This window comes from Larimichthys crocea, chromosome XII (assembly GCF_000972845.2).
Source record: "Larimichthys crocea isolate SSNF chromosome XII, L_crocea_2.0, whole genome shotgun sequence".
Lineage (NCBI taxonomy): Eukaryota > Metazoa > Chordata > Actinopteri > Sciaenidae > Larimichthys > Larimichthys crocea.
This window is the reverse complement of record NC_040022.1, coordinates 22,756,591-22,900,769: the sequence shown is the minus strand read 5'-3', so window position 1 is coordinate 22,900,769 and position 144,179 is coordinate 22,756,591. Positions and strand designations below refer to the sequence as shown.

Genomic DNA, 144,179 nt, shown 5'->3' with positions numbered 1-144,179 from the left:
TGTGGCGCTTTGAATTGCTGGAGGAGATTAGATGTGCAAATTTTGTCTGATATGTTTGTGTGGACCTGGGTGTTTGTGTGGGTGTTCGTGTGTGGGTGTGTGTGGGTGTGCGTACACTTATATGTACTTAGTATTTTTGCCTATTGGACATGTGCTCCATACACTATTGTCATCATGCTTCTAACTTTTAATTGTCACCATACGTGTGCATAATAAAATGGGTATCCACAAAATACACACAGTGACACAGGACTGGGTGTAGCATGCACATTCTGATGATTCCTCAAGCAACTAGTAGACAAGGAAAGTGTGTGTGTGTGTGTGTGTGTGTGTGTGTGTGCGCGCGCGCACGCACGCAGAGCAGATCAAAGGGACAGGGCATTTCATCAAACACTAACCGAGTGTGACAAAACCACCTGGAGGCAATCATCAGCCAATGAGAAAGCAGCTTTTTGGCATGCAGTAGCCAATCCCCATTCCCCATGTCACAGTCCTGGTGTCCCCCTGGCCATGCCTCACGTGACTCCCTTGAAATGAAAGGCACGACGGTGCTCACTCTTTCCCTGACACACAAGTTGAGCATTAGAAAACTAAGGCAAGAAGACCTCTGTCTTAAAATTTGTCTCTTTTTTTTTTTCTCCCGCAGCTTTTTGCTTTGAGGAGGTGAAGTCACACATCCAAAAACTTGAGCAGGTCTTCCTTTAAAAGTTAGGTTGGCTCAGAAAGCTCGGTTTCTTTTGCAAGTCTCCACGCTTTGTGACCATTGACTATATAAGAAAAGTGGACGTGACATCACCCATTGATTTATGGACCACAGTTTTGATGCCTGGAGTTTGGCATTATGGTTGTTTCCATCTTGGTTTTGAAGTGACCATATTTTATATATACCCTGCTTTATTGTCTATTTTACTCAAAATGAACATCATGTTTGGAAGAAGACTAATGATAGAGACAAGAAACTCATTTGTAAATTGTTTTCTGAATTTATAAATCATAGACTTCCATACAATCTGACTTCATTTTGCAACCACTCGCCCCCTAATGGCCACTAGAAAGAATGCAGGACACAGACCCAGAGGCCACGTCCACTTGTCTTCTACAGTCCATGATTATGACATGACACTGCACAGTTTCTCTGACAGCCAGTGACACTGTATTCTGATTGTTGTTCAGTATCATTGCAAACAGCTTCTACCAAACACAGAAATTAACTACAAAGTATAGCGTGATTTTTTTAATGTTTGCCTTTTTCTTAAAGTTAACTAGTTCCTTAGCAATGCGTGTGATCAAATGTGTGTTTCAGTAAGAGCAGACGGTTATTTGGTAGATAATATGTTGCATACAGCTTTGCCTTTGCACCGTGACTCGTGATGGATAGCATACAGCTTTCATGGTGTCACAATATGCCTGAAGTGATCATTTGTGGGCAGACTTTGTCTCACCACTCGCATTTGATTCCATCTGTGAGAAACTCACTTAAAAAGAAGAAGAAGAAGAAAAAAACTTGTTTGTGATGAGTAACACAGCTGGAGAAAAGGATTGCAGTGGCAGTTCGGTACCTCGGCTCAGACGCAGACTGCAAACCCTCATTTAAGTTGTTTGGCAAAAGAAAATCATCTGTATATAACTTTTGTTTGTTGTGCTTTGCAACAAAGCTGACTAGGCGACCTTTTTATGTGGCCGGAGATGCATCTGCTTTCACACTATTTTCCATGTGTGTAGACACAGGCGGCCCTGACCGTCCTTAAACGTGGTTCGACTGATTGGATCTAAATCTGTTCTTGTGTGTGTTCACGTCCATATTTAGACCTGCGCACTTGTGAAGAGACCACCCAAGACGTTTTTTGGTGCAAAACATGCACACAGCTGATTTTCTAAATTCTCACTGAAGTTACAGTTCTGATGCGGTGCTGGAGTTTTGTGCTGCGTTTAAACTTTGACACAAGCAGAAATGAAACAGTCGCAATGAAGCTGTTGAATGATTTTTGTTGAATTCGATTCGTTATGTCTTTAAAACTGAAGATAAGCCTTAACGTTAAACTCTGAGTTAAACCAGAGAGATCTGTCAGTAGTACTATTCTTCTCGTACTTCCATAACATTTTATCAGTTCATTCACCCCCCCCAAGACCACAAACTTTCAGCCTTGTCAAGTGTACTGTTCTCCGTCTCAGCCAGAAGATGGTGGTACGAGGTTGTTGTCATTGTTGTTGCCATAGCCACGTCTTGTTCTTCTCTCTCTTGCCCCCTGTCACCACTGATTTATAAGGTTGGTCCTCTGCCATTTGGAGATACACCAAATCACATTATTCAGTCGGTCATGGATTAAACGAGGAGGAAAGAAACACAGGCTGAGGGATGATCAAAGAGGGCCCACATTCACCTCACACTAACAGACTAACTGGGAGACAAAGAGATGGGGAGGAGGGGGGGCAGAGCAAAGGATCAGATTTTTTGTGGAGGTAAAGTTTACGATGTTTGTTGTAGGGCATTCAGATTCATTCGATCTGTGTGTCTGAATAAGTATTTGTCTGCTGTTGGGATATGTTTACACCATAGCTGCTGCACAAAAACACATTAAAGTGCTAGAGGTTGTGTTCTCGTGTTTGTGTATGAACATATGTTATGTGTTTGCGTGCGTGTACGCATGCCCAGACCTATCTGAGCTCCTCGTTTCCTTAGTGCACCATTGGGCCCGGCGGCAGAGAGAGAGAGAGAGAGTGAGTGAGTGAGTGAGTCACCCAGCAGATGAAAGAGTCAAAGTAAAGGCTCTGCCGTCCCAAAAAAACATCACACGGCTCCCTTGCTCACTTTTTGAAGTCATCCAAGAGGAGGGAGGGAAGCGACACACTTTCTCAATCGCATTAAAACATGGCGTCAGGCAGCTCCCATCTTGTTGCGCGCTATAGATTACACTTTGGTTTGAAGTGAAGTTTTAAGTGGGACACCGTGATATTGGGCTCTGTGTTTTTTGGGTTAAGTTTCTAATTCAACTCGGAATCATCCTACATCTGAACATCAGGCAGACTTATTCATCAAAGCAGGCATGGAGGCATAAATAGATGGGAAGTGATGTCTACCTAGGCAGAAAACTAGAAACACATTAGAGTTCTATCAAAGTTCAATGTCAAAGTGGAAAAACTTTACATCTCTGTTAGTTGTCATGGTTTACCAGTCATCAATAGTTGTCACAGAAAACATGAATGAGACTTTTTCTGTGGTTTTAAAGTTTGTCCACCTGTTCAAGAAATCTGTAATTCTACAAGCAACTCCGTCCATTACGCATTCACAGCCTCAAACCAGCTTTTTTTCTTGACCTCATGATGTGGGTTAGATGTTAAACCTTCTCACACTGATGTTAATGGATGTAATTGGTTTTCTGATACCAAGAACTGGTTGGCTGAGTGTGTAATCACTGAACATTTGGTATGTTGTGCGTGTGTCTGTTTGATGTTTGTTTATCTGCGTATGTGTGCGTGCGTCAGCGATGCATTATTTCTGTACTGCGCGTGTGATGCGGCAGTGACAGTGAGCAGCGGGGATTAAGAGAATCACTACTGACAGGCAGCGATGGCAAACTGTGAAATGGAAATAAAGCCTCTTGTCATTACAGCACCAGCTCTCTCTGTCACACACGCAGATACACAGGCGAGCACAGCAAGACAGCAATGATTACAGACAAACGAGCAAATAACATCTCCCAGCTCCCCCTCGCTGGCAGATTGAACTCAAATTGTTATGAGAGACGTGCGTAGTGAGCTAAAGATTGTTTTGAATGCTTACAAATATCGTTGCCACTAAATCTGAAGGCTTCGTGGAGGTTTTTGTTTTTCAAGAAATTAACCCCAGAAATCACCTCCCCTCGTGTGCAGTATACAACATGTTGTGTGTGGGGTGAAACCACGAACAACCATTAAAAAAAAAAAAAAAGAGCATGTTTTATGACTCATTGTCGACTTATAGATACACCCTGCTCCCTCACATAATCACCTGCCAATCGGTCGTCAAAATCGTGTCCTTTCTGACATCATTCTCGCGCCAGGAGTTTTATATCTTTTGTCAGAGTTCAGCTTTAGGACGATGCTGAAAACCATAATTGCTCTTTAGCAATGTGAGATGATTGGAAACACATCGGAGAAAAATGCCATATGGAGGCAATATCCTGTCCTGGACTGTAGACTGCACCGAACAGATTCTGAAAAATACTGGAAACAGATACACTTGACTTGAGCACACACACACGCACACACACACAGAAGTTATCATGTGTTGGCAGGATTACTCTATTGAGAAATGTTTACTTTGGTTTCTTCCTCCTTTAGCAACGATACAATGGGACTGCACACCTTGAGCAAATTTCACCTCCAAGCAGCTATAGATCAAACTCTGGATGTGTGTTTGGCCTTCTTGCATCCTGTTTGTCCATTGTCTGTGTTTGAATAAGCGTGACTGGTGTGCATATCTTTGCTTAAGTGTGTGTGTGTGTGTGTGTGTGTGTGTGCCCGTGTGTGTGTGTGTGCGTGCGTGTGTGTGAGAGAGAGAGAGAGAGAGAGAGAGAAAGTTGTCACCCTGTTTTCTGCCACTCCCGTCAGTTCTTTTTTAGTGTGTGCCGTATGTGTGTATGTGTGCGAGTCTGGCCTGGTTCCCACTGCAGATTATTAATTAAGTTCTGGTAAGCGGTGCATGCCTTGCCTTCAGATCCACTTCCACTCTCTTCAACACACACACACACACACACACACACACCCGTACACACACACGCACGCACAAACGCGCACACACTTCAAAGCAGCCGCACTCCACACAGCTAGGATTAAGAGGCGATTGAAGAGCCTGATACAGCCTCAAAGTGCCTTCAGCACAAAAATGCCTTTGGCAGGGCACAGGTAGTCTCTTTGAAAGTGCTCTCTCTCTCTCACACACACACACACACACACACACACACACACACATAGCTGGGCTTTTAATTTAGCTCTAATTTTCCCTTTGTATTTGTCACAGTCACTGTTGGGCTGTTTTTGCATGTACTACCCATATATTCATCTACTTCCAGACATTTTTAATGTGTGTATCAACGGTTGAGCTCTATAATGTATGATGTTGTATAATGCTTCCTGCGATACTCCCCTGAGTGGCTGTAGGTAAAAGGAATAGGCTAGTAGCAAGCTCTTTATGTTTTCATGAAACATCTGAGCCTGTTTGCATGTCAATATGGCCATGTGTTTCCCATGAATGCACTCACATGTGAACCCACAGCCATACACAGTAGAGAGAGTCACACACACACACCTCATTATCTCACAGCCAACTGCAAAGGTGGTGCTGATAACTTTGATGTAAACATTTTCACCACATTTCAAGTCTTATCCTTTGCTATAACTTCAAAATATGGACTACAGAGGTAATCTAATCTAATCAAAGAATTATGGAAGTGTGACTCATATTTTGTGATGGTTTTTTTTAAAGAAATATAGCTAGCCTGCAAGACTAACTACCACTTTGTCACTTCATGTATGCCGTAGTAAAGATGGAGCACTCCACCAGCAATAAAGAGAGACAACAAATGTGTCAGCTGTAAAGAAAAACATCGAAAGACTCCGTTTGCGCCCCTCTCCCACACACAGTTCTTCCTCCCTCGCCTTTTCTACATCCTTCTTTGTCTAACCCTCTCTCATCAGTTGCTATAGGGCCCCTAGGGACGAGCGGGGCTGCCACTCAAAAAAAAAGAGTCCTGGCGCAGGAAGACAGACCAGTATCCTTGGTGATGGCTCTGTGTTTCCGTGGTGACAGGTGTGTCCGCTCAGAGCGCAGGACGGCGGTGTTTGTCAGGAAGTGTTTGGATGGGGCGCAGAGTCCAAACGCAGCTCAGGTGTTGATGGCTGCGAGGGGTGCGTTCAATGAACCGGTGTTTGTTAGCGAGTTGTCTGTCTGTCAGCGGCTGTCAGGACAAGAGAGTCATGCTGGTGTGTGTGTGTATATGTGTGTGTGTGTGTGTGTGTGTGTGTGTGTGTGTGTGTGTGTGGGTGGGTGTGTGTGTGTGTGTCTCATGGGTCTTTTATGTATAGATCAGGTTTAAATCAAAAATACATTTCAGACATTTTTGTTTCCCATGTTCAATTTTCGAGAATTAAAAAGAGTTGAGTTAGTGTTTGTTGCTCATCACGTCATTGGCAGTGCGAGATGCGGTGCGGCATAGAGAGCAAAGAGTTTCTAATATTTATGATTGATGATGAAGATTGAGTGTTGATTTCTGCATTATGTGAGGTTTCAGAATAGAAATTGAATGATATACAGTCCTTTATACTTTCAGACATGAGTTTAAAACTTGAAAAGAGTTGCCTGCCTTTCAGATAATGACCTATATCCCCCATTAATTTGAGCCTTTCTACGGTACTCGTCTAGACCTTGTCGCTGTGCATACAGGCAGCCATTGACGTCCCTGTCGAATTCCAGCACTTCACACCTCATTATCTCACTCCACTGTTCGGCCTCTCATTGAAACTCTGGCATCACAGCCCCGGCTAGCTGAACGGAGACAGATCTTGTATTAGACACTCACAGTCTTTGCTTCCAGCTGGCTAGCTTCCCGTAGAGCAACAACCGAAAACAAAGAGATGAGCGCCGCTCAATAAGCTCCTAACAACAATCTCCATTCACTCCTGTTCTGTCTCCTCCGTGTTGTGTCTCCCAGCTTCTCCCAATCATCTCTCGCTCTCTCTTTTTTTTTCTCTCCCTATAGCTAATTGGCAGTAACGTTTTAATTCCCCCTCCCACACCCACACACACACACACACACACACCAACACACACTTGTCCCCCTTCTTGTTAAGTGATGAATTGTTGGCAAGGGATCAAAGGGGGAGTGGTACCCACTGTGCACTATGCCCGTCACTACCTGCTGGCACACATGAACATTGGGACTGGCACTGTGCCAAGAGGCCACAGGCCTTTACCGCAGGGACACACTGCCAAGAGGCAGAGGTCAATGTGTGTGTGTGAGCATGGGTAGGCTGGAAAGGGGAGCATGTGCACTTCCTAACAGAAGATTCAATTTCACAACTCCCTCTCTTTGTGTGTCTATCTGTCAGTCTGCATATCGCTTTCTCACACACCCCTCTCCCTTCTTGTTGCAGACCAACAGCAGGTTGAAGCAGATTGAGAAGGAGTACAGCCAGAAGCTCACCAAGTCTGCCCAGGTAATCAGTTTTTTCTTCTACCCCCCCTTTTTTTCCCCACATCTTTCAGTTTCTATTCCCCTTTTTCCACTGAACCGCTTGAAAGATTGGACAAATGTACTGATGGGAGAGGTGAGCAAGCACACACGAAAACACACTCTCTTGAACACCCCTGCCCTTTACCCTTAAGAAGATATACACACACACAAACACACACATCCCCATATCTGGCTTGAGGTTTGTGCAGAGCTCAGACAAATAAATGAACACATAAAACACAGAGGTTTGTGGTACATGAAGAATATCTAAAGCTCTGCTGTCTGGCTTCCCTCTTCCATCCCTTGTGTCCAGAGGGGGTTAGAGGTGACTGCTTGAAAAGTTTTCCTTCGCAGCTCCAACAGAATCGTGTGAAGGACAGGTTTCATACTCTTCTCTGTATGTTTTCTAGTGGTAGATAATGTTAATGTTTAAATCCCTTAAAGCGGCGCTGATCAAATATGTACGTATAATGCGAAAGGGGTCGTTCGAAGTGAGCTAGGAGGAGAGTAAACGTTCGATATTTGGGGTGTTTGTGGCGAGAAACGCGACTCCAAACGAATGCTAATGTTGCTCCGTGTCTCCCGAATGCATTAACAGGCAACTTTGTGTTTGCTAACATGTAGTTAATATATCAGTGTTGCGCTTACAGCTTGTTCACACGCCCCCAAGTGGCCAAAAAATCAATTCATGCTACTTTCAAATCCACACATTGCTTGATTTTTCTTGGCCACCTCATAGATTAAATGCTGTGTGCTTTATATTAAAGGGGCCACAGCCAGATTTTGTTGTTTCATCAGTTACGTCATCAGCGTAGTAGTAATTCAACATATAATTTAGCCCTCTGATCATCACAGCAATACTAGATGCACGTGTGATATATGTTACCAGCCCGTGTCATGTGTTAATTACATACTTTTCTTCAGTCATTTGGTGATAGAGAGCAAATACGGGAAGGTTGTACTGGAAATTGCTTTGCTAGCTATATCAGTGAGCAAGCGACCTGTTGAATGCATGAATCTGAAGTATGAATCAATCTTAAAAGATCAGTTTATAATATATTTCTCACATTTACAAGGTTAACTTGTATTAGTTTCCACCTCTCCTACACACACTCTCTCTCTCTCTGCCTCTAATACCTCTTTTTTCATCTCCATACCCGTTTCTCTTCCTCCTGTCATGGCATTATCAAGGGCCATATGTTTAGCATTAGACCTTGTCCCCTTAGACTGAGGCCCGTTTAAGACTGAGGTAATTCTTCCCCCCAAACAGGTATATAACTTCCCAGGACGCAGTCATTCAGCAAACTGTCTCCAAAAGTTCAGGCAGCTTTTACCTCGCCAGTTTAAAAAGATCCAAAACACCCTAAGTAGTGTTTACATTACAAAAGAAAAGAGTTTTCTTCTTGATTATGTAGCAGGGTAAAATATCACAATCATTTGGCCGTAATTGCACCTCGTTACCCAAAGAGGAGATTCAAAGAGGGGGTTTTGTTGTTTTTCTTTCTTTCTTCTCCTCTTCAAATCCCCCCATTTTGGGTCGGCTGGCAAAGGCAGCCGAGTTGAAAGCAGGGTTGACAAGCAGATGTTGTGAGAAAACGGTAGCTTATTAGGTTACACAATGCTCGACTTCAAAGGAAGTCGGATGCTGTGCGAAAGTTCAGCCATGTTTGCCCGCTTTGGCGGTGCGGTACGCCGCCGCAGACAAAGCAACAAGTGATTAATCCTCTGTTTTGGGGACACAAAGCTGGCACAGGTTCAACAAACAACACTCTCTCTCTCTCTACGACATTAAAGGAAAGTCTCTCCAATCCAAACACCTTTGTCGAAGTGTGTCGTTATACAGAGGGTTACGCCGAAGAAGGTGCATGTTTTTGTGCAAACATATTAATATGCATGATTAATGCAGGCTATTTGCTGTGGGCTTGGGCGGCTTTGTTTTAAAAGGTAAAGGTGGAACCTTCCCCCTTGGGGCGACTCAGTCAAATGTAAACAAGAGGCCTTTGAACCTCAAAGGCTAACCCCGGTTGTTAACCCCTCAGTGTCTGACAGGGGGCATCGCTCTCGAGCTCAACTGCATAGCTAATAGCCCAATTAAAAACATACCACACCATACATTATCCTGAGGGGACTGGAGACGCACCACGTATTAGGGTATATGTTGACGTGCATGCACACACACATATCTCTTTCTTTTGCGTGTCTTTGCTTTTGTCCGCCTTCCTCATTCACACACACACACACACACACACACACACACACACACACAGACTCTCCTAATTAGTGTCTCTCCAATCCAGTCCTGTGTTCTCAGCATCGAGCTCTGAGTGGTCCTCCTGGGTGACCTGTGAACTGAACAGGGCTTTGCTCTCTTCCCCCTACTTAATGATCAGGCTTTGGTGGGTGGTAGCTGTGGCACTGGTGGGATATCATTACTTTATCCCTGACCGTCCACCGTTAAAGTAGGTAGGAGGCAAAGGGAAATAGCCATGGGAGGCACAATGCATGAGGAGTACCATGTTCTGTAAGAAAAAGGGGTTGAAGTTTACTCTGTATGCAAATATAGCTCATTTATTTCTGCACAATACCGGTTGTTGCACATGCAGTGTTCACGTGACCTTTTAGGCATGTACTAACCAAGTGGCACATCATTTATTCCTTCATAACGATGATGATACATTCTCACCACTCAAGACATACTTCATCTGCCCATCATTATTTATATCTGTTCTGATTATTGTTAATCAATACTTTGGATCATCTGTCCTCGTGTAATGTGAAAGGGTGTCGGACATAGAGAGTCATCACCCAACTCCACAGCTGTCCTCGGCTCAACAGGCAAAGTTACTACTACCTAGTGGAGCAGCTAGAGGGCCAAATATTTCCCTCAGGAGTTGACGGAGACCAAAAAGAGAGCAAAACACAACTGTTCTAATGTTGCTTCTGAGTTACCTTGCAACTTTACAAGGTGATTTAATATGTGAGTGTTGCAATCTGCAAATAAGTTTTTTTCAATAATCAGTTTTTAAAGAGAAAGAGTTGTTTAAAAATGCTGCAGTTTTCTGTAAATGATTCACTGATTTTTTTTATTTTTTTTTCATTTCAGCTCCAGGTTTTTCGGTGGATGACACTCTTTTTCTCTTTGAAAATTAGACCCTAAGCGTCTGTGTGTTTTTCTTGCTGCTACTTAAATCACTAAACAAATCAGAGGTGTGTGGTGTTATTAAGATGTCTGGAACCAGCTCATACTATTTCAACATCAGCAACATCCCATTTTCTGTGGTGGCCATTGTTTTATAGTTATTAGTTATTCACCTTCCTGTTTACAAGGAGGTAAATCAACCCCAGACCTACTAATTTCTCATCTTTTTTTTTTTACCTCAGGTTCATGAAGAGGTAAGCCTGCCTTCAGCCCTAAACAGAGATGCTAGTAGGCCGGGGAAATAGACAAGTCTCACCAGACCAATTACAGACTTAAAAAGGCCTGGCTGGCTATCAGACGGAGAAAAGGGTGCTGTGGTGTGTGTGTATATATACAGGAATAACAAGACAGACAGCTGAGTTCACTAGTTTAGAGCGCCGCCACCGCCTGGGGCTGAAGACCAGCAGATGCAGGGAATCCATATTGCAAAATAATTATTACGCCCAGAAATGATGTTCCCATAATAATGTGCCATTTGTTGCTTTCATGTGGCTTCCCCGCTGACAAAATAAGGCTAATCTCCCTCTCATCTCGCTCTCTCTATCTGTGGTCGACCCGCACCACTCGAACTCCCATACTCCCACACAATGTGCGGATTCCAGCAGGGCCAGTCCTCCAAAGTTTGAACACGTTAAACAATTATCTGTCTAGCCCAAAGCTAGCAGCAACACCACCACCGTCACCACCTATGTCTCTTTCTCTTTATCCATCTCTCCCTTCCTTTCCCTCTCTTTTACTCTCTCTCATCTTTCCTCTGCCTTTCCCTGACAGTGGCTTAAATAGAATGTTAATTTTGACTGGAGGATTTCAAAGCCGAGGCAGTTCCTTTTCATCTTGGTGTGCACCGCAAGTTCACCAACACAAAGTCACTCTGCTCTTCAAAAAGGAAGTTGTTTTTTCCTTCCTGTCTGTTTTTACTGTTTCTACCCCCCCCCTCTCTCTCTTCTGTCTCATCTCAAAAAAGACACAAGACATGAGACTCTGGGAAAAGCAGCGTTTTCAAGGTGATTGTTACTGTCATCCAAGTCCATGACAAATGGGAAATGCGTTTTCCATCTGACGCAAGTCATTTTGTGAGACCAGTGAAATGGAGAAAATCAGCCCTCTGCATAGGGAAAATGTTTTACATTTTGCTTCTGGAAACGGGGTTGATTGTTTTACTGTCACTTCCTTCAAACATGAGCAAAGAAAAAGCACATCTAACATGTTAACAAGATGGCCAGTGGGCATATGTTCTTCGGCCAGACACACAGATTTTCTGTCAATCCTGGTGAATCCATGATGATCAGTCAAAATCAATAATTAATGTCAAATATTATATATTTTTTGTCTTTCTCACCTATAGTTTATTGCAGAGCTGCAGACATCTGTATGTGACTCCAAGGAGGAGGCTGTTCGTCTGCAGCAGGCAATGGAGAAGCAGTTGCAGGAGTCGAATGCTCGATGGGATGAAGAGAGAAGGACATTAACTCACCATGCTGATCAGGCTAACAAGGTCAGTGTTGGGCACCGAGGAGACCACTTAAATAATTATCAACATTAACAACCAGATTTCTGCCCATTTTATAAATAACTTATACAGGGTGTTGAAAAATGGCAGCTCTCTAGCAATCATATGGAACTTTTGACTGAACTTATGAGGGGTGGAGTCTAGAGCTATATTACTGCATTAGTTAGTTTGCTGCAGCACATTATAGCTGAGGCCTTATGCCTGAAATAAAGACCACTACTCCACCTCGTTTCTGTGCTAGAGTTGCCTGATGAACTTCTAGCACTGAAGCGCAAATACATGTATTATCGCAGGTTAGATTAGTTTATTTAGCAAAGTTTGATCCACTCATCCCTCTCCTACACACCTCTCATGAAACATATAATTCAATATAAAATGTGTGTACTTTGAGGAAATATAACATTAACTCTGAGAGCAAAAAAAGTATCATCTAGTAACTTAATTTATCATAAGGTGAGATGCATCAGGATGTGCCTTATTCAGTCCAGCAGTGGACATTCACTGATCAATCACAATCTATGCCGGTTTGCACTAATTAATCAGAGCAGCATGTCACAATTTTGTGACTTATTACAAGTTAGGGAAAATCAGTCACCATCAGGTGGGATGTGTGAGTTAAAGCTTTCTCAGTATTGGGTTAAAGGCAAGAAGAGGTGTTTTACTCAGAGTGGTTAGATTAGCTCGAGTTAAACTCGTATTTTGACATCAGTGGGTTTGTGACGTTTGTGTTAATGGATCTGATCATGATTTTTTACTTTTTTTTTTAAAAAGGAAAGACGAGCAGAAAGCCTGATGCTATCAAATATTTATAAATGAAACACACATAGACTTTTCAATTACATCCCACAATATTGTATACAGGTTGTTTTTCAGTAACTCAACTCCCACAAAAACAAGTTTACATGAGTTGTAATCTCTGTACTTTTTTTTTTTATCTGGACTCATCAACTATAATTGAAAGGATTAAAAGTTGTGCAGCTGCCAACATCTGTACCAGCGATGGTCAAACTTCAAGGTGTCTGCCATTTTATCTCTCTCTCCTATCTCCTTTATCTCCTCACAGTCGTATATACTTCCTGTCCTGTCACTGGTCTAAACCGTTAGGCTTAGAGCGTGGCGGGGGTTTGGGCGGCGGTTTGGGGGGGGGTCAGTAAACTGCATCCTCCTGAAAGCCTCGTCTGGATTTGACTTTTATAGAGTAGACACGGGTCGCTTTTCTTTTGTTAAAGCACAGTCGCTGTTTGTATGCATGTGCTCTGTCATTTTTATGGTTACTTGCAAACTCCATAGTGTCTTTAAGTGGCATGTGTGCTCTGTGTCTGGCTGAAGCTTATAAATCTGTCTGCTGCACCCGACTTCTCAAGCCAGAGCCTCTCTATATCATTGCTGTCACTCTCTTTTACAGTTACACTTTACAGTCAGGCTCCTTTTTTTTTAACCTTTATTTGGTTAAATCGACGTCCTCCTTTGTTAGTTGACAGAATTTAGTCGATAAAACAAAGTTTTTCTTCTTTTTTTTTTTTTTGTCCCCTCTTTCCACTGATCTTCATCCGTCCACCGTGCAGATTTCTCTTTTGGATTCACAGGATCTTTTATTCTGCCTCTAGCAACCAGACTGGGACACAGTGGCAGTTGATTGGGTGTGGCTCACTAAATAAAGAGTTGTTGTGTCTGGGATCAGGACTTGTGTTTCCAAACACAACCTTGTCTGTTTGTGGTTGCAGCTGCCTCATATAGTAAGGAGGCAGGTCTGTCAGGCTCCCTTTAGGTCCCCCCCTCTCCTCGCTCAGAGTTTTTTTGGGGGGGGGTTTTCTCCTAAAGAGGCCAGTTATCTCAGAAATCACTTGCCCCAAATCTAGAATGTCTGAAATATCCAGGCACATGATTGACAGTAAAGACTGATGGCGGTTTTGTGGTCAGTTTCAGGACTCAGGCAGGGCTTAGAGAGTGCCTCTCTTACTCATTCATAAAGTGAAAACATCCAGTGTGTTCAGATTATGATCAGCAAAGCTGCTACAAGTCATTTCCAGGGGGGAGGACTATGTACAGCACCGTAGAGGATGAGCCACTCACTTTTTATGCTTTAGTGACACATTAAAGTGTCACCCGATATTCAGTTATGAGCAGTTTGTGCAATTTGTTATTCCTGTTTCACTGAAGGAAGTAGTTATCTATTCACCATCTTTGCTTGCACAAACGGCAGCACGACGCAGTTACTGAACTCCACTTAAAAACAGTCATTCATCCATTATTTACTGTAATTTCCTTGAAATATTTGTCACTATGTTATGGTGTTCTATGGAGATTTGAACACCACTTTTAGGGAGACTTGTCTCTGGATACACTTACTCATATTTTACTTTCGTTGGTTGTAATCTGTCTGTAGCGTGACAAAACACACACACACACACACACTGTCTCCCTTGCTGTAGACTGTGTTAAAAGACACAGGTCTTGGCATCTGTGTTGGGAGCAGACAAAGGCTTTCTGTTTCCATTATCTGTGTCCTCATTATTATGACACCCCCCCCACCCCCCTGTATTAACCACCCGCTAATGAGACTCCAATTAATGACCGAATTGCTTATTAAAGGCCAGACATGTGGGGAAAGAAGACAATCACTGAGGGAGAGGAAGGTAAGATTGGCCAAAAAAGCAAACAAAGAAAGAGTTGGTGTGAACTTGAAAGAGGAGGGAAAGGAAAAGGGTGAGATGGTAAACAATGGAGGGGGAGAAAGAGAGGGAGAGCGGACAAAAGGATGGAGGAAGTGTGAGGATTGAGACAGCAAACAGAAGGACAGGGGAAGAAAAGGGGGAGAGCGGGGGGAAAAAAAAAAGAAAGAAATTGCGAAGAGCTGTCAGTGGGCCATTGGAGGGAGTGTGTCGCCTGCTGACATTGTTTCCATGCTGCTCACTTCAAAGGCCTCGGATTATGAAGAGAGCGAGGGGCTTCAGACAATGGGAGGGGAAGAAAATAACATCAAAGTTAGCCGCGCATTTCAATCGGGATAATCCCAAAACAGTTGTTCTGAATGCATGCTGTACCGGATCAGATGTCCCTTCTTTTTTTTTTTCTCTCGCCAGCCCCTTTCTGCCGTTTCTAGCCTGAATTTAGCTCCCTCTGTGGCTCTACTGTACTTGTGACTTCTTAAATGTGGGTGTTAACTGCAGAGACCTTTGTATCTCGTAAACCCCCTTTTTTTAGAACAACGGTAGTGCAGTTAAGTATGCTCATTATCTGGGTTTTTTTGTATAAGTGACGTTTAGCTGGAGGAGTATTTTTGTGCAGTGCCTGTGAGAGCATGTGTGTATACATATAGGCATGACCGTTTGAGCATTTGCCTACTTGGTGTGTGTTGTCACAGACAGGGATACTGGCTTTGCATTGCTGGCCTTACTCAGTTTGAATAGCAAATACACTAAATATCAAAGTGAGTGTGTGTTGCAAACTGTTGCAGACAGGCTGGTTAGTGCAACGTCCAGATTACTGAGCAGGCGTACAGGTGAGGCACCGTGTCCCTTTGCTGTGTTTACTCAAATCATTTTTAATGTGAAATGGCTTTATTGTACAGTTAAACCTAAGCGGTATCCTCCGTGGAAGCCAATGCAAAAGTGCTAAAAACTGCAGTGCCTCGAATGGCCACTTGAGGCTCTCTGCAAAACAAGTCAGTCTCCATAAGCCTGCATGTTAAAAAGTCCAACTTCATAGCAGAAATAAACATGTTTACAACTTGGTACAAAAAACAGTTTTGGTCTCTATAGCTAATATCCCTGTTTATGACACCTGTATTGAGTCAGAATTTCTATTTAACTCATCTGTTCAAATTGTATTAAGGTTTAAAGTTATGCTTTGATTGACAGGTGGATGCCTGAACAGATGGCTTGTTGGCACTCAGCCCGTCTCAGGTCTGCCAACAATCCAAGGTCTTTACCATGGAGGCAGCCAGAGCCACCACACTCTGGTTCTGTAGAAACCTGTGGGTGACGTCACCGATACAACGTCCATTATTCATACTGTCAGTGGTTTAATGCAGCTCTGCAGGGTTTACACACTTTTAGCTTACTGTTTTGATTTTCCGGTTCATACATGGACTGTCTGGTTGCGAGATTCAACAATACATTAGTGAATTAAAACCCACTGATGAATAAATAGAAGTTGAGGTTTTGTAAATTTCCTGTTCAACGTTTCACCTCAAGTCCAACCTACCTGTTTCCTGTGAATGATCTTTCACATTGACTTGTAGTCAGTTATTTTTGGGGTGCCAGTTATCTCATACATAACAGTGGGCAAGGAAGGAGTGGGTAGTTCTAATGCACTGGAACCAGGTCGTTGTCAAAGCACTGTGGAAGGTGAAAACAAGATGAAAGTGTTGTATTTGCTTTCATCCGTCCAGTCTATTCATATCTGATAAGGGGAATGGGAGCCAATATGGAGAAAGCCAGTGTAGTGCATTGAGGCATAGCCAGCGTTTGGGTTGGAGGATTATTCACTTCCTCGTGTCATCTGTTTTCATGCATGTGGCGTCTTGGGTAAAGTGTCTCCATTTGATGGGACGCAGAGGTTTTGAGGTGAATGTGACGTTTAATAGTGAGGTTATTTGGATTACTTGAGTACATGATGTGTGTTTGTGTGGCCATGTGCACGGGCCAGTGTTTTTGTCTGTGTGTGTGTGCAAAGAGTGTATGTATGAGTGTGCCTGAAATGTGCAGCTGCCAAATCTGACAGAACTCAAGCCCACATTAGCCTGCCAAGAGAAAGGTACAAAGACACACACACACACGCACACACACATGGGCCTTGTCTCTTCTCTCTCTCGCTCACACACCCTATCTTTCCAACTCTGTATCTTCGAACTCTTTTCTGTCTCAAACTGTCTGTCTCCACACACACACACACACACATACACAAGCACACATGCTCACCTCGCCCTGCCAAAAGGGAGAGGTGGCTGGTGAATAAACAATGGCACTCCGCCCATAGTGTCACCCGCCTGGGCTTTGATCAGCACCGCTGTTCCTGCTCCCCACAGCAGTGCTTCCTGTCTTTCTGCCTGCCGAATGCTGCCATGCACGCACACACACGCGCACACACACACACACACACCTATAAATTAGTGTTTGTGTCTCATTCTCATACAGGTCCCTACACATACTATCCATTTTCTCCTCACTAAGTTTTTATCTGTATCTTTCTGTTCCTCAAACTTGCACACAAACATAGCTTTGAGTTAGTGCCCTTGTCTCTACATCTTTCAATAGTGTTGCATTTTCTAACACCCACATGTGCTCGGCGTTTGCACCCACATACACAGACACAGACAAGGATACACACCTTTGATCCAAGCCCATCCAGCAGTAACTTCTAGTGCTAGTCAAAGAGAAGGTGCTGTTGTAGCGTCCTCTGGGTGAAGTGACAGCAGATGCATTACATAATGCAACAGTGACCATTGTCTCACTCTGTTTGAGGGTGAGAGTGAATATGTGAGGTGCACGGTTCTTTGTACACCACACAGTGTGGTGTGTACCTTTTCTTTGTCAAATTTAGATGGAGTCCATGTGATCTAGGGGCTTTGCCTTTTATGCATGCGGACCAGTAACGAGGGACAAGATTCTTGTGCGTGCACACACACACATGCACATGTTCAAGGGGTCTAGTTGTAGCAGCTGCAGTTTGTCCGCAGTTCTTTAGTTATATATGCATTAGTTTCTGGCGGGGTTGAAAGGATGACTTTGCCTGTGGGAAGGAATGGCAGCATTGGATCAAGAACAGGTGTGCTGGATGGAAAGAGCTGCTTCAATCGTTGTGTGTATGCGTTTGTCCTCTCCGTTCACGCGTCTGTCCCTGTCCTTCAACACATGTCCACGTTCTTCGTGTCAACCTTGAATTGTATATTTGTTTAGTAAAGTTTGTTGAACCATCGGTGTGTCTGTCACTTTCTTCTTTTTATGTTTGTGTGAACACTATTTTTTTATGTTTTTTCATTAAAAAATATCCAATTTTTTGGAAGATTGGAGCACTAATAATCAATTAACTTTTAACATAGGGCGCTTATCGAGATTGACTTATGTTATGTAGCCAGCCTCAAGTGGACGTACAGATAACTGCAGTTTTTGGAACGTTTGCATTGGCTTTACTTCCCAACCACGGAGGTTGCCGCTTGGTATTAAGGGCATGTTGTAATGATGTAGTTGTGGAGTCTTAAGTTGCTTAATGTAGTGTTTGATGGTGCTTGAACAACCAATTATTTTCAATTTCAACCAACATTTTGAAGGCTCTCTTTAGTGTGACTCTAAATGTTTTCAGTCTAGTGTCATTCACAAAGCCAATGTGTTTGTCCAGTTATCGATAGAATGCTAACTGTGCTGTGCTGGGTATATTCCTACCCCTTGTGTGGCTATTATGCTTTTAAATCTTAAAAGTAGTGCGCAGACTGTAGTGCTTTTTTATATTGGCACTAGTGTCAGCTAGAAATATGTATCTGTGAAGGCAAGCCCCCCCCCGTTCACTCTCTGACTCTTTATGTATCTGTGTAAGTACCCATCTGCCTTCATGTTCATGTATATCTTTGTGTACGTGTGTCTAAGTGCGTGCGACTCTACATGTGTGCCTGGTGTTGGCTGATTGATGACTTTTCCGGCTGTGGGCAGATTCCCGGCAGTGTTTGATCCACATATCAGAGGAGGTGGAAGTAGGAGAGAGATAACATTCCAGGATGCAACTAGGGAACGTGGGAAGTAGAACAGCTCATAGAGTCCGTACAACCATTCACGGACAACAAACGGAAATTACTCATTAAACCACAGTCCTAATGCGGAGTACAAAGAAACCATGACTGCCTAATGTCTTATGCTTCCCTGTTTGAAGAATCCCACGTTAACACGAATCCAGGCTGTTGGCAGAAGTAGACAAGCTGCCAGTACTACAGTGGCACCATGCTTAACAACCCATGTATAACACACTTTTTAAGCATGTTTGCCAAGAAAACTGTCCAGCAGATCTTGAACTAGATGAACCAATGATATGTTGAAAATATAGACCTCAAATTTCATTAAAATAATCCATTAAATATAGTCCTATTTCATCTGTGGTTCTGTTCCGACAACAAACTGAAGCTTTGGAAAAACAAAAACAAGTAAAAGCCACAAGACTGCTCCATGAAATCAAATTTGCTTTCCTAAATCATCTATTAATATTATTCCATCTTTTTGAGCAGCTTGCAGACAGTGTTGATGGCGAGTTGCCACCTCCCAACAGTATTGTGTGTTTCAGAGTTTTGTTAATTGATACATTTCTTCTGATTTCAGTTATCTTGCAGTTTAATATTGAGACTTAATGAGTGCAGTGAAACATAACACTAGTGTATGAGAGAGTGCATAGAGTACCAAAGTAAGGAGGTAAAATTTGCATCGAGCTGCAGAGTTCAGCACTTCAAGTGACTCTTTCACATTCCTTCCAACAGGTTGGAAGAGAGATTTCAGCTAATTTGCATGCAACTAGATGTAGATCGAGACGTAATGTTACCTGTTGTTGTAGCAGTTTGTTTGGCATCAGTGACTACTTTTCTGGTAAAAACCTGAACATTGAATCCTCAAATAAAACATGGATCTACGTCTTCTATGTCGAGTTTTTAGACTCCAGTCGTTGCCAGTTTTGCTAAACTCGACATCCATTATATTATATACCATTTGATAAACAGAATATATGTATGTAAGCCCACACACACGCACAAACACACACCAGGGCATATGGTGCATATTTCAGAGTTGTTTCCTATTCTCTTTCTACTGTAGCTCACAGCAGCTGAAAGAGAGACGGGAAGATAGAGAACAGTGTGTTCCCCCTGTGGGCATAGCTCGGTTGCAACATGTCTTCATTACCGCGGCAATTGTCTTACTATTTTCATCAGTAGTAGGAAAGGCGCCTCAATAACTGTGCCAACGTGTGCATATTGCAATGGAGGAGATAACCGTTCTATTTGCCATTCAGGAGGCAGTTCTTCTGCCGCCATCACAGTATCCTCCCACCTCAGTTCGAAAATCAACTCTGGGGAAAGTGCTGAAAAGCATCAAAGTGCTGAAAGCAAGTCAATTCATACCAATATCAGTGATATCTTTCAGAGGGGCTGTCCTGGTCGACTTGCTAAACCACGTCTTTTTATTTCTACACGCAGACAGACAGACAGCAAAGCAAAAGCAAAAGTTTCACTTCTCTAACACCTCAGGAGGGAGACCTCTCCTCCTCCTTCTCCTCCTCCTCCTCCACCTCCTCCTCCTCCTCCTCCTCCTCCTCCTACAGCTTCTCTCTTACACTTACTTCTTTACCTTTCCCACAATCCTTTGATAAAAGCACAGATAAAAGAGTCTGTGCTCATCTCTCTGGCCATCCACCTCTCCTTGAGGTTAGCACCTCCTTTATTATTTACTATTAGATCAGTAGACATATATACACACACCACCTTGTTCTGCTAAAGCTGGTGTGTGTGTGTGTGTGTGTCTGTGTGTGTATATGTGTGTGTGTGGGCGCAGTCCACATACTGTCTTTGCTTATGTACGTCTGTGTGCTTCATGCCCCTCGTGTATGTATCTGTTCTTACCCTTTTGCTCGTCTGTGTGTGTGTGTGTGTGTGTGTGTGTGTGTGTGTGTGTGTGTGTGTGTGTGTCCTTGGCTGGAGGCGGTGCAGTGTGAGGTTTTTGCTGCTGTCTGAAGTCGTCCAGCCTCAGTGTCATTAGAGGATCTCTTTAATCCAGACTTTGGGAGAAACTTCTGACAGCACGCTGCAAATAGAAGGCCCCCGCCGCACATGAAGAGCAGCTCGGCTCCTAACAAAACACCAAGTTTAAAGAGGCCCCTGGCCTTTTTTCCTTCTCCCACTATTCCCTCCCTTCTTTCTTCTTTGCTTTTTTTCCCTGCCCTCTGTTGCTTTTACTTCACCCTAGGGAAACATGCTTGCCTTATCTGCGCAGGAGGACCACCCAGGAAAGATGACTCAGGCGTTGGTGTGTCTGTGTGTGTGTGTTTGTGTGCATACAACACTGGAATTGCACACTCATTTGACTGAGTGTAGCACTCACATTTTTAGAACTTTTGCTGTTAATATTAATGCATGCCTATACCTGCATGGATTGCTCTGAGCGTTGTGTTTGTTGGCGCTTGCGTGCGCGTGTGCCTCGCTAATCCTTTGTGCCAAAGTTTGGAATGAAAGGCTGATGGAGATGTGAGAGAGGCCTTCGAGCTCCTCCAACTGTGGGACTGTGCAGCAGAGGTACACCACTGCCCCACATCCTTGCTCCAGCCACGTTTTCCCTCCCCTCTTCCTCGCTATCCTGCTCTCTCTCACCTTTCTGAAACTCTTTCTCTCTCTCTCTCTCTCTCTATCACATTTCTGTCTTATCTTCCCACGTTTTTAGCTTTGCATTGTGTTTACTTTCTGCTCCTTCACACACCTTTCTCTTTCATTCTCCGACCACCCCCTCCATCTCGCCCTAAGGAAATCTGATTTCCCCCCCCTCTTCCTGGCCTGTTCACAATGATCCCAGTCTGCATGGCTGATAAAGACCATATCGCCGTGAGCATCTGGAGACACTTACACAGGTTCCTCTACACACGGTCATTCACACACCTTCACACACTAAATACTGCAGCAATAACCAACATGTTGTGTGGACGCTGAGTGCTTATGTGTGTGCCTGCAATACATTTGGATATACGCAGGCAACAGTGCCTTATAAATTTGCTAATTCTTCATCGTTTAAGATGTTTGCCCTGGGGCTAGCACTGGATTCAAGTCAGACACTGGTGGTTAGACTGCATCAGGAGGGCTGTGCAGGTGTTCACAGGTGTCTACATATTTCACTCAATGGTTTTGGTTTACCGTTTTAAATAGTCGTATCTGTGGCCATCAGCGTTAGTGTGATATCTGTTGCTCTGTGCCTAAAAACAGACCTCAGTACTGTATAATAAAACCATCTGACAGCATAATGACTAAAATTTCTAAGGCTCTTTCTGACTCACAAAGTGCTTTCATCCATCAGAAGAATCATCCTGTATGATTCTATTAATGAAGGGACAGTTGCTGAACTTCTACCCTCAGACTTGTTTTGAGCATCAGATAAAAAAAAAAAAACCACATGAAAGAGACGAACACGTCACCAGTGAGGCCCACTAAGTCAGCCTTACTTCCCAGAAGACCTGGTCCAGAAATGCTGTGTCACAGTGCGGGGAATCAGAAGTGGGTTGATAAAAGGAGGGGGCGGTCTTCTCAGGGTCTCTCATCTTCTTTGTCATCCATGCTGCTTCGTAAAAGGACAGATGTAGGTGATATCAGAGTCAGATGATGAGATGGGCGCCCTAAAATTCATCGTCGGAAAACATGAGAAATCGCAATCTGTCATGCAGGCTCCAACTTCACTCTCACACGCCTTGGTCAATACAATCAAAAAACTAAATAACGTCGACTCCACTTAAAATGTTTCTCCAGTGTCATTGAGTCTTTGATTTGCCAATAAACAAAATCAAATGATGAAATCGAAAGCAAGGATTTGCACTGGATGGAGATGTGGGCTGTGATGGGATCGTGACTGGCTGAGAAATACCCTGATTAATAGGATCAACACGCTGTAAACAAGCTTCCTTTCATGCCGCAGAATTAAAACTGACCTCCAGAATCATGATAGTCTGGTAATGTAGAGAACTCCCTCTGCCAGAGGTCCAAATTAGCCACTGCAGAGGAAGGAGCTACTTTATAAAGTTGATTTACCTGCATCAACGCAGCTCAGGTATCGATTCACACCTGCGCTGCAGTCTTGATGTTTCAAATTATTAAAAGAAAATGATTACATGTCAAGAGCTATGGTGAGATCTACTGTATCTAACAGTCGAACTGACAACAAAGGTTTCAGCTGTTTTTTTCCCTTCCCTTTTAGGCAGTAGTTCTCAGAAAGTTGCTCCCCAGAAGTTCAACCAGGCCCTGAAGCCTAACAGCCTGTGTGAGATTTATGTCAGCGTGGTGGGTTGTAGATCAGGCCGGTCATGCCTATCACCTGGACCGTGTTTCCCTCAGTTCTGAGAATCGACAAGGCTACACCTGGCCCGCTCACTCAACTCCACTGGGGAGAGACGCTGAGGATATTGAAGCCAGTGCCCCCATACACTTGTTGGAGGCACTGTGTGTGTGTATGCACGCTTTTTATTTTCAGGTGCGTGTGTGTTTGCGTGCACATATCGCTCTCTGCTTTTCATGCAGACTAATCAAAGACGAAGTGTCCACATGTGCACTCAAAACATCTGGTTCTGCATCGCATGCAGGAACTTCGCCTTTCTTTCCATTGCTATCACTTACAGGCAGAGAGAAGGGGAAAAAATGCCCTGCGAGCACACACACACACACAGTGAATTTTCTTTTTCTTTCTTGCCTGAATCTTAGAAAGCAAAATAGATTAAATTCTTTATTGGTGCCCTAAGGGGGAAATGTGATCAACTCAGGTATTGGAGTACATGTGAGTTTGGGTCTCCCTCCACTGAATGATACAGTATATCTCTCTTATTACCTCCAAAGAAATAATTATCCTTAAAGGAATGTGACTTTACAAAACCCTCGAAAGTTTGCTAATTCCCTGAGTGAGCAAGTCTCACTTTCTCTATGCCCTTGTCTAGAAAAGAGTTTGGGCTTAATGAGGCCAGCTTGGCGGTAATTACTATTATGACTTCATTATTAGCCTTTTAACATGCTAAGACTAATCGCAGGCTGCATCTCTCCTCACTGTCCCTCTGTCCTCTCGTCTGTGTCTTAAATATTCTCTTATTAGCTCTGTCCGTCCTCTCAGTTGCACTCCTCTCATTCAGATTCAGCCCGCATCACCTCAAATGTAACCGTGGATTAGCGTATATCACTGTGCGTCTCTGTGTTACACATTACACCAAACAGATCTCGAGTTTTTTCTTTCCCGTCAGTCAGCTGACAACACTGACTGTCTCTCCCTTCCCCCAGGCTCTGCAGGAAAAGGTGGAAAGTCTACAGAGGCAGCTGCACAGCTCAGAGAAGAAGCTGCTCAGCAAAGAGCTCGAGACCGAAGAGAAGGTAACACAGTCACTCTTTTCCACTACATCTCACCATGTCTCTTTTTTTCATGCTCGTCCATCAAGAGGCGAGCTGTCTCTTACTCAAACTCATTTGCTCCTCACCATTACCGTTGCATCACTCTCCCTGCCCATGTTTTTTCGACCTGTTGCCCTCAGCCTTTTCATCACAATCCTGTTTGACTTCCTATTAATCAAGCAATCCTGTGATGACAGGGATGATGTCTCTAGCCCCTCGCCCCCCCCTAGGTTGCCATCCTTACTAGACCCTGCAGGGGGCCACAAAAGACAAAAAAAAAAGTAGCCCTTTCTTCCTCCCCTCATCACTCTACCATCTCTCATTCACTTGTTCAGAGCCAGAGATATGCCCCCTCGCACATTTCCCAAATTCCTTGAGATTTGGCTTCAAGAGCCAGCGCCTAGGGCCAGGAATGCCACCACCGCCTGTGTTCAGAGGGAAGCCTCTGTGTGTGCACACACACTCGTGCACACACACTCCCCATGGCTCTCCAGAATGCCCTGTAATCAGGCACTGTTTTGACCTTGACACACACAGAGAAGAAAGCACTAATGACTACACTCACACAGGAGGCTGTTCTTTGTACGCTGGTATGTACACCAAAGGCATTCATTCTCTTGTGTCCCCTCTGATCCACCCACTGACCCTTGTACACACTTCACACACTCGTCACACACCTCAGTGTCTGGCTGTCATAAATCTGCAGGAAGGGGTCAGTGGTTTTTAGGAGTCGCTGGTCACTGACCCAGTCCCAGAGGCGCTGCACGTTGTTTCCTATAACTTAGGAGGAGCTGACCTCTGAACCTACCGGCTATAATGTCAGACCATTTCATCTGGACAGGGGTTCGGGTCTCCCCTTTTTATCTCTTTATTTGTGTTTTTTTAGTGTTATTCACTGTGCGATCCATCACTGTAGACACAATCAATTGATTTATTTTCCCCAAAGATTGGGAAAAACTCCACGTGGTGACGAGTAACTCTTTTTATGTTTCCAAGAGTCAGACAAGAGGTCGAGCTCCCTAGCAACAACTATGGCGTATTGTTTGGCATATTGGTTTTGTATGGTTGAAATTTTATGATACTGGCACCAATAAGAAACACAGATTTGGATACTGATACCAAAAATGTTGCTTTCTGGTATAAAATCAGCAACATTATAATTTAAATCAGGCAATATGTCGAAGCAAAGTATGAGTAAACAAGACTAAGAATCTGACTAAGCATTTGGTACCAATTTTAAATACTTGAGCTCTTGATTCTCCGCCACAAACACATTTCACTAATTTATCACAGATTGTTTGGCTATGTCAAAGTTGGCAGCAAAGACACAAACAGGAAGTGTGCCATAGCCGAATAAGAATGAAGGAATCTCTGCACATCAGCCAACTCGGAGCTAAAAACGATGCCTCGACAGATAGGACAGCTGAAGCAGGATCTGGAAAGATGAGATCTGAAACACATGGTTATAATTCAACATAAAGCATGTCATCCGCAAAGTAAGAAGCACACAGCTAATAGCTGTCTCTCATAGGACGGACAGGTTCTACCAATGCCATATACATCATATAAATCATCTCCAAAAAGCAACATAGAAACATCGTTTATCTATTTAAACACTATAAAAAAATGATAATAAATCATTTAGTCAGGGTTCAGTAGCTTTCTATGTGCATTAGTTAGTTCTAAGGAAGTCACAGTTTGTCACAGGTGAGTTGTGTCTACTCAATGCTCTTTAGTCTTCAATAATTAATCATCAGAGTTGCTCAGTGTGAACGGGGCGCAAACTACATGTGAGCCAGGAGGAGTTTGACTCCTCTTAAAGGTCCAGTGTGTAAGATTTATTTGCAGGATTGGTTACAATATTCATTAGTATGTTTTCATTAATGTATATTCACCTTTTGAATCATTGTGTTTTTGTTGTCTTAGAGTGGGCCATTTTTCTACAGTAGCCCAGAACAGACAAACCAAACACTGATCTAGATATGACCTTTTGCCTTTTATGTGAATTTGGCAACCAGAGTTTTTCCTACATGCTTGGAAGGAGAGGGTGAGACCTGGGAGAGTCTTCATTTGGTTGTAATTTGCAACTTCACTGCTAGGTGCCACTAAATCCCACACACTGAACCTTTAACAAGACATGAAGTCGCAATTTGTGAAAGTTTAAGGATTCTCTAAAAGTATTGATAATATACCATTTCTATTTGTCTGTATAATTGTTATCATCATGTAAAACTAGACTATTATTGATATATTTATGTGATTAACTGATCATTATATATCAGATGTCCTGACATAAAGTAAGTAGGTCTACGCCTGGCCCATTGCTTTGGTAGTACCTCTGTCTGTCCCAACATCGTCCTTCCCCTGCCATTGCACCTTTTAAGCCTGATTCACACTTCTGCATTGAATCAATGCCAAGGTTGCAGCATAGCCTTGCACCCTACGCTGTAGCCTCCCCAGAAATGTAACTTCACGTCGCAGACCACAACAACTGTGATTGATCCGCTTGGTGTGAGTCCATTGTCTGATGGAGGAGGAGGCGACCGTAGATGCAGAACAGAGAACAGAGGTGAATCATGCAACCCAGATGAGTTAATAATGCTGTTTGAGAATTCCTTTTCAAACGTGTACGCAGACAAACAGGCGCACATGGGACGCTGCCTCGCTGCACGACATGTTCTCGTCTGCCCCCTAGTATTTCCTTGTCCTTTGGTTTCACGGAGGGAGAAAGGAAACAAGCAAAACACACAGAAGAAAAGACAGCTGTCATTTTGGAAGCACCACTTGCAGAGCAATGCAAACCTACCATACCATAAATCAGGCTTTAGTCTCTCCTATTGTCTTTGTTGAGACCAGCAGGTTAACAGTATCTTACTCAGAGCTTCGTGTGTGTGTGTGTAGGTGTGTGTGTGTGTGTGTAGGTGTGTATGGACACCCTTTTCTTTTGGCGACGAGTCACAGTTTTACTCCCAGTCTGAATCACATGTTTACTTCTGCTCTCACCTAAGGTCAGGGGTGTGTGCGAGTGTTTGAGTGTGCATGGCGTCAATAGGAAAACCGCCCTTCTACTGTATGTTTTTCATCAGTGTGTGACTCTTTGCATCACATGCATCTGCATTGTTAAGTGCGCACCGGTTCCTGCGTGCATTGTTGTTTGTGTGTGATAATAAAGCCTCCTCCTCTCTCAGTCTCCTCACACTGATATTGCCCTAGTTTATCTGCCAAGACTTGTCTTTGTAATCTGATCCCTCACATGCAAAAACAGCCTTTCTGCCCAGACTTCACACAGATGTTGCTTGCCTTACACTTGCAGGGCCCTCGCATGCTCCCCCACTCTGAAATGGCGGATCAGCAGCTCGTTGTGTGGTTCAGTTCTCCTTGAAGAGAGGAGCAGAATGTTGAAGAGTACAGCTCTTTGTATAAATACATAATGATACAGTGGGCACGGTGAACTGTACGAGTTTCAGAGACGTGTTCTCCTGCATCATGGGAGCTCGGTAAAATAAAAAATAAATCATTTCTGTAGTTGTTTTCAGACATAAAAATGCAGAGGAGTTGAACTTCAGTTCTTAGGCTCAGTCGTTTTCCTGCGTGCTGTTTTTGTTGAGGCACATTACATCAGCAGCTACCAATCCATCCCATACTTCTAACAACTTCACTAAGATCTGTAGCCACTTCTAATCTCCTCCTGCCTTTTTCCTTTTTTTTTTTTACTTTTGTGAGGCGGTTTCTGTTTTTTTCCTCTCTCGCAGCAGCAAAGCATTTTTGAATTCAAATCGCTCCTTGGTGAACTCTCTGAGTACCAACACAGTGGATGTGGAGGTGCAAAGTTTGTGAGTGCCGTCATTTTTGATGTACCCCCTTGTTCCTGACAAGGTTTTTGTGACTTTGGAACAAGGGGGTATATCAGAAATGTCTCTCCAGCACGTACTCACTCACCCCCACAACCCATCCCAACGTACGCAAGCATGTACACACACACACACACCTCAACTTTATTAGCATACATCAGGCTTCCCTACAATGTGACAAACTTCATTTGAACGTTGAAAGTGTTGAGGGCTTGTTCCTTTCTGCTGGCAGCTGTCAAAAACCATGCCATGTGACGGTACCAAACACAAGGGAAAGTCAAAACCACAATCTAAAGACTATATATAGATGAAATGTTGTCATTTTAAGATGACTGGGAGGGGAAAATGACTGCCGCTCCTCGCAGCCTTCAAAACTAGAGAATCACGCTTCATCAGGAACAAACAAAATCTCATTTTTAAAAGAGATGTGAAGATGAAACCTGATTTTTCTCCTCAAAGTCTTTTCATTGCTTTGGGAAACAGTGGCACACTTTTATTTTTCCTCCAATGTGTTTCCCTTCCTCTCTTTTCTTTCCTGCTCACGCTCATCTGGAGTCCATCAAATGACCAAAATCTCATGGAAGGTTTGATCAACAGTATTGTTCAAAGGCACTTCGACATCTGTCCTAAAGGCGTGGAGGCATTTTTTTTTTTTTCAAGATGCCATCACGTGTCTCCTGCCACCTGTCAGAAAAACAAACACGCCTTTGCTGTGAAAAGATGTTGAAAGGAGAGAAAAATGTTTGCGTGAAGAAAAAAAGAGATGTGAGAAGAGGCGAGAGGATGCAAAGCTGGAGGAACAGTCAGACATCTACAGGGAGTTTGAGATATTTGAATTTGAAGGATATTGAGAAACACAGTTTGAATTGGTACATTTTTCTGTTAGCCTAGCATACATTTCCACAACAGAGATGTTATAAAAAAAAAAGGCTGCTGCTTCCACCCACACACATTGCATAGTAAACTATGGCTAAGCTTTAGTTAGACGTGCTGTGGTTGCAAAGATGTGATTGCAATGCTTTTGTCTGCTACTGTGCAGCAAGAGCCTGAATCTCTATCTGTATACATCATATACATTTAACATGTTAAAGATGTCTAGATAAACATGAATATATGATGTGTCTGTGCTTATCTCATGTTGAGAACAATGCAACCATAAAAAATGACGATAAGTAATATTTTATTACGCTTTTCTGGTTCACACTAACAGCCTTACAGTGCACTCGACCCCAAAGTCATCAGGACAAACGCCAGACACACAACCTCACTGTATCACATGAAGCATTAGTTGTAGTTTGGGCTTCCCTCGGTCGTCGTTACTAAAGCAAACATTCGTGGCTTGTCTAGTTTGATCAGCCTCACGGCTGTATGTACAGTATCCAGCCGTCCCCGTCGCTCTCTGAGTCCCGGTGAGTACGCTGTTGTAGCCTTGCCCATTCTAATGTATGGGAAGGAAAATGCAGACAGCATCGCCACAAAGGAGCTTGTAATTTAGGCAGAGCGGATCTCTCATTGCTGTGGTGACTGCACCATACATGAACCAAGAATGCAAAAACTAAGGAGCGTGGCTTTTGAAGAATCTAGACTTATATTCAGAGTGGTTGGTAAGGGATGTGTTTATTCAACCATTGTTTATTGCTTCGGTCTGAGGTAGTGGAGTGTGTTTTGTCTTGGCTTGCCATCTTGTTATGACTACAGAAGCTGCTATAGATAGATAGACTTTTTTTGAAAATCTGCACTCCCGTAGCTTCAGCTGATTTTTTACCTCCTGGACATTCAAATTAAAGCCTCCGAAAACCCGTCACTCTCAAATTATCCTCGACTTCATTCTCACACAGAGAGAAAAAGACGTATTTCTGTAAACTGATGGACTCACGACCCAATATTATTGTCCCGACACTTGAAAATGAATAGTGCAGAAGGAGCCTGAAAAATTTGGCAAAGTTGTGGCAGACTAATCTACTGCCCACTGTGCCGAGACAAAGTGAGCTGCTTCATGTTGGGATCATTTATACTGGAGGTTGCTTTGATGTGTTTCCCAATCCCTTTCATTGTGCCCAGGAAGATTAATTAGCCAAAGCCAGAACAATCAGTTAAATCCACAACAGGAAAATTATTTTAGGAAAACCAATCTTTTTCCCTCCCCCTCGCCTCACCTCATTCACGCTCCCTTCACTTGAAAGGCCGGACTGATGAGGAGAGAGGTGGGGGGAGCGTGGGGATATTCTTAATGTTAGCTGGACGTTTGGCTCTGTCAAAGACATTATGGTCGCTTGAAATGCTCAGACTCTCCCCTGGTTACACCTTGAAATATGTGGGTGAAAACCGTTGCTTTTCACAGCCCCCGCTGATTCCTTCGAGCTCTGTTTAAACTATTCATCAAGCTCCAGATTAATTGATTCAGCAACTCTTTTCAAAATGCTGTAAATGCTTTTACGGTACTGTAAAAAACTCTGTTTGTTCATGCATGTCTGTATATATGTGTGTGTGTGTGAGTGTGTGTGCGTCCATTCATGTGTGTTTGTGGGTAAAAAAAAAAGGGGGGGGTTGCGCTAACCAAACCCTTTTCAACTTCTATAATCAGACTCTGGTTTAGTGGAGTGTAATTTAGCCCCAGACAGACTTCCTCCAGTCCTCCCCAGTGGTGCTAGCTAGCTAGCAAGCTATTGAGCTGCTGCTGCGTTTGATGTGTTCTGCCCTCCACCGTGGCCCTGTCCTCTTCCAAACCCAGCTGTGTAACAGGCCCATAAAAGCATTGTGTCAGATCTGGCTGTAGTCATCAGCAGCCAGTAGGGGGTGTTGAGCAGAGAGCGAGTTATGCCAGTCTGCAGACCCCCTGTGGAGATGTGAAGGAGCTGTGAAGAGCGAGGGAATACTCACGAGCCATGAATAAAGAGGGGATACCCACTGTCTGTGTGTCAGTGTGTGTTTGTGTGTGTGTGTCTCCTACAAGGGAGCTGCTCGCTTGGGCGCCTCGTTTGGAAATACATGCGAACGTGTATGTGAAGCACTTACTCAGCAATGATTAATATTAATTTGCTTGTTTCCAGAACAATTGTGTCAAACAAACAGACCAACAAATGGTATAAATCCACAGTCTGTGCAGGTGTTTTTGTGTTCAGGTGTTCCCTGACACTGTTGACAGTTGTCATGCCTCTCTCCTCTCAGGTGACTGTGGTGCGTCAAGAGTACGAGGAGAAGATCAAAGGTTTGATGCCAGCGGATCTCAGACAGGAACTGGAGGACACGATCACCTCTCTGAAAGCTCAGGTGAGACCTGACTGTTTGCCAGATACAGATCAAATACAGGCAGGACTAGAGCAAACATGCTGACATATTCAATCTAGTGACTATAGTTTCGAGCATGTTAAAAATTGTCTGCGGGCTCATGTGCTCACTTTCAACCTAAAAAAATATATATATTCATCCTGTCTTTTTCTTTTTCATTAATTCCAACTCTTTTAAATACATCTTCTGTATTTTTGCATACTTGCACATTTCCACACTTCAAAATGTCCTACTTTTAGCTAAACACTTACTTTTACTTTATACCGCATATACATTTTTTCCTTTTTGTTGTGGTTAATAAAATTATCAGACATTAGAAACCCTGAAGTCTTTATTCAGAGTGACCCAGCGTGGAAGCAACACCAATGGAGCCGGTGTGTTGGCCGAGTTCAGGTGCCAACGCAGGGGCAATACATGCAAGAGAACATTATTGGTGGATCACTTTGTGACAGTGTATTTCTGCTAATGTTGCTTGTGATGGAAGCTTAAATGTCTGTGAGTATTTTAAACCACTGTGTATGTTTAGGCGTCTAATGAGCCTTTACACGCACTAATCTGTTACTCGACCTGGACTTCCTGGAACACGTCGTCTTTGTCTCACAGGTACTTTAAACAGAATTGAATTTTGATTGAAGACCAGATTGTTAAAACTTCAATAGGCACCAATGCACCACATTCCCAGTGCGCAGTGGCTGCTGGAGTTGATCATGGTCGTTCTAGTCCCTGTTTCAAACCACACCAGAAGCATCCCAGAAGTGCATGTCCACCGAAAACATGCTTCAATCTGCAGCTCAAGATGGCCAGGAAACATAGATTTTCAAAATAAAACAGCCAAAAGGGAAACATTTTGACTACGTAGCATATTTACTCATGATAGAAGCACATAAACAAGGAAGAAATTACTCAGTCCGAGCAAGCTTACGAAGTCCAGCAAGCGAAATGCTCCTGGAGGGATTTAAAGATGTGACGTGACGGACATGCCTGGTGGGGTTGAGGGATTTAAAGATGTGACGTGACGGACATGCCTGGTGGGGTTGGATCCTTAGACTATAAATGAATGGGCAGTAAGGTGAAATCATAATGTATTGGACAATACACTGTACACTGGACAGATTATGAAACTACTCTGTATCCTCAGTCTCACGTTGATATCATTCCCCTTTGTCTTTCACTTTTCATTACTGCTAATCAGTCTAAACCATCAGAAACATAACCCTGATGAACATGCATGTAAGAGTTTTACACTGGACAGTGTGGTTTAGTGGTGAAGCGCTCAATCATAGACAGATGAGCAGCTTTGGACTCTGCCAATCCTCTTTTAAAAAACCTTAATCTCTTCTTGTCTCCCCATCAAATCACCCCTTGCATAACCACAGTCATATAGCCATGTTATTCCTCTGAGTTGTGTCTCTTAATAATATCCTTGGGTCCATTTTTGACACTGAGTCATTTTCTTAGCTTTTACATTGTAAACAAAATCAGGTTTTCTGTAATGATGATAGGGCCTTGCAGTTTTTATGAGAGGAGCTCATCATAAACCCCCGCCTTGTTCAAATAGGTCTACCAAGATCCCATTTCAGCGCATAGACCGCAGCTCTGTGATCGGATATGTTTATAAGATGTAATTCGTGACCAGAATGGTCTCTCCTCTCATTGACGACGTCTTGGGTTTGCACATTGAAGTGCATTATTTTTACATGGTGAAAAAAAAAAAGGTGGGGAGAGTTTTCATGTCTCTGGAGGCATCCAACCACATTTCGGTGGGGTTTTGCATATACTTCACCACTGTGAAGTGCCAAATGAAATGCTAGAACTTTCCTGAGGTCTCCCCCACAGAAAGGAATGTACCCTCGGCTCCAGTACGGTAGTCCCAGAACAATACAGATTCTTTTGGAGCCGTGATTATTCTGCCAGGCTCTAGATGCCGTGTAAATGTAGATGGGGTTTATTTTCACTTCAGCCAAAGACACTTCATAAATAAACTCGCACTTTGTAGCCAAACAAAAGAATGGCGCTGCCTCCTCTCGCAGCGTCCTAACCTCAACTAACCTGGCTCATAATCTTCCCTCTGTCCCTATACGCCTTAACCCCACTGCCCTAATCTTCTGACCCCCAACCCCTGCTGTCCTGACCCCTGGACTCAACAACCAAGCCTTTCTTCCACTTAGCTAACCCCCTCCACCCAAAAGCACAATTGACCCGAAGCTATCATACTCCACACATACTCCATTCTCCACTTTAACTTTCTGGCAAGTCTGACTGCACAAACTGATCAGAGTTGATTTTTGAAGATTTATTCTGTGCCAAATGTTGCATTGTCTGTGTGTGTTACAGGTTAACTTCCTTCAGAAGAGAGCCTCTGTGCTACAGGAAGATCTGGATGCCTGTCGCAGCAGGAGGTCAGCATGATTGTTTAGGTTGTAAAGAAATGTGTGCGCCTGTACATAGTTCATGTGGAAGTTTATACCTCTGTACAGCACAATGCACGTACGCGTTGTGTACTTCAGGTAGCAGGCATAGTGAAGTATGAACATTCAGTACACTTCACAGCGCACTATTAATGATGCATCTGTCTTGACTGTGACAGCTTCCAGTCCTGAGGGCTTTCATTTGCTTCCCATCCATCACACTCTAAGAACCATTTATGTCTTTATGAAAAAGCATCTATACATGCACGTTGATAAGAGGCCCTGTCGAGCGACGCTGCCGCTCATCTCTGCAAATATCTCTCAGGATTGTCACCGTAAATAACCATTTCATTTCACCGTATCCTGCCTCACAACTTGAAGTCAACGAGACGTTGAGAGTCTCAAAGGAAGAGTCGGTCAGAGAGTTTGTTTCTCATCTGTTTCCATGATCTATCAGTGAACATGTATTATAATGTTGGTTTAATGGTTTAACCCAACTCTCTCCACACAGGTAACCATGGGAGAACCACAACCGCCGGACCCTCCAACAGGATGTGAAGGAAAAGACGTCCAATCAGATGTGAGCGTTACTGACTGTTACAAGTATTTCACACGCCTGTCACACCACTGGACCAGTCATCTTTTAGTCTGATGTGCTGTCGTCTCTCATGGTTTTATTAAAATATCAATTATTTATTCATTGTTCGGAAAAAAATGTTTTTATGTTCATGACTCATTACATTTTTTATTGCTACTAAAGTTATTGATATCAATCATTAACATCGCTTTCAATAAAAGGATTTCATAATTTTCTGTTGTCATGCTTTTTTTTCCTTTCCGAGCATGTTTTTCATCTTCTTCAAGTACTTCATAATTAATCCCTCACTTAGGGGAAGTCATGCTGTTGCCGTTGTTTTCATATGACCACAACATGCATGTTAACCAAGATTAGCTCTGTAACTATACACTGAAGTCAAAGACCTTGAATTCCCCATCTCCCCCATCGCTATTAAGCATCGCCTTTCTGCTGAAGCCCCCATTTGAACTGTAAAGAGTAGTTGGGGGTTTGTGGTTGGTTCAGATAAAGAGTGCAGCGAGTCGATTGTTTGAACCTCAGGCCAAATGCTACAGTCCTTGGACTCACTCTTTCTGCCTCCGCCACCACTTTGTGTTTTACCAACGGCTCCACTCAAACCCAAGCCGAATGACTCAGACACTGGAGTCCATGAAATGGCCTCCATGTCTCCAAGACTCCTCCAATGTCTCCAGCGTGTGGAGGTTTTTATGACGAAAATAACATTTGGTGGACCAAGGATGGGCTTCATAATGAACCCCCATCCATCGGTGCTTTGTATCTCTGGTAGGTGAGGAATGCATGGGCTTGAATACTGATCATTTCAAAAGAATCCAGTTCCAGTTTTTTTTTTCCTGGAAAACAGTTTGAAGGAATTATTAAATTCCAAAATCAGATTTGATTTCAAAGAGGCCCCCGCACTTATTTGCATTGGAATTGCTTTCTTTCTACACCCGCAGTTCACGCATTTCCATGTGTTCCCATTGTCCGTGACCTGTTCTGCTGTCTCCAAACGAAACACTATACCCCTCTCTGTGTTTATTTGATGTGCTGATTCTGCTGCCCAGGCAGAGAAAGAGTGAGAGAGAGAACGAAGAAACAAAAAAGAGACGAAAGGAGAGAGGACTGTCAGACTGACATCTGAGAAACAGGAATTTAGTCTTTCAGCATGAAGCCTTTGTAGAGTCTGTTGTTTCTGGAAGAAGTGTACAGAGGATTCATGACTATTGCAACATAGTATCATACTTGCATGTGCATACTGTAAGGAGGTATGTGTGACATTTTTTGTACAAACTGTATGTGTGATTACAGTCGTGCTTCAGACTGACTGGGACGTAGATGTCGTCCAACGTCCAACTGTGTGTGAAGGCGAAAGTGTTTAAATCTGTTCTGAACAAAGTCTGATCATTCTCCATCAAGTGTCTTTCCCTTGTCTTAGTCTTGACCCAATCAGTTGTGCAAATGGAATATGGGCTGAGGTATTTTTGCTGCTTTGTTTTAAATGTGTGGTTTGGCTACGTCTACAAAAGCAGGTAGACGTGTCAGTGATGAATAACAAGTGCCAGCTGATTTGTCAGTGGTCAATTGGTTTTACCATTGAGGGCGAAATCAAGTTAATAATAACGTACAGACAATATGCAAAATCAGAGTAAAGGAGTAAACCTTCCTTCAGCTTTACAAGTTCTTTATGAGACATTGACATCTGATAATTGACGGAACTATGAATCTTTTATAGAGTAACATTACCGTTTTACTCGGTATCTGTAAATGGTGGAAACTCTTCGACACTTTCCCCTCGAGGACATTTATCGTGTTGAATTCAGATTCAAGTTTATGTAAAGGCAATTCTGAGATTTCTTTCAAAACACATTAAATATGTTGGAAAATAGTTGCTGAAAACGTGTAAAAAGACTTGAGCATACTGAGCATACCCCTGCGCCCCAAGCAGAGAGATAGAGATTAATTCATCTCGCTCAGAGTGTTTGAAGTTGGTTTGAAGCGCACTAATGTCCCACTACACCTTTGCGACATCGGGTTTTGGGGAGGGCAATATCCAACAATCAAACTACTGTTACGAACGAGTGCCACAAAATGATCTCGAGGAGAGGCCACTTGAAATGTGCACTGCTATCCCCATCTGTATGATTCATTGCGTCTTACCTCTATGACAGCAGGCTTTGTCCAACCTTCATGTAGGGCCATTAAAACAGCGATGAACATTTAAAGCATATCATGTTTGTCCACAGAGCTTTGCTCATATATACTGTATAACCCCACTTCAAAAACCTGAACTATCCCTTTAAGATACAGTACATCTAAAGGGTTAGTACTCTGTCCTGTTTCGCAGACCCATGTTTTGCTCATTTACACCCAACCCGGCTCCAAATATAACCTCTCCTTTAATCTGTGTTATTACTCTGACATACTCTGCATAGTTTCACTCTAATTGATTGTCTACCACCAAAATAAACCTCCATAATTGAGCTTGTGTAAATACAAGCCATGAATGTCATTTCCACACAGCCGACATGGCCCCATTAAGGATCAAAGCCGTCGCTTCCTCTCAGTTATCTCCACATCAGACAGTGGACTGTTGTGTGACAACAGTAAAGGGCAGTCCGGTCCACTCGTCCACCGTATTCTCGCTTCATGCCTGTTTGGTATGATGCTTGTTAATGAAGTTACTCTTCACGACCTGAGCGCACAAAGGCCCGTTTAAAAAGCATCGCACACCCTCAAAATGCATGAAAGGTGAAAAAAGAAAAAACTGCCTCATGACACTGAGTCAGAAATTCGCTTCACTTTTATCTCCGTACGGAGGAACCTTCAATCGTTTTTTTGTTCGGATTTCGGAGAGGTTATTTGAGGACACGACGAGTTTCTAATGAACTGTAAAACAGAATGATTCGAGGTCATTCGGTGCCTCTCTTCACCGCCTCTTACTAGATTTACACATGTGACTGTGTGCTTGTGACAGGCCTCTGGGATTGACTGTACATCAATGTGTGATTGACAAAGTCATTGTACGTGTGTGTGTGAGTGTGTTTGCGCGAGCTTTTTATAGCGCTGTATTCTGAGTCAGACCCTAGGAGGCCTGTGTTTGGCTGCTGTACGCTGCTTGCATAAATAAACCTGTTTATCGCCAACACTTCTCACACACACTGATGTCTTCCATCATGTTTCCTGCCTTCTCTTGCCTTTGTCTCTCTTCCTACCTTGTATCATCCTTCTCTTTGTTGATTCGGTATTTATGGCAGTGATTTTTTTCCGGGCCCTGTCACTCAAACGCAACAACAGCTATGAAAAGGATATGCGGCTGAGTGATTTGAGAACTCGCGAGTTAGAAGCTATCAGTGAAGAAGGCACAGCAGGTTGTGTTTGTGTGATTGTGGCATGAATTTACCGTCTGGGCTGATAGTGTGGGCTGTGCACAGGGACAGAAGACCATGCACTCAAGACAGTGTGGGAGGTTTGTCTGTATCGCTTGCCCTATGTCTCTGTCTGGTATCTCTGTCTCGCTCTTTCCATTCATCTCTCTCAGCCTCTTTTCCTATTATACACAATGGTAAGTCGTAGATAGACAGACTATGGCCACAATTACACTAATGCAGAAAAAGTTGCCGCATTCTCCTCAACTCTTCAACTTGCCGACTCTATCTCTGTAAGTGCACAGTCGTGTCTTTGCGTTCACTTTACATACAATCGCAGCAGCACTAAAATTCACTTTGCATTCAGTCTGAATTAAGCACTAATGCTCTGTGGCTGCGAAGTGAAGCTAAAAAACTGCAGTTCGTCAAACGGTGGATATTTTAACATGGCCCCCTATGGAGGTTGACTCACTTCTGTAGCCAGCCTCAAGTGGCCCTTAAAAGGAATTACAGTTTTTAGCACTTACATGTTGGTTTCATGCCCCAGCACCAGAGGCTGCCGCTTGGTCTCTATAGCTAATTAACCCATTCATCACAACTGTAATGTAACTCACCCATTTAAATGATATTAAGGCTTAAAGTTACACATAATTAAACAGTGTGGCCACTTTGATTGACAGGTGGGTGCAATTACAGGCGGCTTGTTGCACCCAGGTGTCATTCAGTTACACCAATGATCCACCTCTTTGCAAATATTTTAATTAGCCAGGACATGGTGGGGGCCATATATAAATTTTTACCACCCAACATTATGGGCTAACACCTATACAACTGTGGTGGAGGATTCCCTTTGTTTAATGCATTTTTGCCTAATAACAAGCAAATCTTAAGATATTTAGTCCATCTTTTTGATCACAGGATGTAGATTCCCCCTGAGGTTAAAAACAGGACGTGATCTCTGTGCACTTAATGTGAGTTACTGCCCTGAAGGTGGTCGGTCTAAATGGTGATGCACAGATATGACTCGTGTAATTTAAAGGATGAAACTCAAGCTGCCAGCACTTGTACTAATGATTTGGTAATCCACTTTTTAATGCCAAGCATCTGGTGTGTGAGTGGCATTTTCTTATTTATCTGTTGCCACGATGCTCACCATGTTGACGCGTCACACCCTACTCTAATGGAGGAACAGGAAGCGGGGAAACAGATAAGAATCTGGCATCTGTTGAACGGACGAGCGAGTTAATCACCTTACCCGAGCCAGGAAAGAAGGAAGATGGGGTTAAAGTGATGGATTAAGGATGGGCGACAGAGCCCGGGGTTCAGGTTAAGACTGATATTCGGGAGACGGATCGCTGTCCTGTCAAGCATGGCAGAACAGTGGCGTCCGGCCTGTGAAGTGTCTGCATGGTGCTTCAGTGCGAGCAGCAGAGGAAATGAAAGTCATTACTGTCAGTGTGGAGTGAGCTTCATGGCCCAAACGGGATTAGACAGTGCATCCGACATTGTTTCTATACATTGGTAGACTTAAAAGTCAAGCGCAAAATGGGATTAAAACGAGGGAAAAAACCAATAAATAACCTTCAACAGCCACCCGCTCTCTCTCGTTTTGCCTCTCTTTTATTTTCCTCGCTGCCTTCCATCGCTACCAATTCCCCACCTATTTCATGTCTCATTCTTTCTTCATGATTTTCCTCTTTCACCTGTCTCGCTCGCCGTTCCACATCTCTCTCTCTCACCTTCCCCGTGATCAAAATTCACAGGTGTGTGCAGATTGCCTATGGAAGTGTGCTGCTGCCACAACATAAAAATAAAAATGTATGTGATAATTTGTGCGCTGAAATAACATTTGTTTGAATGAGTAAAGGTGTGCTGAGTGGATAAACTGAGGAATATGTCTCATTTACATGACTTGATTAAGTTGTATTTCATGCTGCAGTTGAGACATGTATGTGTACATTAGGAAGGATTTTTAAATGCACGTTGCTCTACAGGAGGAAAAGTTAGTCCGACCCGCTGGAGGCAGCATTGTTTCTCACTGATGAGCTGGAGGAACACCGAAGGCTCTACAGGTCGGGTAGACCAACTTATCGCTTTATAACTTGTAACTTGGCATGTTTTTACAATAAATAATTGCGTTTTAACATAAAATATTTCACATTTTACAATGAATGACCACATCTTATAATTAATGATCATGTTTTAACAACTGCTTTTCATGTTATTATCGCGTTTTACAATAAATTAACCTGAAACGTTTCACGTTATAACGTGATACTGATAAATCTTTATTTGTCTCATATGGCAGCAATATGCTTCCATAGTTTCACACTCTGTTTTGCAAAAAAAAAAACTTCTGGGGCCAATTGGTACTTGAAATCCAACTTCATTCCCCTCGAATTGAACCCTTTTCATAAAAACAAACCCTCCTACCACCTTACCTCCTCTGCCTCTTTCAAAACAGCCCCATAACAAACTGCTGAATTGTTGCCCTTCCTTAACTTTTAAGGGTATTATGCACCATGTCCAACTTCAAAGCCTGTCTTAACTTCACACTTTAATTGTATCTTCCCTTAGCTCTCTCTCTCTCTCTCTCTCTCTTTCTCTCTCTCTCTCTTTCTCTCTCTCTCTGCTGATTCTGCTGACAACAGCACTTCTTCTCCTCCATCCTTCTCCTCCCGTGCTCTTCAGCCACTCTTTGGTCCACAGGTCCTCCTCTCATCAGCTCCTTGCTCCCTTCAGAGGCCATTGTCCCCCTGTTGTCACCTACTTTGAAGAGGTAGCCTCCATTTCCTCTTTCTGCAGTCGGTTGTTGCCCGGGGTGTGTACACACCAAACAAACTTGAAACAGTAACCCCCTGTCCTACATTGGCTGTCTCCTGCTCTCTTTATCTACTCTCTCCTCTCTCTCTCTCTCTCTCTCTCTCTTTTTCTCTGTCTGTGTGAGCTGACTTCCTCCTCATGGCCCTGGTTGATAATTGCCATAAGCTTCCCTCTTGGTTTCATTTTCCATTGTCCTCCCCCAAATTCTTGGCTCTGGCTTGAGATAAAGGGATGAGTACTTCAAAGGGGTCTGCAAAGAGTTTAACCCCAAGCCGAAAAGGAACAGCACACAATACTGTAATTGAGAGCAGTTACTGATCACAGAGCTGCAGCACACAGAGGACAGCACCGGTAGACGACACACACACACACACACACACACATACACACTCTGAGTGTTTATGACTGCAACTGAGGTGGCCAGTAGCAGTTACAACAGGCCAAGGCTGCTCAGGAGACCATATAACACAGTCGTAAAAACCTCTCTAGTCCTCTTTACTTGTCAGATAGGAGGTGTTTTTCATCAAATAGGACCTTAGACAGAATAGAAAATGAAGCTGCTTTGTGTGTTTTGTGCACAGAAGCAGTCAACGTTAAAGAATTGATTGGGCCCGCAAGTGATTTATGCGCGCCCTTCCGTCTCTATTTATAGGCCTCTTTGTAGTCCGGGTGAATTTGACCTGTCCCTGTAATAATATCTTCCCAAACAGAGAGACAGTTACACCCCATAACCTTTCCCCCTGAAGCCCTCTTTCAAGGGTCTTTTTATAGGGCCAGGAGCCAAGGACACCCCTGGTCCCAGGCCAGTCACAGACCTTGGGTCAGCTCCTGAGGGGCAGCAGGGAAGATCCAACCTATGGGGACCTCACATGAACCATGGAGGGGCTTGACAAGGCAGGACATGAGGGTCCAACTGGCCCCTGGTACTGGCAGGGGGTCCACACCATCGCCATGGTGATGGTTTCCACCCTGGTGTGTTTACTGTCAGAGGTCAACCTTAGTCAACAAAGGCCGACATTGTTGGAGAAGCACTCTGTATATTAGCCAGATGACCTGTGTGCCTACAGAAAGACTGAGATGAGCTTTTATGAGATAAGAAATTGTGTTTGTGCAGACTTGTTTGAACTCTGAGTCATCAGTGTCTCACATCTGGCACTGTTCCAGATGTCAGATCTACTGTACGTCAGTGGTTGTCGGATATACCCGAACAGCTCTGTCTGAACTCCAGTACTCCTCCTCTGCCATTTATTTCAACAGTTTAGCCATTCATTACTTATAGCTATTCAAACTTTTAGCCATTACTTTGTTAGCAACTATAACTGTTTATCATTACAAACTGACTTACTTTACAAACAGGTTCAACTAATTATTGATTTATTTTTATTGAAATGATTGTTTTCTCTTGCTTGTGTTATTAAACAGGCCTTCCTCAAGAAATTGCCCTGGTCCCTCCCTGGGGCGTAAGTACCCCTGTTTAGAGTTCATCAGAGTTTGATGTCGACACATTGGGAATGTTTTTCGTGCTGGATGTGAGCCTGATAAAGTGGCCTTTGAATGATGAGTAATCCCTTAGTCATCGTGGCCTCTTCAAGAGCAATTTCCTCTTTTATTAACCTTGATGGGAAGCCGAGGTATCAAGGGAGAAAGTTTCACAGCACCTTTAGCAAACAGGCTGATCAAAGTGTTTGCCGTCTTTGTGCTGTACTTTTTGAATCTCTGTCCACTGAGACAACAAGGACACACAGACACCTACTGTCTCCCTTTCAAGAATATAGCCAGTCCTCTTGTACAGAGGGTCTCCTGTGGTGGCTCATTTGAACACTAAAGACCTATCCAAAACACTATTGACTCTGTTCTATAAACAGTATTAACATGACTGCCCGTAGCTAGTCTAGTCTATATTGAATGTCTGATCTGTCTATGGGCTCATATTTCATGGCAAAACCTTTATTTATACGGCATTTAAGGGAATTTATATAGAATAAAGTAGTATTTTAATGTTACTGTTTTACAGTAAAACACTGTAATACTTCATGGCAAAACCTTTATTTTATACAGCATTCATACAGTATTTTCATGTCAATTATATGATGGGGGGAAAAAAACATAATTGCCAACCTTAAACATGAAATCAACAGTACTAATATTACATTTTACTAATGTTACAACTTACAGCAAAACACTGCAATATTTAATGTTAAACCTTTATTTCATACAGTGTTTTCGTGTAAATAGAAAAAGATAAACAGATTAGAAAAACATATTACGGTAAAGTTCTGGCAACCACAGCTGACAGTTTTTTTTACCATAACAACAACAGTTTTTGTTTTGTTTTTTGACAGTGCTGCTGTGCTGTCAAAGCTGCAGAGAGGTGTAACTCTTCACCTTCTTAAATGACATGATAACATCCTACACTCACTGCACAGATGTTTTAATCTGCTGCGCATGCATGTATGTGCCCTCGTTGCCACTGGTAGGAGCTGTGGAGTGATCACCAAAGTGTGATTTCATTTCCTTTCGCATCATGTTGTGATCTAAACAAATCTGTGGATACAAAGTGACTTTTAATTTCAGATGTTTGTGTTTTAAGACAAACTTCAGTCCCTGCTGAGGTATTTTTTACATCCTGCAGGCGGATGGGTGACACACAAATATGCGGATTTAAAAGAAAATCATAGTTGCATTATTTACTCTTCTTGCTATGTGCATAGAAATTCATATGAGGATATGAACGTGCTATCTGATGCATTGTGCATCCACCACAGGACTCCAACGGATTTTTAAAAAACTATGCGGGTCTTGAGAAGAAAAGACCTACGTCTTTAAAGTTTATGTAGCAACAGAGGGATTGTAGCGATAATGCTATTGGGGCGGCAGATCAGTTACTTCTGACGCTCCAAAGCCTCGGGGAGTTGGCTCAAGATTGCTTGTCTTTGATAAGGTCCTCACTATGTAGCTGCAACTTCATGGTGTAAGGGGTGGGGGGGGGTGACAAACAGGTAAAAACGTGGCATGTTTGGAAAATAAACCAAGCATTTAAAAAAAAAAAATTTCATCCAGAGTGACTGCAACCTATCCGAGAAGCTTAGTCACTTTCTTTCTTTTTTTTCGGAGCCATCAAGAGCTGCAATTGTTTTTTATGCAGCTGTCGGGACCCGGCAGTCGGTGCCTTACTTTGAAGTGCGCTGCTCCAGCCTGTCGGCTCAGTTGGTGTTGGAGTCGCCTGCAGGAGAGACCTACTGTGCGGCATGGCAGCCTGAAACCACCACAGGGAGGAGGAGGAGGAGGAGGTGGAGGAGGAGGAGGAGAAAAGGAGGAGGGAGAAAAGCGGTATTTTTTTCCTCTCTCTCTCTCTCGAGTACATTTTTCTCTCCGTGAAACCGACTCAAACCTGAACGGGACTGTATGTGGACTGTACTGTGGATTATACGCGGGTTTTTTTGTTGTTGTTGTTGCTGTGTGAGGATAAAAAATAAAAAAACAACAACTTGGGAGTTTAATTTGAACGGAGTACTCGTGGGTCGATGGTAAGTTACAACAGTAAGTGTGTGTGTGTGTGTGTGTGTGTGCCTCCTCAAACTGGCCCCCCATTGGAGCTCTCTTTGATGTGCTGTTGACTCGCCTTTGAAGTAACATTCAGGAGGGAGGAGGGTGTTGAACCCAAAAAGACCACCTTAAAAAATCGCTTTTGTATCATAAATGTTTTTTTTTTTCATATTTGCGCGAATTCATATTTAAAGTTAAAGAAGTAAAAAAAAAAACATTAAAGAAGAAGTGTTTCTTTTTTGAGGAATTCCTCCCCCACAAGAGACTTTTTCTTTTTGGTGTACTTGGGATGTAAAGAAGGGGGCTTGCTTGCTTGCTTGTTTGTTTGTTTGAGGGGGGACCTTAAATGTAACATTAAAGAAACTTTAAGAGAGTCCACACTACGTGACAGTGTGAGTGTGAGTGAGGGTTGTGTCTTACACACATTTTGATGACTGGCTGTTGGTAGAAGAGGTAGTTTTTGTTGTTTTTGAGCTTGTCCGGAGCAAGTTTAACAGCTTGAGTGTAACCGTGCGTCAGAGACACGCAGTGGCTCCTCGTATCTTTGTTATAATGCATGTTTTAAACGTGGAGCAAGCAAGCAGCCAGTTGACTCTGTTAACTATGTCGGTCACGTTTTTCCATCTCCTCCAGTTTGTCCCACATCAGTGTCCTACAGGTACTCGCAGGGCAGGGCTCAATTTGATTTTAACCTCATCTTGTGATGAGATGTAGGGTGCAGAAATGACTGCACAGGAACGGATGGATGGCAGAAAAAGAGAGAGAGAGGGGAATGTGGCTTGTATTCTGCAGCAGGCAGCCAAGGCTGTAACCCCCCCTGTAACATCAGGCGTGATGGATCCGGAAGCGTTAATCAGTGCGTAATGCTCCGGCATTTTTGATGGATCAATGACTTATTAATGGTGTTCGGGGGAGGTCATAGTCCTGCTTGACATGCGTGTGATCACTACTTCAAAATCGAAAAAGAAAAAAAAACTGAGGATGGTGTGTGGATTCACCTCAGGCGTCGCTCAGGTGGTTTTTCCACCCAGTCAGTGCGTGTGCGTAATGAAATCGTTCATTTCGCGTCCTCCAGGTTGAGATATGAAGAAATGCTGTTTATGTAATGCTGCTGCAGCGGTTTTTCTCTCTTTCTTCTTCTGTAAAAAAGAAGAAAAAAAGAAAGTCAGCGAGGGTCTGAGAAGACTCTTACTGCGTCTGTGCCCCCCCCTCCCCTCCTCTTTGAAGTTGGGGCGGATCTGGTTTTGATTAGATCAATACTTTGTGTTTCAGAGAGAAGACGGGCAGCCGGAGAGAGAAGCTCCCCCGCTGACATAAGAGAGTGAGGAGATTACAGTAGAAGCTCAGAGGAGGCGAAACAACACACTCTTCTCTCCTGCTCCCTTCAGAGCCATGAGCCGGGCGCTTATGGACCATATCGCGAGTAGTTTCAGAGAAGATGCTCCTCGACCCCCGGTGCCGGGGGAGGAGGGCGAGGCGCCCTGCTACCCCGGCAAACTCGCAATGATGAAACCCCTGGAGCCCCCTAAATCGGTTGTGCTCGGCTCTCCGGGCTCCTCGGCGAGGAGGAACGAGGATGGTCTTGGGGAGCCAGAGGGGAGTGCCTCCCCGGATTCACCGCTCTCCCGGTGGACAAAATCTTTGCACTCTCTCCTCGGGGACCAGGACGGTGCTCATCTTTTTCGGACATTCCTGGAGCGAGAGAAATGTGTCGATACTTTAGACTTTTGGTTCGCCTGCAATGGCTTCAGGCAGATGGACCTCAAGGATACCAAAACGCAGAGAGTCGCCAAAGCAATTTACAAGCGCTACATCGAAAACAACAGCATTGTCGCCAAGCAGCTCAAGCCCGCGACTAAAACCTTCATACGGGATAATATCAAGAAGCAGCACATAGACTCGGCGATGTTCGACCAGGCGCAGACCGAGATCCAAACCAACATGGAGGAGAACGCGTACCAGATGTTTCTGACCTCTGACATTTACCTCGAGTACGTGAGGACGGGCGGAGAAAACCCCAATCACGTCAACTCGAGCTCGCTGGGCGACCTGAAAGTTGTTTGTGGATACCTGCCCACGCTAAACGAAGAGGAGGAGTGGAGTTGTGATTTCAAAGCCAAAGCGCTGCTTGGACTGTCGGCGACGAAGACGCAGCGGGCCACCGTGTCCATGAGGGCGGTGGAGGTGATGGATGGAGGATACAGGTAAGGATTTAAGACTTTTAAGAGCCAGATTGCATGCTGTACATGAGTAATGAACCGCATCATAGGCGGGGCTGGGAACCCGTGCGTAAAAGTGCAACGCATGTTTCTTTTTTTTAAGTTTGTATGATTCTGTGTGTCTTTCACTCCCCGGCTCTCTGGCCCCCCTCTCACCATCTCCATGAGCAGCAGCAGCAGCCCTCTGCTGGCGCTAGCTTGGATTTCCGGGGCTTTGAAATAGTTGAGCAGAATGAGGGGATCGTCTTCCACGGGAAAAGTTCACAGAGCACGGGCTGGCTCTGGCCCCAGCCAGCAAATAATAGATGATGACATTGCTATGCTATCCCTCCTCCTGTACCATACTGTCCTGGCAGAGATATACATCCACGGCAGAGCGTATAGACGTCACGTCCACTTCTGAAAGAGTCAAACTTTCTACCTGCTTTGGTTTGACAGCTCTCCTGTGCAGTCCTCCTCTCTTGACATGAAGCCCATGGTGCCTCTCTCTCTCTCTCTCCCCCCCCTCTCCTCTCCCCTCCCCTCCCATTGTCACCCTACAGATTCAAAACATGTGGAACCCATTTCTCCCCTTTCCGCTTCCCTCTCCTCACCTCTTCTCATTTGACTTGACTCGAAAACAAACCCTTGAACGGCAGCAGCAGCAGCTACAGTACAGAACCAACACCTCCCAAAGCCCGAAACCCCTTCTCACTCTCTTCTTCCCCTCTTTTCTTGTTTGCGTCAATTCTCCTCTGATTCTCTCCTTTGCTGCTTCTCCCCCTCCTCTCTCCTCCCTCCCTGCCTTCTCCACTTTTATCTTCTTTTCTTTTTTTTTCCGCCTTTTGAAATCTCAGGGATGGGGACTACGAGGCATGTTTTTTTGGAGAGAAAGTGAGGGGAAAGAGAGCGGAAAAGGAAGGACAGAGTGAGAGAGAGAGGAGAGAGGGGGGGTACCTCCATGAAAGAAGGAAAGAAAGGGAGGGAGGAGAAAGGATAAATGGAGGGGGGGTGAGAGAGAAGAATGCAAGGCCAGCTGTGTTAAATACCTGACTCTTTGCAAGCCCCTCTGAAGGTCAGCCTGGACTTTGGGGGGCCTGGAGCTTTAGTCCTGCTAGGTCTCTCCCTCCTCATGAAGACCCCCTTTTTATTTTCCTCTCCTCTTTCTTTCCTCCTCTGACACACTCTCGTGCTTCCTGTTTTTTCTTTTTCTTTTGGTCACTCCTCCTCCTCCTCCTTCTCCTCCTGTACCATGGCAAGAATGCATGCACAGCGGGAGACGAACGCTGAGGAAAGAGTGAGTGTGAAGGAGAGAAACGGAAAGAGAGAAATCGTGGGCTACTTAAGAAGGCATTAATGTGCCACGAGGAGAAAGCACACAGCTTCTCCCAAGTGTGGATGAACTTGTATTTGACGTTATTCATTCATGATCACTGCTAGAAGACAAGGTCGTCAAACCCCTCACCTTGACCTCACATCCTCAAAATAAGCGTTTTTTACCCCCGAAAGAAATTAACAGTCAGCCACCTGTTGGATCCTGTTTCACAGTGCTGCATTAGCATTAATCTGGTTTCTGTTGTTGTAACCCCCCCAGATCATACAAGCGAGGAGACTCACTCAACCCCTGCCATGCGGGCTCTTTCGCCCCCGTCAGCAGCACCAATGACAGCGAGGTGTCCAGTGACGCCTTGACCGACGATGCCATGTCCGTGACTGACAGCAGTGTGTAAGTGAATATTAACCAAACACCAGTGTGTGTGTGTGCGAGAGAGAGAGAAAGAGAGAGAGAAAGCGAATGTCAGCACATGATGGAGGTTTCAGGAATGTGAAATGAGTTGCTGTGACACCATCCTTCAGCTGGTTGTTGGGAGTTGGAGCCAAACTGGGAGAAGGGTTCACTGTAGTGGAAATCCTGGCGAATTGTGGCCCCACTTAAAGTTACACTGGAGCAGACAGGATGTGGTTCAACGTCAAGCACCACGATCGTACTCTGAAACAACCGTCCTTTTGTGTTTCACATTAAAACACTTTATGGGAATAAGTAGTGGCTCCACGTCCATTTGGACGATGGTTTCACAGAGTAGCGAAGGGTTAAAGGAACACGCCAGCAACAGTTGGCGTTTTTTTTGTTTTCGACTTAAACAATTAACCCAAACTCGTCGTTGATTAACCGCTCGTGGATTGCGTCCGCCGTCCACATGTGGCTTGTTGCTTATCTGCGTACGTGCGCTTGGCCTCATTTCTCTCTGAAAGGATTACTTGGCGTAATCACGTGTTTCTCAAGTGACAAGGTAGCGTGAAGTCACTGCGCGGTGCACAGCTCAAGGCCAAGAGCGTTCGTGGGTGGGTGGGTGAGGAGGGGTGTTTTTTTGGACAGAAAGCAGAAAGATCTTGGTACAGGTCCGTCTTTAACTCATCTCACATGGGAGGCGTGAAGACCTACGTAGATGATGTCAGTGAAGCAGAAACCATGACCAAGTTAAAGATACTTACAGACTGTAACACTGAGGTTCAGAGCAACCAGTGGGCTGGGCTGCACATAAATATGGAAGCTATAAAGAGTTTTTTTTTTTTTTTTTTACAACAGGGAGTCCTCTGCTGTGGCATATCTCTCTGCTGCAAGAGACCCGGGGGGGGGGGGGGGGGCATATAGTCCTATTCTGCTGTACTTTGCCCGGTGCAAGGGACGCAGCCTCCCCTCCGCCCTTTCAATATCCTGCCGGCTTTTGGCCTTGATTACAATATCTGCTCTCCCTTTAGGTCAGCTGAGAAGAACCCATAAACATTTGAATCTCATTTACAGATAAAGAAAAGAATAGAAAAGGGAGAAGAAGGAAAAAAAAGCAACGAGGAAGGAGGAGGAGGCGGTTGGTTTGTTGGTTAGGTGGGTGGGAAGAGAAAGAGCGTGGTGGAGGTGGGGGGGGATTTTTGCTTATATCTTATTTATGGATTTGCTTGGACGCTGGGGAATGCAGCTGCGCAGACTTCAAACATTACCTTATCTTACAAACCAGCCTTTTGATGTGCGGAGATCAGAGGCTGGCTGCGGCAGCGCTTGCCAAATGAAGATTGGGAAGGGGAGGGGTGGGTGGTGGTGGTGGTGGTGGTGGAGGGGGGGGGTGGGGTTGCTTATGCGCATGACATGACATTTCAAAGCAAAAAAAAAAAGTAGAAAAGCGCTCCTCAGTTAGGCTAGGTCACCAGGAAACTGCTGTTCAGCACGGAGAAAAAGACACACTGTGCTTCACACTGTCAAGTGCTTCAGTTTGAAGTTTGAGCTCCGCTGTTTGATTTCATGTCAGCCGTGCAGTCCCTCACTTAGGTTAGCTGCACCCCCGGGTCCTATCCTGCAGTAACTCTCAGGATAAGAGTAATAATGAGTTATCTAATGCTAACGGTGTCCTCAGCTACAAGGTAAAAGGAAATAACCAGCAGGGTTCCCAGTGCTGCGCTGGAAACCAGAGCTGACAATCATTTCTAGGGCAAACAAAAACCTCTTACACCTCCAACCCTTGTCTTGTCCAACACAACCCAGAGATGTTGGCATGATTTGCCTCTGAGTTTTTTTTTGTCCTCGAATTGAGTCCAAAAGATAAAAAAAAAACTAAATGGGTGAGTGAATTGGTAAATTAGATTTATCCTGGTCTGAACTGTGTTTGATCTACCCACTTGGCTAACGAGCTGCTTCCTGAATGGCTGTTTGGTCTTAAATGATTAATCTAATTGAGTAATTGACCTTTGTGATCTCTCTGCATGCCCCCAGAGATGGCATCCCTCCGTATAAACTGGGCTCCAAGAAACATCTACAGAGAGAAATGCAGCGCAACATGAGGATGAATAGCCAAGTCTCTCTGCCTGCTTTCCCTGTAAGTACACAAACACACACACACACACACACACACACACACACATGCACATGCTCAGAAGTCTTTTTGAACCTGGGTCCCACAGTGTAATTTCCATACCACCCTCTGTTCCGGGTCTTTCTTGGTTCTATGAATAGTACCTCGCAAACTGTATTCGGCATCCTCAATTCAACAGCACCAGCAAAGATCTGAAGAGTAACGTCAAAGATCCAGCCTCCCACTCACACACACACACACACACACATAAGCGCACATACAAACACGAACCCCCCTCCCTGCCTTTGGTGTCACCTACACCCCCATTAGGGTTCCTTGAAGTCTGCGGGAGACGGGGAGGTCTCTAAGCTGTTTATCGCCGCAGCGCTCGGAACACACCAGGGTTTTTTTTTCTTCTTCTTCTTCTTCTTCTTCTTCTTCCCTACCAATGCTGTAAATATAGAGAATAGTGAGAGATGAGGAAGATCTTTGCTGCTTTATCCCTGAGGGCTCTGAAATCAGCCCCGGTTCCTCAACAAAAACACAAAGATACTCAGACACATTCACACGCACATGCACGCACACGCAGCGCTTTGATCCGAAGGATGAATGGAGCAAACGCACAGGGAAGTGACAACTTCCAACAGAGCTGGCCCCCTTTTTTTCTATTCCACAGCACCCCCACCCCCTTACATTATATATAAATATATATATACACACACACACACTCTATGTAAGCCAGCCCCCGTCCCCTAAAAGCGAGGGAAGAGTTTGAGTGTGTCATGTGAGCTCTCAGTGGGTCAGAGGGGAGTTGGTAGCTTAAGGCTTTAGCGGGGCTAACTCCAGGTTAGGAGGTCTGGGACACAGGCGGAGGAACATCTCGCAGAAGTAGTCGTAACAGAAGCGGCTTGTTAAAATAAACTTTATTTAACCCCCTTTTTCTTTTCCCTTTTTTTTTCCAACCTTATGAGTAATGTGAAAAGTGTTCCTCGTATCGGGGAAAGATCCACAGATCGGTTCTTCTCTCTCGCTGTCCCCATTTTGCTTTCTTTTTTCGCTTTCATTCTTGTTTTTTTTTTGGTTTCTCGTCTGATTTTTTGGCAATGGCTGCCATTCCCATGGTGCACCAGCCCTAGGCTCCATCACACAGTGCCGCTTTTTCCTCCCCTTTATAGCTGCTACAGAGGAATGGGAGAAACAGTGAAGAAGAAGAAGAAACAAATCAAGAAAGCCGAAAATGCAAATAATTTAAGATGTGCACACACACACACGTTCTCATACTGTCACTATACTGTACCTCAAAGGTGCCCAATGTGTGACTACGGGGGGAATAAATTACCTCATCCTGTCTGATCTCCCATCCTCTTTTTGGCACCTTTATCTTCTTCCCTCTCTTCATTCTTCTCTTTCTCTGCCCTCCTGCGAGCACACACATCTCTGCATCTCAACTTCTCCCCATTTTTTTTTAAATCCCTCATCCTTTCCTCCCCGGAGTTCTCTTCCACCCCCTGTCGATATGTGGCTTTTATTCCAAGATGTAAAGCCACTGCTTCCCATCTATCTATCCCTCCATCCCTCCCTCCGCCGCCCTATTCTCCCCCCGCTGAGTGTTTGATATTTGACGAGGAAGCCTTTGAAGTGAGCTGACTTTAAAGAGGCCCGCTGATGATGACAGAGGGTACCAGCCGAGGCCTAGCCCAGCGTGACCATAAACCAAGCCTGCCACCCCTTGAAACAACCCCGTAGCCTTGGGTGCCCATGAGAGCGCCCCTGATTAGTGCCACCAATGGTGGAGCAGGCGCTGATGGAAAGCGATGTCTAAATGTAAAATGATAGAAGTTGGAGAAGTTGGAGGGATGACAACGGCTAATGTGTCTCCTTCTCCCCAAAGCGTACCTGCCGTCCTCCCAAGGAGATGGTCCCGATGGAGCCGGCGGAGTTCGCAGCCCAGCTCATCTCCCGCCTGGAGAGCCTGAAGAGAAAGCAGGACACCATCAACTCTCTGGAGGAGAGGCTGCAGCAGATTCAGGAGGTTTGTGAGATTTGTTTTTGCTACAGAGGTCACTCTGTGTGTGTGTTTTAATTCTCAGTGGGTGACTTTGTGTGCTCTGTCACCAGGAGGAGGAAAGAGAAGACACAGAGACCGTCACGAGTGCTCCCCAGCTCTCTCCCCACCCCTTGACCCTCCTCCCTGGCGCCTCCGACGAGGACCCCCAGGCGATCCTGGACGATCACCTCTCGCGAGTCCTGAAGACCCCCGGCTGCCAGTCCCCCGCCGTCATCCGCCACTCACCTCGCTCCAGCTCCCCAGAGCACAAGCCCTTCGCGCGGGCAGGCTTCGGCATCAAGGCCCTTGTAAGGACGGGGCCCCCCAGTTCCTCCGTCTCCAGTCCTGACCAAGGCGGCATCACGCTGGCCTTTGGCCCCAGCAGGACCCTCGTGAGCAGGCAGAGCACAAAACACATCCACCACCACTACATCCACCATCACGCCAGTCCCAAGAGCAAGGAGCAGATCGAACGGGAGGCAGCGCTCAGGGTGCACGGCATGTGCTCCAGCAGCGGCGAGTGCCAGCCCTGCCAGCCTTACCAGCGCAGCCGCAGCCTGGGCAGGGAGATGTGTGGGGCCGTCTCAGCAGACAGCAGCGTGGGGTCAGTTCCAAACACTTGTTTGAAAGTTTGTTTATTCCTGTTTTCTCACGTCGAGTGTATGAAAGTTAAATCTCTGCCTCTGCTCCCAGGCGTTCCAGCTCTCTGTCGAGGCGGGTGTGTCGCTCAGGGGCTGAGGATGGAGTAGCAGAGAGGTGCATGGAGGACTGCGGACCCTTACAGCTGCCCAGCGACACAACAGACCCCACCCAGAGTGTGTTGCAGTGGATCCTGGAAAGCAAACGGCAAGGCAGACACAAGTCTCACAGGTGAGCCTCTTTTAAACTTTAGTCCAAAATATCTGTCTCAACGTTGCTTGTTGTTAACGCATGGTGGTCTTCTTTTCTTTCTCCCTCGCAGTAACCAGAGCACCAAGAAGTCCTTTGGAGGCTCCTCCACCCAGACGCACACATGGGGTGGTGGTGGAAGCTGTGGCCACCTACGTAGCCACCAGCCAGCCCAGCCATTCATCCAAGACCCAGCCATGCCTCCACTGCCCCCTCCCAACACTTTGGCCCAGCTGGAGGAGGCCTGCCGCAGACTGGAGGAGGTCTCCACCAAGACCACCAAGCAGAGGTACACAGAGTAGTTGTTCGCTCTGAGTTTTGTTTATTTCCCAGCCTTCCTGTTGTCGAAATGACTGAAGTTCTGTCATATCTATTCCCAGGCATTCAATGTCCGGTCTCCAACAAGAGAAGAGCCACCTAGTGCCTGCCCAGGGTGAGGGCTCCATCCCTCCGTCTCTGGCCAATCCCAGCCCCGCTGGCCTCCTCACAAGCAGCCCCGGCTTCCAATCAGAAGAGTACGATGCCTCTAGCGTCCTGCCCTCCCTCTCCTCTCCTCCTCTCTGCTCCTCTTCCTCCTCCTCCTCCTCCTCTCAGCCATAGCCTCCACCTTGCAGTGTACTTCTACCCTTTTAACTCTTCCTGCTTGACACCTGCACATGTAGGGGAGACACATCTCACACATGTACACACACACACACACACACACACACAGTCACTCAAAAGAGAAGGTGACCCCCTTTTCTTTTCTTTTTTCGCAAAGCTTATTTTAAGCTTTGTACACAGATGTTTGGCTCTGCCTCTGTTTGCATGAGTCTTGTGTATTTGTGCTGTGTGTGTGTGTGTGTGTGTGTGTGGGGGGAGTGTGTGTGTGTGTGTGCACCACCTGACTGAGACATCCCTTTCATATATATGTATCATTTTTATTGGCCGTCCTTCAGTGAGCTGGCAGTCGGCTGGGGCGAGCAGAGCTTAGCAAAGAGAGAGCTCCTCTGAAGTGGGCCTACAAAGCCTTGGACATCGCTGAAGGGGAATTGATAATACTGTGTGCCCCCTTCTCCATGCACACACAAATACACACTTTACTGATGGCACTGGGTCACTCGCTCACTCGTGTTATTCTTCAGTCGGGGGGGGTGCTGTTACTGTATTTCTAGTCTTCTGTACTGACAGTAGTAGATTCGCTGCTCCCTCCGTCTGATTTCTCTTTTGATCGTCAGCTCGTGAAGCATCACAAAAAGGTCGCCCGCTCCTTCTAACGCGACCTTCCCTTTGTCTAATTTCAGGATGAAGGAGTGTAAAAAAAGCGCAGGAAGCCACGTGGTGTGCGGCGGCAGCGGGGGCGAGACGGTGGTGACGTATTTCTTCTGCGGCGAGGAGATCCCCTACCGGAGGACCATGAAGAGCCACAGTCTCACCTTGGGCCACTTCAAGGAGCAGCTCCGCAAGAAGGGCAGCTACAGGTATGTACAGACAGGGACAGGGGAAAAGATTTACAACCGGGGATTTCAGTGACGCGAGGTGAACTTTTGACTTCGGTGCCTCTGTGATGTTGTGAGCGCCGGCTATAAAAAACGCTATCATCACTGGCGTTGGTGTTCGATAATAAAAACGAACTGACACGCACCTTCCTGCAGACACACTTTGAAGTGAACTAATGTTAAATTTATATCCTTTTTGAATTCGTATTTAATCCATTTTATCTGTTGGTGTTTTCAGCACGGCGCTGTTTTTAGTGTTTGTTTCTGTGTGTGTGCAGTCAGATTCAGGCCTCTGTGCTGTGTGTGTGTGTGTGTGTTGAGGGGGGGTGCAATAAAAAAGGAAAAGGACAAGAGCGAGCGAGCGAGCAAGCGAGGGAGGGTGGGTGGTGCGGGGGTTAGTGGAAGAGTTTGAACTGCAGCGATTTGGGTCCCATCTGGTATTGATTTCCATGCTAAGGCACACTTAATACACACGGCTTTGAAGCCCCGGCCCCTTTCATTTCAACCAACAAAGACTCACACAAATGGCCAGCGTGCAAATTCTTCACTGATGCTATCAGGGCCTCTTTTTTTTTTTTTTCTCTCCCTGCCCTGCTGTGTGTGTGTGTGTGTGTGTGTGTGTGTGTACACACACGAATGTGCTTGCGTTGAACGCGCACAATGTTTACACATGTTGTAATCATTTTATGGATATTTTTTGAAAGGCAGATTGTTAAACGCCAGATTCGCTTGTTTGCTGTACTTCAGGGCCTTGACTGAGGCCGCGCGGCTTTCGATGTGTGTGTGTGTGTGTGTGTGTGTGTGTGTGTGTGTGTGTTTGCGGAGAGAGATTTTTAACTTTGATTGCTCCTTTTCCAGCGAGCGTTAAAGGGAAAAGATCAAACATTTATTGTTTAGGCTGCCACGGACTCCAGGATAAGCAAGGGTCGGGTACTGTGTTAATAATTACAGGTATCAAACTATTTATGGAAGGAGAAAAAAAAGAAAAAGCGAAAGAACTGATAGGAAACGTCTTCCTGTCCAGATGCGTGCGGCGTTTTTTTCGGATCAACAAATGTGACAAGCACTTAGCTCCGAGTCCTCCACATCTGTCCACATCGCCTCCCTCCCCACTTTACCCCTCTTTCTTTTTCTCTCTCTCTGGCTCGCTGTCTCAGTTCCTGTGTCATACCATCCACATTTTTTGGAAAGAGAGCTGCGCGGCGCTTTAATAGCAGCCAGAGAATGTGTGGAGTTGGGTCATTTCAACATGGCAGCGGTTCAACAAAGAACAGTACTGCTGGGCCCTGCCAGACGATATTGGTGCCAGATGTCAGTGCAAACGGAGAGAGAGGGAGAGAGAGAGAGAGAGAGAGAGAGAGAGAGAGAGAGAGAGAGAGAGAGAGAAGGGGGATCTAGCCACATAAAACATGTTCCAGTGGAAATTCAGGCTCTCTCTGTCTCTGTCTGTCTCTCTCAGCAAAAAAAAAAAAAAAAGATCATGCCTCTTTGAAGATTTTCTTTTTTTTTTAACGGGAGGACGGCTCGACTTTTCTTCCTCCAGATAGGAAAGGAGGATATAATTATTAGATCTGTCGCTCATGTCCTCGTGTTTATCTTCTTTGTCTTATTTACTCACAGGAGTCTAGTTGAAGCCTTCCTGTATTTCAAATGGTTTTTTTTATCAGTGACCACCCTCGCGCCCATCGGGCACCACCACGTGCGCCGATCCGCCTCGCAGACTATATAGCTCTGGGTTGTTGTTTTTTTTTATAGTATCGCATGTTCGACTTTGTCAGCCTTACCGTCTCATTAAAAAACAAAATGCTCACAAACATACCCGCATTCCAGGCGCCCCGCACACGGAACAAACCGAGGCATTTTTCCATTACATAGTTAATGAGTTGAATTCAGAGAGCCCCCCCTCTCCTTCCCCCTTTTCCCCCTCCCCCAAAAAAACCAATCCACCCCTGCTGGTTTCTCTTCCTCTAAAAATGAGGATGAGGGAGGTAGCAGGGGTGGGGTAGGTGGGTGGGGGGGGTTGCATCATTAATGGCCCAGTGAAGTCATGGCTTGACAAGAAGCCCCTCCTTTTTTAGGTTTATATTTCTTCGTACACACACACACACACACAGAAAGTTGCCCTTCCTATAGCACTCAGCGAGAGCTCGTGCTATCAGCGGTGGTAGGAAGGACACGGCGTACTTCCCCTCCTCCACTTTGTTTTTTTTTTCCTTCTCTTTGTCCCTGTAATAATGAAACGGGGATGAGAAGCGAGTGAAAGCCCGTGCATGTGTGTCTTCTAACGTGTGTGTAGGAGTTAGGAGGAGGTGGTGGTGGTGGTGGTGGTGGTGGTGTAATGACAGGCAGACTTGCAGGCACCCAAAAATTTCAGCCTTTGTCAAAGGACCCCTTCATTTGCACTGCTCGGCCTAATTGGCCCCTGTTAGCCGGGGCAAAACTTTAGCAACAACAGCACGATGGAGTAAAAAGGAAAAGGGAGAGGTAAAAGAGAGAAGGAACTGGAGGGAGGGATGAAGAGGGCGAGCCGCTTATTTTAGACCCAAGACGTTTTAGCAGCAGGTTCCTCAACCACCCTGAGAAGTCAGAGACTGGAGGCGCAGCAGGCTTGGTTGACTGTGTACTGAGTGGCTTTTCATGGATGGCGGAAATGAGGGTTGATGTTTTAAAAAGGTCGGACAAACGAGGCGCCAACAAGCTGTTTGACTTTCAGCCTCGATGTGTCCTGAATCGTGCTTGTTCGTGGGTGTTAACTCTCTCTCTTTCGTCTCTCTCTTGCAGGTACTACTTCAAGAAGGCCAGTGATGAGTTCGAGTGCGGTGCGGTGTTTGAGGAGGTGTCAGACGACGGCTCCTTGCTGCCCACCTATGAGGGCAAGATCCTGGGCAAGGTGGAGAGGATGGAGTGAGAGGACCTGCCCGATTGTTGTGGATTACACTCCTACGGACGCTTCACACCTCCATGGATGTACTTCATATGCTCTACACACACACACACACACACACACACACACACATGCAGAGTATGTGTCTTTTAAGCTAAAACTGTAGGACTGGAGAAGGAATGTCGACGAGGTTTGGGCGGATGGACGACGGATGAAAGATTGCGGGGGGGGAGGAAGAAAAAAAAGGAAGGAGGACAAGTGTTATCGCTATTACCGGACTATCACATGAACATGCCCACCTTGAAGTGAAGAAAATAAAGGATTGTGTGTTGCTGGACTGAAACATCTCCCGTGTTTCCAGAAGAGAAAACTCTAGAGACTCTAGGTGAATGACCACTCCTCAAAGACGCGGGGGCGGCGGGCTCAGATCTGAGACTGACAAGCCTACCTGACCCCGCCTGCGCTAGCGTCTTGCCCACGGGCACTCGCCAGCATATTGCTAATATGTATACGCAGATATACATGTACATTGCATTGTATTGTGATGCTCGTATTGCTATGTAAAGATTTCTATTGCTATTTATTGGAAATATCCCCGCCCCCAACCTTATTATTCTTCCATGGACAAGCTGCTTGGAGTTGGAGAAACTTCTCCAATTTTCCACATCCGTGATTTTTTTGTTTTGTTTTGTTTTGTTTCATTTTACCCCTCTGTCTGAGCATCAGTTCAGAAGCAAAGGAAATGGGTTTTATTCATTTTCCGCCCCTCATATTGAACTGTAAACTTCAAAAATACCTCTTCGAAAAACTTCACTCCTGTTCCTGGAGATTTTTAGCGGGGGGGACATCTCTGATCTCGTTGGCTGGAGAGCTTACTGCTGAAGCTTTGAGAATGGCTCTCGATCACTTAAAAAAAGTTTGATAATATATTTACTACTGCAGTGCTATTTGTGGCTGTGTCCCCATCTGCGCTGACGGGCCCTGAGTGTACTATGAAAATAAGGAAGAACAACAACAACAAAAAAGAAAAATGCTATTAATGTTTAATTCCCTACTCTGGGACTCTGCCCAGCTAGCCTTGATCTGTCGCGTCTTAGTGCCTTTGTTTCAGTGGCGCAGGCATCGCACAAATAGCCTACGTATTTACGGAGAGGAAACTGCCCTGAACAGGTCCTTGAGTCCCCAAAATGTGTTTACACCAATATTAATATTTACCAACAAAAAGCTCTATAATGTGCTCCCCAACGTGCTTACCTATGTGATTGTGTGACTGAGTAGGGTTACTCTGTGTGTATTTGAAGCCTGCACGATGAGCTGCAGATGATAATGATGATAATGATGATGATGATACACTATGTTCATAGTGTTTTAATTGAGTACAGTAGCTGTGCCTACATGGATTCTTGCCGTGTTTTACCCAGTTTTCAGGGTCCTATTACTCCCTTGGTTTTTACAAGGGGCCTTATGTTGAAAAGATATTTTTATGCCTTTTAGTATCCGTTTCATCATGTTTATGTTTTATAATATTTTTCATGGCTTCCTTGGCTCCACTTGTAAACTGTAAATTATGCGTTCTATAGAGCTCAGTTGAAAAGATGCCTCGGTACTTTAATTATTGTAATTATGAAGAGATGTAGCCTTTATTAAAATGTTCTATTTTTCAAATTAGCAAATGGCTTCCTATGGTTTTGTGTGTGTGTGTGTCTTGTCATTGGGGTGTTGTATGGATTTTTACTACCTCTAATTGGGATGGTTGTGTGTGTGTGTGTGTGCAGAACAAACTTTACCACACACACCCTGCTGTGGAGAGTGCAACTCGTTGGATCCAGTGAGAAATCTCGGCCAGATTTGCATCCATTATCAGCTCTTAATCTACTCCCTGTTGGAAACTAAAACATGCAGCATTAATTTGGCCACCAGAGCCTCTGTGTGTTTTAGTGTAAGAAGGGAGAGGGAGAGTATCTAAGAGTGTGTATCAGCCATCTATTTAAATGGTTTCATAAACTGTGTGTAACACAGGCTTTAGCTCAGACTCAATAGATGATAGGGTGGCTGAAAACAGACTTGCATCTAAGTGAGAAAAGAGAGAAGACCCATGGCAGTGTGTCTTAATGTAACTGATGGCAAGTCCAAATATATAAATTGCCCGTAGGTATGAATGTGAGTGTGAATGGTTGTTTGTCTCTATGTGCCTATGTGATGAACTGCCGACTTGTCCTTGTCATTCCCCAAGTCAGTCTGAGTAAGCTGGAGCGATGATACTCTATCCTTCAGAAAAGGTTTGAAATCTATCTTTGCACAGGAAATATTTTGTCTTGCATTCACATTAAGATGAGGTATACAAGAACAGGCATGATTACAGCAAGAAAAAATGTTAATATGGGCAACTGTTTTAAGACAAATCTCAGGAATGAACTGAGTTGTGGGTATAACGTGAGTTACAGCTCATTATAGTCTGGGTTGAAAAATATTATCTACCTTTAAAGGCTGGTGTTCTTACTGTCAACAAAACTCATGAAAGGACAACAATAACAACGTGTTTGTCTTTCTCTTAGTACTTTCTGACTGTGGCCATCAGCCCTGAACCCAATTGGTTCCTACTGACCACATACATCTTTAAAAACAGGTGAGAAATACATCGTTTTTTAAAGTCTCAGGAATTACCTAAAGCAGCCGGACACTGTAGTTTTTTAGCAAATGTTACTCAAACAGAAGAGGGTAATGCATTTTGTATGTATGTATTTGGTGGGCTAATGAATAGCGACAGCACTGATGTGTTTTTGTTAACGGAGAAATAATCTGGTTCTTTTTAGTTTTGGTTGTTTTATTGGATTTGTTGACAATAGAAACAATAGATCAACTCATTTTATCCAGTGTTCATAAAGCTTTTTCTCAGTGCAGTATCAGTTAAGACTTGTGTAAGATGTAAAGAAAGGCGAGGATCATAGTGTACCTCTATATGACGTTATTTAATTTAATTATGTCATACCTGAACACACATTTTTCCACACCACGTTCCTCTGCCACCCTCTCTCCTTTAAAGTTTCATTGGCTAAGAGTGTTGCTTATGATGCCTTTCATATTGAAAGGGCATCATGATATTGTTAAAATACCATTTTCAGCCCTTTCATCAGCAAAGGTCAGTGCATACACTTGAAGGCCATCCTTTGGACTCTTTAGAACTAAGAGGCTCTCACTCAGCGGCGCTCCGCTGTCAGAAGACCTCGTGAACTCGTCTTTGTATAGAGGGCTATTTTAGATGGGGTCATCTTTTTGAAGAGTGCACTGGGTTAGATAGACTCTAGACTGCCATTGAAACATGCAGGTGCTTTTTTGGGCTGGGTATTAAGATTTGGGGGCTTTTGAGGGGTTGTTAAGAAGTTCTTTGACAAAGAGGAGATTATCTGTGGCTGTTTGTTTGATTTCAGAGTTGGAGCACTATTTAGTTTAGTTTTTTTTCACTTTTGTGTTGAAGGTTATCAATGATTGTTCACTCTATGCAGAAGCACTGTATGTAAAGAAAAACATCTTTTCTAGTGTGGTTTTAGACTTCTGATTTATCACAACCATATCTACAAATCTTCAGCAAAGATGTGAATCAGAAAACAACAAAATAAATGTAACTCAATAGCAACTTACTAGCTTTAACCACATCTCATAGTCTTTATCAGTTAATAATAGAGTTTGCACATTATTCACAGCCACCTGTTACCATAAGACTGGAGTTAAATATGTGTATCACGTGATGCATGGCTGGATTACACAATTTGGTTTTGGGTCCCACAACATTTATTGAGCTAGAGATAGAGTTAGGAGCTTGAGGGAGTGCCGTCAAAAGGAATCAACAGAGGTGGTTTTGGCATCTCAATAGGATGCCTTTGGAGATGCACCTGCAGGGATTACAAAGCCCATAGAGCCTGGAAACACCTCAGGAACATTGCTGGGAAGAGGGACAGCTGGAACGTCGTGCTAACCTGGTGCCACCGCAACCCGACCTTGCATAAGGTTTAGGAAAATGCTCAACAATAAACTAAAATAAGGTGTTAGAATTGTATTTTGACATATGCCCACAAGATTCACAAATTATAATTATAAAGGTTGACACTGTGGTGCTAATTCCCAGAACAGATACATAGACACATAGTAAACATCAGCCTTTCCAGGCTTTGGGCCCACATTGCTCACTGTTAATCCAGCCAGGATGCAATGAGTCAACTGTGCAAACTTCATTCTCTGATAAAAACCATGAGATGCCGTTGAAAGTTGTTGAAAAAGTGAGTAAATTGACCTTGAGATTATTCCAGAGAAATCAACTTTCACGCTTAAGCTATTCAGTCTGATTTTCAGGCAATCACACAGTGTTTTCCAGCTTCATGTCATCTCCATACATCCATACATTCTCGCCCTCAGGAGGCACTCATCTTATACAACGAGTACTGACGGCTATCTGAGCCACTGATTGTTCACCACTTCAAGAAATCGGCTGTGGTCGGTAATGAATTGGCACGACTTTGTGCCAACCTGCCACCTCAGCCCCCTCATGTCCACATCTCTGCCTGCTATTGTTTCCCCCGATGATATCCAACGTCTGTTACCTGTCCCGCCCACATGAGGCGAGATCAAAGGTTCCGACTGTGAACAACGGCACACAGGAACAGGAAAACAGGAAGTGGAACCAGGATCACACAGATGCACTTTGATTGGTGGAGGCAAGGCTTTGACGTCCATATGCAGTCATTACTGTGCTAGTCTCTTTCCAAATGGGTTTTTGTAGTGACCTTGAGCACCTTCAAAGAAAATCCATTACAAAGCAACGGAGATGCCTTTTTCAGTAGGTACAAACAGTCTGGTATATGAAGTATTTTATCACAAAAAAACAACCATGGACTTCAACACAATATACGTTATGTTGAGTCTAAAACACCAAAACCAGCTCTCAGCTGAGCATAGAAGACATGGGAAAAGACTCTGCTCACCACGAACCTCAACCTCATTTAAATACACTCCAATCATTCCACCATAGACGGATATGAGAGAGTGAGACCCCCAATTTTGGGTCCTGAACCCCTTCATTTGGAACCTGGATCAGCCATGCAAGTTGTTCCACACAGGCATCGACCCAGACAGCCATGGGACTGTGGTCAACCAGGGGGCCTCGCCTGGAACCCGGCCAGGCGCCACTGCGGTAGATGATCCCCTTACCATGTGACCAATCACGTGACTTTTTACTGTCTGATATTCCGCTCTAACCAATGACATACTCCCGCGCCTTTATGCCAAATTCGCTGACATGTTTAGATGACAGCTGCTTGGCCAAGAAGAACCAGAACATATCCATCAAAAATAAATTAACAGGGTTATTATTGCAGCTTATAGACTGTTCGAAGTAAGTATTACTGAAAGAGAGAGAATATAGGCATCACTTGGACATGCATTATAAGAGAGTGAGGTAATACATAACACTAATAAAGATATCCTATGTCTATAAGCTTGGAACAATACATTGGATTGCTTCTGTTTTTAGAAGACAAGCGCCTGTTAACCTAATGACCAACATATGTGACCGAAAACATTTGAAGGTTGAAACAAATCTTCCAAAGTAGGCTTTTTTCTTCTCAACAGTACTGACAGAAAAAAAGGGGCATTATATTTCCTTCCCTAATCACATGGCAAGAATCTGAAGAGATTATGTATCTCACGAATGCTTTGGGAAATGAAGAAGACAGGGGTTTGACGTTGAGGGCCAGAAACCCAATCTGTCTTCTTGTAGCACAGTGGTAACGGATGCTTTGCTGCTAAAAGGGCGCTGAGGACGTGAGGTATGATAGCTAGCCGAGGCCGCGCTGGGGGATTCTGTGTGCATCCTCCCTGCAGCTGAAGGAAAAGCATCTTTTGTAAAGAGAGTGAACACCATTGTCCTCCCTTGGTGTTTACGTTTGTCTTGAATTTCACCTAGTGCACAGCGCGCCCCACCAAGCCACAGGATAGGCATTGTTCTGGGCCCGTGCAGGAATGGTAGCCTGCAGTCACCTTCTTTCTGACTGTCGCCATTGTCCCACCACCAACCCCCCAAACTTCTTTGTTTTTGCTCCCCGCCACAGACAGCTCAGATTGTTGCCTGATGTTGCTTCCTCCTTCGTCCCATTGTTTCCACGTCTCCTCTCATGTATGACTTTTCTCCTCCTTGTAGGTCGATGTGTGTGTCGGTTGGCTGAGTGGTTGGAGGGGATGGAGGCGTGGGGTTGGGGGTTGGAGGGGGGTTAGGGTACACAGAGTGCATGTGAAGTTTTATGGCTAACCACATGTGTTTTTGAATCTTTGAGCTTCCACGTTTTTTTTCCCAGGGTGAGGGGCTGGGGGAGAGTATAGCACAAGGATGGGGCGGAGAGAGGGAAGTTGGGGTATGAGAGAGAAAAAGAGAGAGAGAGAATTAAAGAACCAGGACTGGGACATGTGGTTCTTGTTTGGGGCGCTGCATGTGGAGATGGTGGGTCTGGCTTCTCTTTGCTCCAACCTGCATCTACAATCTAAACATCCCACTGATTATTAAACAATATGGATGCTCTCATGCCCTCTTGATAAACACAGCGGGATCACAACACATCAGTCTCTTCATTTTCAAATCAGACAGTCAAATGGCGAACGTCACTGACGTACATCATATTTCCTTTGTAATATTTTATATCTCTGATGTTCTAGATCAGGTTTCTTCTTGCTTGTAACTGCGTGGGAGTGTATTAGTATGATGCCTCTGAGCTCTGTGAGTTCACTACAGTATGTAATAGACTGTAAACCATGTGAACACCAAACCACAGCCCCCCCTTCAGTCTGTTAGATACAAGCAACACCCACATAACTCCAAAGCCCTCTGGGTAATGAGCTGTTTTACATGTTCTCACACCCCCAAAAACACTTAAAAGTCTGCAAGGGCACTGATTTAACGTGATATAATCCTGGGCACAGCGTTAGGTAGTAAATTATTGCATGTAATCAGGATTACATAATCAGATTACATAAATAAGTAACTATAATCAGACTAGACTATAGAAAAAAATTGCAATTATCTTATAGTTACATTGTCAAGGATTACTTTACTAAATTATTCATTATATCTTTAAAATGTGGCTGTTTCATACATCTTTAGAAAACATTTAATGTTATTTAATTTGCCCAACTGTAAATGCTGAGATTTTTAGAATAATATTTTTAACATTTCAGTGTTCAGATGACATTTTTTGTAATGCAAAAAATGCAGTGCTATGTAATTGTAAAATGTATTCAGTAACTGACTACATGTCAGTAATCCATGTGGGCAAAAAAGCACATTTGAAGGTATTTTATGAGGATAGATCATCTCAGCAATGTTTTATTTTAGGCGGCTGTGGCTCAATAGGTAAAGTTGTGCGTCCACAGTCTGCATGTCGAATTGTATTTGACCCCAAGTTGCTGATGAAAAACCTGATGAGCAGTTGGCATGGCATGGACCTTGCATGGCAGCCAATGCAGTGTATGGATGTGTATGAATTTGTGAATGAGATATGAAGTGTAAAAGCACCTAGAGTGGTCAAAAGACTAGACAAGGGTCATTCCTTAGGTTGCTGATGAACCACACCAATATTTAGATTATCTGTGAGGCAGAAGAAGCAATACATCCAACAGCGCCACCTATTTTGGGCTTCAAAAAGATGCTCTGGAAACCTACGAGTGACGTCACTCAGGCTCTGTCCATTCTTTATACTGTCATTGGTTATCACATGACTAATGTTCCATACTTGGTGTTGGAAAACTTGTAAGTAGACCTTAAGATAAAATATTTATTGTTAAACTAATGTTTTCAAGGTCAAGAATGAACTTTCATGTTCAGCTATTATTAAGTCCATCCATCCACAACTGTTTATGGTTATCAGGGTCAGAGGGGACTGGAGCCGATCCCAGCTGACATTGGGCGTGAGGGACAGGTCAAACAGGACAACACTAAAACTTGAACATGAGGAGGTTGGTCTTGATATGAAACACTGTGGCAAGAGAAGTATTCAGAGGGTTCTCCAGAATTTCGTGAAAATATCTCTTTCTTTTGTGCTGTAGAAACCATAATAACAGACCTGTCTTAATCCTGTATCCAAGGATTAGACTACAGCTGGGAAAGATCCATGCTGGTAATCTTTAAAGATGGAAAACAGTGAAGGCCGTGGTCAAAACCATTACTTGATTACTACATGGCCTCACACAATTATCACTGCTGTTTATTTGGCATTCATTATATTATGGTCCGACGTCCTCCTGGACTCCCCTTCAGTGATGTAATCTCTCCATCCTTGGCCTTTACCTTGTTGGAAAGAAAAAAAGAAGAAAGGGAGGAAGGAGAAAGAATGAGCGAGGGAGGGAGGTGAACTGTGAGCTGAGGGGTCTTCACTCCTGCTGGTCTGCCTGGGAAAGCAACGGACCTGGCTTCACATCACACACAGCCTGCATCAGCATACGTGTGAGCATGCATGTGAGTGCATTTGCTTGCAAGGGAGTGCGTATACTTGTGCGTGACTGGGAGAATGCACAAAGAGGGGAGAATTGTTTCAAAGCAGAGAATTAGAAAGGATAACAGGGAATGTGTGAGAAGGCAGAGAGTGAAAAAAAAACACTTGCTAAATGTGATGAAAGAAGTCATGAGGAGTGTGACTATGGAGGAAGGCTTCACAGGTGCAGGAGAGGAGAAACAAAAAGGGGTAATCTATTACATTTCGAAAACTGAGACATACAAAAACCATGGGTATCTGCTGAACAAAACTTTTCAGGGGCAAAGAGGGCAGGGGGCGTCATCAGAAGTAGGAATGAGGGAGGGGAGGGAGGAGAAGGCTGTGATCCAGATGAAAAGCAAAAAATGCCAAATGTGGAAAAAGAGCTGCAGTGCTTGCGCGTCCCTGGCTGGGCGTGGGTCAGTGCCGGAGTAAACAAACCCACAGCTTAGCAGCGCGTTTGATCTGTTCAACTGCGAAACACTGACTGGAGTAAACAGAAAAATTAGACTGGGTCAGCTACAGAGGAGGGCTGTGGGGGGGTACATACACACCAAAGAAAGTTAGCTGTTCCAACCTAAAAGTAAACGAACGAGGGTTCTCACCCTGGTCCGTGATGACCACTTTTCAACGCCTCAAACTCAGCCTGTCATCGCTTATTTTGAGTTTCGATGAAATATGGTGCCTTCCACCAAAGTGGGCTTCGGAGTTAGACAAGGAAGTTATTCTACCAAGGGAATGAACTCATTCCTGTGAATATGTTATATGTTTCTACTATAGTCTGTTTATGGGGCATGTCCTCATCAAGGAAACAACAGCATGAGTCATTTGTTCAAACATCTTACAATGACCTTTCTGTTCGGACAAACAGTCTTTTAACTCCGAAAGCGTCAGTATGCTTCACCCAAAGTACCCATCTGTCACGGTTTTGAGTTCGTTGTTTTGTGTTTCCTGTTTTATTTTCCGTGTCTTTACTTTCCGACTTTATTGTGTTTCCCGCCAGTTTTGATTATCTGTTTTCCACCCTGATTGGTTTCACCTGTCCCTCGTTAGTTTTAGTTGTCTAGTTGTCATGCCTTGTGTATTTAATGCCTGTGAGTCTCTTTGCCAGTCCTGTGTATGTTCGCTGTTTTTTGGACTTCTCTTTATTGGATTTCTTTTGGATTTATAGACTCACAACTCACATCAGTTTGAGTCCTCTATTTTGTATCACACTGTGACCCCATCAGATGGTTGAAGTGAGCGTATGAAATCCCCTTCCTCCACACCTTTCCAATATCAGATTGGGGAACCTATTTTGAAACACACAACTAGCAAGGTGTGGGGAGTTAGAAGAAAGTAGGTAAGGTTTGAATCTTTATCACTTTACGTGCAATAATGTCTGCAATACCATCAATGTCTTTGAAGAGACACTGTCCAAATGTGTGTGGTTGTCATCTTGTCTCGTCTTTCTCTGTGACAGCTATCATTTTTCACCCACCTTCAAGCGGCTGTTTGGAACGACTATAAACCTTTTAGCATTACCCAACATTTGCATGACACTCCATAGACCGTGGCCTCATCTCCTGACTGCCGCCTTTGGGCTCTTTTGAGCACTAAGATAAAATCATTTACAAGTTTGAAGCCTGATTTTCCTCCTCTCGATATAGACTTAACAGAATGGCTTCTTGCATCAATGCTGCATCTCCATTGTGGAGCAGATTTTAACAGGATTATGTAAAATTCCATGGAGCCCTGCAGATAGTTAGGTTGATAGCATTTAAGGTGACCATATTTTTAAACCCCCAAATCTGGAGGTGTACCTGCACATGAATACTTCAGGATGGGGAGGGGGGGCAATTATTTCCTACCAACACCTACTAAGTGAACCTTTCCACCCACCATGGGCGTACCATTTTCACTGCTGGATACTTTATGAAGGAAGGAGTAAGTTTCCTGGAGGTCTTTAGAAAAGACCAACTTTCGGCGTGACAGCTAACCGTTCTGACAGGTTCTGTCAGAAAGAGCGTCAGAGATTATGACGCTTGCCAATGAGTCATAGACTGGCAACAACTTTGACAACGGCACATTGATTGATTGACACCCATGCAGAAAAATCTGTTGAATTCAGACACACGGTGCATTGATTATGTTTTTATATTGGGCTGGGTTATAATGAGTGGCACAGAACATGATCGACTCTACGTAAGTGCTGAGTATAAGTATATTAGTATTTTAATTTAGGGGAAAATCTGGTTTCCCTGAAATCTGGAAATGTCACTCTTTTAAAAAGCTGACTAAACATGAAAAAATGTTCAACCAGATCTCCAACAGTCTCAAAAGAAAAATTGAAATGAAACAATAAATAAAGTTTGATTACTGTGACCTCATGTTGGAATGATGAAACAAATATTCTTTGAGGATAATTTCTCATGCTGCTTTGGTATCATTCAATCATCACAATAATTCAAACGCATTACCCTCAAGATAAAAGCTGTGATGTGTAAAACCTGTCAAAGGCATAATGCTCCATTTATCAGCCCGCTGACACTGAACATCAGAGGCACGGCGTTACTTTGGTGGACCTTGGCTACCTTTGAACACTCGTTACTTGGCTGAAAAAGAAGCACGTCAGGCGGAAGAATCTTAACGACACGCCTTTGCCTGTTTTTCCAGCCTTGAAGAAGTTAAAATTAGTCTTTTTAAAAGGCAGAATTCAAAGCTGGGAGCATGAAAGGGGTGGCAGAATGAAATGTCGGCACTGCAGTGTTAAAAGGGAGATGGGAGATGAGAGATCCTAGTGTCTGACTTTGGTGTGACTTCAAAAGGCTGTGTTTAAAGCGGCAGGCCTTAATGCTGGCCCGATAGCAGAACTGTCATGTCTGTGTGACCTCCCACAGCTGGCCAGCCAGGAATACAGGACTCATGCCGCGCGCGCGTGTGTGTGTGTGTGTGTGTTTGTGTGTGTTTTGAATTTCTTGATGTGTGCGTGTGAGCTTGTTTGCTTTTTGTATATTTGTGTGTCAGCACTCTTGTGGCTCTTGCTGTGTGTCTTGATGTGATTGTCTGTGTGCCCTTTAATGTTTGTGTTTTGATGTCAGTATATGTGTGTGTTTGCTTGCGCCATGACTTTGTGTGTGTGTGCATACAGAGGTTGAAGATCTAAGCCGGGCTCTGCCCTCTCTCCCTATGCACAGGGGCCTTTTTTCCCCTTCTTGTTAAGATTCAAACGCTGATAGGCTTTGAACTGCAGCTGTAGACTCTGCAGTCATTTCACCACTTTAGCTCAACTAGCTAAAGTTGCCCTTGCGCTGCCTGTCACCACTGCTGCCATTACAAACCATCACCCCAGCCACATTAACTGCATAGCAGCAGGCGAAGGTGTGCGAGCACCGTTTATTAAAGCAGGGATTTGCCTTTGATGTAGCAAAACAAACTGGTCTGAACTAGAGTTGCACGATACCCACGGTATACACGGTACCCCGCGGTGCCAAATCATAACCGTCGCTACTATACTAGAAATTTTACACGACGGTAGTACCGTGGATTACTATACTACCGGTGCCAGTCTCCGCTACATAGCGGCCGCCTCTGCTCTCCTCCCGGCTTCTCACTGCATGCTACTCCTTTGTAAACAAACCAACATGGAACCGCAACCGAACTACACAGCTGCTGAATGATTGGCTGTTTGCCTGTTACTGGTGACGTCCAGGGATATGATAGGCTGTTTCCGCACGCTGGGTCCGCCCGTCTGTTAGCTGATTGGCTGTTCGTGTGTTTCTGCCGGCAAGAACGAACTCCATGAAGACAGCTCCGCTTCGATAGAAACTCGCTTCAAAACAAACAACAAGCTAAAGTTCTGTCTCGCCCAGACACGAGACAACACACTCACCATGGCAGAAGCACCGGGCCCGAGCAGCGAGTCTGCCGTGGCGTCTTCGTCAGTGGCAACACTAATTTTGCTTAAAAAACAAACGTCGTTGTTTCAAACTAACTTGTACAAATACATTGCAGTTTATAAAAATAATAATAATAAAAAAAGGCCGCAGTATCGCGATAATACCCGGAACCGCGATACTTTGTCTGGTATAGTATCGTGGTTACTCATTTTAGTATCGTGACAACTCTAGTCTGAACATGATGTCGCTCAACTTTTTCCCTTCGGAGAAAGACAATTGAGCTAATGTTTGGCATGTAGTAAATAACTTCCAGAATGGACTTGAAGAAAGGTATGTTCATTTAAACCCTGGCTAGCAGTGACTCTACAGATAGCATGACGGCACACCGCTTTGGTCCACACTGAAATATTTCGACATTTACTGAATAAATGTCGTTTTGAACAGGTGTTCATGTTCCCCAGAGGATGAATTCAACCAAATTTGGTCGGTGTTCTCCTTCAGCGTGACCACGACGTTGACATTTGTGACTTTTGGTCAAATTTTTTACACAACTATCGGACAGATGTCAGACGTTCATGTTCCCCAGAGGATGATTTCAACTGGATTTGGGAGGTGTTCCCATTTAGCACCACCAATGAAGTTGACATTTGTGGATTTCAGTGACATTTTTAAACAACCATTGGATGGATTTCCATGAAAATTGGTCTCCGTGAGCTGCTAGCTCATAAAGGTTGTAAATTTCTAAGCAGCATCTTTGATTCCTCACACTGATTGAACACAAACATTGATGGTAATTACCATCATGGATTCTTGACAGATTAATGGCTCTGTTTTGTTTTTTGTTTTTTATAAATGTTATCATCTTGCACAGACTTGTCAGTTTATTTTTTCTCTCTCTTTCCTCGTCCCTCATGTTCCTTTTGCTGCGTCTCTCCTTTATCTGTTGGAGCTAGCAGGCGAGAAAAGGCCGAGCAGTCTCTTTCCTGCTCTTTAAAGTCCAACAGGCAGGATACTGCTGAGAGCTTGCCTCTCTTCTTCTGCACTTGTTTGTTCTTCTCTCAGGAGAGAGTGCAGACCAGTGCAGATGTTGTGAAAAGACCACAACACACACACACACACAAAACTTCGACACACCTTTATGTCCTTTGCACCTTTATGTTCCGCGTACAGAGTGCAGCCCATCAGGGAACCTTTCTCTGCATATGCATCCTCCTACCACGTCCACATCCTTGATTTCTGTTTTGAACCGAGCTGCAGAGAGGCCCTGTGTGCGCCTATCAGTTGATCAAATAAAAAGTTTCCAGTGGTCACCTCCCGGCTCCTGACTGTTTGGCCGCTCGGCTGACAGCGGGAGAGCGAGGCAAACATCGGGAGACGCTCCTGTCGCACCCCGATCTCTGCTTTGATGAGTCACATCAAACGATGTCCATATCTAAACGTCATCCTCAAAGGAAAAACTGGGGGAGGTGTGTGTGCATGTGTGCGGAAGATACACTAAAAAAAAGAAAAAGCAAAACAGCTCATAAAGACATATAAACAGCCTTCTTTGTTTCCCTGGGCTGAGCAGTTGATAAGGTTTACTTATTTAAAAGTGCCAGATGCGAGGATTGTAGTTCACTTTAAAGTTTTGTGTGTTCGGGATTGTGTGTTTTGTCGAGATGCAAGTTGCCAGGCAGAGATAATAGACTTCTAAAGGGATATTAAGTCTTGGAAGTCTCTCGCCGGGCTATTCATGGGCAGAGATTTAGCCGCTATCTTCGCTATTGTGGCAAATTTGCATCTCAGGCTTTGGAGCAACTGTTTCTGCGGTTTAAGGTTTATTCCAAGCTGTCTTGGCTTCACGAGGAGTCTGTGATGATAGCGCACCACAGAGAGCAAAAAGGAAACATCAAAGAGTGATAGACTGATGATGTTACCTAACTGGATTTGAGTTTGATCCACTTTAATTCATATTCTCTGTCCTGTTTCCTTGTAGCTGCTGCCTTTCTGATCATTTTTGTGAGTATTGTTGGTGATGTTTTACTTATTCTCTTATTTCCCTCTGTTGTATTGTCCTCTGGCTCTTCTCTTGGCATTGTGTTGAAACCACAGCTGCCAATAAATAGGCTTTTTCCTGTGATGAAGATTTAATGTGCTTGTCACATGGCGCAAATGACATATGTTTGCCCCCGTTGCTGCATTCTCAATATTCAGCCAGAGTGAAGGTAGGAAGCATGCATTTATTCATCATTTCCTAGAGGTTCTGGGGCTGCTGTCTCGAGCAAATGAACAAAATCCATTTAGGCGCCGTGTTGGAAATGTTTTAAGGTTGTTTTTGTGTGTGTGCCGCTCAGTTTTTGAACATAGATCCTCCACTCAAGGCACTTCTTTCCCTCTCAGTGTTTTTCTTCTTTTTGCTGCCGAGTTTTCTCGCTTTTCTTCTCCGCCAGGCTTTTCTTAAACTCCAGCCTTTTTCATGCTTATTGTGCCCAAAGAATGGAAAGGCATGTGTTTGTTTTAGACGGCTCCACCACTTCAAAAAAAAAAGAAAAAAAAGTCTGGGTTCAAGAGTTAAGAGCGCGCAGATCAGCTGATCTCACCCTCCATCGTTTCATTAGAACTTTTCTGAAGGCCACTCAGAGGTAAAGTGAACATGGAGCACTTTCTTAAACAAAATGGGCCTCATCCTGCCTTTATGTCTGCTAGAAGAGGCTTCAATAGCATGAATCCAAGACAAGAGAGGACTGAATCACAGAGAGATGTGAAGCTTGATGTCTTTATTCATCTCTTTGGGAAAGGGAAAAGAACGGGAGATTGTGTGTTGAAGATGAGTGAGAAAGATTGCTGCAGAGTACTGTGTGAGTTGTGACTTGTAGTTGAACTATATATTTCTGTCTGGCTGCCTGCATGTATGTAGTTTTCTTGCACTGGCATCCATTTGTGCCACGCTCCTGTCTCCGCTCTGTGTCGTTCTGATGAAAGTGATCAGGCATCCTGCATCAGCACGGGGCCCGGGCCCGCTCATTAAAAATGCTAATGTCTCCTGCCGTGTCTTTGATGCGGGACCAAGGCACACAAAGCCAGCCAAGGTTACCGAGGCCCTGTGTAATCCTTTATTCGGGTACCGACGTGAGGAGACACCCAGCTGAGAGCCCTGACAGTCACAATCAATCATGTCAGGGATGCGTCACACAGGTCTGCTGACCCCCTGCAGCACGCTCCACTTTAATTAGCTCAACGTAGGAGAGTGTGTAGTGCACACACACACACACATATATTGCATCCTCCTACATCTCAAGTGGCTTCAGATAGGCATCAAGCTGCGGATCTCTCAAGCTGTCTGATGTGTTTGACTTAATTACTCTAACATACATGTTCAGCATGTGTGTGTTGAGATTCATATAGCATGGACGTGAGGGCAGATGATCTACTTTTTTCAAAAGCTTCTGATCACTTTTTTTCCTCCTCACAACAAAGCAGCGATGTTTGAAAGAGAGAGGAAGAGCAAGAGGGATGGAGAAAGAGATTAAGAGAGCGAGGAGGAAGAGTGTGTGTGTGTGTGTGTGTGTGGCGGGGGGTGGGGGTGAATAGAGGATTGAGATGGGGGTTGTTTTGAAGTTTGCTTGACATCGTGTTAACAAAGCTCGCTTTAAACCCTCGATGGAAGGCTGGGCAAGAGCTGTGATGATGTCGTGTGTTTGGGGCACATGCAACACAAAGCCATGACTCCCCGCCAACGCTCACCTCTAGACAAGACAGACATGGACTATAATATTCATAACTATGATTTTGTGCAACTTTTTATTTTTGTTACTTAAAAATTATCCTTTTAGATCTACAGTGAGAGTGGGTCCTCTTCCCTGGAGGCATGTTGAAACACCATGTTTCTACAGTAGCCCAGGACAGACAAACTAAATACTGACTCTAGACAGTGCGTTTCAAGTGTTTGTTTCTCCTTTACACCTCCTTTAGCAGGGCCAGGGTGATGTGAGGGGATTACAATGCAGCGATTACGCCACGAGATGTAACTACACACAAGATCTTTAAAAGATCAGACTTTAGTTAATGTTATGTTTTTTTTATCATCCATAATTGACAAAACTGTTTGTTTCTACAATATCCTGCAGATATGGTTTGGTTATGGTTAGGTAAAGATTGTGGTTAATCGTCTGTTGGATTGTGATACAAATTGTCTACCGCATGTCTGATGCCCGTACTTACCTCCCCAATGAACGCCCTAACTTGCTGTTCATTAAAGCAGTGGTTCCCACTTTGGGGTCACATGGGGGTCATAAAATGATTAACAGGATAGTAAAGCAGTAAAACATATTTCTGCTACACAAAGTTGTGTTCGTTTTCTTAGATCTTTCTCTAATACAAATGTTAAGGGCTGACCCGCTAAAAAAGTTGGGAAACAATGACATAAATGATGCTACATGCAATGTCACACAAGAGGATGTTGTAGTCAATATCAGCACAGCTATGATTCGGCCTCGACCTAAAGTGTTTTTTTTTTGTTTGTTTGTTTGTTTTTTACACAGTTCCTCAAGCTCAATTTATTTAACAGTGATAAGTGACAACATATTATGATCTGTTTGTTTATTTTATTTTTTATTTTTTGGCTCTGCCAAAACAAATATTCCACAACTGGGACTGCACAGTTGCCAAGCAATATTAAACATAAACATTTCCTGAACGCTATCTCTCACAAACTACTTTGTGTAGGTCTACATGTTACTGCAGGCCTGCTGCTTTGTATCATGTATACAACCAGTGAATAAAAGTATGTCGACAGTCGCTTTGGTGGAAATATCAGCCTTTTTCCTGTCCTGACGTTCTGATAAAATCAAGTGTTTTTTTTAGTTGTTGAGGCGACAAAAGCCCAAATGTATATTATATATACATATACAGTATATTATATTGATGCCTAATTGACAAGTACACTGTTGTCATACAGGATGACAGACTTTATCTCATGTTTCTAGAGTGACTTATTTTAACAGAGATGTAAGAAATTATGTCATTTTTCTTAAAGGAAGTTGGTGTAATATTTTCTACGGACAGCACAAGGAGTTTTAGTTTTATTCAAACTGCTAATGTTTATGAAGGATAAGGTTGACTCTTGTTATTGATGGTTGTGTATTGATTTCTGGTGGCTGATCTGGTTTATTATCAGCTAATTATATTCAGTTTCTAACGGTAGTATGCAGTAAATGGTTGTCCCTTTATAATAACATAATAATAATACCTTTATTTATATAGCGCATTTAAAAACATAGTTTACAAACTGCTGTTACAGACAAACAAAACAGGATAAAATAATAACATTTATTATACACCTGTAAAGCAGAGTGACACATGTAAACTACACAAAGTAAGGACATTTGTTTCTGGTATATATTTTTTTTTTTTGCTGTAACAAAGCTTCGGCAATAAATCCTATAACATTGTAAAAACTGATTTTGTTTCCCACCTTTCGTAAGGACCATGTATTTGTGGGATGAGCAGCAGAGCTGAGTATGTGGGAAGCGCCCATGGAGAAATTTGCCAAATCTTCTCTGACAACCCAAAACAGCTTTTCTTTGCTGTTGACTCTTGTTTGGTGGATTGGATGAGATATATTGGCAATTTAACAATTTATTTATTTAACAAGCAGGAACCTCAGTAGCGTGTGGAAGCTACCAAGGTTGAAACTACCTGTTGTATATTATACCAAACAAATCAAAGTTTTTTTCATAGGGAATTGGAGATGTGAGACTGTGGGACGTTGGATATGTGACCTCAGTATCACTAAAATCCTGGCTACGGCCCTGTTTATCTGCTGACATTGGTAATATGTGCACAGTTTAACACAGCACACAGTTTGAATTTGCAGTTTTATGTGGTGTATTTACATACTTTAAGTGGCTGGTATTAGGATTCAGTGCAGGCAGGCTGATGTAAAGCTTCCCTCAGGAGCAAGACTTACTTTGCTCTTTGTAACAAACTTCTGAATCCGCTCCACACACAGTAGGCTCGACTCCAAACAATACCTGAGCATACCTTCTTTTCCTGCTGTCACGCCCTGCTTTTATTTTGTATATTCTTGGCTTCCCCAGCCCTGAGCGCTTGGCACAAAGCTTCCGTGTGGCCTCATCATCATCCACTGTACTCAAAAATAGAGTGTTGCTCTCACTTCAGAGCGGGGCAGACTCTTGTTTGCTCTGAGTCCTGACAGCGGAGCAGTGTGGTTGGAAGGTGGCTCAAAGGAGGCAGTGCAGACCAAGTGTGTGTGCACGCGTCTGTGTGTGTTTTTCCAGCCTTGATGAGAGCAGGTGCCTGCTGGAATGAATGTGAGTCGTCGCTGGGAGGGAGCACGGAGGCGATCAGTTTGGCATGAAACAACCTGTTACATCTCTTCCTCCCTCCTCCTCCTCCACCACCTTCTCCTTCACTTTTTCTGGTGCCACACGTCAAGAGGAGGCAGGAATGCAGGAAAGGGGAAACAACAACAGAGAATGTCCTTCTCCCTGGAGCTATCTGGCAGCGTTGGATTACAAACTGAACACACACAAATGCGCACGCACACACACACACAACTCTTTGTAGTGAATCTACCTCTTGTCTCACCTTTGCCCATTCCTGGTGGCTGAAATGTGAGAATACACTGGCTCGAGGGCTTGGCTCAGGTTGTGGCTTGGCAAAACCTCCACATTTAAAAATAAATCTACAAATTCTTCAAGGAAGCATACGTTCTCCTCTCAGCTTTCTAAATGGCTGATGGAGGTGATGATGAATAACAATAATCACAGAAGGCCAGATAGACAGGCTTGTCAGTCAGTCGGCTGATCAGTCAGGCAGCCAGACAAACATTTAGTCAGCCAGTCAGCCAAGCCAGCAAACCAGACACTCCAACTGGAAAACACAGGGTTGAAAAGACAGGCAAAACCGGAGAGAGTGTCCGATGGCAACTCTAACTTTGAGATGCCAAAGGAAGCGACACTCTGTCACCCAACACTTTAATTACCCGTGTGTGTGTGTGTGTGTGTGTGTGTGTGCCCGGACTACGTGTCTGTGTATTTGTAGGCCTGTGTGTGTGTTGGTGTGTCTGCAGCAGTGCCAGACCTGTTTGGCCAGATAGGATGACTGTCACCTCTCATCTTCTCAAATTAGTCCCCCCCTCCTCTCCTCCTCCTCCTCCTCCTTTGGGCCAGCCCATACCAAGTTTCAGCAGCACACTTTTCAACACGTTTCGGTGTAGCTTACACTGAGATATTTGGCCCTGATTTTTCTCTACAGGATTGTAAACATATCCTCTTTATCTTTTTTATCTTTTTTTTTTTTACTGAAACCTGTTGTCATGGTTCACATCTCACTGCGCATGCTTGCAGTATATGCTGTATTTTATCATCACACTTCAGATGGGAACTCATCACAGTGAAATTGAAATTACAAGTTTGTGTACAGTGGCCAAACTGATAAAAAATTAAGGAGCATTAAGTTGGAGAGACTTTTGTTGGATGAACCGTGTGAGGTTCATTCAACAAACTGGACATCAGAACCGATGCTGAAGACAATGTGGACAATTAATGGCAGACCATACTTATATTTTTTGGTCCTGCCCCATCTTACAGCCTACAAGCTACCACCAAGAGAATCCTATGATTCGATATTGAGTTTACTTGTCTCTCTTTCTACTTGGGAAACAAATCAAAGAAACACAGACAAATGTTTAGATTCTCATGGCAGCAAGGAAAAATGGCAATTACTAGATGCTGGCTTCTTAGAGATCCTCCTACCTTGAGTCAATGGATAGATACTATAAATAGCATATACAGTATGGAACGCATAATGTTTAGTCTACGGTTACAGAAGGAAAAGAATGCTGGGCTAAAACCATCAAACTATCACTTCATGAGCTTTTCCCTTTGGACTGATGATCTGATCTTCATTCAGTTAACATGTCCTCACAATATGCAGTCTGTCTTCTTGGTTCAACTTTGACCTACCAATAATGACAGTATAAAGAATGGACAGAGCATGAATGACGTCACCCGTAGGTCTCTGGAGCCTCTGTCTAAGTGTTTTGGTGAATCCAGCTTAACTGTTGCTTTGCAATTGCCTTCAACCAGTCTTGGCAGATGGACGCCCACCATGAGCTGGGTTCTGCTCGAGCTTTCTGCCTTTCCACTTTCGTCAAGTGCTTGCTTATGGTGGGAATTGTTGGGTCTCTGTGAATGGTCTAGACCTGCTTTATATCAAAAGTGTCATGAGATAACTTCTGTCATGATTTGGCGCTATATTAATACAATCGAGAATTGAATTAAGTTGTATACAGCCTGACTGAAGACGTGTTCCAACTACACAACCTATGGTACTTTCCTCTGATTCTTGCTCAACACTCCACTCATGCTCCACTGGCCTCTGAAAATCCCTTGATTCTCCATGCTTGTTAAATCTTTACCACCTTTACACATCAGCATCATGCTTCCACCTTTCCACCTCCCGTTGTTCTCTGGTTTCCTCCATCGCTGCCCTCCTGACCCCTCACCTGCACATGCTGACTCAAGGTGTTCACTTACCCTCTTCGCTTTGCTCCTTTCCCCTCTGCCAAGCACCACTGATATGCACAAACACACACCTGCAGCCAACAATAGAGGCCTTATTCAGGGATTGCACACTGCTGATCCAGCCGGCCCTCTATCGTGAACTGTGATCTGGACATGGACGGCTGCCATGCAAAGACCGCAGTGCTGCTGAGAGTTACTTAAAAGTACTCCAGTCAGAACAGCACATGATGTTTTGCTTTTATCTGCGGCTTTAACAATGATCTCATCAGCCAAAATAAGGAAATGATCCCAAGAGTGTCATAGCTCCGTCATGTCAACAGTAGAGATGGTTTTCTCCGGCACCCTCAAGGGAACAGATTGGGCAAAAAAAGCTGAACTGAGCAGTTTATGATAAAAACGCTCTACTGTTATTATATGTTGGATGCCAAAGCCAGATTTAACCACGTCTAAATCCTGTGCTTTCTCCCTTCCGGTGCTGCTCGGCCTCAGACATAACACAACATCCCCATGGCCATGACATCACTGTCTAAATAACATGCTTGTTAGGAATCTCCCTTGATGTTTGTTGCTGCACAGATGGATGAAAGCAGGAGAATGAAAGAGAGGGCAAAAGCCATCAGATGCGTCTTCACGAGCAGCCTTTGGCTTCAAAGGCAAACCTCAGGCGCTGTGACAGAGAACAACAGCTGATGACGTCACGGAGGGCACAGGACATTTAACCGAACCTCCTCGCTGCCCCAAAGCAATTCTTATAGCACAAAAGGAGAGGAAAAACAAAGATGCAGACGAGGGTTGAGGTTTAATGAGGAAGAAGGGGGAAAAACAGAGTGCACAAGGGTTCATGGGGGTCGGTGTGTGCACACATCAGGGTGGCAGGCGAGATCAGAGCTATGGGGAACGTTCCCGTGTTTGGGATAGGAGGGAAAGATAAATACACCAGGACGGCTGCACAAAGAGAGGCAAGGAAACGGGAATGTTGAGATTCCAAAAGGAAAATCTGTGTCTCTCACAAACACACACACATACACACACACACACACACATATGTCTGTTTACCACTTTGCTCCATCTGAACCCATGTGTGTGCATGTGTGTGTTTTGTAACCATGGAACATGAGTTTTAGAAGTTTGTTATGGATTTGTTTTCAAAATGACAGGCTTTCACAACAACTCCCTTCCACTGCTGCGTGCCAGCAGAGAGCGTATGTTTTACATCATGACTCTGCTGCCTCGGAGTAAAAAAATGTGCTAACAGCAAGAGATCTGGCCATACTGTAGCCTTTCTTTCATAGGAATGCCTGGTTGTATCTTATAGTAAGATCCAATTCACAGAACCTGACGCTATCCAAAAGTTCATATGTTGTCGAACTGATTGCCTCCTCATATTTTATGATACTACTTTTTCTTCCAACATTTACAGTCATTATGTCATATCGCCAACAAATCCCAGAATTCCTTGTAACATACCAAACAAAACCAAACTTTTAGACTTTTAGCTGCGTTTTCTCTATTGTTTGATGGAAACATCCTAATTTGATGTCACCAAATGGACCCAGATTGTAGATTCATTATGACCTGATACAATGTGGCAAAATATTCATTCAGGTGCAATTTTCCACAATTTGTAACCAAATGTGTGATAACGTGATCAGTGGTATAAGGCGGTTGCAACGGTCGCCCTTTTATGATGTTGTCACATGATCAAACATTGGATGTCAACATGCATGTTATGTAGCAATCCATCTATCCATTTTCTGTTTATCCTTATCAGGGTCGCATGGGGCTAAAGCTGATCAAAGCTGGTATTGGGCAAGAAGCAGGGTACACCCTGGATAGGTCGCCAGTTCCTTACATGGCTGACACATTGACACCTATGGGCAATTTAAAATCACCAGTTATCTTATAAACCTGCATGTCTTTTGGGCTGTGGGAGGGAACCGGAGTACCCCAAGAGAACCTACAAAGACTTTGGGAAAACAGACAGAGAAACAAACTCAATTAACAAGATAAATCGTGTAAACTCAAGATAGGCAGAAGTAACAAAGGACTCAGCACTCATCTACAATATGATACCTCAAGATGATGTAATAACGCAGTTCAAACCCATCTTACATTCTCACCTGTGCACAGCCGACCAATCACAGCGTGAAGTGGGTGTGAATGTCAGATTATGGTTTCGGAAAGTTACAGAAATTGTCAGACACAGCCTCCTTTAACCCAACATTGGAGAGGTGTGGGTGGAGGTGGTTTTTGAAGCTGTTTGACTGTCCAACAAGCATTTCTGACTTCTTTAGTCATACAACCACTTGTTGAAAACAAGTTATTCTTAGACCGCTCGTGTTGTTTTCTGGTCTCAGATGCTATGAAGGCCATGAGATATGGCTGAAAGCTCCTGAAAAAAAAAATAGAAACTTAAGCTTGAGTTGCAATATATGTGTGTTCCCAAGACCAATAATGAGCCTCCATGCTCATCACCCATATGTTTTTGTGTATTCTCTTCATCTTACTGATCAGAATGATACCTCTGAACATTGCCCTGCAACCTGCCCTTACTGAAAACTCAAACATTATCATTCATCTAAACCATGTGTTTCATTTTTTGTTGGGAAAAATGTAAGCTAGCACCTGCACAAACCCCCTTTTCCCCTTAAGCTGGGAGCCAGAGAGTAAAGAGAGGATATTGGCACCGCACAATGGCAGTAAAAATCCAAAGTATCCCAAACAAACTTCATCACTCCCCTGCTGGCATGTCCTCCCCTCTGATCTCTCTCCTCTTTCATCCTCCTCTGGTAAGGCCCCCTCTTCCTCTCTCTCTGTTGTCTCCATTCTCGCTTCTTTTCGTCTCTAGGCAACAAGGCAATGGAGGTCTGAGCAGAGCGAGAGAGAGAGAGAGAGACCGGCAGACAGAGAGATAGTGAGCTGCTCTTGAAACTTTGGAGACAGCTATGCCAGGAATGCAGGTGCCTGCTGTGAGGACAACAAAGTGAGGAGGACCTCCGTAGGAGCGCAGCGTGGGCAAGCAGCACGTCGGTGTGAGGGAACCCAGCCCACATTTCAACTCCGCTCGCCTGCTTCTCATGCAAAGCAGTTGTTCAAAGTTGAGTTTCAAAGGTATGTTTGTCACAGTGTGAGGCTCCTCAAGATAGTACGTGACAGCAGGTCTGAAACAAATGAGAAAAAAAATGAAATGTTTACTGAGTAGCCAACTATATAAAAATCACCTAAAGTATTTATTTACCATGCAAATTCATCAGAAAAGTGCTTATAGATGAAACTTGCTCTAAATGACATGACCTCGTCTGTCAAAGAATAGCATGGTGGGCTATGTTGTTGATTTTACCACATAAAAGAGACTTCTTTTTCTTTCACTCTCTACCTCCCTTTTTCTTTCTCAGTTTTTTTTTTTGCTGTCTACATGTCTCTTCGTATCTCTCTCTCCTTCTCTCTCTCCCTCTCTTTCTCTTCTCTCTCTCCTAGTCTGTGTTTTATTCAGCAGAAACAGAGAAGCCACATCACAGGGACACCAGAAGGGGTTTGAAAAGGAGGACGGAAGAGAAGAGAAGTTTAAAACAAAGTGTAGGAAAGAGCCTGAGAGAGTGTGTGATGTGGCCGAGTAAAAGGACACAGATGACAGAGAATACTTAAAAAAAAGAAAAAAGCACATTATTTAGTGGTGTGTGTGTTTGTGTATGTGTGAGCGTGCGTGCGCACACATCGATCTGTGTGTCCCTGCAAGTGCATGAAAGCATACTGTGTTTTATTGTGTCATATGTGTATGTATATATATCTTAAAATATTATATACATATAATGGTCGTATACATGCAAAACTTCTCTGTTTATGTGTCAGAATAGTGCACGAATGTGTGTAATTGTATGCGTGGGCAACTGCCCATCTGCCTGGTGGAGTCCCAGGGCTCTGTGGCCGACTGATGTGATTTAGTGGTGCAGGTCAAAGGTCAAGAGCCCCTAGTCTCCATCTGCGCCTGAAGAAAAGGCCATCAGGAAGGGATTAAGCTGCAGTCAATGGTCCTGGTGACATGTCTGCCATCAGCTCACTTCACACACACACACACACACACACACACGCGCATACACACACACACACACGCACACGCACACGCACATACACACACATGTGCACAAACACACACACACAAATAAATACAGTTTGCAACTTTTCTAACTTGCAGTTGTGACTTGTGATAACCTTCAAGACTAAAGATAAAGCCAGATTCCCATTATTATTAGGGTGAGAAACAACTGAACTTAATTTCGTTTTATTATTACTCTGTTCTGTCCTCTGACTGCTTTTTGTTGCCTCAAGACCTTAGCAAACTTTGATGAGTATAATGTTACTATAACCATGCCACAAACCAATGCTGTAAGAGTAGACCATAGTTTTCCGTTAATGTTAGTTTTGTATCAGCAGTAGTTATTCCATGTCAGCATTAGCAGGCTGTACGCCATACTTCCCAGTTATCTTTAGCTCAGAGTCCTGAGAATTCAACTGTAAATTCTTTTTGACTTAATATCCACATTTCAGAAGACAGCAGTGGAAACCTGAGGGAAGTGCGATTTATGAGCAGCTGTTTGACTGACAGACAGGCCTGCGATGGCTGAAGACAAGTGTGTTTGATGAAACATGGCAGGAGCCAAATCCCAGTCAGCCTTCTTATTGAACCTACTGAAGGAGGACTGTGTTGTGGAAAAGTTCCCCAAAGTGGCTCAGAAGAAGAGCCTGTTTTTCCGCAGGTGAAGGGAAAACTGGTGAGTCGGGGGAATAATGTTTATGTATTAGATTTCAAACGCTTCCTTCCTGTGAGAAAATCCAGATGTAAAGGTATGTTCTTCTGCCTCGAGGATCTGACGGATTTCTTATTCGTTTTCTGGCTTTTTTTTTCCCTCCCAATGTTTTCTTCTTCTTCTTGGTGTCGTGATGGATTGACAGAGTTTGGCTCTCCATCATCTCAACACACAGAGGATGTTTGAGCTAAATATGCATGCAGGTCACTGCCGAATGTGTTGCTTGGCATTCTTTTAAAATCTATCATGTGGGCAAAGTGTGTTTTCTTACAGCCCCAGACACCTTAAAGTTTGCACAGTGGAATATTAAAAAAACAAACCAAAAAAAAAACATACCATTAAAGGCAATATCAGTTAAAGGCGCTCCCTATAGACAAACCAATTTCTGGGCCATTTAAGTGCCTTTCAAGAAAATAGCCTGTTCAATGACGACAACAGAACTTTAATCTTCAAACAAACCTTATCCAGCTCTAGTGGGTTTTTCTCACCGCTCTTATCTTCTTTGTGAGCGTTGTCGGCACAGTGGATTTCTATATATTCTTACTTTCTTTGTCAGCATATATAAACAAACCCAAGGCCTTCACAAATACGCACCTCCCGGCTTCTAAAAGTTCGATAAAAGTCCTTTTCTTTCATTCTTTCTTTCTTACTCCCGCGACTCAGAAAGGGAGAAAGCGGGTTGTTAGCTCTTTGAGCCGGCTATCAGAAAATCCGGGGGAAATTACGCTGAGCGCAGCAGCCGTACAGCAAAGGGAGATTACAAATTCCAATGGATGCTTTTACATCAATGGAAAGCTTTGAAGACCTCTTAATGAGCAGATAGCTGGAGTTAAACATTTGTGGAAGTGCCATCTTCGAAAGAGAAAAGAGGGGGAGAGAGAGAGAAAGAGGTGAGAGTAGGGAAAAAAGGGGGAAGATAGGAAGGGTTTTTGATCCTGACAGATATCTGCAGGGCAGTGCTGAGCAACTGTCTATTTCGGACCAGTGATTGTCTTTTGAGAGCTCGCTGTTCAAGGCTCTGTTTGGATATCCAGGGTTAGATGTTGGGCTCTCTGAACAAACTTGCACCAGGACAGCATCCCCACTGCTGCGTGCTGATCAATGTGTGTCAGATTTGAAAGACTGGCATACGTGATGAAAGCTGGATTGAGATACAAAGAGGGAGAACGCGAGAACAAGAAGGTCTGCAGAGAACCGAACGTACCGCAGAATCAAATATTGAAGGCAAAATAAGAGAAGGAGACGGGACGAGGGCAGAAGAAATGAAGAAGAGACGAGTTAAATATATGGAGGGGTCTTCTGAAGGAAAAAGAGGGGATGGACGAGAGGGTGGAAAGAGAGCAAATCCAAGGGTAAACAAACATAGGGAGGGAGAGGGAGACGTTCCTCTATCTCAGCAAAGCAGCAGGAGTCTAGTGGAGCTTTGAACTTGGCCCCCATTAGAGGCCTGATGACAGTTTGAAGTGAACGGTTGAAACGAGCTGGAGCATTTTAGATGTTAATTTGTTTTTGTTGTGTGTGTCTGTGTGTGTGGGGGGGTGTATTTTCTCATCCTTTTTAGGCCCTCTGAATCGTTCATATAGTCACACCCAATTTAACACAGCAGGATAAAAACACTTCCCTTCGCTTTGTTGTTTTCTGCTCTTTTCCCTTCGTCTCGTCTCCTTTTTACCTTTTCCTTTTTACCTTTTTGTCTCAAGAAAGAAGGAGAGGATTCATGGTTGTTAAAGTAGAACTTTAAGTTGAATTCAGCTGTTTTGTGGAAAGCAAAAATTAATCTGTGGAGATGTTATCGTCATGCTGTCGTGATTCGATTTGATGCTTTCCTCTTGTTGCTCTCTTGATGAAGAGATACATCTTTCATGTGTGAAAGTAGTCGAAGCTGACTATAACTCATTGCACGGATCATCACTGTGCTCATATGGAAGTCGCACACGAAATCAAGCTGGCACTGAAATAATGATGCTTTTCTGTGGTGTGACTTCAGTCAGATTGAGGTTCAGTGACTTCGAAGCGCTGTAATCACGCAAATTTAAATCAAATGTGCGGTGGGGGAAGGCAGCTGAAGATGGAGCCAAACTAGAGAAGGTCAGCTGACTTCTTTTTATGACTCCTTTGACCTCTGACCTCCAGCCGTATCTCCCATCAGGTCTGCAGCAGTCGGTCAGATCAGAGAGCCAGTCTGGCACCACCACCTCCAGGTTGACTCCCAGCCTTTGTCCCCAAGCTTCCCCAGCCAGGGTGACAGGTTCTGGGGGAAGAGTTGGGAGGGGTCTGGTTGTGTGTCTGGATGGGTCTGGTGTGTAAACACTGAGCGTCTGTGATCTGGTGACACATGAAAGGGGGTCTGCCTGTGGGGTTGCCGGCCCATCGTCTATATGTCGACATCCCCCACCACACACACACATTAACACACACACGCATACACTGACACTAGATTTATGTATTTATGCATTGCGGCGGCACAGCTCAAAGGGACAAGGCTGGAGGGGGTTGGGGGAGAGTAGAAGGGGAGTGGGGCTGTTTGGTCTGCAGACAGAGACTGATGGGGTGCTGGGGGGTTGGACGGTGGTCTTTAGGTGACAGGAGAGATTGAAGGGCAGGAGGGTAAAGGGGTGGGAGACATCTGGAGAGCGATGATGCTGATTCATAAGTGGTTAGGGGTTACAAAAACTAAAAGTATTGTGTCACGTTAAGTGAAATTAAAGTTCAAATCATCATAATTTCATGAAGGTTTCTTGTTTTGCACTGAAGCTGTTTTGTTCTGTGACAATTAGAACGAGGATGCTGCTTAATATGTGGCATACAGCAGATCATAAGCAAAATCAGACTATCTGTGTATTAGTTTATTATTCAGCTCTTTGATTAGCAAACTGTAGCCTTGGATTCAACACAATTATTCTATTTTTCTGTGCTTTTAATTGCAAATGTAACATAAAAGTAGTCATAGTGCAGAAAAATGGTCCCTATCAGTGTTTTACTATTATATATGATGTTTTTGGATTAACATTACTTCTGCATTGTGTATGTTGAGATAATTTGAAACTCTGTATACTGTCAGGTAGTTTAATCTACAGCAACGCATCATATTCTATAAGATCTGTAAGAACCATTTGTCTAAAAAAAGTCCGGTTTTTGTGAGGAAAACAGCCCTGTTTTCTGCTTTGTGACAAAGATATTCTGGGATCGATTTCAAATACAAATTTAATCAAATCCTAGTCGTAAACATGTATCTTTTAGTTGATGGAAACGGTTTGAAAAATTGTAATCTGTAATGTAACTAGTAACTAAAGCTGTCTGACAAATATAGCGGGGTAAAAAGTACAATATTTGCCTTTAGTACACTTAAATTTGCTCTTGTACTAGTACATGGACTTGGTTACATTCCACCACTGCCTCAATATGTGAAAAACTCAGTTAAAGCGACTTCCATGTGTAGTACCAAAAGGTGAACACTAGAGGGTAGAGATATGTGCAGACAAAGAAGACCCAGTCAATGTTAAAACTTGTGTTTTTGTAAACCTAACCTGTTTATAGTTGTACTTTCTTATTATGAGCTTGCCAGTCACCTGTAAACATCTATATGTGAGTGGATACATTGAGAGATTTTTGAGGGACGTAGCTCACATAATCAATTTTATGTTGATTTTGATGTGTCACACGTGATGCCATTGTTGAGCTTCACATTTTCAGAATCAGAATCAGAATAAAGTACTTTATTAATCCCCGTAAGGAAATTGTTTTTGTTACCACAGCTCCCAAACGGTAAGTGATAGCAAGAGAACAATAGTAAGAAAACAAAACTTTAACGATATACCCTATACAATATCCTATTTTAAACAATATATACACAATATATACACATGTTTATATTTTTCTTCTCCATCTTCTGAGTTCTACGTTAAGAAATAAGAGCAATAAAAGAAGAAGGAGGAGAAGTCTCTCGAGTGGAGAAACAGTGGAGAGTTGCCACACTGACAGACTCAGACTGAAGTGCATATTAAATAAAGAAAGACTTCTGTTGGTGGTGACACATTCACTTTGTTATATCTTGAAATGTCAACAAAAATAAGTCACCAAGTTGGAATAAAAACTTGATGCTATTTCAGTCAGAGTCTACCAGAAGTCAAGATGACCTTACACACCACGGCATCTAGACTCTGTCGTCCTTTAGCACTCGAGTTGAAGAGTCTTTTTACTCCACAGAAAATGTCACGTTGATTTTTCTTTGATGGTTTTAAATCCCGCTCTCCAGAATCTCATACAATCGTCTGTTGTTCTTGTTTTCTTTTCTTTTAGGTTTTTTTTTTAGCTGATTATTTCTTATTTACTTTAATCAATCAAAAAAGGTCAATGTGTAAGAGAGATATCATCCATATTTGAAGCCTGCTAAATTTGAGCAGATGAAGATCGCATATTCTTAAAATTACTCAGGTGTTTGCTCTAATTTATTACCCCTTGTGGATTTGTAGTTTAAGCATAAAACTGTATTGAATCCTTCTTCAGCCTTTTCAAAGATATATTTCACTTAAATAATTGTGAAAGATTATTTTAAAAATTAATCTAAAATGCCAAAATTTATCTGAAATAGTTCAAGATGATCTCGTTGTGGTCTCAGAGCCATGTCAGATGCTGGTGGTTACAACAGCCATATCATATTATGTTTGCTCAAGATCACAGATGGTATTTTTATCCTAAAAATGAACACAAGAATCATTTCAGCCCCCAGAACAGTCTTTTACTCTCTTCTCGACTGGCAAACAGCTAAGCCTTCAAGAGTAGAGAGAGAGGGAGAGAAAAGGATAGAAATAAAGGGGGGATGTCTGGGTAACTTCAATAGCCTCTCTGTGTCCATCTAATATGGAGGGCTAGCATGCTGGGAGTTGGCCCTTTCCATTCAGACAGACCCCAAACTCATAAAGACCTCTTCTATGGCCCCCAACCTGAAACCCACCCACCAAAGCCCTCACTGGTATAGGCCCCTTCCATGGGAACTTGCAATCTGCAACGTAATCCCACTTTGGCCCCTGGAGAAGCCTTTCCAAACAAACCATGTGAGTCCTAATACCCAGGGCTTCACAAGTGGCTCCTGGCTAGGCCTGAGCTCCACCACCACCAACAACTTGGCCCTCCTTCTTCTTTTTTTCTCATTCTCTCCCTTTTCTTCTTTCCATGGATAGACGACAAAAGAAAGGGATCTCCTTCTAATTGCTTCGAAGATTGAAAAGCTGAGAGGGGTGGTGGGCGGCTACAGAGGGAAATGAGACGGAGGCTCTGGAGGCAACGGGGGACTGTCAGTCTGGCTTTGCCCGCCCTGGGTGTGCGGTAGCTGGGATAAAGGAGCTGGCAGGACAGCCTCTGCTGCAGAGCTGGGCTGAGTGGATCAGAGTGGAGGCGGGCGACTCCCAGGGCCCAGCTTTACAACTCTGGCCAAACGGAGGACTATGAGAATGTGGAGGAGCTGAAGCAGCTCTGCTGGAGGCCCTCTTCGCTCATGGGAAAGGACGTCTGGTCTTCACAACTGGGATTCAGAGACCGTAGGCTGCTGAGAACAGTGTGTTCAAGCCAAGAGGGAGTATCTGACAGAGAGAAGGCAGAAACATAGCATATTGGTAGCCTTCCAAACCTTCTGCCCGTATGAACAGTCCAGCCACTATTGATCAGTGTGGTGGTAGATGATTAAGTGTGTGAACACACAGTTGGGGTGGTCCGTGACCTTTGGATCTGTTGCTATGACATGCAGAGTTGCTAATAACACTCACACACAGACACACACCTTGACCTCTGCAGTAAGCCATGCCACAAGTCCACGCCTCTTTCTCTCGCCCTGCCATCACCCAGCAGCAGCAGCTCTTTTGAAGCTTGGCGGAGGAGTGTTGCTCAGCTGTTTATTCCAGCCTGAATGGGACAAAAAGGAAAGAAGCTGCTGTGATGATCAAGATAACGTTACAACTGCCAATCCGCTGCCATTCAGTAATAGCCAAGATTTTTAAGGCAACGTCTGAGGAAATTTTTTTTTTACTTGGGATCAAATTACTCAACACATCATGTTTAAGTTCAAAGTTTGAATGCAAAAGTGTCTGCTCCTCTGTGTATGTGGTGACATGAGATCCAGAGGATTTTGGCCTTATGAGCTCCAGAAAGTTCCCTCAGTCTCCCCTCTCCGACCTCCTTTCATCCCTCCATCCCTCCCGCCTTTCTTGTTTTTAATACAAATCAGCCACTCAATGCCATGCACATGTTTTAGCGTTATTTGAACTCTGGCAGAGAACTTCAAACAGCTTTCGCGGGCAGAACAAAGTTTTTTTTCCTCTCTTGCTCCTCTTTTTGAAAGAACACAGTCGGGCTTCCAAGTACACCTGATCAGAAGGTCGAGAGATGGGGATTATGATATGCAAATGACGCTTTGTTATCAGCGTTGACATTCGTTGTGAAGCAGAACAGAGGAGAGGTAAGATGAAAAGGTGGCAACTCACCCCCTCCTCTACCCCCTTTTAGCATAACCTCCCCTCTCGAACACATTGGCCTACCTAAGCCCCCGATTTTTTTTTTTTTCTCATTTAGATCAAAAGGTTACACACAACAAAGAAAGGCCTGTGTGGAAAAGAAAAAGCACCCTGTACACACTTCTGTGTACTTTTACACAGTCAAGACTATTGATTGGCCAGCTGCCCCAAAGGTTTGTGCACATCTGTACAATATGTGTGTGTAAATTCAACCGTGTCCTGATGAGCTTCTTGTCTCTTATGCTGTTTAGGCAGAACGGAGGTCTTTGCAATTACCAAACACTGTAGAAAGGCTTTCATGTCTCCCCCCCGCTGTGACAGGATAGGACGAGGACACACACACACACACACTGAAAAGATTGAGTCCTTTCAAATACACACAGGAACATGCATATGGTTGCCCCTCTGTTCAATCTGCGTACACTTCAGTTCAAAGGAGTCCAAGCGAGGTGGCGGTCGGTGATACTTTTCCAGCTATTAGTCTGACCCGCCATCTGCAGTGATCTGCTGAGGAGTGGGTTTTATGAACTTCATAAAGGGATGATTATTAGTGTGTCAGAGTGGAGATGGGCTGTCTGGCCTTTGAGTTTAGCAGCAGGGGTCCTGAGTGCTTTGATGTGAATCACACTGTCGACTTTTGAGAGGTAGAGGGAGCTACTGAAACCTTAAAAAAAGGCCAAGCCCCTGTTATATAAGTAGTAATTGACCCATTTCTCTTTTTTTTTTAACACCCCGAGTACACATCAGTGCCAACAACGCATGAATTAAGATGTACCGGTCATGTAGACAACCTCAGGTACACTGTGAAACAGCACTCCATATCCCCCAGAAGAGGAAACATGCAGCTAATATTCTTCTTCATGACATGACGGTTGGAAAAATGTCCATTTAGCAGGTGTTCTGTGGCTTTCAATCGTATCAGATGACCTTCATCAGCAGATACGATTTGCCTGATTGCGATGACACCATAAATGGTCACATTTTTTCAGTTTTTCTGAGCCCTCTAAAGACGTGTTGGCTTCAAAGCCGAGGTTCAAAGTTCGAGTTCTTGGAGACAGCAGTTGTAAAAACAATCTCCCCGTAAGGTCCATTTAGTAGCTGTTCTGGTGTTCGATCATATGACATGATCTCTATCAACAGATGGAGCTTGTCCAGTTGTCACGATGAGCCATGAAAATACCGTCAACTGCGGTTTCAAAGGACAAGAATGACCTTTGAGCTTCAATATAACATGACGCCTAAATAATGCAGCCTGCTTTGATGTTTGGTTATTCATTTTCTCCATCTGTTACTGTTAGTGGTGGAGGCAGAGACTCAAACAGACGAGGTGTTTGGTGTTTCATCTTCAGACTTTTTGAATTTTGAGAGCAAACAAGACGACCCCCATAGCTTTGAGGTTAACACACTATCTTTGAACTGCCTCATTTCTCATCTCTTCTCTACTGTCTGTCATAAAGAATAAAAAAAAAACATTTGTGTGAGAACGTACACATAAGACCAGAAAATGAATTCTCCAACATACCATTTATACATTTTCTGTAGCCGCTTATCCTTATCAGGGTTACAGGGGGCTGGAGCCGATTGATCCAAGCTGACAATGGAAGCGAGGTGGGGTACACCCTGGACAAGTCGGCAGTTCATCACAGGACCTCCAACATACCATATTTTTTTCAACTGATTTAATTTGGATTGTTGCTTTTTCACAAGGTGGAGCAAGTGAGGAGTAGATAGAGTCTTTGTTCACAGCAGGGAAAATGCTGGAGATCAGGAAAGCAGCCTGCTTACATCCTGAAAGATTTGTGAACGAATCATGGTTTCCTTTCTACCCATCACTGGATCATTTCCTTTAATTGCATAAAAGAAAACTCCTGTCTTGCTATCCACTCTCTCTTTTTATGGTTTATTTATCACATCTCAATCATAACCCACTATGGCCTGAAGGTGGTGCTGTTAATCCATGTACCAGTTACCCCCGATATGAGCAGGCTCCTACCTCTGACAGGAAACTGCACACTAAACAGTTGAGAAAGTATTAAGGTGCTTTGCAGTGGATTATACTGTGACTATAAATATATGGATTTTCATGCAGTCACCATAAACTCAACTTAAATGTGTCTTAAAGGACACATTATGAACAGAATGATATTTTATTTACATTTCTTTAAACCTTTAAAAGTATATATTTCCTTCTTCCCATTTAATCTTTAAATTAGAAAGTAGAAGAACAAATAGTAATACTTTAAAGTCTACTAATAAAAAAAGCCTGCTCTTCAACAGTGGGCCTCACCAAAGCAACACAGAAACTGCTCTACAATAAGAAGATGTTTTCTATGACACTTACACAAAGATGACCAGAGAGATCATGAACAACTCCTCTCACCTCCTGCAGGGGCTTTAAGCAGCTCCTTCAGCAACAGACTGCTACTCCCACCATAAGAAGGAGTGCTACTGCAGGTCCAACAGGTGTCAGACTCTTTGACACCAGCATCATCTTCTATATATTTCTTATTTATGATTGATTTCTTATGCAAGGTGGTTTATGTGGAGACTAAGAAGACAATAAAGAAAAAGTGTTTTCCTCTCAAACAAATATGAATATGCAAGATTTACTCTGCAGCTGAAGCATCTTTTTTCCTTTAGATGGATCCCTTTGCTCATCTCAGAAGAATTGATCAGCATTTGTACAACCAAAATCTGATCTGTGAGTTTCACAGGTGGTGTCAGGTGAGAAAGAGGATGGACACCCCTGTGCTCTCAGAGGGGATGCAACATTCAGGTGGACAGTTTCCCACCTTGACGTAATCACGTCAGCCCGGTAGGTGGCAGCCTGTCCAAGCGAATCTAATCGGATTAAATAAACCGAAATTCGGTTGGTTCTGCCGGCCACAGGAAATACTGTGCACCTGGTGGATCAGATCCAGGGGTAGGTTTGTTAATTTATAGATTTTATTTAAACTAAATATGGTTTCTATAAAGGGATAAACGTTCATTTCATTCCTTGCTTTGTTTGGAACCTGCTGATCATTTTATTTAGTTTCCAGCTTTATTAAAGGCAGTCCGGGCTCTTTGTGGAGGGGGGACCCGCGTCTTATAGGCATACTGCAAAGCCATGACGCAATTCACACTCTGCTGCTGCAACACAATAAAATATGAATCACTAAGTGAGCCGACGGTGGGATCTCTGGGTGTAAATATCATGTAAATGGTGAGGAGGGGGGTGTGGCGCTCACCATCATCCCATTCACCAAAAACAACACACGCCCAGAGAGCTCGCGCATTTGGGGCGTAAAAAAAAAAAAGCCGTGCCGTGCCGTGCCGTGCCGTGCCGGGGGATCAGGTTTGATGCCTCCTTGCCTCCGCAGGCTCCGGATAAAAACGCGCTTCACGCAGAGATCCTCATCGCATTACGCAGATTCAAAACCTTGGATGCAGTGGCCTGCACATGAAGATGCGATAACTACGGTAAGATGAAATGCTCGTTTTGTTCTTGTTGTTGTTGTCGGTATCAGCTGTTGGCCCCATGGATGTATAACAGGCTTTAAACCAGCGCAGGGCGAAAGATGTGAGGAGGACAAAGGGGCGGATGGAGCTCAGAGGAACCACAGCTTTAAATATTCTCTATTATTACTGTTGCATGAGCTGATATTTTTCTTACAGCAGCCACATTTAAATACAGCTGTCAGGATGCTACAGCATAGCCCAGTGTGCTGTGGTGTACTTCCCTATTAAAGCACATCTCTGTGGCTCTATGCATATTGGTGCCTTTTACAGCTACTGCTGCTGCTGCTGTGTGAAATGGGTTTTATTCTAGGAAGTGGCACTCTCCATATAGCCTGCTGTGAACTGTTCAGATCCTCTTGGTTCTTCTTCTAATAGCAGGCCCACATCACAGTATCACAGCCATTGATCAGCCAGACTTTCATCTCTGTGTCACCTAATTACACCAAGTCTTTATTCCAGGGGTAGATCACTACCTATCAGATCATTTACAGGGAGTTTCTGCCTTGCGTCCTCATGTGAACTGGTTCCCTAACCCTCTGGGGTCCTATCCATGGCCGTATCAATAGTATTTTGCGGTTGTGGACCATTATAGGACCCCAAAGCTTCTAAAATTGGTCAGATATACATTATGTAGATGCTGCATGATACCAAAGTTGTCACATTCATGCCTACATTATCAGTGTACGATGTTCATTATGATAAATGTATCTCGTTGTTTCTGTGTTTCTAGGCACCATGATCCATGGCTGTGGTGTTCGGTGTGTTAGTGCAGGCTGTGTTGCAAGAGGACATTGAATGCCTCTAAAATCTCAAGGTAAGTCCTCCTCCCCTCAGCCTTTGACCTTGTGTGTGTGTGTGTGTGTGTGTGTGTGTGTGTGTGTGTGTGGGTGGGAGGCGGCTGGAATTGATCCATGGCCTTGAACGGCTGCTCCCCGTTTTACTTAATTGCGCCTCCTTCATTTCGACTACTCTTCACTCATTCAAATCCCAAACCTCATTCACGTCATCAGTCTGGATGCAAAGACGTATGTTTGTGTTTACATTTCCACATGCTCGGATTTATGATGCTCATTCTTCACGCTGACATCTGTGTCCCACACTGAGGTGCGTTTTAGATGAAAGGAGAGTATTGTGTCAGCAAGTCTGAAGGGAATACTCTTTCTTAAGCTTAATTAGACAAATTGCTGTGAGGATAAAAGCAAACAGTGGCAGCTGAACCATCTGAATAAGCTATTGTTTGTGGATTTAAAACAGGGGGGCTTAAAGGCACACTGGAGATTCACAGAAAAGCCAAATAGAATAATAGCTAAGAAAACATCAATGACTATGTCAGTGTAAAGCTGAAGATGTCAGTATGTAACTTTGTGGTCCGCATACGATGCAAGGAGTACGTAACGCTTTACAGCACTGAGTCACACACCATGATGCAAAACTGGATAATATTTTATAGGGAAAATGTTTGTCCTTTGGCTGCTCTGCCTAAACTCTGTAAAATGCTGAAAGCTATAGATGCTGTTAGCTATTGTTAGCTCAGTTTGTTAGCCAGGCTATCCGGACTGTGAGCTCAGATCACAGGAGGTGTGGGGAATGCTGACAGGGGAGCAGAGCTGGTGTCGTGGCCCAGAACCGGAACTGGGAAAGCCACTATGGACATAATAGCAGAGGCTAAAAGACCAAAGGGTTGACAGAGGAAGCTAAGAAGAGGAAAGGAGAGCGTGAATGAGCAAGAAACTGTCCAACAAGAGTAGATCTAGGACTGACTTTTAGTTGAGAGCTTTGTGAAATATAAGGCTGAAAAACAGACGCCGAGCTGGGCTGACTAGCTGTTATGTCTTGTGGTGTTGCACCTACTTGATGTTGATGGAGACAGTGTTTGCATGAGCGCGTGTTGTTGTACTTATAGAAACCTGAAATCTTTCCAATATTTTGATGTTATATTGATGATTCAGTGATGCAGTGTGTTGACAGCAGTGATGCTGTAACATCAGGAGGAGATGGGGCAATAAGAGAAAGTGGTGACACATCCGATGTTTGGAGTAATATGTGTAAGAGGTGCCAGCGGTAGCCCCTGTAGCTTACTACATGTTAGATTTCTAAAATAGTATAATATAGCGGGCTATTCGTTCTACTTAGACAGGATGTCAACTGATACAAAACAGAGCCAGATAAAACAATGTATGTGTGACGAATGGAGGAAGGTGAATAGAGTAGAAGATGAGGAAACAGCTACAGAATAGGATATGTGTATTGTTCCTCTTTGGGAGTTTTGAGATGCACAGTTGTGTGTTTCATCTCATTGTTGTTAGACCTCAACTTCTCCTTACAAATAGTGAATTGAATTTTTAAATAGTGTCAGGCTATGCACTATTGTTTGTCTTACAGCACTTTTACTTTGATTTTCCAATTGTACTTATCAGATGGGGCGTTTTTGTCCTGTTTCTTTTCTTCTTTTCTTTTTTTTAAGATAGATATAAAAGATATAAAGATATCTTTTTGGCCTTTTCAAGCTTTTATTTTCGATAGAGACTGAACAGTGACAGGAATGTGGAGAGAGAGAGACGGGGTATGACATACGGGAAAAAGCCACAGGTCGGATTCAAACCCTGGGCTGTCTTAATACATGGGGTGGTTGCTTTACCAACTGAGCTAAACATCGCCCTGTTTTGTCCTGTTTCTCTTCATCGCAGTTTGAAGGCAGATACCTTCATGTTAAATATTAGTGTCCCCCAGGCATTAGTTTGTTCAAATGTGTAAATTATACAGTGACAATCTGGAGGTCTTTTTCTCAGGGCATAAAGGGAACCCGGTAGCCTACAGTACAGTCACATGCTTCACTGAACTGAAGTATCTTAGTTTAAGTTTGGTTGGTATTTCTGGAATTTAACAGCCTCTGTTTCACGGTACACCACAGTCAAAAAACAGTTGCACACGTGTATTTGTCATGATTACATTTCTTAGGATAAAACATTGAACAGCTTTGCTAACAGCCAAACATTAGGCAACACAAGACAAAGCAGCCAACTAATATTACTTACTAGTCTAACAGCAAGAAGCCCAGCTCGGTGTCTGTCTTTCAGGCTTTTATTTTACAAAGCTCTTGACAACCATTAAAAGTCAGTCCTAGATCTACTCTTGTCCAGCAGCCTCTTGCTCAGTTACTCTCTTTTTCTTTTCTTAGCTTCTTCTGTTAATGTCATTTCAGTCTTTATGCCTCTGTCATGTTTTCTATACAGGTTGGTGAGCCTAGTTACATTGCCCACCAGAGCTGGGCAAGAGGGCGTGCAGAGAGCTAGTGCAAGAACAGGCGTACATAATGTTGCGTTAACGTAAAGTCTGCAGCCTGTAGATGATGATCAATCTTGAGCAAAACTGCTAACAAGTCACAACAATAGCAGACCATCATTTTCTCCAGACCAATAATTTGCTGTAACAGAACCAAAGACACTTCCAATATGCCAAAGAAGTAGGTAGATGTGTTACTACCATACAGTATCTGGCCAACAAATAATCTAAATTTGCCATTTTCTCACTTTGAAAATAGTCTAATTAAAAAAATGAAATCAATATTTGATAGATCCAGTACTGGTCCCATTCCAAAAATAAATGGATAAGAATGGACTCAGTCAGGCTCAAAAGCCTAAGCTAGAGTAAGTTGTATCTTTTCCATTAGTTCAGATCTGTGAAACATATGGCTCCTACGGAAAACATCCTGTAGAATATGGATTTATTTTTTCTATTGTTTTCTGTTTCAAAGTGAAAAACAGATACTGTGTGGTCGTAACACATCTACCTACTTCTTTGGTTTGTGGCAAAGTTTGGCTTTTTGGTAAAGACTGTCAAAAGTTAGAGGCGAGTTAATGTTGGCATTCATCTGTAGACAAAATATAATTTAAATCCAGTCTAAGGGTAAAGAAGTGAAGTGTATTAGCTCACTACTCCAGTGTTTTTATTGACTTGCGTGACACACACAAACATAGATGAGGACGTCACTGCCGTGACATCAGGATTAAATAAAGGTATGATCCATTTTAGTAGTAACTGAAGTTGTATTACAATTGAGTCTTCTAGGCATGAATATAAGAAATATTGGGGTTCAGACACCTCCAATTCCCCCTATAAATCTTTGAGTGGGCTGGTGCACTGGGCAGATTCTTCATGGTTTGGGTGGCTTAATTTCTGTTTCTTTACAATATATTACTGATATATTACTGTATATTTTTTCAAAGCTCTGTGGCAACAGTTTAGGAAAAAGGCTTTTCCTGTTTCAACATGATAATGCCTCCATGCACAAGGCATAAAGGAATAGTAATTTGGTGTGGATATACTTTGCTGACCTGCACAGAACTCGGACAGAACCCCAACCTCAACACCTTTGGTGATGAGTTGCATCGTCTGCAAGCCAAGACATATTGTCCAACATCAGATCACAACTTCATTGATGCTCCTGTGGCTGAAGTTTACAACCATCACGTGTGGATGTCCAATCTTTTACCAAAAATGCAAATGTGCTGCATAAAGTGCCACTTTGCATGTAGATTACGGTTGCAGGATAATACACATGCAGCACTAGTTTGATGTGACACGACACACACACACACACATGCATGAATGCATTCACATATACACTGTGCATGCATGTTATCCTACACGACACTCACTGTTTAAATGGAAAAGCCAGCGGAGAAGCCATTAGTGCCTGTCACTTTGACGAGCAGCCACAAGTGTCACAGCTAATAACTTCTGACGCTGTCATGGCTGTGTGTGTGTGTGTGTGTGTGTCTGTGTGTCTGTGTGTGCGCAATTATTGACAAAGCTCATACTAGGATATGTCTGTGTGTGCTTACACTGAAAGGAGAGAGAATAATGGGTGGTGCTTTTCCTCTTCTGACCAAACAGGAAGCTAACGTTAGAGATAAAGGAGGAAGTCTGTTTAACAGATCACACGCAGAGATTTGACAAACGGAATACACACTGCATTGCACTCAGCATGCAGGCAAGTTACATGTATAATGTGAGCGAGCAGTGCAATTTTATCGGGTTATAAAGTGCCACAGGCCTGGAAGGGAAGTCAGAAAGCATTTAGGATGGACTGACACGTTGTTGGTTTTGGATTTTTCATGGAATAAATTAAAAAATATAGAATATCGCTAGCCTTAGCTTTTCTTTGGATATGTGAGCCATACTGTATCTCCATCAGCCTGTTATTACCACAGAGGACATACACCGAATATGACACTTCAGGCATAAAGAGCGTGACTCTGAATCCTACTCATACAGTATGTTAGTTGACTATGTACAATATTGACCTACTACATAAACCATGTGGTTAACAACCATTCAGATACGGATGCTGTTGCATCTATGTTAGTTTTCTGTGAGATTCTTGTTGTGCTTAAATTAAGATGCTACTGTCTGATAACTGTCTCATTGGTGTCCTGCAGAGTTTTCAGCTACTTACAGTTCAGAAAAGTGTCAACCAGCTCTCACTTACCAACAGTACTTTTGACTTGTGTGTGTGATCATGTAACTAATATGCTAATTCTGCTCAGTCTCTGTGCCTGTGCCTCCATTATGTGGCTGTCATCGCTGTCTGCTACGGGGGAGAAAAAAATGAATTAGATATTTCGAGCTGCTTCCACTGGCATAGAGTTTTCTAATGACGGTCTGGCTGGCACCGCTTGCCTCTCCGAGTCTAGCAGGAGGTGAATGCAGTGTACAAACACCACAAATGGAAATATAATTTACATAGTTTCTTTTTGTTAACACCTCGAGAGCAACTTTACACAGTAACCCATGAGTAATTTCTGTTCTTGTTAGCCACAGGTTGTAACATGGGCCGTTTATTCCTGGTGGTCATACAGGATTAAAGCATAATAACATTTCTAATATTAAACTTTGTCTGTCTCAGATAATGTTTTTCTGTTGTTCTCGGTCCTCCTCCGTCTCTCTCCTTCACCCAACCCCACTCATCATGTAATAAGGTGGATTAACACCAAACCCTGAGGCTGTTTCACATTATTATTACTTTATATTATTACTTATTACTTAATATATTTCGGATGTGTGTGTGTCCAGTCAGGATGGCGTGTTCATCCACATTTGATCTCTAAACGGTCAAATTGAGTTAGGTGGCACCAGACATAGATATTTATCGAAAGTGGAGCGCCAAACCCACGTGGCACTACTTGAACAAATCACAGGTTTATACTGTAATGATGAAAACAAGCACATTTAATGTCTGGACCCTCACAGAGAAGATTGGAGTCAACAACTGAAGATGTCAAGAGGAAGTGTATTGATTGACAGCCATAATTAGAGGTTGATTGCTTTTTGCGCTCTTTCATCTTGGAGATATTACCTTATACAGCTAAATGTTGTATGAACACGCTTTCTCGCAGTCTGTCACCCATCTCAAAGAGGTAAATCTAAGATTTTTCCTTTCTTTTTTGTGTGCTGTGGTTTAGCACCTACGCATCACACACACATACACGCTGAGCACCCTTCACTGAAGATCTTGTGTTAACAAACACTCCACTCGCTCCTAAGAGACGGAGGTTACACAGTGAAGAGGAGCTGCCCTGTCAAACAAAAGGACGCAGGGATAAATTCAGAACAAGATGAAAGCTTCACTGTTGGCATGGCAACCACCGGATGATATGCATGCCGAGGTTTGATGTTTGACGTGTTGATAGTGGAAAGAGAGGTGAAGAAAACCGGTTTGATCCAGCAGCTGCGCGAGTGCTCTTTATCTTGGCTTTAGTTTTATTGTTGTTTTATTCTCTCTCTCTCTCCTCCTTTCATTAAGAGATGGCTGCATGATTCAGAGCAGGGACGCTCAGCATCAAACCTCTGCTCTGTGTTTCCTCTGAGCAGCTCTGTGCACTGTTTGTTTGTCCACATGTGCATGTGTGTCGGTCTAACAGGCGTATTGACAAACCACACATTAATATTGAGTGTCAGGCAGGCAGTGTTGTTCACTTGTCAGTATGATGGAGGTCTCCTCCTGGAACAGCTACATCCAAACAGTCTGTAAAAATGCCTGCTGTGAAATTGTATTTGCCATTTTTATTTTTTAATTTGCCCTTTTATTGTGTTTTATATGAATTATTCTTTATTAAATGCCAAAGATATTTCCGGAGAATAGATTCATATCCAACTAATCTCATTGAATAAGCAGGTTACTCCAAAGCTGAGAGCCCCTGGTGGAGAAGGCGCAGTCATCTTTAGTTCTGAGCCTCGACCTTGGAACAGCCAGAAGTGACCAGCCCGAGGCTGTAAGGCTGCGAACTGGCTCATATGGGGTTAACATTCTGGCAATGCAGATCTTGACGGGCTTTAAAAGTGATCAGTAAAATCTTCAAAATCAATCCTATAATGTGCAGAGAGCCACTGAAGGGAAGCTAAATTTGGTGTGATGTGATATTATCTGTTAAAACTGGTTAGCTGCTGAGTTCTGAACTAGTTGGAGGTGAGAGATCGATTCATTCATGCTGGAGAGGAGTGAATTACTGTCGTCCGGTTTTGAAAAAGTGCATGGGTTTGATTTTGTTTGCAACTAAATAAGAATGTAGCGCATATTAGTCAGTTGGTTCTCAAACTTTTCTTTAATAATGAACCCTCTTTGAAATATTTCTTTTCAGCCGAGTACATCCTGACCTGCATAAAACATTTTTGCTAGAAAAAACAGCCTCTAAAAAGAGTTACAATACAGTGCGGCACCATTAGTGTCTGATTTATTAAAGAACAACCTTGTAACAAACTTCAGATGTTAAGAAGCCATCACTTTAAAAAAAAACCCCACTAGGACAGGGTGGAAACGTGGCCTTGTGCTTCACTGAGGATCTCTTTCCTTCTCTATGACAGGCAGCTGCAACCGCAGTGATCAAACTGTTTTCCAGATGCAGATGTCTGTTTCTTTGCTTTGTTTCAATCACACAGTGAACTAACGTCATCATGAACATCTTCTTCTTCTGTGTTTTACAGCAGTCGCATTGAAAATAGGAACATTGAATATGAAATGTGTCTTTTTTACTTTAAAGTTTTCTATTGAAGTTATCATATCATTATGCACGTCTTAATCTCGTATAGTTTCTGCGGTACTCCAAAGTACCCCAGTGGGTGTTAGTACCCTCATTTTACTGAACTGACTGACACTGGACTGAGCAAAATTATTTAAACAAAATAATTGGCAACAATTTAAACAATCAATTCATTGTTTCAGTCTTTCATTAAAACAGCAAATATGCCCAAAATTTATTTCTTCCAGTTCCTCGAATGCAAGTTAAAATTAGTTAGTCAGTCAGCTCCCTTGAGGCTCTTTTCCTTTATTTCTCCATCCATCTGTCCTCCTACGAGTTCAAGTGTCCAACCTCGACGTTATAGGACTAACACCTCAACGCCCCCTTTCCCCCTTTAGCTATTTAAAGAACTGCTGCCTGTGTTGCTTCCTCGCACGTCAGAGTTTCTTTCCTTGGTAAGTAAAAGAAGGTGCAGTTCGGACCTTGTTAAGATGATATGATGATGGATCTTTTCCGAACTTGTCATTTATTTTTCTTAAAAGAAGAATAAGTGGAAACAACCAGTGAAAGTCTTTTCTCCTCTTATTCCCTTGCTGTATTCCCTTATAAATGTACAGTACATCTACATAGATGTAGGAGTAAAGTGCTGTATGTGATAGAAACAAATTATCACTGGGACCGGTGTTCCCTGGAGAGAGCAGTGGAGCATGAGAAAAAAAGGCTTGTGGTGTGTTTACCTGCTCTCTGCTGTTGTGTGACTGTGTGTCTGTGGCCTGTAAGTGTGCTGGAGAACAAAGGACCCTCCTCAGCTTTTGTCTACCTGCTTCAGGTGTTTTCTGCTCATTACCAGCATCTGCATACAGCTTGTTACCAAGGAGCTTATTTCTTATGTGTATGCATGTGTGAGTGTGTGTCAAAACTCCAGCTTCTGTGTGTGTGTGTGTGTGTCTCTGGGCTGTTAGTGTCAATCGACTGCTCCGTCAGCCTCCCCCTCTCTTTCTCCTACATCCTGTGTTCATCCCCCTTCTCTCTGTCTCACCCGATCTATCTTCCTGCTGTCACCCTCCCATTTTAATGCTTCTCCGACTTGCTTCTTACTTGACTTGCTCTCCATTTTCCTCCTGCTCCATTTTTCACGCTGTCACCCACCCGGTGTGCTCCAGACGCCAGCCTTCATTTCTTCTTCTTCCCTTGTTTTACTTTTCTGTTTGAACTTCCTTCTTGACATCCTTCTGCAGAGGTCATGTCAGTCTGTACTCAACACCTACTGAGGAATCCAATCACATCTGGCACAATGTCACTTAAAGAGAGGTATTTAGTAAGTTTTATCATGTGCAACCAAGAACAACACTGACAAAAGTACAGATGGCCTTAAATAGGCAGAGTGACATTCTCAACTTAACAAATACAGAAATATCCACAAAATATATCCTGATGCAAATAGTCAGCCCACATTGTCCTTGTCAGTGCAATACAGTGGATGTGTTATTTCCAAACAGAGCATAGTGTTTTTTAAAAGCCAAAGATCTCAGCATCAACTGAAGTAACTGTTGAGTCATTGGTATCGATCTATGACTTAAAACAAACAAACAAATACAGATATATTTTGGCCATTTTGTACCAAGAGTCTAAGAGGGGAAAAAACGTGTGTATAATTTGATTTGTATAGCTCACACATGTTTTCTGGATCACCTTAACTTCTGGTAATTTGCACATGGGTTATAGTTGTGGTTTGACTTTTTTGGTGGTGGGAGTTAGACAAAGGTTGATATAGGCTATAATATTTTCTTTTGATTTTCTTACTTATGAACTTGTTTTATATCATATCATATCATATCATATAGTTTCATCTAGATTAGTTTGTCACGGTATGCCAATTTAAGTTTGTTATTGTTATTTTGTTTAGTAAACCTCATAAAACAACAAAGTCTATCACAATACAATGTTTCCTGGAAGAATGAAGGCTCACTTCACGAGACTTGTATACAGACTTAAATGAATAAATAAACTTCTGTTTTCCTCTAACCTTAATGTTATCTAAAAATGGTGTTTTTCCTTCTATGACAAGTCAAAATGTCTGCTACAAAAAAACATCTATGAATCTGAATCATTTCTGAGCAATGGAGCATGTAAAAGCTAGCAAGGTTATAAAGATTTAGGTTACTAAGATGAAGTAACATAAAATATAAAATGGACAGACTTTAGACTAAGAACCAAAAAACACAAAGAACTGTAATTGATTGATTGATTTCAATCAATATTTAATCAATAACTTTTGCCACCTGACTTCCCGTCATTCCTAACTCTAACTTTAACGACGGCCATGATCTCTAAATGTGAAATGTGTGGTGTGACTCTTGTTTAAGGACACTGGGTTCTCCCAGGGTGAGTAGGGACACACACACTCACCCGTTCTGCTCCACACGCCTCCTCTGAGGGCCTGATATATGTCAGGGTGGGTGACAGTCCAGAAGCATCTACGCATCCATCAAATACAATAAAAGGAGAGGGAGACCAGGTGAGACTCTGTCAAAAATCAATGGAAGAAAGGAAGAGACTAAAAAGTAGGTGCTGCAGCATCTGTCAGGCTCGGTATATCAGCTGCATTTTTTTTTTTGTGGGAATGAAACAAGCAGAAAATAAAGGTAACTGTAGTGAATGCTGTTTTTTGGATCACAGCTGGAGGTGTTCAATCAATTAAGAGCGCTCCTTGGCTCTTAAAAAAATTAGTAAATTGATGTTTTTCAGTTCAGCTGGGAGAAGAGAGACATGAAATGATGGAGGCAGCACAAACTGACCATAAATACATCTCCATCTCTCTTTCTACACCCACTCTACTGTACCTCCCTGCTCTTCACCACTCATTCAGTTGTACATTTGAATACATTTCAAGTTGGGGTGGGAAGGTATGGCAGATTGTGGATAAGGTATCTGTTTTTAGATATCTAATATTACAAAAAACATCCTTTATATAGAAGTAGCTCACCGCACAGCTTTTTCCGTGCCATATTCCTGCTTTTCTCTCCAGTCTCCTATGTTTGCTTTGCACTATACCTTTCCCTTTCTTCTCTCTGTTCACCCTCTCATATCATTCTTTTACCCTGCTGCTTTTAACCTCCATCCCCTCCTCTCTCGTCTCCCGGGGGTGCTGGCTTTAGCTGATTAGAGTGGCACTGCTTGCTTTGATTAATTGGATGAATCTTGTCTCTGTGCCAGACTCCTCTCCTCTCCTCTCCTCTCCTCTCCTCTCCTCTCCTCTCCTCTTTGTCCAGAAGCAGCTAAAACAAACACAGGGCTTTTAAATCTAAATCTTTGGGTGTGTCAGCAAACATTGTGCGGGCTGCCCTTTATTCAACCTGAGAGACGAGACATGTTTCCAATGTGCCATCTATATTTAGCATAAGTACAAGTATAGGATGTCATGAGCCAAATTCATAGCACTACATCATTTTATGGGTGCAATGTACAAAGAAATAACATCAAAGATTTATAAAATTAAGTATCTGTATTCATGTAAGCCTCGAGTTTAAAATTTACACATTCAACTTGGAACAGAAAATCAGTAGGATTGCAACTACAACAATTATTTTTATTATTAGTTAATTAACTGATTATTCTTTAGTCTATAGAGATGTCGAATGCTTGTGTAAAACTATCACAACGCTTTAAATTGCTTGTTTTGTCTGACAAACCAACAATGTTGTTGCTGTCAGTTATAACAAAGAAAAGCAGCGAATCGACCAATTGGTTCAAGCACAATTTGGCAACTGTGCTTGAAAATTAGTTATTGATTATCGAAATACTTGACAGTTCTCTCCTCTTATTGAAATACTGTGTCTCTTTTCAGTTGTGTATGCACACATACAATACACACCAGTACACACTTACAGTACAAAGGCTTTATAATATGATGTTGCAGTTTTGTGTCTCTTTTGTCTTTTGGCTGCGCCCTCCTAAAACCTGACTCCAGAAAAACTTGGAACGATCCTTCTCTGCTCACCCCGTCGACCTCCACAGTGTTTTAGTCTGTCCTTCAGGCTTTGATGACAACAACAACCACTTCCATCTCCATGGTTATGTCTCCTCCACTCATTTGCCTCCTCCCTCGTCTCTCCTCTTCGTCACTTTCTCTCGTCTCTCGTTCTCCATCTCTGCCTTTCTGCCGTCTTAAAGTGAATCCCACTTCAAAAGCTTGTCTCTGAAAGGTTGTCTGCAGCCTCTACAGACCCCCCGAGGCTCTTCATCTTTCTTCTTTTTGTTGCTCTTTTTTTCTGTCTCTCCCTTTCCTTGTTTTTATTCGATCTGCCGTGCCCCATAGCGCAGCAGTGGCAGAATCAACACACAAACACGCACATGCTCAAAATGACGCACACAAAACCCATTGTAGCACAGCCAAGTGAATGCCTGGCTGGGAAAGTCAAATGCTCTGTTATTTCATCTCAGTAAATACAATCTCTGGAGATGCAGTGCCAACTAGAGAGCCCCAAGGGGCGCCGGGGCCTTTCTCAGAAATACAGACAATCACACAAGCTAACTGCTCTGTTGTTTCCCTCTGTCCCTCCTTCCTCCATTACGGGCCATTTTTATCAACCAGCCAAAAGCTAGAGTGGTTCTGTGTTTGTGCAAACAGCAACTGTGTGTGTGTGTGGTTGATTTGCTCTGCCGGTTTTATAATGCTAACCAGGGACAATGGACTCAGTGCGAGCTGGAAGAATAACTCAATAACAAGTTGAGGCCTCATTCAGTGAAATCACTGTGTGATGGATTACTTTGGTTCTGCTGTGCTGAGACTCGACAATAGACGCCTTGTTCCTGTGACCGCTGGAGCCTAACAGCTTCTTTGTTGTGTGATTATGTCCTGCGTATAGTTATGACTGGATGGGGGAAGGAGGGTTTGTTTTATTTATATATATGTTTATGTTCTTCAGGATCCCATAAAGTACAGAAATAATGTAATACACGACAGTCATAGCCTGGTTAAAGATAGAATTTAACGACTAAATGACAATAAATATAAATGAGTAAAAAGACAAAGAAGGAACAAAAATACTTTCCTCTCAGGCATTTTTATTGATTTTTAACACATTACATGAGTTATATCCCTATTCTGCTCAGTTATATAGAACTTTTTGGCATCTTTTAGCTAAAAGTTTTGGGGTAACGGCCCAAAACTTCACCACTCTCATTATTGTTTCCAGCAGCAGCACTGAACAGAGCATTTAGCTGCTAAAGATCCAGATATTTCCATCAGGAGTTGGTGGAGGCCAAAACAGAGTGAAAATTAAAGTGAAAATTTGACTTTTATTCACCAGGTAGCCTGCTACGTGATGTTAAAGTTGCTCTGCATCTGTTGATAACCCATGTTAAATGTAATAATACATAAAATTAGGTTGAATTCAATTAATCTAAACAATTTTAAATAATAATATTCATGAAATAATGATCCACTCATCAGAATATCATCTTTCCCTTTGTTTTCACCACCTCGCAGTATTCAGTCGGCTCCAGTCTGCTGCCCTGTGCCAGGCGGAGTTAAATACAGCTGAAATGTTGATGGTCCCTCTCCTCAAGGCTCATGTGTTCTGGAGTTACACATTAATCATGTTGCTGTAGTGGGGGTGAGTTAGTGAGCAGGATTCTGGTAAGACAGAGAGAGACCAGACCTGAGAGAGAGATTCTGTCAGCTACAGCCTCGCATAATGAGGGCTAACCCATACCTGTCCAGTCTACTCACATAAGGATGTATTAACAGCTGTGAGGCCATTCTCTTCTGTCCTGTGTCTGTGTGTGTGCATTGAGAGCATGTGGGGATCTCCAAAGTTTTTTAATCATGTTGCCAATTTGCACCGCAATTTCCCAACCTCCTTCCTTGCTTGCGCCAATGTTTCAGTGTTGCTGTGGTTATTAACTGTCTGCTGCTTCTGTCTCTGTTTGACCTTGCCAGGCTGTGAGCCCTGTGCAGGGTGGTGATGAGCAGTCAGGGCAGCAGCAGCAGGGGAAGTGGCCAGCATGCTGACACTCCTCCCCCTCGTCACGCCCCTGGACCGAAGCTGCAGGTGCAGCGCTCCCTCTCTCGTGACACCATCACCATCCACTTCTCCGCTCTGGGGAAGGAGGAAGACGACGAGGAAGAGGAGCTCTATGGGTTATCTGTCGGATCTGCAGGAGCTAAATCTGGGCTTGATGGTGCAGAGGGACTGCAAGGTCTAGAAGCTTCAGGTGCTGATGAACAGTCTGTGGCCACGGCCTTGGAGGCAAAAGAGGAGCTGCTGTTTGAATGTGCTGGTCTGGAGACCGTTTCAGGAGCTGCTGTACTCCCTGTTTCCTCCACCACTTTATCTGTGGAGCCCTCAGACTCTCACCCACATACACACTCTCCAGCCATGACTATTATCCCCACCTCCACCCACCCCCACCTAAGCTCCAACCCTCCTGCCAGCTCGTCTTGGCCCTCTGACCGACCATCAGCCCCACCAGCCACGAGCTCCAGCTCCTCCTCCCCTTGTAAGTCTGCAGCGCTGCCCTCCTCCAAACCTTTCCTCAGCTTGGTCAGGTCTTTGTCCAATGACGTTGAGTCTCGAGAAACCACTCCTGCGCCTACCGCTGTTGCACCATCGCATGCACGCCACCGTCACTTAATGAAATCTTTTGTCAAGTCTCTTTCTACAGACACTTCAAAGGCTGAACATCAGGAAGGGCCACTTCATCACTATCTTCATCACCCCCCTCATCAGCAACAGCAACAGCCATCCCAGCGGCCTCCACCTCGCAACATGCAGCTCTTCAAACAGTTTTCCCAGCCTCGCTTATCCTCCTGCCCCGTCATTGTCACTCACTCAGGTGGGGACTCCAAAACAGCGCCCTCTTCCCCCATTATGTCCCCAGATGGTAGGTCTTTCTTCAAGGTCCAAGAGGTGGAGGCCAGGATAGAAGATACCAAGCGACGGTTGTCAGAGGTGATGTCAGACCCCCTGCAGCTTTTTAGTAAGATCATGGGGGATGAGTCTGGCATGGGAGCTGTTGGAAGTGCCACTCATCGTGCCAAATCGCTGTCCTCCAGTGCATCAGAGCTCAGTGGGGTGGCGGCAGTAAACGGACACACAGAAGGTAACAACAACTATAGCATCAAGGAGGAGGAAGGAGCAGAAGGGGAAGAAGAGGAAGAAACACCCACAGGCAGGGGCCCTGACTCTGTTTTTTTCTCCTTTCCATCACTGACACCAGCCCCAGCCCTCGCCCAGGCCTCCTCAACCACTTTCCCCAAGAGTCCCTCTCTCACCCTGGGCCGCTGCTCTATGTCAGCCCTGGTAGCTCGACAAGAAGACGAGGACTTCTGTGAACTGTACAGTGAAGACTTTGAGTTATGTACTGATACAGAAACACCAGATGGGGATCGCCCAGAGTCCCGGCAGCCCCATACTGGTAGCACTGGGTTGTGTAGTGAACTTGACACAGAGGAGGAGGAGAAAGTGGAGGAGGAGTTGGAAACTGTGCCTGTGATTGGCCTCATCTTCCTAACACAGTTGGTGTACTTGTATGTAATCCTTCCAGTGCCACCATATGTCTGTGCGGTAGTGCATGGGATAGTGGCTGGGTTCATGTTGGCCTTGCTGGTTCTTTGGCTGTCCTCTCCTCGACACTCCTCGTCAAGAAGCGGGAAGAGAAGGACAGAGAACTGGAATGTGGCCCAGCTGGATATCAAAGAACCAGGAATCTTCAAGGTGAGACAAAGCACACTATGGATGGCCAAGTTTGGGCCAGTGCCTGTAGAATTTTAAATGTATCCCAACTCCATGTAGACTTTCATTCTTGCTCTGAAAGACCTTGACTTTTTTAACAGAAGATTTTGCTTTACTGGCTCGAGGACTACCAAAAGCTCTTAAGCTGTTTTGTGCAGATTTACACATTGTTGGTAGTAATGGAAGTGTGCAAAAATACCTTGTTGTGTATTGCCAAGAGCAAATGTATTTAACCTTACAGGTTACACTGTGCCTTGGAGAAATCAGTCCAAGTTTTCCAGTTGTTTCAAATAAATTAGCTTTGTTCTCAGATCCTTTATTGGGACTGATAAGATGGAAGTTTGGGTGAGAATTAAACTCAATACAACCTCATGAGGAGCAGCAGCAACATATTGGGGTTATCTTACGCCTTTTCTCCAGTGACGGCTACAGTTTAGCTTTGAACCACCACATTTCCCCCCTGTTCTCAGTTAACTTCCCTCAGTGAAGCTCAGAGGAGCTCTCGTAGAAGAGAAATGTTTAATAGTTTAGGATTATGTAAGCATGTGTACTTGTATGTGTGTGTGCTCCTTAGTGGGTACCAAGCTGTTGCACAGGAGAGCCTTATGGCTAGAGGGCACAACTGTTCCAAAAGAGGAGCTCTGTGGTTCTGCAAAACATGATACATAAACGATAGACCCAAGAGCAAACAAATGCAGGGCAACAGCACTGGGGATGCATCAGCAAAGACTCAGTGTTTCAGATGCCCTACTTTATTTTATGTTGTGTCGTATGAACTTTGCAGCATAGCACCTCTGGGAGAGAATTTTGTTTTGAAAAACATGCTTGATATGATTATTATTGTAGGACATACTGCAGCGAATGATGTCTATTGATGACAACACTTGGCAAATAAAAATGATTCTATCCTTACACATTAATTCAAGTAGAGACAGTCAATACAATGTGATGTTTGGTAGTTGCGGACACATTTGTTATTGGCATATATGTTGGCCGATTAAAAAAAAGACAAAGAAACACAAGAACAAGAAAGCAAATGTTTGTTTGCCAGGGAGAACTTTTAAGTTACATTTTTCTTTATTAATCAAATTTGCTCACAATATACAGTTGTCAGTTTCTAATCACTTTTTAATCAGTGTCAGCCTCAAACGAACACAGTATTGTTCGGACTCCACATTAACTAATGAAACATGTAAGTTGCAAAAGATCAACAGCAAATTCAGTTTTCTTTCATGTCAACTGACCTGCCTTTCCCTTTCACTTTTTTGAGATGTCCTTTTGACCTCAATGACTTTGAATCTTCGCAGACAGGTTAAAGGATCTTCGGTCATCTCTCAAACAGCTGCACAAATAAGCATTTGATGGAGGAATGTTCAAACATAAAATTGTGGTACAAGGGTGAACATGATAGCTATAAAGTAAACTATTTACTTATCAGTAACTGCATGGAAACTCAACTAGTGAGTACTTTGACTAGGAGTCTGATGTGTGCTCTGAGGATAAATTGTCACTGTCAATTAAAACTCTTCCCCTCTTCATCCCCTCAATCTCTCAGGGCTGGATGAATGAAATCCACAGCTACGACCCGGAGATGTACCACGCCACCCTGACCCACTCTGTTTATGTTCGTCTAGAGGGCTCTGTCCTGCGTCTGTCCAAGCCTAACCGTAACATCTCCCGCCGTGCCACACACAACGAACCTAAACCTGACGTCACTTACATCAGCCAGAAGATCTATGACCTGACTGACAGCAAGGTGGGGTGGCTGTGAGTGTACGTGGGTAGATGGAGGCGAGATGCCGAATTGCTTTGTCATGTGTTTCTGTGCCTGGTTGTGAAATACGAGTGTGTGTGAGAGAAGGACAAAATGAGCGGGGCATGAATGCGTTAAGTGTGTGTGTGTGTGTGTGTGTGTGTGTGTGTGTATTTGTGTGTTTAACAGATAGTGACATTAAGCACACGTCCTCTCATATTTGCCTTTGCCTGAGTGCATGCTTGCTAATAGGTCATGTTCAGTGACAAAGCCACTCAGACTCACATACTGGGGTGGATATCACAGGTCAATGGCCCTGTAGTAGGGTGCTGACTCAATTGTTTTTTTTATCTCCAAAGACAGAAGACATTATCAAGTCAGTGTATCATCGAGCAAAGGGGTCATTGTCATTGTCCTCATCATGCAGCTACCCTAGTCCTGGCTTCTAAAGTGTCATTTCACCATCATTATTGTGAATGTTTAGTCCGTCTTGAATGTTACCTGTATTCTGAGATCTGATACCTCCTCCACACCATAATACCACATGGCTACACACTGCAATGCTAATATTTTAAAAATGTTATTATCTGTGTTAGGCTGGAGCAAGAATTTCTGCACAAATTAATGTGAATAAAATAGCACGTACCATTTCAGCATACAGTACAACACTGAAAAATGGCCAGTGCCAGCTACTTTCATCATTAAAACAACAAAGGACATGCTCTTACATTGCTTGTCAAAGACAAATTGAGCTTCGGGTTAGATATAAATACATAATAGATGAGTCATTTGCACTTGTATCCTGCCTGCTTGTTCTTTTTTTGTTTTCTGTTTTCGAAACGTTTCAAGGCCCCATTTACTGCCACTCACGCCCTGGGGCAAGTCTGACACATACTATTTGTAGTTTCAATGTGCTCTATTGTTGGACGTCATTTTTTTTGTCCTCATTTCAATGTGTGAATTCTACTGCAAAAACAACAACATCTTCATGAATTTGATTATGAACTCGGTCTACATGCCCCCATAGATCCAGCTGGTGCCCCAAAGCTTGGCTAGGAAGAGAGTTTGGAATAAGAAGTACCCCATTTGCATTGAGCTGGCCAAGCAGGAGGACTTCATGTCCAAGGCCCAGGGAGAGAAGCCCGAGGCTGGGGAGGACAAATTAACAGGGCTGTGTGAGAAGCTAGAGAGAACGGACAAATGTGAGAAGGTTGAAGTATCAGCATCTGCAGAGGAACCCAAAAGACCAGCCTCTGGAGGGGGCGACCTGACAATCTACCTGTTTGGGAGGACGGGTCGGGAAAAGGAAGAGTGGTTCCGGAGATTTCTTCTAGCGTCCCGGATGAAGTCGGAAGGGAGAAGTGGCAGTCTGCCTGGCATCTGCAAGAGTGGTGAGTTTCAGACTGAAGTACAGTATCAAAAAACAATGCAAACAGCCATATGGCTTTATCTCTCTCACTCTTTCTATGCACATACTTTATTCTCTGACTTTTCCACAGTCAGACCAGCCATTCTTTTGAGTATGTAACTGCACAGCCTTCAGATTTGTGCATAAGACCCCAGCTTAGGGACTACCAATCCCCTCAACTGAGTGAACAGATGAGTGTGAATGGGTCAGCGGGATTACATGCACAGAGAAGCAGCATATTAAAGCATTGGTCCCCACTGTAGGATATAAGCCGGCAAGGATAAGGCCCAATTCAAAGGAAAACAGTAGCACTGTGTGGGCCCAGTAATAAAGGCGGTGCAGAGTGAACAGGATTACTGGAAAGATGATTTAAATATCAAGCTGTTTGTGGATATACTTAGCAATTATGTTGAAAATGACTATTTCAGTGCTACTATGAGTCAGAGAGATGATGCAGTGTGTCATCTGGTGTAGCATGATGTGTGAAATTAATACAAAATAGATGCTAACTGGTCTATGCGTGCATTGGAAATATTAAATATTTGTAGATGCATAATTGTATCACATTAACCTCCCCTCACTCCTCATCCCTGTCCTCCTCCTTCTCCTCCACTTTTAGCCTTCTTGCCCTCCCACAGCCGCAGTAGCAGCACCCAATCTGCTGGAGGCCTGGAGGCTGACAGCAGGAGCAGCAGCCGGGGGAGCCTGGAGGAGCTGTCTCAGTTACGCAACAGAGAGACCTCCTCTGCTCTCTCCTGTGGCTCTACTGGAGGGATAAAGCAGAAGATGCTGTTGGACTATAATATCTTCATGGCCAAATATGTTAACCCCCAGGCACCACCGAAAAGCCCAACTGCCACTGACAGCCCTGGACACAGCCCAGAGAGCAGCCCTAAAGCTACCAAAAAGGTAGGAGACAGAAGGACCCCTGGTACTGTCACTTGGTTGTTGGTAATTTGATAAGTTGCACATTTTATAGAGACAGTATTGCACTAAAACTGTGGAGAGCAACAAATTGTCTATCTTTGGTTTGTATTACTATTCTGCTGGTTGTGAAGCACATATGAAACTTGTCAAGTCAAGAAAGGAGAAGAAACGAACAGCTTGTTTTAACACTTGATCTGTTATATGGCCTCTGTGTTCACACTTAGTATTAATAAGTATCCTTGATATCTCCACTCTGCGATCGTATTGTCAACAAACATGCTATGTCCCCATTCTAAGAAAGCAATGCCATGGAGGGGTGTCATTCATTTTTTGTAAGAGAAGACATATAACTATTGCTATAACTTTTTGCTTTTTTCTGGGCTAACTTACACAGCATTTTTTTCTTATCCAGGTAAGATAACCACACCTTTTGTCTCCAAAGAGTACCTTTAATCTTGTGGCCATGGCATGTAGAGGGGTGTCAAAATGTAGTTGTAATTATTAAAGTTTATATTGTGAATTGGTACCAGGAAGGTCAAAAAGGTCCCAACAAACTAGCATGTGCCGCCTGGCCCCCTTTTTCTGGCTATGGAAGTAGAGAGAGGTTCAAACCTAGGCTTGATATATTATATGATATGTTATTGTACTTGTAATTTTATGTTATATATGATTTAAGCTACTGTACATACCTGTGTGTTTGTGTGTGTCATTTAGATACGCAGGAGTTCAGAGGACACTGTGGAGCCTGAGGCCTGGCTCAATGCTTTTATTGGAAGAATATTCTGGGACTTCCTGGGAGAGAAGTACTGGGCCAACGTAGTCTCCAAAAAGATCCAAATGAAGCTGAGTAAGATCAGGGTGGGTACTGGTACTAGCTTGCACAAATATATATATATATATATATATATATATACACACACTATAACCAACAAATCAGAACATGTGATAATTTCAGGAGATAATTTTGTGTATCAGCTGTGAGGGCTTAATCTTATTTAAAAGTGTCTTCTGTGTTCCAGCTGCCGTATGTTATGAATGAGCTGACTCTGACGGAGCTCGACATGGGCTTTTCCATTCCTAAGATCCTCCATGCCTCCTCACCCTCTGTGGATCACCAAGGTAGGAAGAAAAGCTACACTAGTCATGTTTTTCACACAGTCTCCTCGATGGCGTGCTACAATAAAGATTTATTGTCTTCCCCTTCCTCTGCTCTCCTCCATCTTTCATCATAACTCAGGTCTGTTTATTAGTTCTCCTTTCTGCCTTTTTGACAGAATAGTGAGACATGCCCTCACTTTTCTTTTCCCTTCAATACATCCATCTCTTTCAGCTCTCTTCCCTACCATTCCTCCATCATCCCTTTGCTCTTCTTCTCTTTAGATTAAGACATTTCCCCTTTCTTTCAACCCTCTCTCCCTCTTGCCTGTGGAGTCCAGCCCCTCTGCGCACCTCGCTCTATTAAGCCACAGTAATTAAACTTTACGTCTTGGGTCCCCCTCATCCATTACTGAAACACTGACTCACCGGGCCTGCCGCCTGCCTTGAGTTACAGCAGAGGGACTGGTTTGACACACAGAGGCAATACAGAGATGTGGGGCATGTTAATCCCAACTGAGGTGGCTGGTTTGGAGAGAAAATGAGAAAAGAGGAGCTTAAGAAGGGAACAGGTTGTGGGAGGTGCGTTTCAATCATTAGTGGTGTTTTAAGAATATTTAATTTAAAATTCAGTGTTTGTCCAAAAATGGTCTAATTTGATTTTTGCCTCGAGAAATATAAGAGCACTGACAATGTAATACCTTTTGCTATTCATTTGAAGGAGCCAGTCATGAGTCATTCTCCTGTCAGCCACATTTCCACGGCCGAGTCTGCAATGCTCATTAATGCGTTCTGTCTGGACCTGTACACCCACAGAAATATACTCACAATGCATCATCAGTTGATCCTAGCACATAATTAGTCCCGGGGGAATGGCATCGCTAGAAGTGCTGCACTGTAAACCTGCGCAAACAAAACAGGATGCTTTTTCTTTGATAGCAACACCTAATTTCATATCGTGTCTGCATTTCTCTTCTCCTGTGATGATGATAAGAGTGAGAGTGAAAGTGCTCCCTGACTGTGAAGACATGATTTGATTCACAATGTTTATACTTTGCTCCAAGAACTACTAAGTGCACACAAGCTTGTGTCGAGTAGAGCTTGACACTGACTTAATTAAAAAGATATTTAATTAATAGAGATATATATATATATATATTTATTCAGTGGCTTGACAGTGGTAATGTGACCATGTCTAGAATGACTATTAATTCGACTATCAATAAGATGAGACATACAAATAAAAGACAAAGTCTAAAGTCACACAGTGAAGTAGATATAATATATAGCCAGAGGATAGTGTCAGAATCAAGGTACTTTGTAGCTTGTATCAGACATAGACAGTATAAATATGGACGTTGTATCTGTGACGTCACCCACGGGTTTGTGAAGAGCCGCATGGCGCTGTGAAGGCCATGACATATGATTCACATCATTTTTATACTCATCAAGCCATTTAGTTACCCCTCATGCTCTATGGTTGGGGTCAGGGACAGGGATGTTTCATCATAAGATAAAGTTTGTCCATTTGTGGAGAATATGGTGAATGATGACTCATCTCACCGTATATTATTTCCACAGCTCTATAAACCAGTGCTGATGGGGTTTTTTTTCCCACCACTATAAAAATGCATCCATCTCTATAATGAGGAGTTCTGACTGTTCTTGCTGATAGTCTGATCACATCCTGCATCGTCATCCTCTGTCATCGGAAGAAGAGTTGCTCTTCTGGTTTTCCATACGTCGCACTAATGCACAAACATCATAGTCATCAATTGTGTGCCTACTGCCCACAACTTCTAACTCTGTGTACTGATATCTTTGTCACAGGAGCTCCTGCCATCCAACAATGAACACTCACTTGGTACATAATCAGAATCAACTGGGCTACGTGCCACAGAGCATGATTGGATGTTAATCACTTAATTGTACCGTGCAGTACACATGTCGAAGCATCTGCCTTGATTATGTTTCTTAACTTGTTTATTTAATTATTTCCTTTAATTTGTCGCCCATGTGTAAATACATAAATTACATGATTATGTTAGCAAACCAATTAGCAGTACAGTACAGCTGAGGACGACAGGATTGTCACTAGTTTTGCTGGCATTTGACAAACTGACATTAACTTGATCAGAGTGCCAAAAAAAATAAAAATGTCAACAGGCTTTAACATTTATCCTTTTGGGGTGAATGTCTGTACAAAATGTATGTTCGAACAGCACCACTAGAATGGCATTACAGTGGATATAATGTCCAGGCAAGTTAGATATATATATTACAGTAACCAAGACTCAAGAGAATATCTTCTATTCATATAACATTCACAGTTGTATGTAGACAAACACATGCTTATTTCAGGGGTGCAGATACATATATTGACTCCTCCAAATTTAATCAGGCACTCCAGACTCTCTCCCTCTCTCCTGCGTGTCTTATTCTAGACAGAGACTATGAGACAGTGTCTAACATGCTCTGACTTAATGGTGTCATTTAGTTTCTCTTTGACACTGCTGCCTGCCACACACATACAAATCAATGAGCGTTTATGGAGAGTGGAAAATGAAGAGGAGGAAGGAGCAAGGTAGATGATTAATAAATGGCCCTTATCAGTTGCAGGAGTTAGGATTCAATGAGCACACAGCAGGGGGATCGAAATCTGATTTGCAACCCCCTCTGAGAAGTGTGATATGTAAACAGGAAGTGTTCTGATGAAGTTGCTGACCTTTTCACTGTTTGCAAGAGGATCTTCCTGCAGGGGGCCTCACAAGCAATTAGACACAAAGCAGGAGGTTCTTGTTTATTCATAGAAATATCTGCTGTGCTTTTGTTGGGGATGTAAAGTAGCATGCTTTTAATATTTAAACGTAATATGTCTGTGTCCAGGTCTGTGGTTTGATCTGGAGGTCTCCTACACGGGCTCCTTCCTCATGACCCTGGAGACCAAGATGAACCTGGCACGTCTTGGGAAAGAGGGCGAGGGGCTCGGAGAGCACGGGAAAGAGTGGTGAGGCTTTCAATTACATCTAGTAATTTCCTCTTTTACAGTTTGTAATGAAGCTTATGGAGCTGAGCCTTACATGTTTTTGATAGTGATCTTTCACAGCTTGTCCTAAACCGGCCAAAGTAGAAGTTTTAAACGTGTCTGCTAAACAAACAGCTCTTAACTGGATGTTAATTGGGTAGATTTGCATTTAGAACAGTATAAGTTGTCACATTTTGTTTTTTCACAACTCCTACCCTTTCTCTGTTGGCTCTTCCTCCCTTCTCTTAATATACTAATCCTCTCTCTGGACGCTTACCACTGTGGATTTTTCCAATGACTGGTGAGTTTGGGAATGGATGCCTGCCACTGAAACAATATATTTTCTTCTGGATTATAGTCTCTTGAGTGAATCATTGAAGATTCATTTCCTGTGATTTATATCAGTAGGGATGCATTTAATGGGATTTAGTTTAAATTGTTAATGGTTCTTTGCAAAGCCATTAGATCCTGACTTTGCAGCAGTGAGTGTGTTTATGTGTGTGTGTGTGTGTGACAGGCCCAGGCCACGGACATACTGTCTGGCAGACAGCGATGAGGAATCGTCTAGTGCTGGCTCATCAGATGAGGAGGATCCCCCAGAACTCCTCAGTGACAAAGCCATTCCTCCTGGAGGCGAGGGGTGAGTCTCTTCACAACAGTATCATTGCGTATCTGAATTGAAAATGTGCAGAAACAGATTCACACTGATGTGCTGAAGCATAATGTTCTGCCCTTTCAGTCCACCCACCCACTCAGTCCCACATGTTTGAAAGCTCGCTGCTGATTTAATGTAGCACCCGCCACCCGGACACTCCCCTCCATCGTGGGTGCTGAGTACCAAGAGATGCTGTTATGAATAAATGATGAACCTGACTCACTCCTTGCCTCCCCTCCTCCTTCTCCTCCTTGTGCGTTTCTATCCTCTGCTCATGTAGCTATGTGGGAGGCCACAGGCCCAGCAAGATCATGCGCTTTGTGGACAAGATAGCCAAGTCGAAGTACTTCCAGAAGGCCACAGAGACAGAGTTCATCAAGAAAAAGATGGAGGAGGTGTCCAACACGCCCCTGGTGCTCACCGTGGAGGTGCAAGAGTGCCGCGGGACACTGGCTGTCAACATCCCACCTCCCCCCACAGACAGGATATGGTACGTTCACTTCCAGGGGGGAGTGCATTGACTGTAGACTGTAGGATGTAGTCCTGGCTTTAAGAATATAACTCAGCACCCTCTGCTGGGCAAATACGTACAGTGAAACAATAATAAATGAAGGCACAGAGGTGTATATATATATATATATATAAGATATAGATATATATATATATATATATATATATATATATATTCTATAAAGACTTAGATTTTAAATCCTTAAGTACATACAGTGCTTAACTATAATGAATATATAATAATTGCCTTCACCAGCATCTACAGTAGTGATTCACAACCTGAGTGCTTGCTAGATGATTAAAAGAATAAACAAAGAAAACTTATGCAAAATTACGTATATTTCTCTGGTTCTTCCCTTTGGCACTAAATTCATTGAGCCAACAGCAGGACGATCGTTTTTTAGTGAACACCGAATACTTTCATCTCTTCAGGCCTATAAAATCCGTCAAATGAAACAATCCTAGAAGGCAAAATCACTCTAAACCAATAGAAATACACTGATGCTCTCTAGCCTCATTTTAAGGGTTCACAAGCCACAAAGGTTGGGACCTACTGATCTACAGCAGCATCGTGATCTAAATTTGTGTAGCATATTTCTTTACCAAAGTTCCTTATGTTGTAAAATATATTAAATGTATTGAATTTAGTCAAATAGACAAAATATGCCTTTTCATGCAGGTGGTAATTTTTAACCGTTAATGTTTTCTCTTGGCTGTCAGGTACGGTTTCCGGAGTCCGCCTCACCTAGAGCTGAAAGCGCGGCCTAAACTGGGCGAGAGGGAGGTCACTTTAGTTCACGTGACTGACTGGATTGAGAAGAAACTGGACCAGGAGTTCCAGGTATACAACAAGAAAAAATGGAAACTGTGCATGCAGATGTTTAGTCATAAATACAATTTATTTACATGGTTAATATACATAACTCCATCATGCTTGACCTCTGTTGGCCTGAATGAGAGACTAAAAGTTTTTCTGAAGGACAAAGAGATGTTTCAGGGAGATTTTAGGTAATAAAAGAGGATTCATTTATGGCTGGCGACCTACATGTACTTCAAAGCAGTGTGCCTGTGGCTTTCCCTCCCTTCGTATATATATCCAAGGTAATGATACGCCTGCTGCTAGATAACCACCCTGAGGCACACCTGAAAACTACTGTGTCCATGTCAGGTCTACCACACATCTACATTTATCCCTGCCTGACTCCACTAGGGGGTTATTATTATGTACCACCACCTCCCCCGTCAACCATACCTCCAGTAAAATACAGCGCTGCAGAGCACACTGTTGTCATTTGTGAGTGAGTGTGTACATCTGGCTTTCAACAAATGCCAAATTTGGGCCTCACTGCTTTTAAGACATAACAGAGCAGGGTTGGATACACATTGGATGATGTATTTCACGTCTTTTTGCTGCAGTTTTTGTTAACACATATATTCTCATATATTTTAGTTACATAACATAATAAGCAGTAGTTTCTGCTCTGTTTTAGTTGAAATTACAATTTCTTTGTTTGTTACTGTGCTCCTCCCGCAGAAAATATTTGTGATGCCAAACATGGATGATGTATGGCTACCCATAATGCACTCTGCCATGGACACACGTTCAAATGCCAACTTGGTTACTGTGACAAATGATGCCTTGAAGGACCCAGAACCCGAGGAGTCTGAGGTCTCGGACATGTGAAGACTGCTGTTCAAAGTGTATAATGACGGACATTTTATCATCATGGCAATACGACAAGTACCCACCCCTCCCTCAGACACCACGGGTGTAGCAACGGGCCAACTATCCCAATATTTTTACCCATGTTCCAGTCCTGTTGTTGCACCAGTCTGTGGCCACTCATGACGTGCGCTCATAAAACTGGAAGTGTTGGATGAGCTTGTGTGAAGCAGGAAGAGAATTGTGACTCATAGAACGTCATCCAATCACGCAGTTTTATTTGTGCGACCTCAAACATGATTCATTCTCTGATGGGGCATGTCGAGACGGTAACAAGAGTGTGGATCGACAAATAGCCATCAGATTCAACCAGAAGAACCATAATACCTGTGATGTACAGCTGCACCAAACATGATAGTTGTACAGTGTAAACATTTTGTGCGACGTTTCTAATAGAGCGGTTTATCGTTTGCTATAACGAAAACTTTGAGGGTACTGATGAAGAGTGTGAATGTCTGAGTGTGCATTTTAGGGAATAATCCTAAAAAATTGGCAACTTTTGCTGAAAGCCCCAACGTCTATTAATACACATTTCACAGGGATATCAAAACTCATTTACCATCCATCCACACTGCTGCCTGTGCCAGCCACCTGGCACTTATATGCAAACAGATCAATGGCAACTCACGGATCCTGGGTCAGTTTATATCCAACTTGGACACTATCATTACATAGAGCCTGCGTGCTTTTAGCTGTGCGGTAGGGATTAGAGCTGGCTAAAACTGACTTTAGAGGAAAGGTGAATTAAAATATATCTGCAAACACAGCAGCTGAACATTGCCTAGGTCTGATGAATGTATAAATAAGAATGCAGCTCCCTAGCTGTGCAAGGAATAGCTCATTCAATGATGACGCGCTTCTACGCAACATGCTTCAAGATTTGTTTTCATGATATATTCAGAGCTGAGCAAAAGTAATAATTTTCTGTTTTTATTGCCAAAGCAATTTTTTAGTCCTCTTCGAAGGCCACTGTATGAAGTAAACGGTGACACATAAGCAATCAGTTCGGTTCATCTTGTGTTCCTAATGAGGCCACTGTATGCGATGTACAGCCAAAGTTTGGATAAAAATTCATAAAATGGAGATATAATCTACAGGGAGTGATGTTTTTGGGGGGCAGCAGGAAACTGAAACCCTTTCGTGGACATGGTAAGAGTTTTTTTTAGGTGAAAACAGTGGGAAACATACCCACTGTTCTGGTTTTATTTGAAAAAATAACATACTGGATATTAGCCATATTATTTAATGTTGTCAGCAGACATCCAGTTCATGAATGCTCTTTTTTTTGTTCAATTATTTATTGATCTGTTCTTTCTGTACTGTACACATTTCAGAGGAATAAAACCAATAAACTAGAACAGTAACTTCGTAATCTGCCAGACACCCGGCTGCTTTACAGGCGACCATTATTTTACACGTTTTCTGTTCAAAAATGTGTGCTGGCAAAAGTGTATGAGGCAGAAAGTGCCTTTGAAATAATCAAACATTCCTCCATTGTGAGCCACCACATTTGTTGCATCTGAGAAAATGTCTTTGTGCCATTACTGTGTCGTTGAGACATGCCCTTTGTTTTCAAAGGTTTCGGTGTTGTTCATTTGCACAGTGATGAAAAACATGAAAACATTGCTGTCGTGTTCAGTGATGTCACAGAATGTTCTGGTTCTGATCGTTGTGGATCAATAAAACCTTTTGCTTGGAAAGAGTTTGTGTGAGCGGCTCTGTGGTTGTTACAGAAAAATGGGAGGCAAAAAGACACACAGCAGCTATTTTGACATGAAATAGTAGGGTCAACGCAGGCGTTACCAATGATACTAATTAAGGTTCAGTTCCATTCCAGGTCAAACAGAGACACGGTGCTGCTGTAATAAATGGTACACATCCTTAATTAGTATCATTGGACACACCTGTGCTGACCCTATTTCATGTCAAAATGGCTGGTGTGAAAAAGGTCTGTTAAGAGAACATTGAAAGGGTTCTAGCCATGGATTGTTTATCTGTGCTTATAGCTGCAACTTTTCTTTTCATTGTTGCTGAGCCTGGCAAATATTTCAACTATAAAAAGGTGAGATGATAATGAAAAATATCCAACAGTCCTAAACCCTGAGATACTCAATTTACAAGGATATAAAGCAAAAAAGGTTTTTGCTGCAATAAAAAGTTTCAAAGTAATCGTCAACTGCATCTCTCCATGTTTAATATTGCCAAAATGAAAAATTGCACACATTATATAACCATTAACCTATAGTCACATGTAGAGCTGCAATACAATGCGAGTACACAGGGACTAAACTCTCAGCAGCACTGCATACTTATCTCTAAAATTTTTGCCTTCAAACTTTGAAGTACCCACATTGGCTTCATTAGTTACAATCCAGCGTGATTAAATTAAACTTTTCTTCCTGTTTCAGGTTTTGTTAGTATCAGGAGGGGTCATAATTCTACTTTGTTTATTCCTGAGATCTTAGTGGATGATGTTTAACAGGAGTGCATTATATTGAAAGGTGCTTCTAATATTATGATCTTCATGTAAGTAAATGGGGTGGCCAAAATGTTAGAAACACCTCTCTATAACACAGTTCAGTTTAACACTACTACAAACTCAATAGTAGACGGAATAGCCAATACATGAATTTATGGCACAGTTGTTGTTGCTGTGAGCTGCGTTTAAATTCTGTGTCTTGCTTTAAAAGAGAGACTTGGTGAAGTTGCCAAGAAACTCCAGTTATGACAGGACATGATTTGTTCTTGCACCACTCTTAACCTTTGAACAGCCAAGCAGAAGGCCGTTCAGGTTTGAAGTATAGTGCCTTAAAATCAGTTTACCAAAACATGTTAAGAATGAAATCAACGATACAGAGTCTGTTGATAAATGCTTTATTCATAAAAGGACATTTGTTACATCATACAGTAAAAATTTGTAAATCACCCAGTTCATAAATACATACATGTCATGGTGTCAAACGAGGTGTGCTTCCGTTTCTTGATCTTCGCAAACAAAGAAAACAGAAGTCTAACCATAGTCATCATTCATAACCTTTACCAGCCATGTCCTGCTCAGTCAAGACACTTACTTCGTTGCAGTGATCCATCCAAACTTCCATTTCCTGCATCCTGCAAATAAAACATGTCTGAGTTTATTTAATTATTAAAAAACACAGACACCAGACTGGTGTATGTGGGTCAAGTCAGATTAAATGTTGACTTCATTTTTACATCAGAAGTCTAACGCACTTAAATCATCATTCATGAAACAAATAAATAAAAGTTTCTAATAAAAAACACTCACCTCTATAAAACCATATGAAGGTACACCACCCTTCTGCCCACGTGTGGGTGCAGTCACCTCAGAAAACACCGCATTGACACGATTTTACCACCTTATCCTGTAAAAGAAACAAAAATACGTCCAGTGATTAAAATGAAAATAATTACATTTGACATTTTATGCTATTTAAAAAAAAAACAACTTACCTCACATTTCCACGTGGATGAGGCCTAGTCGTACTGCTCCAATATGAACAATCATTAATTAATCTCTCTCTGCAAATTAAAGTCATGCATCATAACAATGATGTGAAAACAAACAGACAATAAGCTGTTTCTTGCCATGTTTTAATGCAAATAAAACTAGTCTAACCAGACGCCGCATGCTTTCAAATAAGTAGGAGGAGTGTGTGTGTGGAGAAAATGTCCCCTCGGATGTGTTTTATACCACGTCCGGTGTGTGTGTCTCGTTTCAGATTGGCTCTCACGTCCTCCAGCATCTCCCCTCCTCCACTCGTGTGGATATCTATCCCAAAGTCCAACCCCCACACAGGCTCACTTCAGGAAGAAGCGGATCTAACACTGCTGCTGCCGCCTGCCTGTGCTGGCTCGGTGCCTTTTTAACATTGATTTTAAAGAAAAACACCTGCTTGGTAGCCAAATTATATTTTCTATGTAGTCTACGGACGTCCGGACCGAGCTGTCTATCCCGGTTTGAGACCCGAAAACATGGACTGGAGCCGGCTGTGGTGCGTGTTAGCGCTGCTGTGCTGCGGTGCTCTCCCACAAAAGGTAAGAGAGGAGCTAAACTGGAGGAGCTAGCTCCACTTAAGATGACTTTATCTCCTCTTACAGTCTATCTGCCTCCTGTCTCACCGATATAACACGTGTGTGTGTGTGTTTCTGTGTTTGTCTTGACAAGAGGTGAGCTAGCGTTGAGGCTAGCCTGCAGGCTGAGTTTTTAAGTGATTAAAAAAAACAAATACCTTATTGATTTAATCATTTAATTATCAGGGAAAAACCAACTCTTTCAGATCATGAAAAATAAAGTTTCCCATCCTCTCCCTCTTCTCCTCTTTTCTGATAATTATCTGTGCATGTGTGTCTGCTGTGTGTGTTGTTGTCAGGTATCCCACAGTCACATTAACATAACAAACTTAGGGTTAATTTAGTGTGTTTAGTGCTTTTTAAACCACATGCAAAAGCTCTGTGTGTTGATGAAGATTGGTGATATCTCTGGTAACTCAACACCTCTTATCTCCCCCTGAAGGACTGAACTTACACATGAGCAAGCAGACCACAACTAATTATTTTGTATATCTGCGAGCCTTGCAGTAAATGGCACGGTGTGTGTCCGTCCAAACAAGAGTAATACATGAAAATGACTGTATTTTGTCAGACTTTATGAAAGCTTTCCCAACCCTCGGTGTGCTTCATCTGTAGCCTCTAATTTAAAAAAACAAAAATCCTCACAAAAGCACAGCATTGTTATGTATCATGCATCTATGTGGTGAGGATAATTAAATCATCCACAACCGACGCCAGGCCAGTACAAAATAACCACACATGTGCACGTCAACATGCAATATGATGCGATGCACCAAGTACCAATTACTTGCCAAAGCGAAGGTTGGAGTAAAGTATTATTAAAATAAAATAAAAAAAGCCCAGTTGTCGGTGTGTTGTTGCACCAAATTGGAAACAGGGATTGACACAAAAGGGAGCCGGCCAGCCAACTTGGCTGAAACGGAGCCAGATCTCCAGGAAATCTCCAGGCAGAGACATTAGTTACTAAGCTAGTAAACCACTAAAGCTAAGCAGCAGATTAAAGTAGCCTTTTAATCCCCTATCATGTCTCAAGTTCTTCTCTTTGCCTCTTTAGACGGTCTGCTGGCGCAGTGGGGGGTGACAAATGATGATAGGCTATCTATGTCTATCTATAAGTGTGTGAGTGGGATAGATACAAATAAAAGGGCAACAGAGAAAAGACTCGTACGTCTCGTTTTCACTGTCTCCTCCTCACAATTTGGCTATTTTTAAGGCCCGTTGGTTTTCCGTCGTAAGGAGGATGTGAGTGACTAAAATCTAGCTATTTGTTTCAGCCGCTGTGACTCTTTTTTTTTTTATAGATGTTTTGTTCACACATTATGCTCGTGTCTCACTTCACACATCGCTGCCCCCCTTTTTATAATATTCATTAGAAGTGACTTTAAACTGCAATATGTGTTTGTTTCAGTGCTCAGTCACAATGACAATATTTTGTTTCTTTACTTTTTTTTTTGCTTATGTCTCTGAAAAGTTGTAATCTTGCACTTGTCTTATCACAGCAGTATCTTGGCTGTGCTGTGACTGAGTGTGCTTGAACGAGGGCCCTACACGTGACATCCTCCGCACTGAAACAACACCACGCAGAGTGCAGCTGATAGGCGGTGTTGACAAAGAACGTTGCCAAGACGTTCCTCCAGCGTTAATTTCCATTAAATTTTTCCTAATGTGAAACGCATTGACTTTCAAACAGTCCTATCACCCAAGGCACAGGTCCTCATCTCACCTGTCATTCTCCTCTCATTTGAGACTGCGGAGGAAATCAAACATCCCTGAGCCTCTGTCATCTTCATGCAGCTCTGGCTGCTTTTATGTTGACTTTAACTTTTTATGGATCATCAAGCTTTCTTAATGCTGCGTCACTCACATTTCCTGCAATGGGTTTCTGAAATGAACTGCCCTGACTTGAAGCTGCTGCTGCACTACACCTCCCATAACAAGTTACCAGGCACAAGATAAGTATTTCTTGGTTCCTGTGTTGGTTTGTTTCTGCACCCAAGCAAGCTGCAAACAAGTCGGTGGTTCGAGACTGTTTCACTTTAAAAGGAAATCAGTAGCATTTAGTTTAGTCTCAATTCAGACTAGAAGATATATTTAACTAGTTTCACCTAGAAGAATGAGTTGTTTTCACTTAATCTGTAGCGAGGCCTTTAAGATCCATATGATCTATAATATTTGCCCTGGCCGCAAAAGTTCAGAGGATAAATAAAAAAATCTTCCGTGTCTGTTTCACACACCCAGTAAAACAAGAAACATGTTGGTATACTGTCATATGATACTGAAGCAACATGAACTCATAAAGGATGTTTTCTTACAGGATGTATCAGCCAAGATAGACTGACACACATTTGTTTGTCTCACATTTCCGATAAGTTTTTCTAAAGGCCGCTGACCAGCTTCACTTGAATAGCAGCCAATACAGATTTGTGCATAATTAGTTGGAGCATCTCTACCTGAATCACCTCCCTCCCCCTTTGTCTCCTTTTATGTCTTCTACATAAAGGCCCTCTGTCTGTCTGTCTGGCTTTTGGTCTTTATCCAAGCAATCCTCCCTCTTCGAAGACAAGTGACTGAATTTTACAGCTTTGGCTCAGGTGCACTGGTTTAAACCCAACGTCACCACCTTCCTGAAGGCATATCAGAGTATCTGACAAAGTGATTATACCTCAGGTGTACCGCTCAAGTGTGTGTGTTCCCACTCAGCGGGAAAGCCGCCAATTACAGCCTGTCCTGTGTTCAGGTTGGTCTGCCATGCAAGGCTCCAGACTTTCCAGTTATTTCATGGGCATTGTAGTCCGTGTCCCTTTAAGCCATGTCTGGCCTCATTGCAGATGAGACGAAGACCTCAGAACTTGCCAAGGCTCTGGTTCCTCCCAGTTCTGGAGTATTATGTAACTCGCTTATGCAATAACTGAACGTTTCTGAGTTACACAGAATGAGGAAATGAGAGGGAATGTCCCGACATTTTAGTCGACTTCTTCTAAAAATGCATCATAACAGCCAGACGTTGTAAACCAGATGTGCCTGGGACCAAATGCTGAATAACTGCGTCCATCCAGAAATAAGATGCTAACAGATGTTAAAGTTGCTTGCGAAACCAAGAACCCTGATCGAGGTCACAGGGGGGCCCAAAAACAAGTCAGTTATGGTTCTCCCAGTACACTTGTGTGATGCTTGTGAGTTTACAGCCCAGTGGGAACAGTCACAGGTGCACCATATTGACATAAATGCGTGTATAGGATGTGAGACTACAGCCGGGGTTCAGTAGGCGAATGTGAAACTCTCAGTTTATGGTGTTGTTTTGGCCGTGGTTTCTGTTTGGTCAGTCCTAACATGCCGGTGTTCTCCCATTTTTAGCTTTAAGCCAAAAAACAAAAGCTCTGCCCTCTCATATTGACGCACGCTGGGGCTGTGGTTTTTGAGCGGAAATACAAGATGAGTGAACAAGAGGGTCATCCTGAGTGATGCGGTGATGGAGGTGGTTGTATTTCCTCTTTGCACCCTGTGCCTGGGCCTGACTTACTAGCTCTGGTGGTTTGTTCACGTTTGACTTAAGAGCATTCCTTATCTCCTCAAATTCTCAGAAGAGTGTGGTTGTAATTATGGATTGGTAATCTGCATTATATGTTGGGGCTATTTGCACTGCCCCCGGGGAGCTGTTCAGGGGGATTAGTCAGGGATCAATATCGCGGTGGTACAGCGGGAGAAAGAGGTCTGGTTTAGCTTTTCGAAGATGACACGTAGTGGCATTCCCACTTGCCTTGCAAGTAAGTTGACATGAAGTCTTAGCTCATGTTATACCAGTTGCGTACAATCTTGAAGAAGAGCAGCTCGTGTAAAAGTACACAGACTGGTCAGTCTCCTCTAGGTTTGGCGGGCTGTCGCTGCTGGCAAACACCCACGCTGGACCTCTTCCTGCGCATCAGTGCCAAAAACTATAAGAAGTCCGTGGCTTGGTTATCAGGGGTGACGTTTTTTAAATTCCATAGTGGGTGAGTGGAGCACACCACAGTGCTGTTAATTCTAGCATAAGCCAAGTCATGAGGCCGGGTCGCTTAGCTGCTGTTGCGGTTATGGTGTTCAATTGTTTTCACTGGAACTGCTACGTCTTTTTTCCTTCCTCTGGGTTTTCTCTTTGTAAGTCTCTGACTGTTCTTGCACTGCCCTTTTGGCGTGTACACTGTCTGTCATCTAAAGGAACCAATCCAAGTGTTCCCATATCTGTTCACGACTCCCATATTTCTGAGTGGGAGTAAAAGATTCTGGAAAGGAGAGTTCCCATATGGCCCGTGGACCCACTATTCATCTGTGCAGAGAGTAGATGAATCACTCTCTTCGGTCTCAGTTCATTGTGAATTAAAAAGAAAGCAAGAAGCTAAACCAACTTTATGAGGCATGCTGGGTGAGCACACGTGCTCAGCCTCATGCCCGGTTTGTTTACCTACCACCACGTTGCAGCTCCAGCTCCAGCAGTTACTTTGAACTCCTGGCCTCTGTTAAAGAGCTTATGAGCCGCTTTCTAGTGTGCTCCTCAGCTGTCATTTTTTATGTATTGATTTGACACTCGTACGTTCGTAAAGCATGCCAAAGTGGCGCACTCCCTGTGACATCCCATCCAGCAAAATATTAACCATAGCTAGATGATGAGATGATTAAAAAAACAGGCTTCTCATTCTCAATATTCATGCATGCTTTATTTTCAACATATGGCTAATGTTTGGTCCCAGTGTGTGCGAGGAATTAGTAATGTCTGAGTGATTAGTGGCTGAAGTCATTATTCACCCCCTCAATGCAGTCGCACATCAACTCCACCTCACCGGTGGACTTAAGTGGTAGCATGCATGCTCACACATGCCTGCTTGCTAATGTCTGAGTGTAATATGCTATCACTTTAGTTCGTGTGCATCATAAATAAGAGAAGTGATTGTTTTAAAGTACATCACCCTGATTTGTACATGTCCTTGTGTCTCTGTAGGGGTTTTGCAGTGCCAGCACAGTTTCTCTTCCTGAAAGCCTGCTCTTTGTGTCCACCCTGGACGGAAACCTTCACGCTGTAAGCAAGAAGTCAGGCTCGATCAAATGGACTCTGAAAGAAGGTAAGAGGAGAGGGACAGAGTCAAGTTTTTGTTTGTATGCCTTTTTTTACTTCCTTATTTGGGTTACCTTTGACAGAAAACAGTGCTTTTGTGTGGCGAAAACAATGAGATCCTGCCACTGTTTTTGGAACCACAATGAAGTCAGTGTAGCTTTTATTACTTTCATCGTTATTTTCATTGTCCTTAAGGGCGTAGCAGAACACACAAGATGCTAATTGGCTTAAGAATTTACCAAGGTAGGCGCCACATGTGAGACTTTGATGCTGTATCACGGCCAAGAAGAAGTCATCAATACTTAATAAGTTTAATACTTTATCTCAGTAATTCAGGCCTATGGCAGACTCTGTAGAAGACGACTTGGCATCTCTAGATATAAAAAGCTCATTCTAATGTAATAAAAAGATAACAATTCTTATTTTCAGGTGATTTATATACAAATAAAAAAATACAGCTATGAATATTATATTCCATTAATATGCCATATTATCTGAATTGAGCCCCTACATTTTCTTTACATCTTCTTTAAAAGCAGATAACTGTAATTAATATCAATAATAATAAATAAAAAAACACTGATAGTGTGCTTTTTTTTTATTAGTGTTACTTATAGGAAGTGTTTTCTGGCATTAAGCCGAGGAAAATGCGGAGAGCTGTTCTGTTAGGCATGGAAACTAGCTAATTATTAACTGAGAGAAGGGCAAATATAGCCTGCAATCAAGGTTAGAGTAAGCAAGGGTAAGCAACTTTGCTGTAGTATCACCTGCACACACAGCATCTATAGTACATGTGGTTACTATATTAATGTGGGCACTACACGCGTGTGAATCACGTGAGATAAGATATACTTTGGAAAACCTTTCTGTTGTTTTGGAATAGGAAGCATATTATGACCATCAAAGACGTTTCCTGTTCTAAATGTTCTCACAAGATTTTATGAGATAGAAAGACTGCTGTGGTTTGAACCTTTTTGAGTCCTGGTTCAGTCCACCTAATACCCAAGTCATTAATAATCAGAGGCAGAGGCTGCTTCCTCCGCATCATCTGTTTTTCTGGAAGAGCTGTTGAATATAAATTTGACCACTTCTCTACCAGGCCCCGCACACACCTGTTGTTGTGCTCCAGTCAGGCAACCGTACACCCACATAATGAAGGGGAAGTAGAAATCTTTTTCCTTGACCAAAACAGTACAACTCAGCCCACATGTAAATCCTCAGTTTTTTTGTCACTCTCTGTTGACTTTGCCAACTTGTATTTGTATTTCAGCCAACCACAGTTAAGTCTTTCTATGCACACCAAAGAGAAACCATTGTTTTCTCACCACCCTCTGCAATTACACATAATGAATGCTGATGCTCCTTATGCACAACAGTCATTGGCCACCTTCAGGTAATCCTCCTCCCACCCCGCTGCCCCCTCCTTGCTATTGTTGACCCCTTTGGGCGCATCCACGGAGATCAACACCATCTGGTTTACGCCCTGTATGTTCACACTGCAGGGAGGTGGTTCTGTGTTTGTCTGGTGGCAGTAGAAGTTCAGGCTTCACACTGTGACTCTTGTCTTTGAGAACTGTTGAAATGTTTCTACATTATTGCTGTAGATGCTGTTCCATGTTTCACTTTTTTTTTTTTTTTCAGCTAGCGTGACTGAAACTTGAAAGTAATACCAACTTTGACTTGAACGTTTAACACACTTTAGGCACTTGTACTTTGGAGGCATTTCAAGAGGAAAGTTCACAACATAGCCAGATCAGTATTACCATACAGTCACACATCATTTTTTAAATGTGCAGTAACAATAAAATCTGCTTCCTGCACCAAACCACTGCCTTAATCCGTCTATAAGGTGGATATTTGGTGTCATAGAGGCTCATCAGCAGGTTGATATTTTCTAGCACTTTTTAGAGGATCTAATATGAGCTTATTAATTTTTTTTTATTGCCATCACTGCTGTTACATGCTTCATGTTTGCAGACATGACTGTTTGATCTGCATGTTTGCTCCAGGGGAATTAGTTTTCATTTGGACTTTGTGTTCTCTGCAGTTGAATGTCACCAATGTTCATGTCATTCTCTTACTCAACAGCTACTGGCCATGCTTTCCATTGTTGGTTAATATTCTTGTCAGTCCTGAATTTGTATCTTGTCTCTCCTCCTCACAGATCCAGTTCTTCAGGTCCCCACACACGTGGCAGAGTACGTACCTTTGAGCTGTTTTTTTGCACACATGTGTATATCTTTCCGTACTGCACCTATCTGTAACAAAAGATGGTTTTATTATTTAAAGCTTGTTTTATCCGTCACTCCCTTTCCTGGTCTGGAGATGTAATGCATCTTCTTAAATCTTTTAATCTAGACCTGCCTTTCTGCCTGACCCCAATGATGGCAGCCTGTACTCTCTGGGTGGAAAAAACAACGAAGGCCTCACAGTAAGAGGAAATCATTTTATCACAAACTATAATCTCACAACTTTTTTTTTTTTTTTTTTTTTTTTTAAGAAGTACTGCTCAATTTCCTGTTACACTGAAAATCTTATCGTATGACCACACGCTTTTAAAAAGTCATGTTTAAATCATGCACCATCACACTGAAGTTGCAGCTGTGCTGGTGCATGCACAGCACCAGAACATGTTAGTGTTGTCATCTAATATTCATTCATTCTGCTCAAACAGAAATTACCGTTCACCATCCCTGAGTTGGTCCAAGCTTCTCCGTGTCGCAGCTCTGATGGAGTTCTTTACATGGGTAATGTTATGTTATGCATTGTGATCAAACACATTGTTCTGTAGTTTATGTATCCATAAACATCTGTAGCGCACATCCAAGTGTGTCTGCTCTGGCTTTAGCCAAATATCTTACCGTACCTTTCAATTCCACCCAACCTGTGCTCGCAGCCTGTGCTCTTTTGAATTTACAGCAGTTAACGGAGGAAAGGTAATCTACCACAGTGACTGTGTGTCTTTTGTTTAAAGGGAAGCAGGTGACATTTGCCTCCCCACAGTCATTATCAGTGGAGCTTTTGTCTTCATCCAACTGAATCTGCTGCTGGCACAAAGCATCTCAGAGATGCAAAGGTCTTAAAGTGCTGCAGACTTTACATCCGTTCGTTTCTGAAATTTTAGGCCAGGTAGAGTTTGTAGGTCAAACCTCTCAAACTGAATTCTCTGAATTAAAGCAGCCGACTTCCTGATTCATGTTTTTTTTTTACATTATTCTATAATTAACTATGATTAGGTTATTATTACAGACACTCCCTGCATTGACACAACAAGTGGGTTTTTGTGTGAATTTTTTTACCCAGTTTGACAAATCCAGAGAGACCAAAATCACAAATTTGTCCCCAAGCAAACAGATAAGACTATGAAACTGAAGTATGTCAGGTGAAATATCAATGCTGTAATCATATCGTGTGTCTGTGTGTACAGGTAAGAAGCAGGACTTGTGGTATGTGGTGGACCTGTTGACTGGTGAGAAACAGCAGACCCTGACCTCCTCCTTCGCTGAGATGCTGTGCCCCTCCTCATCTCTTCTCTACCTGGGACGCACGGGTAAAAACAAAACCAATCCTAACAGCAGACATTTAAAAAAAAACAAAAAAAAACTGCCAGGTGTATTAAGGAAGTTGCATTCCACTCAAGGGAGGTCCTGCTATTGTGTGTGTGTGTGTGTGGTTCATTGTTCCTGGGACACTTGATTCAACTGAGTCATTGTTACTGTTATTAAGTCAACTGTTTTTCTGACTTTGACGAGTGTCATGTTTGTCTTGCATGCTGTACTCTTAAAGTGCTGGCAAACCTTTGTTTACCTACTGCTCATCTCCCGCTAATCTCCACCTCCCCACTTCAACAAGACCAGCCCCCAGTCTACACCCCCCCCAGTGCTTAAGGCTGGGAAACTGGGGTGGTAATTGTAGACAAGGGCCTAAAGCAGGTTTGCCTTGCAAATTGAAGACTGTAAATCCTTAACTTGGTGTCAAGTCAACACTCACTTTGTCACCCAACAGCATATTTGCTTTCCCATTTTTTTTTTAGAGCAAAGGAAATTGAACACCGCTTTGCTCTTACGCCCAGAAACGGATACTCTGTCTGCCTTTTGTGTATCTTACATAAGGAAAGGAATGCAGTTTTTTCCCTGTGTGAATATGCCCTCGTCCTCATCTCCCTGTTAGAGTACACCATCACTATGTATGACACCAAGAGCAGAGAACTGCGCTGGAATGCCACCTATTCTGACTACGCCTCCACCCTTCCTGATGACGACACCAAATACAGTAAGACTCTCAGAAATGCTAACTTGTTTGTTTGTTTAGTTTCTGACCAAAACCAACCGTGACCAATCGTCTGCTCTTTGTCACCCACACAGAGATGGCTCACTTTGTGTCCAACGGTGACGGCCTTGTGGTGACGGTGGACAGTGACTCGGGAGACGTTCAGTGGGTGCAGAACTATAACTCTCCGGTGGTGGCCATGTACATCTGGCAGCGCGAGGGCCTCCGCAAAGTTGCCCACACCAACGTGGCCGTAGAAACCCTGCGCTACCTCACGTTCATGTCTGGAGAGGTTGGCCGCATCACCCAGTGGAAATATCCATTTCCCAAAGAGAATAAGCCTAAAAACAAGTTCATGTAAGCAGACCGAGTGGAAAGAAGGTTTTATTCAATCAATTTCTATCATACTCTAGACCTAGATCTACCATTTAGGGAACAGACATTGGCCAAGCATCCTCTTAAACATGTTGAAACTTTCTGCCTATTAATCACAGGGGCCTAATTTACTGTAAGGGTGAAATCAAAGTACCGTTTTGTAAGATGTGAGATTGCTTAATGTTGGCATGGAGTCTCGACATGTAATAACTAACAAGTGGGTGCCGTCAGGCCTGGTTTGAGCTCTGGTTTCACACAGCAGTACTGTCTTTTTTTTATTTTCATATGTTGTGTTCACACCTGCTTCTGCTGGAAGGAACAAATGGGACTTTCAGTGTGCGAAAGTTTCACCCATTTAAGGGGATGTTGGAGAACTCCGAAAGTTCTTTTCCATTTTGAACCTGTAATGGTACATACGCTCCACATGTGTTCTCACTGCACTGTGTCACACTTCTGTTTCACATGAAATGTGGATTATGTACTGTGCTTTTTGAAAGTAAGTAAGCAGGCAGTTGTTTCACTGTGCCTTTTTTCCTTTTTCAGGGCCACTTTGTATGTGGGTAAATACTCCACCAGTCTGTATGCCTCTCCCTCCCTGGTGCATGATGGAGTAACTGTGGTGGTGAGTGACAGTTACATCTTATCTTCCTTTTATGCAAAACGCAAACCTAATCAGTCAAACACGCGAGTAAAATATGTTGGTTTTTTATCATTTAAAATGTGTGTATTTATTGTGAAGTTTTATTCCTCCTTAATCAGTCTTCCTTTTTGGTTAGTGGTTACCAGGCGTGTCACAGAGTTTGCATGAATACATCCTGTTCAAGATGTGTCTTAGCTTGCCTCAGCTTAAGTTTTTTTGTTTTTTTGTTTTTCGAATGTAATCTGTGTGGCATCTGACAGGAAGTTGATCAGCATTTCTTGTGTGTCTGTGCGTACAGCCTCGTGGCAGCACCTTCCCCATGCTGGAGGGTCCAGATAGCCAGGAGACTGAAGAGGACAAGGAGTGTGTCATCACACCCAGCACCAGTGTCAAGTTTAATGCAGCGCTCCGGGAACGAAACCGAATCAACTTCATGAGGAACTACCTGCTCCTCATAGGTAGCACATAATAATATCTAAAAATAATATCTAAAGCGTGACCTTTCCTGGTACACAGGGGGGGGGAGGGTTTCAAGGTCACCACATAAGGAAGGAAGAAGTCTTAGTTTCACTAACATTCATGCACCTCAGGTCCACTGTGCTTTGAATGACTGTTGTACTGAGGCTGCCCACAGCTAAATGATAAAATGAATCATGTGAATACAAGTTTCAAAACACTACAAATACAGCTGAATCTGATTTTAAAAAGTTGACTTTTGAATTTCAGGACATCATGAGACACCCCCTGAAGCTCACACGAAGATCCTGGAGAAGTTCCCCGACAGCTTCCCTCGCAATCAAGGCAACGTCATCCCACCTACTACTGACAAGAAAGTTGAGGAGGTGTGTGACTCATGAGACTGGTATTTCAGGTGTAGTCTGTACAGATTTCCTCACTTTCTCTTCCTCTTTCCGTGCTGCAGAAGGTGAATGATAGTGGTATGGATGATGGCCCCCCTTCTCCTCTGCCTGAAACATCTATCCAAGAACCTGGAACCAGTGGGCGCACATTGCGTCCAGAGGCCCCTGTGGATACTATGCTCAAAGACATGGCCACCATCATCTTCTCCACCTTCCTCCTGGCTGGCTGGGTGGCTTTTGTGATCACCTACCCCAAAGTAAGTCACACATCGCCACCTAGTGGGACTGTTGTGTGCATGCAACTACCTAAAGATGACAGAAAATCTTTCACGTGTCAAATTTGATGATGGACGTGAAGTGCTGAATTCACTGTTCTATAAAACAACGTACTGACAACTTCACAATCACAGTTATCTTATTCTCAGAGCTTTACTCAGTCTCCCCTCTCACTACAGAGTGTTCACAAGCAGCAGCAGCTGCAGCACCAGGAGTTTCAGAGACAGATGGAGGAGAGGTTGGAGCTGCTCCAGAGACAGCAGCCGTTCCCCTCTGCTGACGTGGGCTTGGTCCCAGACAGCGATTATCTAGAGGTGGCTCGCACTCGCTCTGAATGCTCAGACCACAGCAGCCCCAACGTCACGCCCCGCGCCTCCAACCACTCCAACCTGTCCGTGTCTGAGCTGGGAAGCTCTGCCAACGAGCACGACGAAGGAGGTATGGATCGAAAAATGAAGTTTACTTGGACGCACTCTTTGTTTGTGCTTTATCAACACCTGACCCAGTTTTCACTGTCTGAAATTATGTGTTTGTCTCATCAGAGGACGATTCCAGTATTGTCAGAGTGGGCAACATAACTTTCCGTCCCAAAGAGGTGTTGGGTCATGGTGCTGAGGGCACCATTGTGTACAAGTAAGTCTGAACTTTAAAGACTGGAGCGGTACTCGGTAGCATCCTCTTTATCTATGTTTAGTATCATAGATGTATGTAGAGGCTGATGATTTGCTGTCATACTCAATCTAACCTCCAGTACTGTACTTCCATTGTTTCTCCACAAGGGGTCAGTTTGACAACCGTCAAGTGGCAGTGAAGAGGATTCTCCCAGAATGCTTCAGTTTTGCGGACCGGGAAGTCCAGCTGCTGAGGGAGTCAGACGAGCACCCGAATGTCATCCGCTACTTCTGCACCGAGAGAGACCGTCAGTTCCAGTACATCGCCATTGAGCTGTGTGCTGCCTCACTTCAGGAGGTAAGGAGTGGCTTCACAGATTGTTTAAACAGCTTTTTGTAGTCTGGCCTTCGTAGAGCACCAATGGACACAAGAAAGGACGTAAGATGCTACAGTTAATTTGGTGCTTTACATCTTCAAACTATGTGAAAATGAAACCCACTGTTATAATTAATGGACTTCACTTACTGCTTCTTTTTAGTACGTGGAGAGGAAGGATTTCAACCGTCACGGATTAGAGCCAGCTATGCTTCTTCAGCAGACCATGTCAGGACTGGCCCACCTGCACTCTCTCAACATAGGTATCCATCACTGAATACAAAAATTGTTTTCTCATTCTCATGATTAACAACTGTATTATATTCCCAAACAAGTAACTGACACCTTCCCTTCACCTTCATACTACTCCTCCTTCAGTCCACAGGGACCTGAAACCCCACAACATCCTGGTCTCCATGCCCAATGCTCATGGTCGGGTCCGGGCCATGATCTCAGACTTTGGCTTGTGTAAGAAGCTGGCAGTGGGGCGTCACAGTTTCAGTAGAAGGTCTGGCGTGCCGGGCACCGAGGGCTGGATCGCCCCCGAGGTCCTCAGTGAGGACTGCAAAGACAACCCGGTGAGTCACGGGTAGAGTAGCTGCTCTCTCATGGTGGTGTTAAGTGTTCTTTGTTGCCAGAAACACAAAATGATATGCTTATATATGAAAAGGTCTGCAGTTACCTCATTTAGTCTGATAAAACTAAAAAAACAGGAACATCAAACAAGCTTTCACTCAAAAGTTTTCCAGTTTAGACAGAAGCAACTACTAAAAACTGTCCATTGTGTGAATGTGGGACCAAAAAATCAAACAAACAGCAATTAAAGGACATTAAAAGTTTAGGAAGTTTTCACTGAAACACAATGGCTTCTAATGGAGTCTGTTTGTTTCAGGCTGTAGGAGCCATGTGCCTGACAACAAACTGATGATTAGTATACTTGATACTATATTCTATGGGTTTTTAAAATTCACAATTTGGTGAATGAGTTTTTACTTTGGTCTGAATCTGCAGCGAGAAGCTGCCTTAACACTTCTGGAGGAAGGACTCTCCTTCCAGACTATTGTTTTTTTTGTCCAACTAATCAATCAATCAACTAATCATTCGGGTGATGCAGTCGTAAAATACTTGTTGAAGTTTTTCCAAAGACAAACCTAACTTCAGTTGAACAAAGTTTTTGTCCGATCGACTAATCATTTTCGCTGTAACTAAGCAGGAAACTGTAATGTGCCTGTACACTGGATCTAAATGTCATGGGAGGATCCTCCAACTCTAACCTAACTAAACTGGTCTAGGCTGGACGGCATGTTACAGATGAAAACGTAACTAATAAATTGTCTGTTTTGACAGTAATTGTTTGGTTCACGGGGTGTACCAAAATCCAAAAAGTTTCATTTAGAAATGTTGACAGTTCAGGACGAACACATGTACCGTTACACCCCTACAGTATACACATATCGTTGGTGATAAATGTGTGTTTCATTACATGCCACACTGTGACCCCCCCCTCCATCCTTTCCTTCTCTCGTCCCTTGTAGACCTGCGCTGTTGATATCTTCTCTTCTGGTTGTGTGTTCTACTACGTGGTGTCTCAGGGAAGTCACCCTTTTGGAAAGTCTCTGCAGAGACAAGCAAACATCCTACTGGGCACATACAGCCTGGACCATCTGCAAACTGACAAACATGGTGAGGACTAACATTTAGCTTTTGTTTAGTCAGATCACTTCAGTAAGGGCTGTTAGAGAGAGGAATGTGGATGACTGGTAGAAGTGTTTAGAACGGATTCACAGTTTAGTTATTTTTAACTATGCTTCATGCATGTCTGTGTCATCCATCAGAGGACATTGTAGCCAGAGATCTAATAGAGCAGATGTTGAGCATGGAGCCACACAGGAGGCCTTCAGCTGAGCGTGTTCTCAAACATCCTTTCTTCTGGAGTCTGGAGAAGGAGCTGCAGTTCTTCCAGGTCAGTTTTTTTTTTTTTGCTTATCTGACAATTTCACTGTTTATTCTAAAGATCACATCTTCCGGTCTGCCTCCAATGTGGTTTACACCTCTACTTAGTCCAACCACATCTTAATGCAGTGCAGACTGCAAGTGCACTTTGCTATGACAGACTAGTCTGTATACACACACTCAAGTGACTTTGAAATTCTCTAAATCCTCATGCAGGCTGTTTTATTGGACTGTATAAAGAGCTGATTCTTTGCAATATCTATTCTAAATGCTTGTTAGATGTATGAAGACAATCCTCTTTAGTTTGTCTTCAGAGCTACATATGAACCTGCAGAACTCCATTTATGTACTGTAGAATAGATTTGTTGGACATATCCAAATAATGCTTGCACTTACATTTGTGCAAATGGGACACATTCACTTCTAAAGTCTGAGTGCTGAATGTTCTGGATAAGAATTAAACTGCCTGACACATTAGTTGAAATGATTTTTAAAAATTTTTTTCATTTTGTGGTTGCTCACAGGATGTGAGTGACAGAATAGAAAAGGAACCGCTGGACGGACCAATCGTGAGACAGCTGGAGAGAGGAGGGAGGGCTGTTGTCAAGGGTGACTGGAGAGAGCATATCACAGTTCCTCTACAGACAGGTACAACGCTGTCTAAAGTTCATTTATGCCTAATAACAGCTCCTGACACTCCTTGTTGTGCAAACTGTCTTCTTGTTTGTTATGTTGTTATTATGTAACACTCCACAAATTGACTTTGGGGACTAGATAGAGAAATGATTTGATGTGCGTGTTGTATGTTCATAGTTGCACTGAATACTGTATCCTGTCACTACGTGGTAATGCAGTTTGTGGTTAAGTAAGGCGCTTCACCTCAGCATTGTCACCCACTGAGTGTCAGAACTTTAACTGGTCCTGTTTGGACCAAAAAAGTGGAGAGAGAAATAAACGATAGGCAAATTATGTTTATACATGTGGCTTTGACTGACATTTTACAGAACACTGAGTTGACTGCTAACCTGATAACAATCATTAAAGCTGGCAAACAACTACAAGTTCGTGTTTCTCACACTCATATTTCATGTTCACCTTATCATATCATCTGCAGCTATGTCTTTAAAGGCTGTGTAAGGTGACATATTCCCACATTCTTCTTTTTTAAATGCCACTTGTGTGTGGCAAATAGAAATTCATACAAATGGCCCTTCTTATATTTCCAGTCCAAGTTTGGGTACTTCCGTGTTTACTGGTTCCCTGTTGGATAATAATCAGGTTTCCATTTTGCGGTTGATGGGTGGGGCTTCATCTTTCTCTCTTTCTGTGTCAGATCTGCGGAAATTTCGCTCGTATAAGGGCGGATCAGTCAGAGATCTGCTGCGTGCAATGAGGAACAAGGTATGAGTGTGTTTTCATGTTTTGTGTTTTTTAGAACAAACTGCTCTCTCCTATTAGGCTTAACGTTTGACCTTTTGTTCAACAGAAACACCATTACCGAGAGTTGCCTGCTGAGGTTCAGGAGACTCTGGGCTCCATCCCTGATGATTTTGTCTCCTACTTCACATCCCGCTTCCCCCACCTGCTCATGCACACCTACCTAGCTATGCGGACCTGTGCGTCTGAGAGGCCATTCCTGCCTTATTACTCCACTGCTGAGCAGCTTGCAAAAACACAGGCTCAGTCCATATTTCTCGGGCCGCAAAGACAAAATGAACAATGCACTGAACGGCTGTCGACACACATATTATCACCCTCCTCACAACCACAGGAACCTACACATTGTTCACAGCCTGTGCAGGTCTCAGACACAACACCTGCTCAGTCAGTGCCCTCTACATCCCCAGATGAGCCTGTACCCTCACATTTGCCAGTTGACACAGTGCAGCCAGGAGCGCCAGCACCGAACGCCACACAGACTGACGTACACAGTCAAACAGTGAACCCCACATTTGCCTCCGAATCACCTACAGAACCCCTCAGGCAAACAGAATCCACTCAGTCTGAGGTAGACACACTGCCAGATCCTTCGACACTGGTAAAAGCGCCAGTGTGAACTGGTGGACCAGAGTCAGGTGGACCCAGCACAGATGGGAGCATTGCCTTCGGGAGTGGACACCAAGTGGGATTCAATTGCTGCATCATGAGCTGGTGAGGACCAGGCCTGCAGTGCCTGGGATTCACTGCCAGGCGCAGTGGCTGCACCCTTAGTTAAGTGCCTTCTGCTCACCTGGGTTAAAATGTTCCCCAACAGAACCGTCCACAAGTCTGTCTCTGCCTCGAGGGAGTCTGATAACCAACAGGATGTTGTTAGACATCATATTGTAGCAGGACTAAGCAAAGAGAAAGAGAACTTTTTTATTTTTATTTAGCATGTCAAAAAAGTGTTTGTCCCAAAAACATTTGGCCTCTCTTGTGGGAAACGTGTCTGGATGTTGTTGAACACTTAGGTAGTTTTATTGTGCAATGGTGTATTTCTCAGTGATCTTGTTCACTGCACAGATACTGTATGTATATTTTTGTATAGGCTGATTCAGAATTTGGATCATCAGTGATAAATCTAATGTGGCCGATGTGCCTTTTTTTTAAAAACAAAACAAGAAACCGTCACTGTGCTGTATGGGTACAGATCTTTAAAATTGACTATGCTAAATGTGCTTGATTCCAGTTAATGCTGCTAGACTGCTTCTCTCTTTGTCAATCAAAACTATTGTGCTGACTCTGTAAGAGTGGACTGTTCCAAAGGTTGTTCAGGGTGGCATCTGAATGCGATAGGTAATTTTATTCTCTCGTGATTATGCAGTCAAATGAGTTTAGATGGCTGCAAATCTCTCACGTATAATAACTTTTAAAGGGTGTCAAAGTGAAGTTAATGACTTGCACATTAAATTCTATATATTTTTTTTTTTTACTAAGATTTTGCTTGTTGATTGATTGTTGATCTCCAGACCCTAACCCTATTTAACTACAGTCAGTGCCTTTGAAATAAACTACTTACATTTAACAAATATTTTTATTTACAGGAGTGATACTGATACGCACTGGATTATCTGGCTTAGCTGTTATAGGTATTATTGGTTAGAGTTCTGGGGTGTAGGCAAATAAAAGCAATAATTTAAATATACATTAATATATCTAAAACCAGACTTTCATATCATGATGTAAACAGATGAATACGACTAAAAAATGCATAAACATTGTGGGAAAATGTTTGTCATATCAGTTTCTTCTCTGTCCATTAAATATAGAGAGCCATAGGATGTGTTAACGTCACTTGGGTCAAAGACGGGAACAGGAGACAGAAGAAGTGGTCCTGATTTTGCCTTTTATGTATCATTAAAACTGCTCATGCTCAGTGACCTGCTGGGCTGTTCTGTACGAACCCGTTTTCTATGTCTGGTGCAGTCAGTCATTTCATGGTTAGCGCTCACATAAAAACCAACAAAGTTACATAAGATAAAAGGTACTAAAGTTATTTGGTTATCAGATAAATAATAACATTTGACAAGAACAGAACAAGCTTGTGGCAAAGAGTTCCTCTTTTTTTTCTACTTCACTTCAAAAGCTCTGTAGTCGACCCACTCGCCCATGATGTGTTTTTCTTCAATAACCCATATTAATTAAGCATAGATAAACTATATAACACAAGTGAGACATTTTGTTTGCTTACAGTTCAAGAGTAATAACGTTGTGCTTATACTGCTTATACTATACTTATACTGAGAAACAAAAATTTTAAATGTATATAAAATATGTTGCATAACTGCCACTTTTGCCTGCAGTATAATAAACCCTTTATATGGAGGTGGTAGGGCACATTTTCCCCGAAAACGAAACTTGATGACAAAGAAGAGCATGCGCAGTAGGTCCGGCAGCCCAGCCCCAGCCCATCCAGGTGATATAAAACGGATCAGGAGAGACGTTGAGCACGTCCTGGGTTTACCGACATCACACATTTCACTGAAGAAAGGTTCAAAGTCGGATTTCTCTCGGTAATTATCCAAGGTAAGGACTATTTTTTAAGTGTTTTGTGCTGTGTGATGGTTTTGTATGATGCTGAGGTAAAAAAAGAAAAGGAGGCATGGTATGTAACACGATTTTCTGTGGCTTCTCAAAGACTGTATGCGTGCTCCTAACAATACAGTGTATTGTGGAGGTTTCAGTGTGCCCTGAGATGAACCCGGGGCAATGAGAAAGAAGCGGGAAGATTATTTTGACCAGATACTGATAGACTAGTAGTATGAAGAAGGTTTGAAATTATTAAATACTGAGACAACAAGTAGGTTTTTTTTCATGACTCAGGCAGTCTCTGTCTGTTCTTATGAGGACTCAAGTCCAGTCAGACCTGGAAGTGGCTAGAATAAATATCTTATTATTATTATTATTATTATTATTATTATTATTACCACTATGAAATGATGAAAACGTGTTTTTTTTTTTTTTTATTGTGGTAATTTCAAAGCGTGTGTGTGTGTGCGTGCGCGCGTGCGTGTATAGACAGGAGGCCGAAAAAAAACCCTGCAAACTGTAAAGCCAATGTTTTCAAAGACTGAGAGACTGTATATTGAAACGTGAGCCAATGTTTTCAAAGACTGAGAGACTGTATATTGAAACGTGGCCTGTCACACCCTATTTTTATTTGCTTTGTGTTACTCACTACTGTATTTAACTATTTCTTCAACCAAATTCACATATTTAGGCTATTTTATGACTAATCTATAACTAATCTAATATTACTTTTTCACTTCCCTGAGGAAGCTAACTCTGTTACAAATTGGGTGACAATACAAACCGCAAGTTTGCAGGTGTGTCTGGGTGTTTTTTATTTTAACCTTGTCAGGTTAAGTTCTTTTTAGCTGTGTCATGCAGGTGATTTTGCAAACCGATTCATAGTTGCACTGAATACTGTATCCTGTCACTTCGAGGTAATGCAGTTTGTGGTTAAGTAAGGCGCTATCTCAGCATTGTCACCCACTGAGTGTCAGAACTTTAACTGGTCCTGTTTGGACCAAAAAAGTGGAGAGAGAATAGAGTGTAAAAGTAGTATAATTTAAAAAAAAAATAAAAAAAAAAGGGTACTTCTGTGTTTACTGGTTCCTTGTTGGATAATAATCATGTTTCCATTCTGTTGTTGATGGGTGGGTCTTTCTCTCTTTCTGTGTCAGATCTGCGGAAATGTCGCTCATTGCACAGAGCAGATCAGTCAGATCTGAGTAATACAAACAGCAAGTTTGCAGGTGTGTGTGTGTGTGTGTGTGTGTGTGTGTGTGTGTGTGTGTTAACCTTGTCAGGTTAGCACTATTCTGTGTATTTTACCTTGCCTATGCCCGGCACTCTTCATGTGTGGAGCTAACGAAAAGTTGTTTCATAATTACATGACTTATTGACTCCCCATGACTGCAGCAACATTGCTTTGTTATGTAGAACAAATTGCTTGTGGTTATTATAGGCAAAAAGAGAATTGTCACCTAAGCATTGTCAAGCTTTACAGCTTAATTTAAGTCACTTTTAGTCACTATGGTTCTTCAACGCCAACTCTCAGCACTCTCGTAGTGCTCTTTGGCTTTGTCAGGCAGGTGATTTTGCAAACCGGTCTGAAAACAATTGGCTGTATGTATGTATGAATGTCTGTATGTAATGTCTGTCTGTAATGTCTGTCTGTCTGTCTGTCTGTCTATATAATTTGTGTTTGGAGTGTGTAGCTTTTTAATACAGTTTTAAACTGTATTAGGTTGTGTCTGGTGTTAACTGAACACTTTTGCATGTTACGTAATTTCATCATTCTATCATGCCCGTTTATACACCTCCATATTCATCAGAGCTCCATCATGAAGCATTCGGGTCAAATCTG

The 144,179-nt window shown here is 43.2% G+C and overlaps 4 protein-coding genes and 1 long non-coding RNA gene across 12 annotated transcripts in view; 4 read left to right on the top strand and 1 right to left on the bottom strand.

Moving 5' to 3' along the window:
• cep112 (centrosomal protein 112) overlaps positions 1-34,342 on the top strand; it is a 95,708-nt gene extending 61,366 nt beyond the window's left edge. For 5 of the 6 annotated variants that reach the window (XM_027285040.1, XM_019277285.2, XM_027285043.1 and 2 more), the window contains 6 exons: positions 7,132-7,194; positions 11,756-11,905; positions 23,907-23,996; positions 31,034-31,135; positions 33,488-33,552; positions 34,073-34,342. In XM_027285040.1, coding sequence (XP_027140841.1) covers positions 7,132-7,194; positions 11,756-11,905; positions 23,907-23,996; positions 31,034-31,135; positions 33,488-33,552; positions 34,073-34,076 — 474 coding nt within the window. In that variant the 3' untranslated portion in view covers positions 34,077-34,342. The remainder of the gene's footprint in view (positions 1-7,131; positions 7,195-11,755; positions 11,906-23,906; positions 23,997-31,033; positions 31,136-33,487; positions 33,553-34,072) is intronic. The other variant, XM_027285041.1, reaches the window with a different exon arrangement.
• A 9,029-nt stretch (positions 34,343-43,371) lies between these two features.
• On the top strand, positions 43,372-58,855 carry axin2 (axin 2 (conductin, axil)). The gene is made up of 11 exons (XM_019277286.2): positions 43,372-43,853; positions 45,145-46,076; positions 47,665-47,796; positions 49,834-49,936; positions 51,804-51,944; positions 52,031-52,563; positions 52,653-52,829; positions 52,921-53,136; positions 53,228-53,362; positions 54,131-54,307; positions 57,107-58,855. Exons 2-11 carry the CDS (start codon positions 45,265-45,267, stop codon positions 57,231-57,233), a joined length of 2,553 nt encoding a protein of 850 aa, XP_019132831.1. The 5' UTR covers positions 43,372-43,853; positions 45,145-45,264; the 3' UTR covers positions 57,234-58,855.
• A 33,446-nt stretch (positions 58,856-92,301) lies between these two features.
• On the top strand, positions 92,302-121,493 carry tex2 (testis expressed 2). Of its 2 annotated transcripts, none has more exons than XM_010730673.3 (13): positions 92,302-92,898; positions 93,668-93,751; positions 106,900-108,676; positions 110,250-110,450; positions 111,475-111,838; positions 112,475-112,764; positions 113,497-113,640; positions 113,802-113,901; positions 116,764-116,884; positions 117,426-117,542; positions 117,838-118,047; positions 118,788-118,908; positions 119,602-121,493. In XM_010730673.3, exons 3-13 carry the CDS (start codon positions 106,925-106,927, stop codon positions 119,749-119,751), a joined length of 3,570 nt encoding a protein of 1,189 aa, XP_010728975.3. In that variant the 5' UTR covers positions 92,302-92,898; positions 93,668-93,751; positions 106,900-106,924; the 3' UTR covers positions 119,752-121,493. The 2 variants fall into 2 exon arrangements, with proteins under 2 accessions (XP_010728975.3, XP_010728974.3); XM_010730672.3 differs by having other exon boundaries at positions 117,420-117,542.
• Positions 121,494-121,967: 474 nt separating this feature from the next.
• On the bottom strand, positions 121,968-123,473 carry LOC109142693 (uncharacterized). Its single transcript, XR_002043045.2, has 3 exons — positions 123,262-123,473; positions 123,077-123,173; positions 121,968-122,901 (listed from the first exon to the last, which is right to left on the bottom strand). It is a non-coding gene; the product is annotated as an uncharacterized LOC109142693 (long non-coding RNA).
• A 156-nt stretch (positions 123,474-123,629) lies between these two features.
• Positions 123,630-141,710, top strand: ern1 (endoplasmic reticulum to nucleus signaling 1). Of its 2 annotated transcripts, none has more exons than XM_019277274.2 (22): positions 123,630-123,846; positions 128,855-128,975; positions 131,133-131,166; positions 131,327-131,399; positions 131,643-131,715; positions 132,396-132,518; positions 133,139-133,240; positions 133,333-133,594; positions 134,156-134,234; positions 134,551-134,710; positions 134,979-135,094; positions 135,175-135,369; positions 135,550-135,826; positions 135,931-136,021; positions 136,168-136,357; positions 136,539-136,638; positions 136,754-136,953; positions 137,911-138,058; positions 138,211-138,338; positions 138,853-138,976; positions 139,662-139,729; positions 139,815-141,710. In XM_019277274.2, exons 1-22 carry the CDS (start codon positions 123,784-123,786, stop codon positions 140,382-140,384), a joined length of 3,297 nt encoding a protein of 1,098 aa, XP_019132819.2. In that variant the 5' UTR covers positions 123,630-123,783; the 3' UTR covers positions 140,385-141,710. The 2 variants fall into 2 exon arrangements, with proteins under 2 accessions (XP_019132819.2, XP_019132821.2); XM_019277276.2 differs by having other exon boundaries at positions 123,631-123,846; positions 135,568-135,826.
• The last annotated feature ends 2,469 nt before the right edge of the window (positions 141,711-144,179 follow it).

Bases quoted from the DNA above. Each gene is read 5' to 3' on its own strand.
- axin2 (XM_019277286.2), top strand. From the start codon at position 45,265: ATGAGCCGGGCGCTTATGGACCATATCGCGAGTAGTTTCAGAGAAGAT. The intron at 52,830-52,920 runs GTGAGCCTCTTT...TCTCCCTCGCAG, and splicing joins GGCAGACACAAGTCTCACAG to TAACCAGAGCACCAAGAAGT. The intron at 53,363-54,130 runs GTACGATGCCTC...GTCTAATTTCAG, and splicing joins CCCGGCTTCCAATCAGAAGA to GATGAAGGAGTGTAAAAAAA.
- ern1 (XM_019277274.2), top strand. From the start codon at position 123,784: ATGGACTGGAGCCGGCTGTGGTGCGTGTTAGCGCTGCTGTGCTGCGGT. The intron at 131,400-131,642 runs GTAAGAGGAAAT...CTGCTCAAACAG, and splicing joins AAAACAACGAAGGCCTCACA to AAATTACCGTTCACCATCCC. The intron at 132,519-133,138 runs GTAAAAACAAAA...TCTCCCTGTTAG, and splicing joins TCTCTACCTGGGACGCACGG to AGTACACCATCACTATGTAT.
- tex2 (XM_010730672.3), top strand. From the start codon at position 106,925: ATGAGCAGTCAGGGCAGCAGCAGCAGGGGAAGTGGCCAGCATGCTGAC. The intron at 108,677-110,249 runs GTGAGACAAAGC...TCAATCTCTCAG, and splicing joins AAGAACCAGGAATCTTCAAG to GGCTGGATGAATGAAATCCA. The intron at 118,909-119,601 runs GTATACAACAAG...CTCCTCCCGCAG, and splicing joins AACTGGACCAGGAGTTCCAG to AAAATATTTGTGATGCCAAA.